The sequence below is a fragment of the Cololabis saira genome, chromosome 20 (assembly GCF_033807715.1).
Source record: "Cololabis saira isolate AMF1-May2022 chromosome 20, fColSai1.1, whole genome shotgun sequence".
NCBI lineage: Eukaryota > Metazoa > Chordata > Actinopteri > Beloniformes > Belonidae > Cololabis > Cololabis saira.
In genome coordinates this window covers 9,297,758-9,441,936 of record NC_084606.1, presented here as the reverse complement: position 1 = coordinate 9,441,936, position 144,179 = coordinate 9,297,758, and the positions used below count along the sequence as shown (strand labels likewise).

General features: G+C 39.8%; 4 protein-coding genes across 5 annotated transcripts; 1 reads left to right on the top strand and 3 right to left on the bottom strand.

Moving 5' to 3' along the window:
- Positions 1 to 1,764: 1,764 nt before the first annotated feature.
- stk26 (serine/threonine protein kinase 26) lies at positions 1,765 to 68,925 on the bottom strand. Its single transcript, XM_061709935.1, has 12 exons — positions 68,680 to 68,925; positions 38,845 to 38,913; positions 38,503 to 38,664; positions 36,326 to 36,382; positions 35,990 to 36,098; positions 30,724 to 30,881; positions 14,353 to 14,538; positions 10,962 to 11,104; positions 10,786 to 10,882; positions 7,630 to 7,692; positions 4,808 to 4,935; positions 1,765 to 2,960 (listed from the first exon to the last, which is right to left on the bottom strand). Exons 1-12 carry the CDS (start codon positions 68,698 to 68,700, stop codon positions 2,945 to 2,947), a joined length of 1,209 nt encoding a protein of 402 aa, XP_061565919.1. The 5' UTR covers positions 68,701 to 68,925; the 3' UTR covers positions 1,765 to 2,944.
- A 5,399-nt stretch (positions 68,926 to 74,324) lies between these two features.
- Positions 74,325 to 86,813, top strand: zgc:77880 (zf-DHHC domain-containing protein). The gene is made up of 9 exons (XM_061710383.1): positions 74,325 to 74,453; positions 78,013 to 78,101; positions 79,159 to 79,232; positions 80,452 to 80,564; positions 80,646 to 80,707; positions 82,325 to 82,445; positions 82,534 to 82,606; positions 84,446 to 84,611; positions 86,569 to 86,813. Exons 1-9 carry the CDS (start codon positions 74,329 to 74,331, stop codon positions 86,658 to 86,660), a joined length of 915 nt encoding a protein of 304 aa, XP_061566367.1. The 5' UTR covers positions 74,325 to 74,328; the 3' UTR covers positions 86,661 to 86,813.
- A 12,982-nt stretch (positions 86,814 to 99,795) lies between these two features.
- LOC133420344 (mucin-2-like) lies at positions 99,796 to 111,969 on the bottom strand. Its single transcript, XM_061710026.1, has 11 exons — positions 111,757 to 111,969; positions 109,914 to 110,095; positions 106,543 to 106,683; positions 103,407 to 103,545; positions 103,159 to 103,336; positions 102,882 to 103,023; positions 101,856 to 102,008; positions 101,720 to 101,772; positions 101,422 to 101,619; positions 100,418 to 100,494; positions 99,796 to 100,124 (listed from the first exon to the last, which is right to left on the bottom strand). Exons 1-11 carry the CDS (start codon positions 111,889 to 111,891, stop codon positions 100,044 to 100,046), a joined length of 1,479 nt encoding a protein of 492 aa, XP_061566010.1. The 5' UTR covers positions 111,892 to 111,969; the 3' UTR covers positions 99,796 to 100,043.
- A 4,456-nt stretch (positions 111,970 to 116,425) lies between these two features.
- On the bottom strand, positions 116,426 to 136,832 carry LOC133420742 (mucin-2-like). 2 transcript variants are annotated; one of them, XM_061710528.1, is made up of 14 exons: positions 136,724 to 136,832; positions 135,426 to 135,578; positions 135,294 to 135,342; positions 134,390 to 135,193; positions 132,972 to 133,153; positions 132,741 to 132,881; positions 123,935 to 124,070; positions 122,081 to 122,258; positions 121,728 to 121,869; positions 120,874 to 121,011; positions 120,734 to 120,792; positions 117,263 to 120,646; positions 117,025 to 117,089; positions 116,426 to 116,933 (listed from the first exon to the last, which is right to left on the bottom strand). In XM_061710528.1, the coding sequence occupies exons 4-14, from the start codon at positions 134,501 to 134,503 to the stop codon at positions 116,835 to 116,837; spliced, it is 4,638 nt and encodes a 1,545-aa protein (XP_061566512.1). In that variant the 5' UTR covers positions 134,504 to 135,193; positions 135,294 to 135,342; positions 135,426 to 135,578; positions 136,724 to 136,832; the 3' UTR covers positions 116,426 to 116,834. The 2 variants fall into 2 exon arrangements, with proteins under 2 accessions (XP_061566512.1, XP_061566511.1); XM_061710527.1 differs by having other exon boundaries at positions 134,390 to 134,534.
- Positions 136,833 to 144,179: the final 7,347 nt, after the last annotated feature.

The following is a 144,179-nucleotide window of genomic DNA, read 5'->3' as shown; positions in this document are numbered from 1 at the left end:
TTCTTCTGCCTGCCCTAATACTCTTCCATAAAGATATGCTCCTTGTGTAAATTGGGAGAATTGAATTATACGTTTTAAAACAGGTTTTTTTAGCGAAAGGTCTAAGGTTTGTGGGGTTAAACATCCAAATTTAAAGCAAAACTAATCCAACATCTAGCAGCAGTGTGTTGAAAAACAAAAGTTTCCAGATTCAAGAGCATGTAGAATCACGTACAACTAAATCAGTCCAAAGAACATTGCTTAATTTCATTTAGGCCTGAGGACATTTGTTAAAGCACAGACCCTGATTCTTCTCATTTTCAGTCAGTTTGTTGTAGGTTGTTGTGGTTAGGATCATTATCTTGTACGACTTAATTACAGGGAAACCTTAGCTGTCCGGTTCAATAGATGGCGTCACATAAATGTGGTGGCTGCAGAACCAGACCAGCCTCATCTAAACACTCTTAGTTTTGCATACGTACATACATGTGGGTCAATGACGAATAAGGATTTTCAACAGGTCAATTTTAAAATAATAAAAAAAAGTATATCTATTGCAGTAGTTCAAACATTAAGAATGTTGTGTACACAAAAATTCATATAAAACATTTAAATTAAGTGATTTCAGAGTTTTTTGTCAAGATGAATTGGCACTAGCCTTAAAAAAGGTCATGTGGTGCAACCATGATTCATATTAAAATAAATGAATTTCCTTAACATCTTGACATTTTGATTTTTTTCTCGACATTTTGACTTTATTCACGAAATTTCGACTTTTTTCTCAACATTTCAACTTTTTTCTCAAAATTGTACTTCAACATTAATCTCGACATTTAGATTTTTTCTCGACATTTCAACTTTTTTCTCAACATTTCAACTTTATTCACGAAATTTTGACTTTTTTCCCCAACATTTCCACTTTTTTCTCGAAGTGCATAATGAAAAAAAATCTGTTTTTTTAATGGTCACGCCACATGATATTTCATAAAATGGACATAATCAGTCAAACTTTGTTTGTATATTATGATGGAAATATAAATACAAATGTTTTGCAATCTTACACACTACAAGACACTTCGGAAATCATGCCAGATAGAAGATTGATTTAAAAACATTTAGAGTGATTTCAAAAAAAGTTTTCAAAACTTTTCCCAAATAACTAGTATTTTTTGTAAAATTCAAGTGAGTCCATGTGTGGGACAGGTAGTTCATATATCTGGTATTTTTTATATCCATTTAAACCTTTTTTGAATTGAAAAAAGAATCAGTTTTTCAGAAAATATAGGCGTCACTTCATTGACCCATGTACAGGCTGAATTACCCTGATGCTCCTTTTCCACCAAACCGGTTCTGGTTCTGGTTCAGTGCCGAGTTTGGAACCGGCTTTTTCTGTTTCCACTGATAAAAAACTGGCTCCGGTCCAGTCCAGGAACTGCAACCTTTCTTACTTCCTCGTTGGCTTCGATCCATCAGCTTGGCTGTTGCTGCTTGTGTTTGATTGACATCAATAATCAGATTTGCATAAAACGGAGCTTCAAACCCGTTTGTTCATGAGAAACGTCAAACCAGACTGAACTGGTAAAGTGTTGGTTTGTAGCTGTAGAGACTCGTCAACGCGCCGGGACGCCGTCGTGGGATAAATGTGCTGTTACATAAATGCAGAGTTCTGTAGTAAAAATGTGAACTTGTTGATTGTATAATTACGGTTTCATTTGCCAATAAATATCAATGCAGACCTTACAAAGTTGTGTGGCATATTTCCAAAAAAATAACAAAAAAGCCAGGTTTTCTCAATCAAACTTAAATATTTATTCATAAAACTCTACGTCCCACTACAAAAAAAGAAAAGAAAGAAAAACAACAACAAAAGTATGTTAAAACCTTACATCTTTCATTTTTAAAGTCCCCCCCTGAACAGCCGCTGTCATTATCCCTTATAATATATATATAAAAAGGCAAAAAATATACAGTGACCAAGTCGTATAGTGTCTTTGGTACAAACTTTGATGAATATGTTTAAGTTCAGCTCCATTATTGTCTCGTAGAAGGACCCGGGCTACTCTGCAGGTACTAAGTATTATATACAGCGTTTTTAAAGAGGCTCTTAAAGAGTTCCCAAACCTTTGACGAAAACCTTGGTCTTTCTGACGCAACGGGACCAAAAAAACTTTAAACACACGTCGAGAAATCTACTCGGCCTTCACAGGAAGTAAAATCATCCCAACAGCGAAGACGTTTGTACAGGAAATGGCATTTGAACGTTCAGATCTCGGTGAGCACGTTTCATTGTTGCTACTTCCTTGCTGCTTCCTAGCCCAGCTAGTTTCAGGTAGCTCCCGAAAATTACTCCAAAAAATAATAAATTGTTTCACAAATTCCCCAGTATGAACAACTTTAAAGCGGTACACAGCTACAAGCTTATGAAGACAAAAGTTTAACCCTCGTTTGGGACCGTCGCTGCGCTTTGAGGGTTAATTCTGATTGTAACCGAGTTCCTGGGTCAGAAAACTGAACAGCGTTACTGAAAACAACAAAACGGTTGTGATATTGGCATCTAATCTGCGTCAAGTGCTGCTGAAACGTACGCGAAAGCACCGCTGACGCTGCCGACGGGCAAAGACCTCTCCTCTGGTTCACGTTTCCTCGTGTAAACTGGTCAAAAATACCTACGAATTAACATTTATGTCGTCTTTACAAGACGTATGATAAAAGGCACGATGTGGTGCGTTCAAGGACTCCGATCATTTCACCGGAAACGGTTATGTTGTAACTTGGAGAGGAAAATATTGTCAACCAGCAGCAGTGATTATGTCAAATATAGTGTGTGTTATATTATATATTATTAGTGTGTATGTGAGCTTGTGTGTATCAAGAGCGAGGAGACAATGCCCAGCAAATCTCCTCTTCTTCATGGAACAGCAGCGTCTTCGTACAGAGACGCGTCTCTTCAACCTCCATCCGTCCGTCAGTTTGTTGCAAATCTGCAAAAGAGCGATTGAAGTGATTGATGAGCAGATCTTCGTTAAAGGGGACAAAGAGATGTAAAGTCTAGTAGAGCTGCGCGATTATGGACAAAATGATAATCATGATTATTTTTATCAATACTGTGATCACGATTATTCTGATCAATATTGTGATCACAATTATTCATCACGATTATTCTGATAAATACTGTAATCACGATTATTCATCACGATTATTTTGATCAATATTGTGATCACGATTATTCATCACGATTATTCTGATCAATATTGTGATCACGATTATTCATCACGATTATTTCAATCAATATTGTGATCATGATTATTTTTGATCAATATTGTGATCATGATTATTCATCACGATTATTTTTGATCAATATTGTGATCACGATTATTTTTGATCAATATTGTGATCATGATTATTTTTGATCAATATTGTGATCATGATTATTCATCACGATTATTTTTGATCAATATTGTGATCACGATATTTGATTAATATTGTAATCCCAATTATTCATCACGATTATTTTGATCAATATTGTGATCACGATTATTTTTTATCAATATTGTGATCATGATTATTCATCGATTATTTTTGATCAATATTGTGATCACGATTATTGTGATCAATATTGTGATCACAATTATTCAATTAGTTTAGTGCTAATTTACAAACATTTGCATAAAAATAAAATTGGTGCTCGTTCTTCACCTTAATTTTAGTGCCTTTATAATAGAAATAAAAATAAATGCAACACAAAACTAAATAAGTTAGTTGTGTTGGCTTGTGGCGCCGAAACACCTTTAGATAAAACATATCTTTGTTTAGTTTAAGAGCAATTATAAATATACATAAGATGTTAGATGTTAATTGACATCACTAAGACTAAATTATATAATCCAGTAGGTTCATGGCTGTGCATTTAAAAACCCTGAACTTACACCAGTTGACCAAATTCACTGCCTTCACTCAAAAAACTAAGGTCCGAGGGGTGGGTTTGGAAGGCAGTGAAAATATGTGTATAATGTTTATTTGACATCATTGTAGATGCCACCGTTTATAATTTTAAAAAATGAGGTAAGGTAAAAAAAAAAAAACACACATTCTAGGGCAGGGGTCGGCAACCCAAAATGTTGAAAGAGCCATATTGGACCAAAAACACAAAAAACGAATATGTCTGGAGCCGCAAAAAATGAAAGGTCTTGTATAAACCTTAGAATGAAGACAAATGGTGAAAGGAGAAATGTCGAAAAAAAAGTCAAAATGTGGAGAAAAAAGTCAAACTTTAGAGAAAAAAGTCAAAATGTTGAGATTAATGTTGAAGTACAATCTCGAGAAAAAAGTTCAAATGTTGAGAAAAAAGTCGAAATGTTAAAAAGGAAAAAAAGAGGAAAAAAAGGAAAGAAAGAAGAAAAAAGACAAAAAACAAGAAAAGAAAGAAAAAAAGCAAAAAAAGAGAAAAAAAAAGAGAAAATAAAGACAAAGAAAGATAAAAAAAGGAAGAAAAAAAGAAGAAAAAAGAGAAAAAAGGAAAAAAAAGAAGAAAAAAGCAAAAAAAAAAACAAGAAAGAAAAAAAGAGAAAGAAATAGAAAAAAAAGGAAGAAAAAAAAGAAGAAAAAGGGGAAAAAAAGGAAAAAAAGGTCAAACATTTTTGAAAAAGCTCCAGGAGCCACTAGGGTGGCGCTAAAGAGCCGCATACAGCTCTAGAGCCGCGGGTTGCCGACCCCTGTTCTAGGGGATTCAACGTGAAAATACCAAATAAAAGAAGTGAAAGGGATGGAAGTGACACCTGAACCACTAAAGCGGAGGCGTGTTCAGCCCCGAGGAACGAGCCCCTGGTACCTGGCGATGATGTGCGTGACCATCCTGTCCGTGATGCCGGGACAAACCTCCTCGGCCAGTCGGATGTTGCGCTCCAGCTCCTCGATGGCCAGCCGCTGCTGAGAGTGCTCCTTGTGCTGCTGCTTCAACTACAACCAAGACAAGAGTCTGAGCACGAGGCTGAGAGAACCAGGATCACATGTGGGGTTCCTCAGGGGTCCGTTCTCGGGCCGCTTCTATTCAACATCTACCGTATTTTCTGGACTATAAGCTGCACCTGCATATAAGCCGCATCCACTCTATTTAAAAATAAAAAGATATGCAAGCCGCAGATATTTATGTTGTTAGATTAGATATTTACTACATGTACAGAACGATTTTGAACTGTAAATGATGTACATGTTTGTACCTAAATACAGGACTGTCTCAGAAAATTAGAATATTGTGATAAAGTAATTTTTTTTGTAATGCAAAAATGTCATACATTCTGGATTCATTACAAATCAACTGAAATATTGCAAGCCTTTTATTATTTTAATATTACTGATCGTGGCTTACAGCTTAAGAAAACTCAAATATCCTATCTCAAAAAATTAGAATATTCTGGGAATCTTAATCTTAAACTGTAAGCCATGATCAGCAATATTAAAATAATAAAAGGCAATATTTCAGTTGATTTGTAATGAATCCAGAATGTATGACATTTTTGCATTACAGAAAATAAAGGACTTTATCACAATATTCCAATTTTCTAAGACAGTCCTGTATTTTCCCATGTCGGTCCAAACTGGGTCTGGTTCTCCTCCCACTCACTGTTGCTCCCACCGGTATCAAATGTACCAACCCAATCAGGATGAGGCAGGGAAATTATGCAGATCTAAGAAAATGTGCAGTTCTGCGACTGACCACTGGGGGGTGGCCACAAAAATGGCCGCAGAGTTGCTAATAACGACTTTGATCAACCGGTTGGACCAAGTTAAGCCCACAGGAACCAAACTAGTTGTTTTTTTTTGAAGAAGAAAGTGTTATGATGGTTGAACCAGCTATTTTAGAGCTCGCTGCAGAAATGAGGGAATGCATGACGTCACAGATGCGACTTCAGAGCGGGTTTCGCCCACTGAGTGTCAGAAAGACTGAGTGTCAGAAAGACTGAGTGTCAGAAAGACTGAGTGTCAGAAAGACTGAGTGTCAGAAAGACTGAGTGTCAGAAAGACTGAGTGTCAGAAAGACTGAGTGGCAGAAAGACTGAGTGTCAGAAAGACTGAGTGGCAGCTAAACTTTCAGTTTGAGCAACTGGAAAACATCTAAAATGGGAAAGAGCTGTTGTGCGATCGACTGTACTCATAGATTTAGCAAGAAATCAGAGTTATCGTTTTACAGACTGACGAAAAATAAGCTTAAGAGAGACAAATGGATCGCTGCAATTCACAGAAACAACTGGATTCCAGGAACTGAAACGTGGATTTGTGGTTCCCATTTTGTATCAGGTAATGTTGGATTTTTGGGTAGCTAACGTTAAATGGTCAAATCATAAAGTTCTGTGTCCTCATCACTTTAATTTCTACAACAAATCCTGCCTTGAAGTCGGAACAAGCGTCAAGACTTTTGTAAACCTTCAAGCTTTGCTTCGTGTATTTCCCCGGTGTAGAAATTAAGTACATTGTATGTATGACATTTTTGTTTTTTTAATTGCATTACAGAAAATAAAGAACTTTATCACAATATTCTAATTTTCTGAGACAGTCCTGTACATCCTTTCCTAACAGTGTCTTTTAACACGGCAGCAACTTTGCTGATTAAAACTGGACAGAACCAAGAGAAAATAACCAGTATTTATTTATCTATTTATCTGTTTGAAATCTGCTTCTACTTCTATCTGCTAAAGAATAAGTAGTGTATTCTTCTTTGCATTTATTTTGTCTTAGTTTTGATTCTAATTCCGGTTAGAGCGCCCCGAGCGGTGGAAGAAAAATCCACAGAATAGCCGCACCTTTGTATAAGCTGCATGGTTGAAAACCTATGAAAAAAGTAGCAGCTTATAGTCCAGAAAATACGGTATATGCTATCCCTAGCTCAGATTAAGGAACATCATAACATTTCCTACCATACTTATGCCGATGACACACAACTCTATATTTCAGTGTCACCACGTGACTACAGTCCCCTGATCTCATTGAGTAACTGTATTCACCAAATCAATGAGTGGATGTGCCAGAATTTTCTCCAGCTAAATGCAGAAAAGACACAGGTGATCATTTGTGGCCCTAAAAATGAAAGTTGGACCACATTACACCGGTCATGAAATCACTACACTGGCTTCCAGTGAGTCAAAGGACAGAGTTTAAATCTTACTGCTGGTCTACAAAGACCTGAATGGTCTTGGACCAAAATACATCCTTGATCTGTTAGTTCCTATGAAGCTCCCAGACCCCTGAGGTTCATCTGGATCTGGTTTGTTGTGGTTCCCAAGAACTAGAACCAAGCAAGGTGAGGCAGCGTTCAGTTATTCTGCTCCTCACCGGTGGAACAAACTTCCTGTAGACCTGAGGTCTGCTGCAACTGTAGATCCTTTAAATCAGGCCTAAAAACATTACTGTTTAATTACATACTGACCTGCTGGACTCTACTGCCCTTACTTCAACTTGTGCTTTTTATTATTTTACCTCTTTTCTTATCATTTTATTTGTTATTTACTGTTTAATTATGTCTTGCCAATTTTTAATGTCGATGTAAAGCACTTTGAATTACCTTGTGTTGAATTGTGCTGTGCAAATAAACTTGCCTTGCCCACATCTCTAGGCTACAATAATCCCTTCCCCCACCTGTAACTGTAACATACGAACCTCGGAGAAGACGGGAGAGATGACTGTGGTCAGACTGGCAGACTTGGGCAGCTGATCCTGAGCCTGACGAAGAGGATGAAGAGGATTCATTAGGGGTTCTGCTGATTCTCATCACAACCAGTTAGGGCTGGGCGATATGGACCAAAAGTCATATCTCGATATTTTCTAGCTAAATGGCGATACTCGATATATATCGATATTTTTTCTGTGCCTTAATTGGGGTTTCCCCCAAAGCATTATAGCATAGCATCTCAGTTTTAATACAAAGCCTCGTGCAAAATGTCACACAGGTTCCTTTATTAACAGAGGTCTGCACAATATCAAAATGTATAAAACAAATGAAATAAAAATAAACTGCCTGCATATATAGAATAAAAATGCTTCTTGTATAAAATAAAACAAATATCCCTTTCCTGTATAACAATTAAATTAAAATACACTGTGCAATTAATACAATGTAGACAGTAACAGGCAGACTTTTCCACTGAGGTTTGCAAATAACAAAACATTTGTGCAAATCTCAAATAAAACATTCAAGTCAATTTGTCACAAAATAAGCTATATCAAAATCTTAAAAAAAAAAAATGTAAAAAAAAGTTTTTTTTTTTTTTTTAAAAATCGATATAAACGATATTGTCTCGTACCATTGAAAATATATCGATATATATTAAAATCTCGATATATCGCCCAGCCCTACAACCAGTGGTAGAAATAGAATAGAATAGAATAGAAAGCCTTTATTGTCATTATAATAATATGAGATTAAGCAGCAGCTCCATAAAAGTGCACCCATGTAAAAGGCTATGTAAAAACAAAATAAGAAACAGACAACATAAATATATATACACTATAAAAATGAATGAATGAAAGGAATATTGCACAGTATGAGGTAGCTTATTGGTTCAGAATATTCACAGCTTTGGGAAAGAAGCTGTCCCTGTGTCTGTTCATTTCATTGAGGAAGACTATGACGAAAAATATTCGTCAACAAACCTTTTTCACGGATGAAAACTAAATAAAAACGAAATAAAAAGTCAGATATGATGACGAAGACTATGCCGAAATGTAACTGACACTTTAGTCAACGAATAAAAAGGAGACGAAAATGTTGGGAGGGACGAATGGACGAGAGATCCAATCAGAACGACTCTTTTGTACGGAAGAGTATTTATTAGGGCCAGGCAAGAGAAAAAATATTTGAGGGGAAGATTTTTTTTTATTGTACACTTCGAGAAAAAAGTCGAAATGTCGAGATTAATGTTACAGTACAATTTCAAGAATAAAGTTGAAATTTCGCCTTTTTTCTCAACATTTCAACTTTATTCACGAAATTTTTACTGTTTTCTAAACATTTCGACTTTTTCCTTGAAATTGTACTTCAACATTAATCTCGACATTTCGACTTTTTTCTCGACATTTCAACTTTTTTCCCGACATTTCAACTTTATTCACAAAATTTTGACTTTCTCAACATTTCGACTTTTTTCTCGACATTTCGACTTTTTTCTCGAAGTGCATAATAAAAAAAAAATCTTCCTCCTCTAAAATAATATTTTTATTTTTCTCCTGCCTGGCCCTAATGCTCTTCCGTACTTTTGTGGGACAAGTTGGGAAGAAATCCAATAAGAGCGAGTCTCATTGTGAGGTTGATCTAAGCGGAAGCAGCAGGGCGGGACATGCAGCGACATGCACAGGAAGAGCACAAAAACAAGTTTGCTGAACTTCGTACAGTTTATAGGATGTTTTCACAACAGTTAAGTTATTTACGTTGTGTTTAGTTCCACAGTCTTAGCTTTGATGATTTCAGCTGAGCTGACCCTCGTTAGCAACACGCAAACGTTTTGCACCGTCTCATGAGCAACAGAAATGTCAGAGCAGGTGTAGGACGAAAATGAAGATCATTAAAAGTAGGGAATTTTCTGGATTTAGATACTATGTGCAATGGCTTTACAACCAAAAATGTTTATTTGAGAATTGCACTTTATTTTTCTTAATCTTTTGGATTTTACACAGAGTAACAGACAGTAGAAGACAGTGAGTTCAGAGTTATGTGGTTATCTATTTCAAGAATATTGTACTTAAGCTTGAAAGAATGTAATATACATTGCATATCATTCAGGGAGAATGTGTATATTTTTAAGGGAGAGTAGGCCTTATGCTTATTTTATGTTTGATTATCTTTTGTGGAAAAGCCATGGTCATGTGTTTGACATTCAGAATAAAATAAAATACATGTTTCATATTACAACTGTGTCTGTATTACATATTCAAATCTTAATACCATTAAATAACAGATTGCTGGATACTTCCAATGACCGGAAATTCTGGAGAAACATTTAGTCGACTAAAATCTGCTAATATTTGGTCTACTAAGACTAAAAAACTAAAACTCTTCATATTTAGTCGACTAAAAATAGACTAAGACTAAAAGATTTCAGATGACTAAAATATGATCAAAACTAAATGGTGCGTTATTCAAAAAACTAAGACTAAATCAGAATTTGCTGTCAAAATTAACACTGATCTCAACAGTTTCACATCTTTAAACTGTAGGTTATGCATGAATTTATTACCAAATCATTTACAGACACTGTTTCATGAAAGAGAGGGAGGGTATGATTTGAGGGAAACATTACATTTAAGTGCATTAAAGTGCATGTGTATATGTGTTATATATGTATATATATGTATGTATGTATATATATATATATATATATATATATATATATATATATATATATATATATATATATATATATATATATATATATATATATATGTATATATGTATGTATGTATGTATGTATGTATGTATGTATGTATGTATATATATATATATATATATATATATATATATATATATATATATATATATATATATATATATATATATCTTTAGTTTTTTGTATAGAAATTAAATACATTTTGATTATAATGAAATAGAGTTTGGGGGGTAGGATTTAATACGTTTTGACTTCTTCCTAATCGTTTTCGAGCATGTTAATTATGATGGATGCATGTTTTTATTGATATTTTTGTTTTTTTTACATTTATTTATTATTAATTATGATTGTTTTGTTTTGTTTTCACTGTTGTTTCATGTTGGAAATAAAATTTAAATTCAATTGAATGTAATGTCCAGAGTGCTGCACCCACCGTGCCGTTGAGAACCTTCCGGCCCTCCGTCTTCTTCTTGCGGACGGTGGTGAACGACCACTCGGGACTCTCGTTGTTCTCCTTGTTGCTGGACTCACTTCACACACAAACACACAGCAGTGAGATCCAACGGTCACATGACCAGGTGCTGCAGCTCCGGGGGGGCGGGGACTCACCTGTCCGAGTCGTCGGAGCTGCTGTCGCTGTGTCCCTCCTCCTTCCACCGCCGGTACCGGTCGATCAGCTCGCTCAGGTACGACGTCTTCTTGCAGTGCTTCACGATGAACTTGTGCTTCAGCAGCTCTTTGGCCGTCGGGCGCTGCAACGACCAACCACACCACGGTAAACTAAAACACAACTAAACAACCTTTTAATGAGATGTTTATGAATGTTTGGTGATAAGAAACATTCTTTTTGAGATGTTTAGCTCGGGATGTTAGGATGGGAAATGAGAGTGTGAGGGATGAAAAATGACAAAAACAAATAGATATAAAAATAAATAAATACACATATAAGTGTTTAAATGCATAAATAAATAAATATGCTTTACTCATGGCTAATTCTCTTTTTTTTACTTGTATTTCTTTATTTATGTATTTTATCATTTTTTGTGTATTTCTACATACAGGACTGTCTCAGAAAATTAGAATATTGTGATTTTCTGTAGTGAAATTACAAAAACAAAATGTCATACATTCTGGATTCATTACAAATCAACTGAAATATTGCAAGCCTTTTATTATTTTAATATTGCTGATTATGGTTTACAGTTTAAGAAAACTCAAATATCCTATTTCAAAAAATTAGAATATTCTGGGAATCTTAATCTTAAACTGTAAGCCTTAATCAGCAATATTAAAATAATAAAAGGCTTGCAATATTTCAGTTGATTTGTAATGAATCCAGAATGTATGACATTTTTTTTTTTTTTTTTTTTTTTAAATTGCATTACAGAAAATAAAGAACTTTATCACAATATTCAAATTTTCCGAGACAGTCCTGGATATGTATTTCTACATTTATATCTGTATTTATTTATACATTCCTTTATTTTACTTTTATTTATTTATCTATTCCTACATTTATCTATTTCTACATTTCTGTCTCCATTTGTTAATGAGGTGGGTGGTTCTAACACTTGTTTGCAGCACATATATAAATCTATAAACACACAAAAAAATTATAAAGTACACAAATACATAAATAAATAGACAAATACAAGTGTAAAACATATTTATATATTTATTCATTTATGTATTTATTTATTTACATCTCTATTTTTATATGTATTTATGCCTTTATACATGTATATGTGTATTTAGTTATTTCTATATTTATTTATTTATTTATGCATTTATACATTTATATGTGTATTTTTTTTGTTTTATATTTATTGGTTTTGTCGTTTTTCGTCCTTCATAGATGGAATATGAAAGTTATTTATTTATTTTGTATTAATTTATTATGAAGATATTTCCGGCAGGAAAAAAAAAAATATTTTCAGCAGGAAAACACCAACAGTAGAGCTGAGAGTCCACTAGATGGCGCAAAAGATGCTGCTTCAAATACACAGAACAAGGAAACTGCTTTATATTAAAAACACGGAAAAACAGAATACTGAAGCTTCAAAGTTCAGCAGAATCACAACAGACCGGTCACAATATGAGTAAATAATGTGGTGTGATTGTATCACACCACATCGTCCCTTAATAACAACATAAAGGCAAGAAAACTAAAGAACTACTAGTTAGTGATGTGTTAAAAAACCACAAAAACGATTTTTCCGATTCTAAATCGATTCTCATATTAATTCCTAAAAATCGATTTGTATGTCGAAAGATCGATTTTTTTTCATCATTACATTACAACTTTTCGTATTTTTTTGTTTATGCCCAAAAAGAGGAATGTTTTGTTGGACACAAGAATAACTAGTGCCATGTTTTTACCTTAAAATATGTTTAAAGGTATGAAAACATTAAAGTTTTCAGTAATAATTGCATAAATTGTCTATATTTCATTACTTTATATCCCGTCTTGGGGTTACATTTGCATAAAATGCTGAAAACCAAATTCTCAAAAATTAAAAACCGAAATAGGCCGAAAAGGGAAAAAATTAAAACGGAATGTGGTAAAAAAAATAAAACCGATTTCATCCGTCTCTGTTTCCTCTCTGGATCTGTTTGGTAATTCTGACCCACAATGTTTCTGAAAGCAGTTCTATCAGCATTCTGGGAGCTGATTGGTCCTTACAGCATCATTAGCTGCAATACTTGCTGTTGAATCTCAATATAATACTAGTATTAATATGTTGCATAACTACAGTCATATAATTCATGCAACAGCTGAAAAAACAGTTTTAATAACACTAACCCAAATCAATATCGGAATCGAATCAAATCTTGATAATCGATTCTGAATCTTAAGAATCAAATCGATTCTTGACATTTGAATCAATCCCCAGCCCTGCTACTAGTCCTTTATCTGATCTTAAATATTAGGAAAAATCACGAGGTAACGGCAGTTTTCCTGTGAATGAAATGGAAATGTAGTTTGTGAACCACACCGGGTTCACCGCAGGCTTTTAACTTCACAAAAAGAACAAAAACAACATGCAGAACCGTGTATGTGTGTGTTGCACTTAAGCACTTAGCACTTTAACTTTATGGTCACTTACTGGTTTATCAATTGCAACTTGTTTTATTGCTTAATGATTTTTATCTAGTTCTGTCGTATCTTTTAATGTCGTGTTTTTGTTGGTATGGATGTCTATCTTGTCTACTTTGTCTGCTGACGTCCGATTCTGTGTCTGGCATTAATTTGCCGCAGGGACGAATGGTGCAAATTAGCCTCTGGTTATAACCATACTAGGGCTGTTCGATTAATCGATTTTAAATCGTAATCGCGATTATGTAATTAGAACGATGTTAAAACGTGAAAATCGTAAAATCGATTTTTCACTTTTTTTTTTATTTTTTTTTTTACCTTGTCTGCACACATATTAATGATTGATACCATATTAATGATAAAATTAAATACCTCTCAATACAAGCAAATGTAATGACTGACATTACACACCTCCACCTCCTTCATGGGTTGCATTATTATTTAGCATGCAAAGACCCAGTTTAGTTTAATTAGAAAATGTCTTGTTTTATTTAATTGGAAATATAACTTACTGTAATTTTGCAAGTGCTGATTTGCTGATTTTTTTTTTCAGAGATAAAACTTTTTATTATATTTTTTAAAACTTTTTTTCAACTTATTTTACAGAGTTTTGCACTTTATTCATTCATTTTTGGTTTAATAAGAGCAAAGTTTGCACTTAAAGCCCAATGGGGCAAATGTTCAATAAAAAAACAGCATATTTGAAATCATTTCTTTGTCTTTTGTCAATTCACAAAATAATCGTAATCGAAAATCGGATTTTGAGAGAAAAAAATCGAGATTTTATTTTTGGGCAAAATCGAACAGCCCTAAACCATACATATTTACACTTGTGTCTATTAATATGTACAGTCCCTGTCTAACAAATAAAAGTGAATTGAATTGTGCGTGCGTGTCTCTTACGAAGGTGGGGTCCTTGTTGAGACAGGCCTCGGTGAACTCCTTGAAGCTCTTGGAGAACTCCCCCGTCAGCGTGGGCGGCGGGGACTTGGGGATGTGGAACAGGACTCTCATGGGGTGCATGTCGGAGTTGGGCGGCTCGCCCTTCGCCAGCTCGATGGCTGTGATGCCCAGAGACCAAATATCCGCCTGCAGGGACACACAAAAGAAGAATAACATAAGAAATACAAACTGAACTTCTGAAGCTTGAGTGGTTTTATTAAGTTTGGACTAGTGTTGTTTCTGTCAGCCTGTTTCAATTAGAGTTTTAGTCTAGTCTTTAGGTCCAGCTATCATTTTAGTTTTTATTAGTTTTAGTCACGTTCATTCTCCTTTTAGTCGTGTCAAGTTTCAGTCGACTAAAAGTCTGAGCATTTTAGTCTTATTTTAGTCAGAGATTGTATTTATCCAAACCCATTTTACAATTCAAACAAGGTTATCTTATTATTATATTATTGTTACCTTATACACTCAAGAATACATTCATTCCAGATACAGAAGACTCTCATTTGAGTTTACAACGTATTTATTTTTCCGCATTTCTCCCCGTCCTTTTCTTTTCCGAGTACATTTTTCTTAACATACTCCTTCATTTCTGTCTTCCTTCTCTACCCCTTCCTTCCTCCCTCCCTCCCTCCCTCCCTCCCTTCCTTCCTTCCTTCCTTCCTTCCTTCCTTCCTTCCTTCCTTCCTTCCTTCCTTCCTTCCTTCCTTCCTTCCTTCCTTCCTTCCTTCCTTCCTTCCTTCCTTCCTTCCTTCCTTCCTTCCTTCCTTCCTTCCTTCCTTCCTTCCTTCCTTCCTTCCTTCCTTCCTTCCTTCCTTCCTTCCTTCCTTCCTTCCTTCCTTCCTTCCTTCCTTCCTTCCTTCCTTCCTTCCTTCCTTCCTTCCTTCCTTCCTTCCTTCCTTCCTTCCTTCCTTCCTTCCTTCCTTCCTTCCTTCCTTCCTTCCTTCCTTCCTTCCTTCCTTCCTTCCTTCCTTCCTTCCTTCCTTCCTTCCTTCCTTCCTTCCTTCCTTCCTTCCTTCCTTCCTTCCTTCCTTCCTTCCTTCCTTCCTTCCTTCCTTCCTTCCTTCCTTCCTTCCTTCCTTCCTTCCTTCCTTCCTTCCTTCCTTCCTTCCTTCCTTCCTTCCTTCCTTCCTTCCTTCCTTCCTTCCTTCCTTCCTTCCTTCCTTCCTTCCTTCCTTCCTTCCTTCCTTCCTTCCTTCCTTCCTTCCTTCCTTCCTAATTTTCTCCTCTGCACCTTTCCTTCATCCCTTTCCCCTTGATTTCCTTACTTTCCTTCCTTCCTTTTAATTCATACCTTGCTTCCTTTGTTTCTTCATACCTTCTCTATTTCTCCTTCTTTCCTCATTTTCTCCTCTCCTCTGCACCTTTCCTTCTTCGACACATTGGGTTTTCTTTTCCACGTCTATGTAGGAAAGTGTATCCAAAGATGGTTCTTCTTCTTCTTCTCCAGCCCCAGAGCAGATCCCCGCGTTTCTCTATGTAACTTTGTTTTTAATAACGTTAACTAGATCTCTGCGTTAACGGCATCAGCCTCTAACTCTGCAGCTGCATCTTCTGGATCTGATTCCTGCTGCAGCGACTGGGATTGAGGACTAACGTCACCCAGCAGAACTAAACCAGAGAAACTACTGAAAACATGGACATTAAACCAGAGAAACTACTGAAAACATGGACATTAAACCAGAGAAACTACTGAAAACATGGACATTAAACCAGAGAAACTACTGAAAACATGGACATTAAACCAGAGAAACTACTGAAAACATGGACATTAAACCAGAAACTACTGAAAACATGGACATTAAACCAGAGAAACTACTGAAAACATGGACATTAAACCAGAGAAACTACTGAAAACATGGACATTAAACCAGAAACTACTGAAAACATGGACATTAAACCAGAGAAACTACTGAAAACATGGACATTAAACCAGAAACTACTGAAAACATGGACATTAAACCAGAGAAACTACTGAAAACATGGACATTAAACCAGAGAAACTACTGAAAAAATGGACATTAAACCAGAAACTACTGAAAACATGGACATTAAACCAGAGAAACTACTGAAAACATGGACATTAAACCAGAGAAACTACTGAAAACATGGACATTAAACCAGAGAAACTACTGAAAACATGGACATTAAACCAGAAACTACTGAAAACATGGACATTAAACCAGAGAAACTACTGAAAACATGGATATTAAACCAGAGAAACTACTGAAAACATGGACATTAAACCAGAGAAACTACTGAAAACATGGACATTAAACCAGAGAAACTACTGAAAACATGGACATTAAACCAGAGAAACTACTGAAAACATGGACATTAAACCAGAAACTACTGAAAACATGGACATTAAACCAGAGAAACTACTGAAAACATGGACATTAAACCAGAGAAACTACTGAAAACATGGACATTAAACCAGAGAAACTACTGAAAACATGGACATTAAACCAGAAACTACTGAAAACATGGACATTAAACCAGAGAAACTACTGAAAACATGGACATTAAATCAAAGAAACTACTGAAAACATGGACATTAAACCAGAGAAACTACTGAAAACATGGACATTAAACCAGAGAAACTACTGAAAACATGGACATTAAACCAGAAACTACTGAAAACATGGACATTAAACCAGAGAAACTACTGAAAACATGGACATTAAACCAGAGAAACTACTGAAAACATGGACATTAAACCAGAGAAACTACTGAAAACATGGACATTAAACCAGAGAAACTACTGAAAACATGGACATTAAACCAGAGAAACTACTGAAAACATGGACATTAAACCAGAAACTACTGAAAACATGGACATTAAACCAGAGAAACTACTGAAAACATGGACATTAAACCAGAGAAACTACTGAAAACATGGACATTAAACCAGAGAAACTACTGAAAACATGGACATTAAACCAGAGAAACTACTGAAAACATGGACATTAAGGATCTTTGTTACAACATTTCGTCTTGTTTTGGTCAACGAAAATGAAGACACATTTTAGCAGAGTTTTTATTTTGTAATCTACATTTTAGTGTGGTTTTTATTCCTCTCAGCAACACCAGCAGAACTACAGTGACTTGAGGAACAGAGAGCATGCTGGTCCGGGAGTCTGGCTGCTCGGCTGCTCGGCTGCTCGGCTGCTCGGCTGCTCGGCTGCTCGGCTGCTCGGCTGCTCGGCTGCTCGGCTGCTCGGCTGCAGACAGGAAGGCCCTGCAGGCCTGATAAGAACGGCCAAGGGAGGTCCTGTCTAACCCCGCCCACCCTGGCCGGGGACTCCAGACTAGAGAAGTTTTATTCATGGCTGTCAGACTCGTCAGAAACCTGGAGAGCCGTGACTTCAGCGGTGCACGTGGGACCGGGTCTTTAGGGAGCCCAACCTTTTTTTCATGACGATAACGAGTGGGTGACGAGCTTAACGTGGACATGACGAGACGTTTTTGAGTTTTCGTTGACGAGACTAGACGAAAATGTTAGTGGGTAAGAGGTTCAAAATGCATGACATTTCTGCCTGCCTTTGCCTTTGACATGTCTGTCAAAAAGTTAAAAATATCAGCTGCAACCTGTCCTTGTTGGGTCACCTGGCATCACCTGCAGCACCTGAATGCAACACGGCGGCGTCACAGTCACACAGTCCGGTAGGATGACGGACCCTGGCGGCAGCGGTGATTGGAAACGACGAGATGAGATATGGACATATTTTCAATATATATATATATATATATATATATATATATATATATATATATATATTCTTTTTTTTTTTTTTTTGTAGGGGTGTAACGATACACTAATCTCATGATACGGTACGATACACCATATTGAGGTCACGATAACGATACGATATTATAGCAGTATCTTTTAACAACCTTGAATGAGGAACATATGACTGGAAAAAATGGTCTTTTATTTGAAAGACAAAATACAAAACAATGCTGTGCGTTTGCCCTATTGTTACAGTTTGTAATGCTTTATAACTGTTTAAGTTTTAAAAAGCAACTAAACTAAAAAGTAAATGTCAGGTTTGCATTATGCATCTTCAGTTTCATACAAGTACAAATATTTACAAATACAAACTGAATAGTTTCTCTCATGTATGATTTGACTTTTTTCCTTTCCAGAAATTTAACAACTAAAATTAAATAAATAAATAAAAGTAAATAAAAAAATCATGAAAAAATTGATTCATGCTCACCTTATAAGTGTAAGAGGAGATTTATTTTTGTTAAGGTTATTTTGGTAATTCAGGGTTCATTATTTTATAAATATATCTTTTATATTCTGATGTAAATCAGGGACTATAATGACACTAGTCAGTTTATCTGTAGTGATTAGTCTGGTTTAGATTGGGCGGAGTGATACGCCACAGTACAGCACTAGGTGCTGTGTTGATGTTCTAAAATCCTACGCTGTTGAGGGACATTAAAGTACACTGGAACTCAGCAGAAGTTGTCCCCGTGTTTATCCTACTCACGACCCCAAAAAGGTTTAATTTAATAAGGTAAGGCTTAACTCTACACCAGCCTTACATAAGTAAAAGTTCAGAGCTCAAAACCCAGCAAGAGTCCCGTGATCGGGACCAAAACGGTACTAGTTTCTTCTGAGCGGAGGAAGATTTTGGTCCGCGGGTCGAGGAGCGGTCGGATGTGCGTTACTAGTCAACACAATAGATTAATATTAATAACCCAATATCGCGATACACTTTGTCACCTCCACGACACGTATCGTGACGTTTTTGTATCGCGAAATTTCGTGGCACGATATATTGTTCCACCCCTAATATTTTGCCACTCAGTGTGAGTAAGGGGGCTGGTCCAGTGTGGAAGTGATGTCAATGCAGACCCTCTATAGTAAATATAGATAATATGAACTTCATTGAACTAATATAACATTTAGAAATTGTGAATGATGAAAAATGTAATGATGAAAAAAAAAAAAAAAAAAAAAAAAAAAAATCGATCTTTGGACATACAAATCGATTTTTAGGAATTAATATGAGAATTGATTTAGAATCGGAAAATCGATGTTTTCAACACAGGCCTGCTTGTGATCATGAGACAAATCCAAACATGACACGGTCTGAACATGAGGATGATTGAGGGACCGAACAAACACGACAGCAGACACGGTTCAGGTTGGATGTCGTTGTCTCGCTCCAACAGCTGCGACCCGGCTGGTAGACGACACCACACACACACACACACACACCCACACACACACACCCACACACACACACACACACACACACACACACACACACACACACACACACACACACACACACACACACACACACACACACACACACACACACACACACACACACACACACACACACACACGGGTCGGGTTACGACAGGATGCTGGGTTTCTCTGCCAGCCGTATGTCAGCCCGCGGTAAACACATGTCACGACAGCGTGGTGGAGGAAACCGACACGTCAAGTTTAACCAGGAGATCCTCTGAAACCGCTCTTTTTATCCGTTAAAGTCAGTAAACAATAAATAAACAACCTGTGGCCAGGGACGGTTGGAGACCAACAGAACCATGTCATAGGACTAGGCCTGTGTTGAAAAAAATCGATTTTCCAAATCGATTTAGAATCGATTCTCATATTAATTCCCTGAAAATCGATTCATAGGTCTAAAGATCGATTTTTTTTCATCATTACAACTTTTGTTTTTTTTGTTTTTTTTATGCCCAAAAAAAGGAATGTTTTGTTGGACACAAGAATAACTGGTGCCATGTTTTTGCCTTTAACTATGTTTAAAGGTATGAAAATATTAAAGTTTTCAGTTATAATTGCATAAATTGTCTATATTTCATTACTTTATATACTGTCTTGAGGTCACATTTGCATAAAATGCTAAAAAACTAATTCTCAAAAACTAAAAACTGAAATAGACCGAAAATGGAAAAAATTAAAACGGAATGTGGGAAAAATAAAACCGATTTCATCCGTCTCTGTTTCCTCCCTGGATCTGTTTGGTAATTCTGACCCACGATGTTTCTGAAAGCAGTTCTATCAGCATTCTGGGAGCTGATTGGTCCTTACAGCATCATTAGCTGCCAATACTTGCTGTTTAATCTCAATATAATACTAGTAGTAATATGTTGCATAACTACATATAATTCATGCAACAGCTCAAAAAACAGTTTTAATAACACTAACCCAAATCGATATCAGAATCGAATCAAATGTTGATAATCAATCCTGAATCTTAAGAATCGGAATCAAATTGATTCTTGACATTTGAATCGATCCCCAGCCCTACGTAGGTACAAGGGTGACGGGACTCTCCCTCAATGTCTGACGGGAAGTTTCATCACTCAGAAGAGACTCAGAGGAGTCGGTGTTCCTCCAAGACCCAGACAAACCACTTCATTGGGGATCTGAGCTGGAGGAGTTTATATTCCTCCGCTGGGAAAACCTTGACATTCCCCCCCGAAGGGCTGGAGGAGCAATAATCCGCTGAGATGGAGCTTCAACATGAAACTAGCACCAACACTCGTCTAAGTTGGGACGTCCAGAAGTACAGAAGCTCACAGAAGCAGAGATGATGCAGATTTAAGTGAAAAGGAAATGTCTTATCTATTTATATCTTTGTCTAGTGAAAGCTCCAACAGCACAAGCTTAAATAATACGGAAGAATATTAGGCCATGCAGGAGAAAAGATATTTGAGAGGGGAAAAAAATTTTTTATTGTGCACTTTGAGAAAAAAGTCGAAATGTGGAGAAAAAAGTCGAAATGTCGAGAATAATGTTGAATTACAATTTCAAGAATAAAAGGTGCAATTTTGCCTTTTTTCTCAACATTTCAGCTTTATTCACAAAATTTTTACCTTTTTCTCAACATTTCGACTTTTTTCTCGAAATTGTACTTCAACATTATTCTCGACATTTCGACTTTTTTCTCGACATTTCGACTTTTTTCTCGAGATTGTACTTCAACATTATTCTCGACATTTCGACTTTTTTCTCGACATTTCGACTTTTTTCTCGACATTTTGACTTTTTTCTCGACATTTTGACTTTTTTCTCGACATTTTGACTTTTTTCTCAACATTTTGACTTTTTTCTCGACATTTTGACTTTTTTCTCAACATTTTGACTTTTTTCTCGCGATTGTACTTCAACATTATTCTCAACATTTGGACTTTTTTTCTCCACATTTCGACTTTTTCTCAACATTTTGACATTTTCTCAACATTTCGACTTTTTTCTCGACATTTCGACTTTTTTCTCGACATTTCGACTTTTTTCTCGAGATTGTACTTCAACATTATTCTCGACATTTCGACTTTTTTCTCGACATTTCGACTTTTTTCTCGACATTTTGACTTTTTTCACGACATTTTGACTTTTTTCCCGACATTTTGACTTTTTTCTCAACATTTTGACTTTTTTCTCGACATTTTGACTTTTTTCTCGACATTTTGACTTTTTTCTCAACATTTTGACTTTTTTCTCAACATTTCGACTTTTTTCTCGAAATTGTACTTCAACATTAATCTCGACCTTTCAACTTTTTTCTCGACATTTCGACTTTTTTCTCGAAGTGCATAATGAGAAAAAAATCTTCCTCTTCTAAAATATTATTTTTATTTTTCTCCTGCCTTGCCCTAATACTCCTCCGTAAAATAATAACCAACAATGGTGGCGTTTAAACACTGAGTGTTAGGACTTCCTGGTCCAGGTTGACCCAGATCAGCCGTCGTCATCCAAAAGTGCAAGTCTGTGATTTCTCAGAAATAAAACGGCACCAGTTCTTTTGGACGTCCAGGTAAATCTAAACCCGTGACCGGAGCGACGTACGAGGTTCTGCATCAGGAGGAAAACCAGACTGTCCCTGCAGGAGTCAGTTAAACCAACTGGAACCAGGACCAGTCCAGAACCCCGTTAGTGGGTTAAACAATAAATAAAAGAAGAAGTATACGACAGCTCGCTGCCAAGACTCTTTATCTTAACTTAAGACGACATGAAAACCACTTTTCTAGCAGGGATTTCCTCGTTTGTCGGCGTTTACATCACATTCTTCAATGAGGTGAAAACTCCCAAAGCATTTTGACTTCTCCGACTTAGTTTTTTTGTTGTTTTTTTTTTTACAATAATTGGACTTAGTTGAAGTGAGATCATCTCACACCTGGTCCAGATCGAACTCTGGTACAACGGCTCTATTATCTTTGTAAACTTGTTCCAGCTCATCAGGTTACGTCAGTGTCTGTAGCGTTTCCAAGCTGACGCTGGTGTTTCAACGAGTTACGATTCGTCTCCTTACACTTCAGAGATCGGAGCAAGGCCTGGAGATGCATCCTCCTCCTCCGTCTCAGAGGGACAATTCAAGTCTGAGATTTAAAAAAACTGCCATCTATGATCACGTTGATTAGATTTAACTCAATAATACTTTATTAATCCCCAAATGACGGCATCCAGCAGATCTCCATCAACGGGCATCAGCAGATACGACTTTAAGGGGGTTTGATCCGTTGCCTAGCAACAACAAACCCCATGATGCCACATGCAGTCCCGGCGGGCGACACAACTAGGACTCAAACTACCAGCTATCCGTTGACAGTAGGGGTGGGCAAAAATATCGATATGGCAATATATCGCGATACTTTTCCAGCCGATTCAATATCGATATTAAAAATTTGAATATCGATTTAAAAAAAAAAAATTTTTTTTTTTTTATCCCCGATTTTTTCCCATTATATCACCCAGTGCTCCTACCTAAGTGACAGTCCTGGGCATTGCCACTCTCTACCAACCCTGGGAGGGCCCTGCACTGAGCTCAGGTTTTATTTCACGTTTTATTTCATTTTATAATTTATTTTTTATATAACACAATTGCCTGTCCTTAAAAAATGAAAACTAATGGACAGAGGTTTATTTATTTATGGATTTATATCTATACTGACTGATCACTGTGCCTGTCCTTGGTTTTAGTACCCATCTTTCTTGTGTTTATTATCATTTGCCACATAATTAAAGCAACCTCATACTAAATGTAATGTTAATTTCATATGATGTAAATAATATGAAAAACATATACAAGTATGTTGTAACTTTAGCTTGTATAGTTATAATAAAACATTGTTTTGACTCAGTTTGTCCCATGAATTGTCACTATAATCTGATGAACGTGCAACTCAGATTTTAAGATCCATCACTATCATCTGATGTACATATATACAACTTGTATTTTAAGATGTGTAATGCATTTTTAAATTTTTCGGTGAACTATGTAGAATATAATAATCGGGATATCGCATAATCGGGATATCGCAATGTGTATCGTATCGTGGCTCAAGTATCGTGATGCGTATCGTATCGTGAGGTCCTTCCCAATACCCACCCCTAGTTGACAGGTAACGGTGACCTGCCCTGTGGTGGAAAAGCTCTGCAGCCCCTCACCGTTCCTCTCCGCTCAACCTCTCTGAGTTTAATCTGAGAGAGTATGGAGGCCTTTGTAAATCTTATAGCTGAGGGAACATTTCCCAGCATTCAGACGGTGTGGTTTAAACTTCCTCTGGTCTCTGGAAACCTCAACCTCGACAGCTTCTGCTTGCAGCCGACTCTGCATCCGCTTCACGCAGCAGAACAACAAGACTGCAGTTCCCTGATTGACCTCTAGAGGGCCGGCTCCAAAAACAAGTCAACTCTTATGTAAAAGACACCAGCTGTGAGTAATAAGCAGGGGGGGGCAATTATAAATATACATAAGATGTTAGATGTTAATTGACATCACTAAGACTAAATTATATAATACAGTAGGTTCATGGCTGTGCATTTAAAAACCCTGAACTGACACCAGTTGACCAAATTCACTGCCTTCACTCAAAAAACTAAGGATCTTACCAAGAAGTTTTCTTATTTCTAACCTAAAAATGCCATTACACCTGATAACAGACATAACTTAAAAGGTTAGGTGTTTCTCCCACGTGTTTCAATTGAATTTTCATTTGTGTCAAGCAAATTTTAAGTTCTAGTTAAGTTTTAAGTTAAAGTATAAGATTTTGAGTTTTGGCAGTGTTCAAAATAAAATTGAGCCCTGCTGTATTGGAGCACATTAGGCTCCAGTGCTGCTTGTTTTATCCACGAATGACTACAGAGCTAAAATTGAAAACTACCCAGTTAGCTTTATTACGTTTTTATTTTTCTGACATTTTCTGCCTTTTCTTTTAGTTAAAACTGTAGCGGGAACAGATGTTTAGAGGAACCTATGTATGTACCGGGTTAGAGGGGGAACATGTAGGAGAACGGACCAGAAGAATATAGTGTGGATTGAAAATAAAAGTTAAGCACTGAGCTACATGTGTCTCCCGTCTGGGCCATTGCAGACTGCCTGAGCATGTTACAAAAACCAGACATATCCGCTGCCTCTTTCTTCTTCCTTTATGTGCGCGGCGTCAGCGCGTAGTGCCGCATTAAATGTAGTCCGGGCGTAAAACGATGCTTTGAGCTGCAAAATTAAACGATTCCTCGAGGCACAGAAAATTCCTCGATCATTTTTTGTAATCGAATTACTCGAGGAATCGTTTCAGCCCTAGGTGAAAGTAAGCCGGTACGATCCGGTACTCCGTACCACCAAAAGATTCAGTGCCGGAACGCAGTACCGGGAAGAAAAAAAAAAGATTTACAGACAGTGGCCGGGTTTCCCAGATCAGTTAAGTAGTTCTTAACAGCGAAAGACTTCTTTCAAACCTTCTTAAGGAGCCTGTGACAGAAAATCGCGTTTCCCAGAGTCGCTCTTAGCTTAAGTATGTCTTTCATTAAGAAGGAAATGAAAGATGCTGCTGACCCAGTCTTTACAACCATCTTAGTGAACAAAGACTCACAGATCCAGCCGCGTCAGGCAAATCAATATCACACCAAGCAATGAGATATTAAAACAATGCACCCCGCACAAGTTTTGATCTATTTTATACTTTAGATTTATATTGTTTAGCATTTATTGGTGACAGCAAAGGGGGGAAAAAAAAGAAAAATAAGGAATAACAAGTGTGTTCCTGTATATGCTTTATGCGCACAAATAAAACGATCATCATGAATATCATTTATTTGATGATTTGGCTGCTATACAGCATGTTCTCGCTGCAAATCAACCGCGTCACCGTGCGCGAAGCAGAACTGTTTTTATGAACGCATTCGTGCGTCAGCACTTCAATCTCCTGGACGTGTGTCGGACCGCGCTGTCCAGGCAGCCGGGACACCGATCCTCCTGCGCCGCGCCCGAGCGCATCTATGTGATGACAGGGAAGCAGCAGCTGATCAACGGGATCCTTTGATGAATCGTTCATTACAGTCTCAAATATAATCAACGGTGTCGGTTTATATTAAAGAATCTTTTTGCCCAGAAGAAAAAAGAGCGAAGACAACGACCCATAACTATTTTCTTCTCTTGAAAAAACCCACCTGCGGGATGCAGCAGCATCAGAAGAGCAGGAATACGTGCGTGGCGGGGATGATCTCTGCAATCTGAAGCCCTCTATAATTGTAAAAAGAATTTCACTTATCACGGGTTCTTTTTGGAACATAACCCCTGCGCAAAACCAGGGATTGCTGTAATTCCACGTTGCGATTTGCGAAACTCGCCTTCTCTTGCTTCATGTTTTTGAACGCACACGCACGCCCACCACGTTTCCTCCCGGTCTCTGCGTGTGGGGAAAAAAAGCCTCACTGTAGCCAGAAATAACGGAGTAACGCACCGTTTGGATGAAAAAGGGTCATTGAATTATATTTATCATCTTAATTTTTCATTATAACGCACAAGCAGCAGTGAATTAGTGCGTTAGGTAGCAGTGCTGCGTGTGAAAATGCGCTGATAGTGATCGGTGATCGATTTGCCTGGCATCGATTGATTTGGTTTCAGAACCGGACAGCTGCTCCAAAGAGCTTCTGAAAGAGCGAAACTAAAGAACGGTGTTAAGAAGTCATCTGGGAAACACCCGTATCTTAGGGTCCTCTCTTAAGTGAAACCTTCTTTGAACCTCTCTTAAGTCCTTAAGAGAGGTCGGATCTGGGAAACCCGGCCAGTATACTTCGCATACAGCGGGTCTCGAACTCTCGATCTCTCACACCAAGGACGGCGGCGCTGACCGCTCAGCCATGACTCTATGGCTCTGCTTTGTTGGACATACAGTTATATAAACCTATCACAAAGACAGAGCGAGGAGAGAAGGACATAGCGATGTAATCCTGCTACACTAAGAGTCCCGACCTGTTTTTTCGTACAAATAATTTTTTTTATATTTGAACTATATAAATATTAGTAAAACCCCACTATTTGTTCTTTTGTGAATAGCGTATTCCAGTCTTTACTTCCTAAACACACACAATGCATGGAAGGGAGCGTTTGATTTTGACTTTTTATTTTTTCACGACCAAACCACGCACTTTATTTATGTCATTTGCACCGACGGGCAAGGCCAAATAATAAATGATTCCACCAAAATTCCAAAGATTTCTGTGGTTGGCTGACACATTACCAGCATATTTCAAATATGCTGGTAAATAATCACACGCCAAATAATCACAAAGATGATATTTGTGATTGGTTTTCATTCCTCGTTTCAGGAAAAAAAAATAAAAAAGCAGCAAAAATGTTGAAGTAACGTTTTTTTTTTATGTTTTAAGTGTTTTGCTTTGATGAAAAAAATGCTTAAGAAGTTATCTTCCATTTCAATGCACACATTGTAAGAGATATTTTACTCATCATCATCTATTTTTTCATTTATGTGCCCAATGTTCTGAAAATTCAAAGACAGAGACTTGTTAACTGTTCAGCTGCTGATGAATTTAACTGTAAATATTCTAATTTGAAACAAAACAAATTGTTACGATTTTGAAAATTTTGTCAACATTTACAAATTATTCTGTGACAATCCTTGGTCCGGACTGGCCTTTATTTACACCATTTAAATAAATCATTTGCTATAGGCCTACACAGTGTCAAGTGTTTCTAATTTCTACACCGTACAGGCGTTAAAAAATTTAATGCGTGTCCGGGGATGAAGAAGCTGGTGGTGGGAGGAGAAAAAGCCATGAAGGTTGGGGTCGTAGTACAGGAACTTTAATCTACTTTCACCCCTGGTAATAAGACAGTATAATCGCTGCCGTGTAAGAAGTAATATGATTTTTTTGTGCCTTTAATCGTACAAACAAACCCCCACGACCAGGTCTGGGCCCAGAAGAATCCTGGGAAAATCCTCCGGCCTCTTCAAATTCTATCTATCAGATGAAACTGGATGGACGGACATATTCAACCAGAGCTGAAGTGAAGCCAGAACAGCGAGCTGGAGCTGAAGGACGGCGGACTGATCCCACCAGACCCGTTTATTCGCCCATTTATGGACTAACTGGGGTCAAAGCGAGACGAGTCCTCGATAAATCCAAGGAAATGGCCCTGAACTCAGATCTTCAGGGAGTTGAGGATGACGTTGCAAAGGTCTTTTTATAGAGTTTAAGGACAACAGATGTTAAAAACAACCCAAAATGGAGAAAAACTCATCTACTGTGTCCAGAAAAAGCCCTTTGAATTTGATGATACAGGACTGTCTCAGAAAATTAGAATATTGTGATTTTCTGTAATGCAATTACAAAAACAAAAATGTCATACATTCTGGATTCATTACAAATCAACTGAAATATTGCAAGCCTTTTATTATTTTAATATTGATGATCATGGTTTACAGCTTAAGAAAACTCAAATATCCTATCTCAAAAAATTAGAATATTCTGGGAATCTTAATCTTAAACTGTAAGCCATAATCAGCAAATATTAAAATAATAAAAGGTTTGCAATATTTCAGTTGATTTGTAATGAATCCAGAATGTATGACTGTATGACTATGAATTTTTATTTTTTTATAAATTGCATTACAGAAAATAAACTTTATAACAATATTCTAGTTTTCTGAGACAGTCCTGTATATGGGGAAAGTTCTTAGCTTTTCTTAAAAATGGTGCTATTGATGAGGCTTCGTAAACATGAATATACAGTGAGGTGACCTGAAGATAATTTATACTTTATATAAATACTTACATTTTTATTATGCCTCTTATTTTTATTTTATTTATTTTTTTTCTATTTAGTTTGTTATTGTTATTATGATTTCTGTTACGAGCTTGTTTTCATTTTGTTAATGTGTTTCTTTTCTTTTTAATGTCCTTGTCTTGTTTTTGGTTGTGTGTTTTTTTGGTTGTTTTTTGTGTATTATGTGGAAAATCTAATAAAGACCCAAAAACTTCCCAAAAGTCAAAAGTTTAACTAAAAAGCTCAGTAGAAAACCAAAAAAACAACAATAAATAAAAACAGTAAAGACACTTTGAGCAGACCAGTGTGTCATGAATAAATTAGTGAACAAATGGACTGCAGGCGTCTGAAAACACGACAGGAGGAGCTATCGAATGTCTCTGAAAGGTCCGAACACCTCGTTTCACGCCTGAGTGATGCACGTAGCGGCGTCTGTGTCTGAGCAGCTGAGCACACGAGAGAGGCCGGCGAGGGAATCCCAGGAAACTGGAAAGACTGGACTCCGGCTGCGTCGTCCACCGCACGCAAATGAGGCCGAGTGCACGTCGGAAAACATGCAAATGACCGTTTAGCCAAATTTAAACGGCAGAAATATGCAAACTAAACTGCAAGCAACGAGGACATTTCAGATATAAAGTTTATTTTTAGACCTGGTGGGCGTTTTGACAAGCAACTCTAAAGTTAGGAAGTGCAAAAAAACAACAGCATCCGACCGTTGCACCGGTTTAACATCCTCAAACTGACGAAAGAGCTGTTTTAGTGACGCCAAAGGGAGACATGGGGGGGTCAAACTAAAAGAGATGTCCGCTTGACATCCAACAGAAGTGGACGAAGGACTTTAAAATCTTGATTTAAAAACAAGATTGACTGATTTTAGATACTATATTTAGAGACGGGACCAATATGGATGTAACTCACCGACTGGACCTCAATTATCAATAAACTTGTAGGTCTCAAGACCACTTTTTTGTGGTCCAGGTCTTGTCTCGGTCTTCTTTTTGAAGCAACTTCTTTTTTGGTTAAATGATAAAGACACAAATGTCCTACCCATAATATGGCCCAAACACAAAAAAACACTACTTCAATCAAAAAAGTTGCTTCAAACTAAAAAAACGTCACTTCTATCAAAGAAAACATTTCCAATCAAAGAAAAACAGTGTTCAAATGCATTTTTTTTAGTCTAAAATATTTTTTTGCATTAAAACACTTTTTTCTTTGATTGAAATAATTTTTTTTGATTGAAGTGATTTTTTTTTAATTGAAAATATATTTTTGGATTGAAGCAATCTTTTTTTGATTGAATAATTAAGAAAATCTACCTCCATAGACTTTGGGACCAGTTAATAGTCGTGTCAATCCTTAAAAGCACTGGAGTCAATCCTCCAATAGTGTGGAAATAGCGCTAGTGCAGTCGCCACACATATCTGATCTCAGCTGATGGATGAAAACATTTCCAATCAAAGAAAAACTCTAAACTCAAAATCTTAACAAGAATATTTGTCTTATTTCTAGTTAAAATGTTTCATTTTTAGTACAAAAAACTACATTACACTTAAAACAAGACTCATCACTGGAAAAAACAACAATTTTCACCTGTTTCAAGTAGATTTTCACTTAAAATAAGTAGAAAAATCTGCCAGTGGAACAAGATTTTTTTGCTTGTAATGAGAAGATAAATCTTGTCCCACTGGCAGATTTTTCTACTAATTTCAAGTGAAAATTTACTTGAAACAGGTGAAAATTGTCAAATAACAAGTTATTTTTCTGGTAATGACTCTTGTTTTAGGTGTAATGAGATTTTCTGACTAAAAATGAGACATTTTAACTAGAAATAAGACTAATATTCCTGGTAAGATTTTGAGTTTTTGCAGCGTACTAGGTTTGTTTTGGTCTTGAGATGAACTGGTCCTGGTCTTGACCTGGTAATCCATAAAGAATGAATATATAGATATATAAATACACACAACCAATCATCCCCTCTGTTGCAGCCAATTTCACAAAGTCCACCTCCCTCCAATAATAAATATATTATATTAAAGTCTTTATAATCCATTTGTGACCCAATTCAACCCCAGTCAAGAGTCATATACGGTCAAATCTTCACTTGAGTGACGACAGAAAGACTCGGGGTTGTTGTTCTTGGCCCTGCAGCTGCAGGGCCGTCATTGTATTTCCCTGTTTTCAAATGAAAACAGGCCACAGCTGAGGGGCTTAGCGGGATGAGCAGCGTCCACAAAGGCGTCTCCGCTTGAGCAAACAGGGGTCTGACCTTGGAGTCGTAGGCGGACTGCTGGATGACCTCGGGCGCCATCCAGAACGGCGTTCCCACGAAGGTTTCCCTTTTGATCTGCGTGTCCGTCAGCTGGCCGGCCACGCCGAAGTCCGCCAGCTTCACCTGGCCGTGCTCCGACAGCAGGACGTTGGCGGCTGCGGAGACAAAGCTCAGCGTTGGGTTGCTGCACGAGGACCAGCGCTCCAATAACGCACCACTGTTGCTGTTTTTAATTGTTTTATTCTCTTTTCTGCCGTGTCTTGACTTTTTATCCCTTTTATCACTTATCTTGATTTTATTATTTCGGTTTCCTTTTAATTATCAAACTGTAGCAGTTTGAGATTTTCAGTAATGTAAAGTGCACTAGAAAAAATGTTTTATTCGGGCCCGAGCACTTAAAGTGCGAAGGCCCTATTGTATCTGTAGGAGTTCTTGTTGTTTTTATTTTTCTTCCGACGAAATGAGAGCCTTTTTTCCCCATAAACGTGGCCCAAAAGTCACCAAATGTTGCACACAAGCCAGGCCTGGAGAAAAATTTGATATTTAATGGTTTGCATTAATGGGCGTGGCAAAATGGCTCAACAGCGCCCCCTAGAAAACTTCGTGCCTCAACTCCACAATACGGTTTGACGTACATGCACGTAAATCGGTACACACCTGTATCATGTCGCAACTTAAAGAAAAGTCTCTTGGCGCCATGACCAAAACCCAACAGGCCAAACAGGCCATTATGAATTAATTGTGTAATTTTGGCGCAATTTATGCCATTTCTTCGGCCGTTAATACGGCCCGAACCGTAACGTGCACCCAGGTGTGTTAAACATCAAAATGTGCGTCTCCATCCTGCGACAACGCGCATTACTTTTCTCAGTCAAAACCGTTACCGTGGCGACGCTAGACGCCAAAAAGCGCGCCCACCCTTCATCTGATTGGTCCATATTTGATAGTTCCTACTTTCTGCCATAACTTTTGAATGGTTTTACATAAAGAGTCGTGGGTGCTGTCATCAGACTCGGTTTTGAGTCCTTGACCTTTATTGGTGAAAATTGCACGCGAGGGTCCGTTCATCGCTGCTTGCAGCTTTGATTATTATTATTATTTAGGACAACTCTGGAGAGGTTAAAGTCCCGATCAAAGCTTTTCCTTCACATTCAACTTTGGCTTAAGCTTCAACATCAACGGGATCGCCTTAGAACGAGGAGCTGTATTTGACCTGGTCTTTGTACGTTTTGACCCTATCTTGCCATTTTAAGAATGAGATGTACCTGCTGTATCTACTGCCCTTACTTTTTAACAACTTGTGCTATTTATTATTTTACCTCTTTTCTTATCATTTTATTTGTTATTTACTGTTTAATTGTGTCTTGCCGCTTTTAATGTTGATGTAAAACACTTTGAATTACCTTGTGTGGAATTGTGCTATAAAAATAAACTTGCCTTGCCTAACTCGAACTGTCATATTTTAGTTGTTTTAGATGTTAAAAATCCTAAGCGCTGATTTAAGATTTATTTAACTTCATTAGCAATCGACTGTACATATTACATCGTCCTGTAAACTAGACAACGTATAGAAGTCATGGCATTATTAATTGGACTAAAGTTTTTCTCTAAAATGCTCTAAAAGCGCTTAATCAGAGCTAAATAACTAAATAAGTGAGCTCAGCTGCTCTAAAACGATGGATAATCTCCTAAATCCAGTTTGCAAAAACAACTATTCAGTCCAGTAAAACCAGCAGACTTTAAGGGTTGAGGTTAAGCTACGACATCATTGTCATCATCATCATATCTGTCGGGTTATTTCACAGTGAGAAGCAAAAACCAGAACATCAAATACCGTAAATAAATAAATAATCATAAATCTTTTCTAAACTGCTGTTAGTAAATAAATAAATTGAGCAAAATACAAAAATACAGAAGAAGCTCGCTGAAGAGCTGATTCTCAATGCAAAAACTCTTACCAGGAATATTCGTCTTATTTTTAGTCAAAAAATCTCATTAAACTTAAAGCAAGAGTCATTACCAGAAAAATAACTTGTTATTTGACAATTTTCACCTGTTTCAAGTAAATTTTCACTTGAAATAAGTAGAAGAATCTGCCAGTGGAACAAGATTTATTTTCTCATTACAAGCAAAAAAATATTGTTCCACTGGCAGATTTTTCTACTTATTTCAAGTGAAAATCTACTTGAAACAGGTGAAAATTGTTGTTTTTTTCAGTGATGAGTCTGTTTTTAAGTGTAATGAGATTTTCTTTTACTAAAAATTAGACATTTTAAATAGAAATAAGACAAATATTCTTGTTAAGAGTTTTTGCGGCGTATGGGACACATTTTCCACCAGCCGTGTCTCCCAGGTTCAGGGTTTAGGGTTTAAGGAGGACACAGAAAGTATTCAGACCCCTTTAAATGTTTCCTTCTTTGTTTCATTGCAGCCATTTGCTAAAATCTAAAAAGTTCCTTTTATTTCTCATTAATCATAACTCAGCACCCCATCTTGACAGAAAAAAACAGAAATGTAGACATTTTTGCTAATTTATTAAAAAAGAAAAGCTGAATTATCACATGATCATAAGTATTCAGACGTGTTTTTTCTCTCTACATCAGTGGTTTCCAACCCTGGTCCCTGAGATCTGCTGTCTCGCATGTTTGGGATGTTTCCCGGCCTCAGCACACCTGATTCTGATTAACGGTCCTCATTAGCTTGTTATCCAGGTCTGGACAGTTCTGTTGTTGACGCAGCTCCTTCTATCACGCTGTGGTGAAGCAGGGAAACATCTAAAACATGCAGGACAGTAGGAGGACCAGGTTTGAAGACCCCTGATCTACATTAATGAGAAATAAAATGAACCATTTTCATTTTAGCAAATGGCTGCAATGAAACAAAGAGGGAAACATTTAAAAACGGGTCTGAATACTTCCCCGTACCTAGTCTAAAAACAAGAAAACCAGCTCCAGACTGAAGTAATAGACCCTTGATTGGAGAAAGTACTATACTCTGGTATGTGGAGGCTGAATTAACACTTATAATCGTGAGAAAAAGACTTCCAATGAGACTTTAGAAGCTGGTGCACCAAACCCTCACCCTGCATTCACACTGAAAGCGTAAAAAATCACCTGACACCAGCATCGCGCTGCTTGGTGGATTCACACTGAAAGCTGCATGTACTGTCGACGGCTGCACTGGGCGGGGCTAAAGCTGCAGTGGGCGGGGCTAAAGCTGCGCTGCAGAACTGGAGGGAACCAAGTGCATATAGTCTACACACAGAGCCGTCTGGGAGATTTGCGAGGCCCTGTGCGAAATGGCCGGGGGGAGATTTTTGGGTTTTTCGGGTCGGATCGGTGTCTATATGCACAATTTTAACTCTCCAATTAGCAAAATACTGGATACCTTCCCCTGCCTCATCATCATTGGGCTTGCCTCGACGCGGGGCCTCACGGCTGCTTGAGACCCAGTCGAATCAGTGATTTTTGTAACAAATTTATCAAACGAGCCTTTCAGAGAGGCATTCAACTCTTCCATTTTCTTTAGTTTTTTTCTTTATTCCTTCCCTGATGGAAATTTCCTGATTCTGTCTCGTTCTCTCGACATTGTGTGACAGTTTGTTCCAACTCCACCGTCTGGATCAGAGCAGCTTGTGTCTGCGCTTGGTCTGATCAGTTGTATTGGACAACAGACACGCGCATCATTGCACATATATTTATTGATATGCACAGACTAGTACACATTTAGGAACATGACTATTGATATTTATAAGGGAAAGAAGGAACAAAAAGGAAAAAAAAAAAACGGCCCATAGCGCGAGGCCCCTTGCGGTCGCACGGTTCGCAGACCCCTTGCGGCGGCCCTGCCTACACATATAGCGTGCACATCTTCAGTTTCCTATTTCACCATGGATCACACTTTGGGAAGCCTTCTTTATATTTTAGCGTTATTTCCGCGTAGATAAGAGTGAGTTTGATGCTCCTTAACAAGTTTGGTCCTGGATCAACATCAACCATCATCGTTGGTCCCGGTGAAGCTGCAGTCTGTCTGCGGTGAACACTGACACAACGGCTCGGAGCGGATTTGGTCATAATGTTTAAACTGTGTTTTGTGATTAATAAGCACGGTTTTTAATTATTTTGCGTTGGATTGATGTAGCAAATTGTCTATTTACGACATTAACATAGTTCAGTCCTGTTCTTTTATTTATAAATGTACTCACTGTCAAAATATCCTCCCTACAACTTTCAAAGATTACTTCCAGACTAACTCTCAAGTTCATGATTATAATACTAGACAATCTGACAATATTCATCCTCCCTTCAGCGGTACCACGCTTAGTCAGTTCTCCATTAAAGTCAGAGGTTCTTTATTATGGAACTCACACATAACTATTGCTAACTCCTCATCTTCTCTCTGCAATTTCAAACGTAGATTGAGGGCCAGTCTCTTAAATAAACCCTTTTCACACGATCTCTAAGATGTAGCTTTGTGTGCATACTCGGGAGTATGCGTATGCGCACGCACCCACACACGCACATTGCAATCATTTTTGTAAATTTGATGGTGTATTTGTATGTATTTAGCTATTTATTTACATTTCTTTTTTTTTTCTTCATGTGCTGCTTTTGTAAAGTTTGATTACCTTGTTTACTTATTTGTATTTATCTCTGGTGAGAATCCTTAATAAGCCCACCTTGGGTTTCTTTTTTCTCACCTGCACTGCACTAATTATTGTATTGTCACTATTTTTTTGTATTCTTTTTAATATGTGCAAATAAATAAACTAAATAAAATGGTTGGGACCATCCAGCTCCTCACCCATCAGATACGTGTTTCACATGAGCAGTTTAGGTAAAAACGGCAGTCAAATCAGCAAAAATGTCAGTTTGCTGGATGAAATATATTAATTCCTGATAAAATAAGTTTGTTAGTGCACAGCTCTGCTCATGTACGCATGTGAATGAGTGTACGTTTGTGTGTACATGTAAGTATAATCTGCATTGAGGCTTCTCCCTTCGGGAATCCCGGTCTGTGATTGGACGCTGCCTCGGCGTCGCTGCTGCTCATTTGCATAAAGTTCAGATTTTTCAACTTCAAATTGACGCGCTGCTCCGTCTGCTCTTGCTGCCTCTTCTGCCTCTGCTGCTCCCGCTGCCTTTCGACGCGCGTTTTCATAGACAATGAATGGCAGTCGCTTTCAGTGTGAATGCAGGGTAAAAGTCCTGACATGACGAGCCTGTTTAACAGCTCCTCCTGTGTTACGGTAAAGCCCCCCCACCTTTGATGTCTCTGTGGATCTTCTTCTCCGAGTGCAGGTAGTCCAGGCCCTTCAGGATCTCCTTCAGCATGGTGGCGATCTGGGACTCGTCAAACGGTCCTGCTCGCAGCTGCACAGACACAAGCAAACGACATGTCACGACGAAGACGTGAAACCGCTGCGGCGCCGGAGGGGGGACACCCGGCGGCTTCAATCAGGACAAGCCCCGACAGAGACAGGTAGCTCATCAAGGACACCGGAGCATCAGTCACATACAGTACAAAGTACAAAGTACTTTCATTTGAACACTTTAATTATATAGCAGCAGTCGTTCTGCTATAAAGACGAGAGACTCACCAAGTCAAGCGCCGAACCTCCACCAAGATACTCCATTATGATCCACAACTTACTGCCCTGAAAGACAAAGTTTGGTTCCTGCTGTTACAGAAAATCTAAGAGGAAAAAACAGAAAAGCTCATTTAAAAAGCTTTAAAAAAGGATGTTTCGAGAGTTCTGCTTCCCTGCCATATTTAGGCAGGTTTTGCAGCAGGACCACGGTCCTCCTGGGTCGCCGCTCCATGACAGTGTCGGACCCGGCGGGATCCACTGACTTAGGAAACTAACACTCCTGATGGCAGCGTTGCACCACTTTCACCGCTTCTCAGTGGGAAATAAAATTAAATAAAAATGACCAAATAAAGAAAAATAAACTGTAAAGACGGAAACAGAATGAAAGAGTTGAGATGGTTTCTGGGTACAGCGTTTGGAAGCGTTTGAACGTGAAGGCTCCAGAAGTGCCCAACCCAACGCAGAGTAGGGCTGGGTGATATGGACCAAAAGTCATATCTCGATATTTTCTAGCTGAATGGCGATACTCGATATATATCGATATTTTTTCTGTGCCATAATTGGGGTTTCCCCCAAAGCATTATAGCATAGCATCTCTGTTAGCTTAATTTTTTTCTGAGGCAAACCCTTAAAAAAACTGTCAGTTTTAATACAAAGCCTCGTGCCAAATGTCACACAGGTACATTTATTAACAGAGGTCTGCACAATATCAAAATATATAAAACAAATGAAATAAAAATAAACTGCCTGCATATATAGAATAAAAATGCTTCTTGAATAAAATAAAACAAATATCCCTTTCCTGCATGAGAATTAAATTAAAATACACTGTGCAATTAATACAATGTAGACAGTAACAGGCAGACTTTTCCACTGAGGTTGACAGTTGTGCAAATAACAAAACATTTGTGCAAATCTCAAATAAAACATTCAAGTCAATTTGTCACAAAATAAGCTATATCAAAATCATAAAAAAAAATAAAATAAATAAATAATAATCGATATAAACGATATTGTCTCGTACCATATCGCGTTTGAAAATATATCGATATATATTAAAATCTCCATATATCGCCCAGCCCTAACGCAGAGACTGTAGGAGTTCCTGGAAAGTCTCCTTTACCCCTTTTCCACCAAACCGGTTCCAGAGCTGGTTCTGGTTCACAACTCGTTCAACTTGTGAACCAGCTGAGAACCGGTTTGTTTTTCCACAGCTCAGGTGCTAAGTGGAGCCACGTCATTATGTCACTGCAAACGTCAGTTACGTCGGTAACTGAGGGTTTGCTTTAACGTCACTTCCCCACTGGACCAGCCCCCTTACTCACACTGAGTGGCAAAACATCAGCAAAAACACGGGATAACAGCCGATTATGGGCTTAAATTAGCGTCAGTTGGACTTGACAGTGACCCGTACAGTTACTGAAGAACCAGTGGTCCATGGACATTAATATTTGGTACAGTTACCAAGAACCAGTGGTCCATGGACATAAATATTTGGTACAGTTACCAAGAACCAGTGGTCCATGGACATTAATATTTGGTACAGTTACCAAGAACCAGTGGTCCATGGACATAAATATTTGGCCACGAATCCAGTTTCCTGATAATTATATGTACTTAATTTCTATGCCGGGGAAATACACAAAGCAAAGCTTGAAGGCTTACAAAAGTCTTGACGCTTGGTCCGACTTCAAGGCAGGATTTGTTGTAGAAATTAAAGTGATGAGGACACTGAACTTTATGATTTGACCGTTTAACGTTAGCTACCCAAAAATCCAACATTACCTGATACAAAATGGGAACCACAAATCCACGTTTCGGTGCCTGGAATCCAGTTGTTTCTGTGAATTACAGTGATCCCTTTGTCTCTCTTAAGCTTATTTTTCGTCAGTCTGTAAAACGATAACTCAGATTTCTTGCTAAATCTATGAGTACAGTCGATCACACAACAGCTCTTTCCCATTTAGATGTTTTCCAGTTGCTCAAACTGAAAGTTTACGCTGCCACTCAGTCTTTCTGACACTCAGTCTTTCTGACACTCAGTCTTTCTGACACTCAGTCTTTCTGACACTCAGTCTTTCTGACACTCAGTGGGTGAAACCTCCACCTTCCCTCATCAGCAGCCTAGTCTACTTTCAAATGTTCAGTGAAGCCTGCGAGGTCAAATATAATCAAGGTACTGTTACCTTCAGGTAGGAGCCGTAGTACTTGGTGATGTACGGACTGTCGCACTGACTGAGCACCGTGATCTCCTGCTGGATGTCCTCGATCTCGTCCTCCGCCTCCTCCAGGTCGATCGTCTTGATGGCCACCACGTTCTTTGAGCCATTATCGATCCCTTTGAACACCTGCCAAAAGAGAAGGAGAGACAAAGAGGGATGATCATCAAATTAAGCTGAAAAAAAAATGACTGAGGCAGCTGAAATCCAAAAATAGAATAGAGATGAGAAAAAAAAAACTCTTCAAAAGGATGGATTATTGTAATAAAAGACATTAAAAAGATTTCACAGGAGTGAAAATATGCCCACCTCTCCAAAAGATCCTTTTCCAATTCGATCCAATTTAGTGAACAATTCCTCCGGGTCGATCTGAGAACTCTGGGGGGGAAAAACAACAACAAAATATTTAATTCTATCTTTTCAAAATAGAAAATGTACATAACAGCGAAGGTAAGGAAGTCGGAAACTTAACAATTTCTTATTTTGGGCCTCAAATTTAACTGAAAACTGAAAAGTGGAGATGAAGAGTTTGTGTTTCAGCCCCTGAGCTGATAAATCCAGGCTGAATATATTTACAGGAATGTCTCAGAAAATTAGAATATTGTGATAAAGTTCTTTATTTTCTGTAATGCAATTAAAAAAACAAAAATGTCATACATTCTGGATTCATTACAAATCAACTGAAATATTGCAAGCCTTTTATTATTTTAATATTGCTGATTATGGCTTACAGTTTAAGATTAAGATTCCCAGAATATTCTAATTTTTTGTTATAGGATATTTGAGTTTTCTTAAGCTGTAAGCCATGATCAGCAATATTAAAATAATAAAAGGCTTGCAATATTTCAGTTGATTTGTAATTAATCCAGAATGTATGACATTTTTGTTTTTGTAATTGCATTACAGAAAATCACAATATTCTAATTTTCTGAGACAGTCCTGTACATATAAAACGTAATAAAGTCAGTGAGGTTCAGAACAAACTCCTGGGCTGTTCTTCATACGTCGCAGCGCTGGCATCCGCCGACACACCGACGTGTCGGTTCACAGCAGAAATGCCTGCTAGCGTGCAGAGAAACGCAGCGGAAAACACCCATTTTACACACGTTTGATCATTTACTCGTGACGGCTGAACGGCACTGGAGGAAAAGTTGTTTTAGACGTGACAGAAGAGGATCTTTTACAGAGAGTGTTGTTTTTCCTGATAACAGGCAGCGGACCGGAGCTGCTGTGAATACTGATATGAACGGATCAAACAAACAGCAGCTTTTTTTAAACCTGATAAAGTGGACCGGAGCCAGTTCTTTTGTCAGTGGAAACAGAAAAGCTCGGTTCCAAACTCAGCACTGGCCCAGAACCAGAACCTGGAACCGGTTTGGTGGAAAAGGGGAATAAATGGTCCGGTCAGCTGGTCTGAAGGGTCTTGCAACCATTTCAAGTAGCGTTCCAACCTGATCCTCAGGTAGAGGTAATGATTAGTAGGGGTGTAACGATACACTGATCTCACGATACGGTACGATACACGATATTGAGATCACGATAACGATACGATATTATAGCAGTATTTTTTTTACAACCTTGCATGAGGAACATATGACTGGAAAAAATGGTCTTTTAATTGAAAGACACAAAATACAAAACAATGCTGTCCGTTTGCCCTATTGTTACAGTTTGTAATGCTTTATAACTGTTTAAGTTTTAAAGAGAAAGCCAGGCCAACCATTTTCCACAAACTGAACTAAAAGTAAATGTCAGGTTTGCATTATGCATCTTCAGTACAAAGTACAAAGTACAAATATTTTGCCACAAACTGAATAGTTTCTCTCATGTATGATTTGACTTTTTTCTTTTCCAGAAATGTAACAACTAAAATTAGATAAATAAATAAAAGTAAATAAAAAAAATCATAAAAAAGATTGATTCATGCTCACCTTATAAGTGTAAGAGGAGATTTATTTTTGTTAAGAAGGTTATTTTGGTAATTCAGGGTTCATTATTTTATAAATATATTCTTTATATTCTGATGTAAATCAGGGACTATAATTACACTAGTCAGTTTATCGGTAGTGATTAGTCTGTTTTAGATTGGGCGGAGTGATACGCCACAGTACGGCACTAGGTGCTGTGTTGATGTTCTAAAATCCTACACTGTTGAGGGACATTAAAGTACACTGGAACTCAGCAGAAGTTGTCCCCGTGTTTATCCTACTCACGACCCCAAAAAGGTTTAATTTAATAAGGTAAGGCTTAACTCTACACCAGCCTTACATAAGTAAAAGTTCAGAGCTCAAAACGGGACTAGTTTCTTCTGAGCGGAGGAAGATTTTGGTCCGCGGGTCGAGGCGCGGTCGTCACGCGTGGTCGGATGCGCGTTACTAGTCAACACAATAGATTAATATTAATAACCCAATATCGCGATACAGTTTGTCACCTCTTGACACGTATCGTGATGTTTTTGTATCGCGAAATTTCGTGGCACGATATATTGTTACACCCCTAATGATTAGGGAGTCGCTTATGGTTCTTTTCCACTTGGGTTCTAACGTGCCGAGTAGATACTTTTTCTGTAACTACTCTGCAGAGGTTCTAGTGGCACTTTTCCACTAGCACCTACTCATCTCAGCTCGGCCTGGTTTCTTTTCCACTACAATTCAGCACCTGGAGCAGAAGTAGGAGGTTGTAGTGAAGCTGCTGTGACGTATTTGATTGTGTATCTAAACAAAGAAGACAACAACACTAAAGATGTAGAACCTGAAGGAGATGATAAATGTGCTGCTGGGTCTGTGGCTTGTGTTCCATATCAAGTTAAAAAATGAAAGTGAGAGGAACTTCAAGCGGCGACTCTTTTTAATTTTTTTTTGTTTGTCTCTGTGCTGCTGAGAAGTCAGCTGGAGCCGTGAGCAGCTATGAAGTGACAGAGCTCCTGGTGGATCTGGTCGTTCCTTATCGCCCGTCTAGATCCCTTTTTAATTCTCTCCTCAGCCACCAGGTTTATGAACATCTGCACCTCAGAGTTGGATCACCAAACAGACTTTTGCTGCTGTTGCTAGTCGAATAAAATGAACAAGAAGCCGCCGTGATGTCACATCCTGACTCAGACGTCTGAGTCCCACACTGCAAAAACTCAATCTTAACAAGAATATTTGTCTTATTTCTTGTTAAAATGTCTCATTTTCAGTCAAATAAACCTTATTACACTTAAAACAAGACTCGTCATCACTGGAAAAAACAACAATTTTCACCTGTTTCAAGTAGATTTTTCAAGTAGATTTTTTTTGCTTGTGATGAGAAGATACAACACAGACAGATTTTTCTACTAATTTCAAGTGAAAATTTAATTGAAACAGGTGAAAATTGTCAAATAACAAGTTGTTTTTCTGGTAATGACTCTTGTTTTAAGTGTAATGAGATTTTTTGACTAAAAATTAGACATTTTAACTAGAAATAAGAGAAATATTCCTGGTAAGATTTTGAGTTTTTGCAGTGCAACCCCCCGACCAATCGGTGGCCTGTAGTGTGATGACGTCAGATATAGCCGACTCAGCCACTTAGAACCTCGGCAGAATAGTTACAGAAAAGTATCTACTCGGCACGTTAGACCCCTAGTGGGAAAGAACCAAACCGAGGCTAGTCGGGCTGAGTAGGTACTGGTGGAAAAGAGCCATTTGATTCAGCTGGTCCAATTTTCCTCTCACACTGAACTATGTTGATGGAACCAAAACCCCTCAGCTCCTCTGCACAACTGAGCAGAAAACTGTGACGGTAAGTGTCGTACCTTGTGATACAAAACACGCAACTAGGTCGATCGAAAGAGTCAAAGAAATCAATCCGACGCGGCAGAAACACTCGACACACGATTAATAGAAAGCTCTGTTTCTCTGGGACGGAGTTCAAGTAACGAGAATCCAGTGAGCTTTCAGAAAAAACTTAGATAGTCTGGAGAGAAAGAAGATGGACTTTACTTGAAATCTGTGACAAAATACCATTTTTCAGGCCCCTGCCCCTCCCTCTCTGCTGTGCTGCGGCTGAAACTCCAACATAGGGAGCTCCTGCAGACTGTAACCCCAAATTACACATTTACAAACCAAATTTATCCTTTGGAGAAACAAAAACTACGGAAGAGTATTAGGAGAAAAATCAAAATAATATTTTAGAGGAGGAATTTTTTTTTTATTATGCACTTCGAGAAAAAAGTCGAAATGTCGAGATTAATGTTGAAGTACAATTCCGAGAAAAAAGTCGAAATGTATTTCAACTTTAATCTCGAATTTCGACTTTATTCACAAAATTTCGACTTTAATCTTGAAATTGTATTTCAACTTTAATCTCGACATTTCGACTTTTTTCTCGAAGTGCACAATAAAAAAAAATCTTCCCCTCTCAAATATTATTTCTCCTGCATGGCCCTAATACCCTTCCATAAAAACAAAGATTGATATTGATTTAAAAAATAAAAACAGGTCCCAAACCTTTATGCACTCCTAGCACACGTGCCGCGGCATTTTGAGTTGCTTCGGGGTTCTTGTGTGTGTATATATGAATATAATAATATATGTATATATGCCATTTACACTTAATAAAAACAACTTTAAAAAAAAGCAGAAACAAAAACCAAGGAAATGAAAATATCTGTGCACGTGCAGAGGCAAACAGCTCAGCTCCTCGGCCAACGCCCCCAGTGGTCAGGACAGGAACTGCAACTCATTCCTTGTTTGAATGCTGGTGCTTCGGATGCTGCAGGATATTGTTAAGTTTTTATAGTTAAATAAAAAAGCAGCAGTTATAAGGTCATAACTGAATGTTGACGTGATCGTACAGTTTATTTGTTTTTACTAAGTAACAACATACAAGCAAGAATACTAAAGAGCAGTTATGTCTTGCAAAAACAAACAACCAAAACATACGTTGGTCTTTAAGTTTTTTTAATATTGAGCTCATTAAAAGTGTCTGAACATGAAATGTTAGTTTCCAGAAGCTTCCCATAAACATTAGCTCACTTCCTCACACGAGGTTTACGACACGACGAGCCACATAAAACCATCACAGAGAGAAAAAGCCTTAAAACGCAGAAGGAAACAAGCATGACGGTTAGCGATAACAGGAACTACACACACATCTGCAAACACACACACACACACACACACACACACACAGCTGCAAACACACACACACACACAGCTGCAAACACACACACACACACACACACACACACACACACACACACACTTATCTGTGGAGGGTTACACTCATTTCCTCAACACAGCCGCTGTAACTTATTAAAACACTTTTACTGAAACAAGGGGCTGGATTTCGCTCCAGTTTAGTTTTCTGGGCGTCGAGGAAACAAACGCTGAGAAAGACGACGTGACTAATCCCCCCCGAGACCTTTCATCATGACAACTTGTCTATTTTTACACTCCTTTTAGTGCTTAGGGAGGACTTCATCAAACAAAGTGCTCCTATTGAAGATGTCTTCTTCAGATTAAATATGAAGATTCAACCAATTTATGGTTTTATAAATCAGAATCAGATAAGTGTTAAACTGAATGTTTTAAAACCTTTATGTGCTTTGAATTATGAATAAAATGTCTGTAACTTCCTCCAAGTTTCAAGCAGCTCTCGGTTCATCTGCAGGACGGCATGGACGGGAGATCGGAGGGATTTAGGACGGAGGTCCGACTCCGCCGTCCTCCTGTCCCGAGTAAAGTACCGGTCCTGCAGGCGGCTCGTCGCGCTGCTGCAGGATTCAGGGGATTAATCTCACTGCTGTGCATCTAAAGCTCATGGTTATGTCAATAAACACCAACGTTATTCTTTATGTTTGGCTTTAAAACACTCTGCACTAGTTTTCGGGCCGTGAAGTCCAATAACAAAGCTCTTTCACGCATCAACGTGCTGCACCAGTGCTTAATGCTTTGAAAGTTCACTTTCAGTTACTGTTACAACAGAATGACCAACTAAAGACAAAGGAAACGGACAACGATATGCACAAAGATGTCAGAAACAGCACCACTCGGGAGAAAAAAGGCTAAAAAAAGTTTACTAAGGCCCTGTCTCAATACTCCCCCTACCCCTACTTTTCAGTCCTACCCCTAAATTCTGCGCGTTCCCGTGAGGGTAGTGGTGTCCCAATTCCTCTTTCGACCTAGGGGTAGTGGAGAAAACGAGTGTAGTGGCTATGAATCTGTCCCTACGGATCGAGGGTTTTCGGATGCTCACTAGTTGATCTAGAGACAGAAACATTTCCCAGAATGCTTTCTGTCGTCATTTGCGGACTGAATCAAAAAAAAAAAAACATGGCGGACATTTCTTATTTTTTAGTGAAATATATATTTTACTTTCATAATATTCACTCAGTGAATGTACATAATCACTCGTTTGCCTGTTGTTGCGAAGTCTTTTTCAAACCTCGTCAGAATAAAGGCTGATTTATGGTTCCGCGTTACACCAACGCAGAGCCTACGGCGTAGGTTACGCGGCGACGCGCGCCGTACCCTACAACGTAGGCTCTGCGTCGATTTAACGCGGAAGGAAAAAAGTTCAAAAAAGTACTGTTGTGTGCTGAAACCTGACAGTGTTGACAGGTTAGTTTTCCTGGCACAAAATCTGTAAAATGTACAGTAGTCGACTTGTTGTAATTATTTGAGATTTGCTCAAAGAGATGCAATATCTGTTTACATGTTTTATTTGAGATTTGCACAAATGTTTTGTTATTTGCACAACTGTCAACCTCAGTGGAAAAGTCTGCCTGTTACTGTCTACATTGTATTAATTGCACAGTGTATTTTAATTTAATTGTTATGCAGGAAAGGGATATTTGTTTTATTTTATTCAAGAAGCATTTTTATTCTATATACTATATGCTGGCAGTTTATTTTTATTTCATTTGTTTTATACATTTTGATATTGTGCAGACCTCTGTTAATAAAGGAACCTGTGTGACATTTGACACGTGGCTTTGTATTAAAACTGAAAAACAGGAAAAAAATGAAGCTAACAGAGATGCTATGCTACAATGCTTTGGGGGAAACCCCAATTATGGCACAGAAAAAATATTGATATATATCGAGTATCGCCATTTAGCTAGAAAATATCGAGATATGACTTTTGGTCCATATCGCCCAGCCTTATTAGCAAGTTGGATGACTTGTGAACCAGAACCGACCCAGAACCAGCGCTGGAACCGGTTTGGTGGAAAAGGGGTAAAGTGGTCCGGTCAGCTGATCTGAAGGGAAAGTCCTGCAACCATCTCAAGTAGCGTTCACACCTGATGCTCAGGTAGAGTTTAATGATTAGGACCAATTTTCCTCTCACGCCGAACTTCGTTGATTAAACCGGCGCCGCATCAGGACGATGATAGCAGACCAACCTCACCGCTAGTTAGTTTGCAAACTTTAATCGATCTTGTGAGCGATTACAATTGTGTTTACCCACAGTTCTTTGCGCTGTGGTCCATAAAGGCAATAAGTGTGTTTTAGGCAAGGCAAGTTTATTTGTATAGCACAATTCAACACAAGGTAATTCAAAGTGCTTTATATCCACATTAAAAGCGGCAAGACACAATTAAACAGTAAATAACAAATAAAATGATAAGAAAAGAGGTAAAATAATAAAAAAAGCAGGTACATCTCATTCTTACAATGGCAAGAATTACGTTTCTATACGGTCAAAACGTACAAAGACCGGGTCAAATACATTGTTACAAAGTAATCTGTAACAATTCGTACGGTGAATTAAACCAATTTGACATTTCTATGCCACAATGCCTGTTTCCAGTTCTTATTTCACACAACTGACAAGAATTACGTTTCTGTACGGCTAAAACGTACAAAGACCGGGTCAAATACAGTATTACAAAAGTAATCTGTGCCGATTCGTGCGGTGAATCAGACCAATTTGACAATTCTACGTCACAATGCCTGCATTCAGGGCTTATCCATAAATTGGCGCGGTTTTCAAAAAGTATTTAATTTAAGAGTACGCTTAAATAACAAATAAAATGAAATAAAATGATAAGAAAAGAGGTAAAAAGGCGAGAAGTTTTGTGGAGTAAAAGCTGTTTATGAGTTTTTGAAACAAACTCATGAATCTATTTTACGCCGCCACATCTGCGTTATCAAAACCTCCAGCTATAAACTCACGCCACCATCACGGCCTCAACATTACTTTAAATAAAAAGTCCTGAAAGTCGGGGGAACTGCTGAGAGAAGGTTTAATAAACACCGTCGGTGAGGCTTATGATATTCCTATGATGCTGGCCGAGTTTCCTCTCTGGGCTAAAAACAGAGACGCAGCACAGACGCACTCGCAGTGCCCACAACGCCGCCACACCCTGTGAGCAAACACGGCGGTTTCGCTCGGCCGAGGCCTTAAAGCTCGGAGCAGATGAAGAGAAGGATGAGAGAACAGAGGCAGCCAGTGTTCAACTCGCGGGACATTTATGTAAAAGCCTCGTTCATGACGCCGCCGTCAACAATACGCTTGACAGCGGTGACGTCTGAGGAACTAAAGGAGAAGGAACAACAACAACTCTGTGATGACGTGGATGTTGCAGGGACCCACAGCTGAGCAGCTTTATGGTTCAGCTTTAATGATGTGAACCAGACGCTGACGGGACGGACGCTGCTCGTGATTCAGGCTCGTGAGAGAGAGAGACGCAAGTGTCAACATCAGGCAGTTACTCATGTAACTCAACCACAAACATCATTGTTATTATTATTATTAACCTCAGACTTGAACATGTATGTATGTATGCATATACGCATATACAGTACAGACCAAAACTTTGGACACACTTCCCCATTTGTTGAATGAGAGGGTGGGTCCAAACTTTTGGTCTGTACTGTGTATGTATGTGTAAGTATGTGTATGTATATATATATATATATATATATATATATATATATATATATATATATATATATATATATATATATATATATATATATATATATGTATACATACATATATACACACACACACACACACACACATATATACATATACATACATACATACATACACATGTACATATATATATATACATACATACATACACACACATATACATATACATACATACACACACACACACAAATAAATACACATATGGGCGATATATCGAGATTTTAATATATATCGATATATTTTCAAACACGATATGGTACGAGACAATATCGTTTATATCGACATTCTGTCTTCTGTCTACATTATATTAATTGCACATTGTATTTTAATTTAATTGTTATGCAGGAAAGGGATATTTGTTTTATTTTATTCAAGAAGTATTTTTATTCTATATATGCAGGCAGTTTATTTTTATTTCATTTGTTTTATACATGTTGATATTGTGCAGACCTCTGTTAATAAAGGAACCTGTGTGACATTTGGCACGAGGCTTTGTATTAAAACTTTTTTAAGGGTTTGCCTCAGAAAAAAATGAAGCTAACAGAGATGCTATGCTATAATGCTTCGGGGGAAACCCCAATTAAGGCACAGACAAAATATCGAGATATATATCGAGTATCGCCATTTAGCTAGAAAATATCGAGATATGACTTCTGGTCCATATCGCCCAGCCCTAATACACATCCATACATACATATATACACACACACGCCGATATCAGGAAATATATCAGCCGACAAAGTAGGAAAGAGGAGAGAAAATGAATCTGTGGATATATAAATGTAAAAACACACACAAGACGTTGTTTCTTTCTGGTCAGAAAAACACTCGATGCCCAGGTCTGATATGTGGCCTATGTGGACGTTTTTCGCTTGTAAAAACAGAATACCTTCATTTCCATCGTGGGTTTGACAGAAAGCCGATGAAGAGGGACTAAGATTGAGAGATTCGCCCATAAAAAAACATAAAACGTCACAGTTCCAATCAGAGAGTCATGGTGCTGGATCAAGATGGGCTGGGGGTCGATTCAATAGCCAAGAATCTTAAGATTCTTGGCTTCTTGGTCGAATATCACGATTCGATTCAATACGATCTGGATTAGTGTTATTAAAAATGTTTTTGAGCTGTTGCCTGAATTACATGACTAGTTAGTATACAACAGGGGTCGGCAACCCAAAATGTTGAAAGATCCACATTGGACCAAAAACACAAAACACAAATCTGTCTGGAGCCGCAAAAAATGAAAAGTCTTGTATAAGCCTTAGAATGAAGACAACACATGCTGCATGTATCTATATTAGTTATAACTGGGGGGAGATTTTTTTTTTCATTATGCACTTCGAGAAAAAAGTGGAAATGTCGAGAAAAAAGTCGAAAGGTCGAGAAAAAAGTCGAAATGTCGAGATTAATGTTGAAGTACAATCTTGATAAAAAAGTGGAAATGTCGAGAAAAAAGTGGAAATGTCGAGAAAAAAGTCAAAATGTCGAGAAAAAAGTCAAAATGTCAAGAAAAAAGTCGAAATGTCGAGATTAATGTTGTAGTACAATCGACAAAAAAGTCAAAATTTAGAGAAAAAAAAAAATCAAAATGTCGAGATTAAAAAGGAAAAAGGAAGAAAAAAAGAAGAAAAAGAAAAAAAAGGAAAAAAAGAAGAAAGAAAAAGGTCAAACGTTTTTGAAAAAGCTCCAGGGAGCCACTAGGGCGGCGCTTAAGAGCCGCATGCGGCTCTAGAGCCGTGGGTTGCCGACCCCTGATATACAACATATTAATACTAGTATTAAACTTGACACCATTTTCACTGTTTGATAGTTTCACACCACGTCCATGCAGGAATTAAATGACGTGACCTCTGGGATTAAAGTTCACCGGGTGAAAAACGATCTTTAGACATGCAAATCGATTTTTAGGAATAAATATGAGAATCGATTTAGAATCAGAGAATGGATCTGTCCAACACACGCCTGTGTACCACGACCCGGTCCGACGGCGCGGCGTTCTCCACACACCATAAACTCTTGCGGCCGCCGTCACGCCTCGTTTACAGGCCGGGTAGAGTTTCACAAACTCAAAAACGCAACAGTTGTTGTGGCGCCGTGCTGTCAAGCAGGGTTGTCATGGAAACGCGACGCTACATCAGTGACCGGGAAAACGAGACGACGAGTTGTAAATCAAGAGATAGGAAACCGACCTTCGACCTCCGTCAACGCATCTGCAGAACAGCTGCAGCTCCGAGGACGAGGGAACGTTTGAGCACTTCAAAATAATTCTATCACTGTTGCATGAATAAATTATGGCCCAATTATTGAAGGAAAATAGTAAATCCGGTAAGTCTGTTTCATAATTAGGGATGGGAATTGATAAGATTTTTAGGATTCCAATTCCATTTTCGATTCTGCTTAATGATTCAGTTCTTTATCGATTCCCTTATCGATTTTTCATTTGGGGGAAAAAAAGGACAAAAATGGAGGCAAATGGCACTAATATAATAGGCAGTGTTCGTTTGTTAACTAGTTACCTGCAGTATTATTAGCCAAGGACATGCTAAAGCTGCTGCTGGGTTGAGAATTACCGACGTTGGCCCAGAGCGGATTGAAAACGTGACATTTATTGATATTGGTTGCACAAATGTTTTAGCATGTTGATATAATTTTTTTCCCTTTGACGATATAACCAATTGGCAGGTATTTTTCTTCTTAATTCTTTATTTCATTCATTAAAAGAAAAACAAAACAGTTCAATATAATTACAACAAATCTCTTTCCTTGAATGGAACAGAAAGAAGACTAAGTTTATTTTATTGGTCCCTTTTTCCTAAGAAATCAAATTACAATTAATGTTATGATAAAAAAACAAAAAAAAATTAAAAATTACGCATTAAAAAAAAAACACTTTCCAATAAATGTAATTGAAGAAAAAAAAAAAAAGTTATAAAATAACACAAAATAGCTGTCATCAAACACAGGTAGTCGTATTCTTTTTTTGATTCAAAGAAAAAAAAATATGATGATGCTAAAAAGAGAGAAAAAAAGAAAACCCACCTAACTTAACAATTATGATATTTCTTCATCAAAATGGCTTTTATTATTCTTTTAAATGTAACTTGGCAGGTATTGCAAGTTTCCCTGTTGTCCTCTTTTTTTTACTGAAATATAACCAGACTTTTGAGCGTTTGTATTGCTTGGGCTTACACACTCGAAAAGGGAATCGTTTGCAAAATGTGCAAACGATTCCAAGGAATTGAAACACTGGGGACCGGTTCTGAACAAGAACCGGTTCTCGATTCCCATCTCTATTCCTAACCGAGCGACCGGCGTGAAGCAGCGCTGGAACCAGCTGTTCAGATATCTGTGATGCAACGACCACCGGCGTCTCCGCAGGGCGTCTCTCCACCCGCCGGCTTCACCGCGCAGAAGAACGCAGTGTTCGGCGCGTCGGCTCCTGAATTAGAGTCTGTTCCCAGTTAATGTTTTATCTCCGAGCCGTCGGCCTCCCGAGCTTTCATAAGAGACTCATTTACAAGAAGGAAATCCTTCATTTTCTTCTCCTGAAAGGGTTTAAAGAAGCAGACTTCTGTACAAATATCTACAAATGCTGCAAGTAAAGCCGCCGAAAATAGCAACGTTGGTTTAAATTCAATTGCTGCACTGAGTAAAAGGTGTTACCCGTCATCATACTGTCAGTTAAGGGCTTTTTTATTATTATTTCTATCTCGCAAGATCAACAACTTTTAATTTATCTCCGTCATTTGTCGCAAATGATGCAGTTGCTCTACAAATCCCAACGTAAGACTTTATTTTCATAAAAAGGTCCAACCTACAGATTCCCCACTTGGCTGATTCATGTTTTAAAATAACATAAGTTAACAGTATACAACATTTTTGGGTGGAAAATTGTGTTTAAAATGTTATATTGAACCACTTTTTCCAATTCTCCCTAAAAGCGTAGCAGGTTTCACGCCTCTTATATCTGTAACTGGAAACTAGACGGATGTATTTCTTATAAATCTATAGAGATTACAGCTGGTCCCTTTGTGCATCATTCTCCTAAGTCACCTTAAACGTGAAATAAAGATGCTTTGAAAAAAAAAAAAGAAAGAGAAACTACGTCCACCAGGTGAACCTGCAGAGAAACTCGAAGGATTTCATCCCCGGGTTGGAAAACTGACTGAAACTCACTTAAAGGTAGGGTATGTGATTTCTTAATGATATATAAACAAAACTTGGATGATAGCAGCATCTTTTGCGATGTCTTAACTTTTTAAACTACTGGGAGCTATGAACGGTGGTAGAGGATCATTTGCTGAGCATTTTACTGACTAAGTAAGTAAATAAATAAACTCAGAGTCCCAGATCAGCCAGTCGAGCTTTGAATTCACCAATCTCAGTCTCCTGGTGACTAGTCGGTGACTTCATAGGAAAAACAGACGCAAAGCAGGTTGATTTCATTCTAAAAATAACAGATAAATACTATAAATACGGTCCAACGATGAATCTGTAATAACCAACTTATTTGGCTGCAACCAAATACTGAGAGGAACTAGACAGAAACCTGCCTGTCTGTCTCGGTGTTAACTGAGACGAGGAAGCTGAAGGTTCGATGTAGGACTGAGCGGACCCAGGATTCTGAAGAACTCCCGGTCCTTCGCTACAGGTTGTCTGGGAATTTTAATTTCAGCTCATCGGCTACGGCGGCCGAGACGGCGAACATCAACAGAAACAAACCCCAGATTTCAGAGCTTTTTGATTAAGTTCCTCACCCTGATGAAGGTTCTGCAGCTTTACCTGCTGCTACCTTCAAGGAAGTACACCAGGAAGTAATTAATAACTTAATAATTAACCACAGCTGTGAGAACGAGAAGACGGGAACCAGATAAACAAACGGTCTGAAGGCAGTACCACCACGTAACCCCTGACGGTCTCTGCAGCTAATCATCTAATCGTGTGTGTTAAGACAACGCCAAAAGGGAAAGACACATGCAAGGTCTGATACCCCTTTTCCACCAAACCAGTTCCAGAGCTGGTTCTGGTTCACAACTCCTTCAACTTGCAAACCAGCTGAGAACCGGTTTGTGTTTCCACAGCTCGGATGCTAAGGGGAGCCATGTCAGTTACGTTGCTACGTTTGCGTTTGCGTGAAAGTTGAAACAACAACAAGGTATCTGCTCTAACAGGACTTGGTCCTCGTAGCTCCTCCATGGACACATCTCTAAAAGACAGGTTGTCTCCTCCTCAGACCCATGATGCTTTGCTGCATCCAGATTAATTAGGGCCCGAGCACTTACAGTGCGAAGGCCCTATTGTATCTGTAGGAATTGTTGTTTTTCTCGTTCTCGTTTTTGTTTTTATCCTCGTTTTTCTTCCGACGAAAGGAGGGCCTTTTTTTCCCCCTAAACATGCCCCAAAAGTCACCAAATTTTGCACGCAAGTCAGGCCTGGCGAAAAATGTGATATTTAATGGTTTGCATTAATGGGCGTGGCAAAATGGCTCAACAGCGCCCCCTAGAAAACTTTGTGCCTCAAGCCCCACGATACGGTTTGACGTACATGCACGAAAATCGGTACACACCTGTATCATGTTGCAACTTAAACAAAAGTCTGGCGCCATGGCCGAAACCCAACAGGAAGTCGGCCATTTTGAATTAATCGTGTAATTTTGCCGCAATTTATGCCATTTCTTCGGCTGCTTCTTCGCCCGAACCGTAACGTGCACCCAGGTGTGTTATACATCAAAATGTGCGTCTCCATCCTGCAACAACGCGCATTACTTTTCTCAAATCGTTTCCGTGGCGACGATAGACGCGAAAAAGCGCGCCCCCCCTTCATCTGATTGGTCCATATTTGATAGTTCCTACTTTCTGCCATAACTTTTGAAGGGTTTGACATAAAGACTCGTGGGTGGTGTCATCGGAGTCGGTATTGAGTCCTTGACCTTTATTGGTGAAAATTGCACGTGCGAGGGCCCGTTCATCGCTGCTTGCAGCTTTAACTCCGCCCCTCCGCTTACATAAGCGGTTCTTTCCTCTAGACCAGCAAAGAGTTGGTTCCACCTTGGAACCGGTTCTTTGTCTGTGGGAACAGAAAGCCCGGTTCCAAACTCAGCACTGGCCCAGAACCAGAACCTGGAACCGGTTTGGTGGAAAAGGGGTATCAGAGAAGCTGCCACACCAATTTAAATCTTTCAATTTTTCTCTTTTTTACAGCCTGAACAGAGCTCCAGCTTTGATTGATCAGATGATTGATGCATTTACAGGAAATTATCTAGCAGATATTTTATCTTTATTTCTGGTTTATAACATTTTGCACGCTTCAGCTGCTTCAGATTCAGGGACTGTCATGGATGATGTTTCTCTGAGTATCTGTTATTTTGATTTCACATTTTCAGAGACCAAATGTAAACTCCACCCCCCGTAAACCTGTAGCGTTTCGGGGGGGGTGGAGTCGGGTCTGGAGCTCAGTGAACTCCGACCAACAATCATCTAATCCTCCGGGGAAACTCCCCGAGAGAGCCGTTGTCCAAACACCCCGACGAACCTCGGCGAGAGTCTGCGTGTGCGTTAAAAGGTCAGAGGTCACAGCTGCTGGAGGAGGAAGTACAAACACGGCATTCTCAGAAGTGACCTTTGTGGAACTGCATCATGTGAAAATCTCATCACCCTCGACACTTCCTGTCTCTCTTCGGCCCTAAACGTGACGCAGAAGTGTCGAGTCATCCTCCACGAGAGGCTTTCCACAATAAGAGGGGTTTTTTTCCACTCTGGAAGAACTGAAATATGTCAAATATAAAAATATATATTACGTCCGTCCGGCGCAGGAGCGCTTGTGAGCTTGCAGGTTCCAGCGAAGGAAAATGTGAATATAAACCAGAAATGGAGGGTGTGATCTGAAGCTTGTCCATCGCTGAGGCACTGGATTAATGAGCTAGTGTCTTACTGTACACCTGAAAAGATATTGTAAAATGTAATAGGCCTGTGTTGAAAAAAGTCGATTTCCCAATTCTAAATCGATTCTCATATTAATTCCTAAAAATCGATTCATATGTCTAAATGATCGATTTTTTTTAATTTTTTTTGGGGGGGGGGGGGGTGGGGTTATTTTTTCTTTTTTTTTTTCTTTTATGTATTTATGTTTTGTTTTTTTTTCCATTTACATTACAACTTTTGGTTATTTTTTTGTTATTTTTATCACCAAAAAAGGAATGTTTTGTTGGACACGAGAATAACTGGTGCCATGTTTTTGCCTTTAAATATGTTTAAAGGTATGAAAACATTAAAGTGTTAGGTTATAATTGCATAAATTGTCTATATTTCATTACTTGGGGTTACATTTGCAAAAAATGCTACAAACCAAATGCTCAAAAATTAAAAACCAAAATAGACCAAAAATGGAACAAATAAAAACGGAATGTGGGAAAAAATAAAAGCGATTTCATCCGTCTCTGTTTCTCCCTGGATCTGTTTGGTAATTCTGACCCACAATGTTTCTGAAAGCAGTTCTATCAGCATTCTGGGAGCTGATTGGTCCTTACAGCATCATTAGCTGCAATACTTGCTGTTGAATCTCAATATAATACTAGTATTAATATGTTGCAGAACTACAGTCATATAATTCATGCAACAGCTGAAAAAACAGTTTTAATAACACTAACCCAAATCAATATCAGAATCTAATCGAATCAAATCTTGATAATCGATTCTGAATCTTAAGAATCGGAATCGAATCTTGACATTTGAATCGATCCCCAGCCCTACAATGTAAGAAAGAAACCTGGAACCTTCCAGAAAATTTGGGGGCCCTTTATGGATCTTCTGCCTCCTCTGGACATGACCACGTGAGATGATTCTTCCTGGACCAAATCCATCTTTAGACTCTGTACTACACGGATAATATTACTGGATCTTCATTAGTATTGCACTATGTAGATTTAAGATGTATGATATATTTGTGTGTGGATGTGTAGGTGTATATAGACTGTGTAGGTATATGAATGAAAGGTAATAGAGAGCCATACAGGGGAGGTGGGTGGGGGGTGGGATGGGAAGTGTTGTTTTTGTTAGGGCTGGGGATCGATTCAAATGTCAAGAATCGATTCGATTCCGATTCTTAAGATTCAGAATCAATTATCAAGATTTGATTAGATTAGATTCCGATATTGATTTGGGTTAGTGTTATTAAAACTGTTTTTTGAGCGGTTGCATGAATTATATGACTGTAGTTATGCAAAATATTACTACTAGTATTATATTGAGATTCAACAGAAAGTATTGGCAGTTAATGATGCTGTAAGGACCAATCAGCTCCCAGAATGCTGATAGAACTGCTTTCAGAAACATCGTGGGTCAGAATTATCAAACAGATCCAGGGAGGAAACAGAGACGGATGAAATCGGTTTTATTTTTTCCCACATTCCGTTTTTATTTGTTCCATTTTCGGTCTATTTTGGTTTTTAATTTTTGAGCATTTGGTTTTTAGCATTTTTTGCAAATGTAACCCCAAGACAGTATATAAAGTAATGAAATATAGACAATTTATGCAATTATAACCTAACACTTTAATGTTTTCATACCTTTAAACATATTTAAAGGCAAAAAAATGGCACCAGTTATTCTCGTGTCCAACAAAACATTCCTTTTTTGGGGATAAACCAAAAAATAACCAAAAGTTGTAATGTAATGATGAAAAAAAAAATACATAAATAAATAAAAGAAAAAAAAAATCGATCTTTAGACATATGAATCGATTTTTGGGAATTAATATGAGAATCGATTTAGAATTGGGAAATCGATTTTTTCAACACAGGCCTAGTTTTTGTGTGTGTGAATAATCCTCCTTGCATCTGACATGTTTGTTACCTGTTATTTTTAATAAGTGCCTTCTACATTATTTGACTGAAGTCATTGTTATCCTGTCTGCATGTATATTAGATGCGTTTCCTTATCATGTCCAGAATTATTTTATTATTTGTCTTTTGCCTTTCTTATTTTCTTGGAAGCATATGCAGGCATGTGTTCTCATATGTACATGCAATTTTTTTTATTTTTTTTTTTTTCCTATTTTGTTGATTATATTTGTTTTCTTTTGTTTTTGCTTTTTCTTAAATTATAAAGCAGGTATTCTTTGCACAAATTTGTATTACATGTTGTAAATGAAGAAATAATGTTAATAAAAAAAATGTTTAAAGAAAAGAAATGGAGGGTGTGAAAAGGCCCCATCCCGGGCCAGTTCAGACCCAGAAACACCGACTCAGCCCTGTAATCAGAACTCCCAGGCGGCCCGGCTGCAGCCGCTGATATCTGCTCACCGCGGGACTCAGAAACCGGTCTCTCTTCAGGTTTCACTCTGCTGGACTGATAACAGACGTGAGGGTGAGAGCTGCCCAAATTAAAGGGAACCGGAGAGAGAGACGGGAACCCGCCCTGCCGTTTGATCCGGAGATCCCGGGCCCGTCTGCCACGGTGCCAACGGGCCGCGGCCGGTTCACGTCGGAGCTGCTGAGTCGGACCGGATCAGGACCGGAGGGTTCAGCGCCGGAGCGCGGGAACGTTCCCATGAAACCGAAGAGCTGGACTCCGGCTGGAGGTCCACAGGAAGCCGTGTTTTCTCCCGATCGAGACAGGTCAGAGTTGGAAGGAAGGAGTCGGCACCGAGAGGACGAGGCGTCGGAGAGGACCGGTTTCTCTGCAGCGAGGAACTAAAGAAGCCAAATCCATAGATCACTCTAACCTCTGTGAACTATAGAGGGAATGCGCATGATGTCACAGATGCGACTTCACAGCGGGTTACGCCCACTGAGTGTCAGAAAGACTGAGTGTCAGAAAGACTGAGTGTCAGAAAGACTGAGTGTCAGAAAGACTGAGTGTCAGAAAGACTGAGTGTCAGAAAGACTGAGTGTCAGAAAGACTGAGTGGCTGAAAGACTGAGTGACAGAAAGACTGAGTGTCAGCGTAAACTTTCAGTTTGAGCAACTGGAAAACATCTAAATGGGAAAGAGTTGTGGTGCGATCGACTGTACTCATAGATTTAGCAAGAAATCGGAGTTATCGTTTTACAGACTGCCGAAAAAGAAGCTTAAGAGAGACAAATGGATCGCTGCAATTCACAGAAACAACTGGATTCCAGGCACCGAAATGTGGATTTACGGTTCCCATTTTGTATCAGGTAATGTTGGATCATTCATCTGTTTTAATCAAGTCCTATCCACCTACCTTGAAACACCCTGCTCCTGCTTTCATTAACTCAGTCACCATATTTTTTTTTTCATATTTTTTTTCATATTTTTTTATATTTTTTCTTATCTAATATTTGTCCAAACTCTGGTTGCAATCTTGTCAAGCGATTTTTGTATATGTCTGTCTTGTGTTTTTTTTTTTTTTTTTTTTTTTTTTTTGATTGTTTGTTTTTGTTTTGTTTCCCTGTCTGTATTGTATTGTCTTGTCTCCTTTCACTGTATTGTGCTGAGTTGTGTTATGTCTTGATGTTTTTTGTGTAGGACCCCCTCGTAAACGAGTTGTTACAACTCAAGGGGCTTATCCTACTAGAAATAAACAACTTCAACACATTTTTGGGTAGCTAACGTTAAACGGTCAAATCATAAAGTTCGGTGTCCTCATCACTTTAATTTCTACAACAAATCCTGCCTTGAAGTCGGACCAAGCGTCAAGACTTTTGTAAGCCTTCAAGCTTTGCTTCGTGTATTTCCCCGGTGTAGGAATTAAGTACATATAAATATCAGGAAACTGGATTAGTGGCCAAATATTAATGTCCATGGACCACTGGTTCTTCTGGTAACTGTACGGGTCACTGTCAAGTCCAACTGCCTTTAATTTAAGCTGATAATCGGCTGTTATTCCGTCTTCTCCACTAGTTGCAGCTGTTTTTGCCACTCAGTGTGAGTAAGGGGGCTGGTCCAGTGTGGAAGTGACGTCACTGCAGACCCTCTATACGAGATGTTGGCAGATTCCCAGAACCAAAGCAGAGAAAAGCTGATGAAAACATCACCAGACTCATAAATGCACCGTAGAACCACCAACACCTCCCGTTCAATAAGCATCAATAAAATCTGTTCTCAAGTTATATAATCAGCTTAAATGACGTCAGTGCAGAACGCCCAACCCGAACTTCCCTGAGACGTCCACCAGGACTCAGGGAACCACCGCCGGCAGTCGTCATGGATCTGAATCACCATTAAAGGCCGGGACACACCGACCCGACGGCCGACCAGCAGCAGAAAGGCAAGGCAAGTTTATTTGTATAGCACAATTCAACACAAGGTAATTCAAAGTGCTTTACATCGACAATAAAAGCAGCAAGACACAATTAAACAGTAAATAACAAATATAAATGATAAGAAAAGAGGTAAAATAATAAAAAGCACAAGTTGTTAAAAAGTAAGGGCAGTAGAGTACAGCAGGTTCATCTCATTCTTACAATGGCAAGAATTACGTTTCTATACAGTCAAAACGTACAAAGACCGGGTCAAATACAGTATTACAAAAGTAATCTGTAACAATTCGTACAGTGAATTAAACCAATTTGACAATTCTATGCCACAATGCCTGTTTCCAGGTCTTATTTCACACAACTGACGAGAATTACGTTTCTATACGGTCAAAACGTACAAAGACCGAGAAAGAAAAGCAGTCGGGCTGAAAGTCGGCTCTCGTCTCACCGAGTCGACCTAAAAAAATACTCCTGAACACACCGACCGGTCGCCGACTGGAGCATAAACGAGCCGTAATACGTCCCCATAACTGCAGGCGGCGCTAATCTGTGATGTCACAGAAAAAGAAAAGGAAGGAAGAACAATAACTGGTCCAGTCAGGAGTATTGAACTGAGCTGTTTTCACATCTGATAGAAGTCAAGGATCGAAAATAAGATTCTAATAATGAAAATGAAAAAAAACACAAGACGTGATGAAAGTGTAGTTTAGCGTTTGTACCATCGCTGGTTATATAGGCCCAGTCGCAATACTCCCACTACACCTACTTTTCAGCCCTACCCCTAAATTTTGCGCGTTCCCGTGAGGGTAGTGGTGTCCCAATTCCTCTTTCCACCTATCAGTGGAGAAAACGAGGGCTAGGGGGCATCAATCTAGCCCTACAGAGCGAGGGTTTTCAGATGCTCACTAGCTGATCTAGGGCCAGAAAAATTTCCCAGAATGCTTTTCGTCGTCATTTGCGGACTGAATAAAAAAAAAAACCATGGCGGACATTTCTTATTTTTTAGTGAATAAAATCAATTTTTTGAGTTAGTTTCTGCATAAAAATGCGTTTTGATTACATTTCTAGTGAGAAATATATATTTTACTTTCATAATATTCACTCAGTGAATGTACATAATCACTCGTTTGCACGTTGTTGCGAAGTCTTTTTCAAACCTCGCCAGAATAAAGGCTGATTTATGGTTCCGCGTTACACCAACACAGGGCCTACGGCGTAGGTTACGCGGGGACGCACGCCGTACGCCGTAGGCTCTGCGTTGGTGTAACGCGGAACCATAAATCAGCCCCCGAGCCGGCAGGCAGTTCTCACCCCGAAATTTTCGGAGCAAATTTCTTAACAGGCGTAGCTACAACTGTTAGATTTCATCTATTAAACCAACATTTATTTTCCTAAATGATTTATTCCAGCCAGCGGTAATTATCCACAGAGCTGCAGGTTTCTCCCCCGGGACGACGGTGCAGGTTGACCCGGCGATCACGTCTGTACTCCGGCTGCTGCTGCTGTTCCCCGGACCGGCGGCTCTTATCATCCCGAAAATATCGGATCAAATTTCTTAACAGGCGTTATTTGGATAAACTGAGCCCAGGTTGGGGATCTTAACGGTTACTTTTACGCCTGAAAAAATATTAAAACTTAATAAAGTGGCATATTAACAGCGCTACAGCTGAAATTAAAACAGCTTTTATCTCTGGGCTTCCTGATATGGTGTGACGTATGTGCAAACGTAACTACGCAGTCGCTTACGTACCCGAACGTAAACCACGCAGTGACGTAGCAAGCAAGATTTAGGGGTGGTTCTGAAAAGTAGGAGTAGTGGGAGTATTGGGACTGGGCCTTGGGAAGATTTCAAGGGCCCTAAAATCTGTGGCTTCTTTTTTAGGGGTAGTGGTAGAAAGTAGGGGGTGTATTGGGTTTGGCCCATAGTATGTTTACATTCGTCATTTCTGGTTACCTCTGATTCGCTAGTCGAGGGCGACCTCTCCACCATTCAGACTGGTCATTTCAGCCGACTCTACATGTTGAATCCTCCGAAATGACGACTGGACGGGACACACCAACCCGACTCGAGGCACCGCCTTCGCCCAACGGCGGATTATCGTGTCGGTGTGTCCCGGCTAGGGCTGGGCGATTTTGGAAAAAAATAAAATCCCGATTTTTTTCTCTGAAACCCCGATTTTCGATTTTGATTTTTTTGGTTAAACTACAAAAGACAATGGAATAAATTGTTTCAAATATTTTATCTTTATTTTTAAAGAAAAATAGCAAACAAATGTCCCTATTGGGAATGAAGTGCAATTGAAAGATACTGTAAATCCTCCTTGAGTTTAGTAAAATGACAACATTTACCATTTTCTTGACCAAACAAAGATGACTAGACGAGCTCTGTCTGTAATGCAGCCAGCTGCAAAAAAGGAAAATCGATTTTCCGATTTTCCTTTTTTTAACATCGATTGTGATTAATAAATCCGATTTAGATTTAAAATCGATTAATCGCACAGCCCTAGTCCCGGCCTTTAGACGCTTCCCTAAAGATAAACTTTATTTGTATATTTCTTCAGCGCACTGAACAACGTCCTTGGTTAAATGTTTTTATTAAAACAGTGAACTGAAAAGTAATTTTATTAAGCACCTAAGAGACTGTCTGCTTTGCAAACATCAATCTACTACAAGTTTGTGCACGTGTGTTCGTGTGTGTGGTGCAAACCTCCAGGGGTTTCTGTACAACTCAGTTTTCCAATGGAAAACATAAGAGACTGAACTTGAATGAACAAATTAATATTTTATTGATCTCCAAAGGGGAAATTCCGACTTGTCAGTCTAAAATATTAAGATAATAACCTGGTAATTAAAAGATATAATAAAAATAGAATATGTAGCAGGGTGGGGGAGACGGAGAGGGGGGTGTGCAATTGAAACGTCCACAGATTGCCTTCAATGCATTAAAGTCTTGCCTCTGTAGCCTAGCAACCACTGAACTGATGATGTTCATGGGTAATACAGCGTAGATAAACTGCCTCAGGAAATGACATGGATGGAAACGAGCAACAGTTTAGTATCTGAGGTGCAGAGTACGGTAGGCATGGGACGATATGAAAATTTCATATCACGATATTAGTGGAAAAAAATATCACGATTACGATATTATCACGATATTAGCGTGTCGCTTATAAAATTCTTAAAATGCAATGAAAAACAGTAACCGTGGATCCACTGGTTCCTTCAGAACATTTATTCTCAAATCATTCTCAACACATGGACACTTAAGGTAGAGAACAAATAGTGTACTGTAAATGTTATGCATTACAAAGTGTAAACTATAGTACCGGTACTTATTTGAACTTTCTTTTTTGTAAGAAAATACTTCCCTGAGAGTCGAAAGAAATAAGTGACAAATAGAAATAAAGTGACAAAGTAGAGCCAAATGCACACTGATTGTATTACTCTCTGAAACTTTAACAGTGGCTGGCTGCCTGCTACTTAGTACGGCTCTCTGGAAAAATAATAAAATAAAGGCACTGCTCCGTAGTATACAAAACAAAAGCTGCATGGCCAACACAAAGATTGAGTGAAAATAAAGTGCCACAGTAGTCAAATGCACACGGATTGTACTACTCTCTGAAAAAATATTAAATAAATAATAATAATAAATAATATTAATAAAATACATGAAAAAAAATATTAAATAAATAATAATAATAAATAATATTAATAAAATACATGAAAAAAATAACACTGGCTTCTACCTGGCTGGTAGCCTTGTGTGACCAAAAAAAAAAAAAAAAAAAAAAAGGCGATAATTACAGTACCCCACGATAACATTATCGCGGCCGTTTTTTATCGCGATATACGATAATATCGTATATCGCCCCATGCCTAGTGCAGAGATGCTCCTTCATGTCATGTCAATAACACCAGCCACTGAAATCCCTTCTCCTTTATCCTACTGTTCATCCATTTAATCTGCCGTTGTTCCCTCGTTCCCCGTGAAGAATAAAGGGGGGAAATGGTTCAGACTTCCATCTTGTTGCATCCTCAGATCCTCTACAGCTCCTCTCCACTTGGAGGTCTCACTTTGGACTTTATTTGGGTTTCAGAGAGTCCGCTGCTCCACGGGTTAACAACTTTATCATAGTCACTCGTCATCAGAGAGGTTTAAGAAGTGCAGGAATAACAAGCGAAAATCCCTCAATCATCTCGCAGCCAAACCATATTAGAAACACTTCAACTTACAGTTTCAGTTCAATGAAGACATGATAGATGTACAACCATCTTTTAGATGGAGTCAGCCAATAAAATGCTATGTAAAAGTCTCCCGGTTTAGTTTCCACCCCAACATATTTGGATGCTGCACTGCTTAGACAGTGACTGTGTTTACTTGCATCAACAACCCTTTTAAAACCGGAATATTAGTAATAACCCGGTTTTGCACGGCCATGTAAACACCAATAACCCCTTTGAATAACCAGAATTTGCTCATATTCCGGTTTTTAAAAACCCGAATATGACCCCTGGGTTACTCCTTTTAAAACCCGAATATTTGGTCATGTAAACGCCTAACGGAATATCCCGATCAAACGGAACAGGAATTTGTTTTCTGCGCATGTTCTTTTTGCAAGGAATCTTGGTCTTTTGAGTCCAGGAAGTTCTTATAAACACGGAGAAACGCAAGACCACGCCACACTTTTGGAGTGAGGGGGAAACTAATCATTTTATAAATGTAATGAAGGATATGAACATTTTGGCATTTGTAGACGGTAGAAAGTACAGGGATTTAGAGAGATTTAAAAGAAGGTGAGCGAAAAGTTGCGCAAAGCAGCATTTGTTTTGAACTTGGATACAGGAAGAAGAAGCAGAAATGACGGGAATCGCGTCATGATGTTCTCCGTGCGTCGCTGGTTTGATCCAGATATCCCAAATGATTAATTACCATGTATACAGGGATAACCCTGTTTGCTCACGCATGTAAACGGAATATTCCCAATGTTTCAGTAACCGGAATATTAGCAATAACCCGAATTCTGACTGCATGTAAACGTAGTCAGTTTCTGCTGAAATTCTGGCACCTTAAAAGATCTAGTCAGGATGATCACTCGGTATAATGGGATAAAAGTTGACATGCAGGAGCATCTGAAAACCCGGTCAACAGCTGGAATAAGACCCCGAAATTGAAGAGGACCACCCTTTCAGGAGCCACAAGGAGCAAACCTTCCCTAGGTCCTTAAGGGAACTGCGACATCACCAGCAAATCAAATGGATAAACTTGGGCTGCTGGATGAGACTGTAGTGGGGATATTGGTAAAATACAATATAATATGCAGAGTTTAGATCATATAGACAAAAATAAACTACAAAACAGCGCAGTAAGAGTAAAAGAGGAGGTACAGCGGTGTAATCCTCGACGCGTGGGTGTGAAGGAGCGTCCCTGCACCCTGGATATCGATCTTTTATTAACTGGTAGTTTCCACCCATGTTGTTGTGTGACAGTCAATTCAACACAGCTGTTGCCAGGCAACAAACATCCTTCCAATACACTGATATTGATCTGTGGAGATCTGAAACCACGCCTCTCCCTCTATCTCTCTGACACACTTCTAACCTTTCACAAGTCTGCTAATGTATTCATGTATTCACCCTCGGCTATTTATACTCACCATTATCTACACTTTGGGATTCATAAAGTTTCATTCTGTTTACATCACAGCTACAAAGTCCTCGGACAAATCTGACTTGAGTCTCAATTTTCACTGCGTAAATGATGAGTACTTGAAAGACCTTTAACCTGCAACCTTTTGATTCGTGACAGAAGTAAACTTGTTTCACCTCAGATGTGAACGTATACTTCAATTCCTAGAGATCCATTTCGGTTTTCTGTAAATCTTATAGTCTAGTTTCTTCAGATTTAAACAAATATATATAAATATAACTTTTTTAAGCATATAAATTAGCACAGTTGAAGCCTTGAAGGCCGTTAAAAGTTTGTGGAATCTCTAAAAAGAGCCGATATAACGATACGTGGCTCGAGGCAGCAGATGTTTCGGTCCTTCAAAGAGCTTATTTACTATACAGGACTGTCTCAGAAAATTAGAATATTGTGATAAAGTCCTTTATTTTCTGTAATGCAATTACAAAAATAAAAATGTCATACATTCTGGATTCATTACAAATCAACTGAAATATTGCAAGCCTTTTATTATTTTAATATTGCTGATTATGGCTTACAGTTTAAGATTAAGATTCCCAGAATATTGTAATTTTTTGAGATAGGATATTTGAGTTTTCTTAAGCTGTAAGCCATGATCAGCAATATTAAAATAATAAAAGGCTTGCGATATTTCAGTTGATTTGTAATGAATCCATAATGTATGACATTTTTGCATTACAGAAAATAAAGGACTTTATCGCAATATTCTAATTTTCTGAGACAGTCCTGTATGTGCATTATAAATGATGGAGTCGGCTGGGGAACTCGTACCATCACGATACGTAAAGTATATTTCTCACCATTGTGTAGTATACTTTTAAAAAAAAAAGAGCTTAAATCCAGTCAACAGTTAAAAACTGTCGCAACCAAAAAAAAAACACTAACTCATGTTGTTCAAGCTTCGGGAAACTTCTCTTACGGTCTTTGTCATGCCCGTTTTATTAAACTGTTAAAGCGATCGTGCAACACGTCTGGGACGTTCCTGAACTTTCAAAGTCTCATAAAACTCTTTGTTCAATAAGTGTTTTTAAAAGGTTCACACTTCACACCAAAATTAGAGGAAACTTCTCCAAAAAGGCTCACGGCTCGGCCTGATGACGTCAAACACCTTCGACCCAGCAGGTGCTGCCTTGCTCTGTACGTTTGTTTTGTGTTGGTTTGTTTTTAACCGATAAGTTGACCAATCAGAACACAGACAGACATGTGACTGGGGCGTCTTAAAGAGACGGTAACACAAACGGAGCGTTTGAGCCCATCCGACCCTCAGATTAACTTAAGAACTAAACTGATCTGCACTAAAACTAGGGCTGGGGATCCATTCAAATGTCAAGATTCGATTCCGATTCTTAAGATTCAGAATCGATTATCAGGATTTGATTCGATATTGATTTGTGTTAGTGTTATTAAAAGTGTTTTTTGAGCTGTTGCCTGAATTATATGACTGTCAAATAATTAGTGAAATAATGTCACAATAATTATTGTGAAATAACTAAGAAATAAATAACTCAAAAAGGCATTTCAATATCCAATATTTAAAGTGGAAAAAAAGAAATTGCAACAGCTCATGCAGTAAACAAATCATTTTAGCTTGTCTGATTTATTCTGTCCCCACACACACACATACAGGACTGTCTCAGAAAATTTGAATATTGTGATAAAGTTCTTTATTTTCTGTAATGCAATTAAAAAAACAAAAGTGTCATACATTCTGGATTCATTACAAATCAACTGAAATATTGCAAGCCTTTTATTATTTTAATATTGCTGATTATGGCTTACAGTTTAAGATTAAGATTCCCAGAATATTCAATTTTTTTTTTGAGATAGGATATTTGAGTTTTCTTAAGCTGTACGCCATGATCAGCAATATTAAAATAATAAAAGGCTTGCAATATTTCAGTTGATTTGTAATGAATCCAGAATGTATGACATTTTCGTTTTTGTAATTGCATTACAGAAAATCACAATATTCTAAATTTCTGAGACAGTCCTGTATTGCCATGAAGCACCTGGCATTTTTCAGAAGTGTCAATACAAACTGTGTCCGACTACTGGGATTTAAGTTCAAAAATCAAAAATTTTATGATAACGATTTTTAGGAATTAATATGAGAATCAATTTAGGATCGGAAAATCGATTTTTTCAACACAGGCCTAACTAAAACAACTAAAAAAACTGTAATAAACAGAAACTGACGACGGTTTCTGCAGAAAAGTCTGCAAAGATGGAAAACTTTACCCTTTAAACTTTCCCACTGCCGTGATAATCCACATAAAACCTTCACTAATGTATTGTTTCCTGTCTGTTAGTGTCGCGGCGCATGCGTGGACGTCTCCGCGGCGACGGCGGATGTCTACGTCAGCGTGGCTGCTGGGTGTCAGGTGTGTGTTGACTCCAGCAGACTGTGTGTCACCACATCCGTCCCGCCCACCTGAGACAGGACTAGCAGAGCCGGCACAGCGAGCAGGTCTCACAGGTAGACACACCTGAAAGCCGGCCGAGCCAGAGCCTCGACACGGCCCTGAACCGCCATCGCACACCTGCCCAAACATCACCGATGACTAACGTCTGGATACCTGGCTCCGTGACTGCACCTACAGGACATTTTATGACTAACTGTTAATCTATGTGAAATTATAACAAAATAAAAGCCCAATAAAAAGATTAAAAATAACCCTGCTGAGCCAAGCAGACACAAAACAGGGCGCTGACCTCATTCAGACACGCCTTGTGGCTTATCTATAACCCATATCACTCAGTAAATACAGATCCCGAGCTTTAAATAGACTCTCCAGAAAGGCTAGGTCGCCATGGAAACGTCAATCAAGTTTTAAGGTATAATTTGGTCCCTTTAATGCAAGTGCAGGAAACCACATGCACAGTGCAAGTACAGTAGACGTAGGAATATCTGGGTATGATCTTATTTATAAGAGTAATTCACTAAATAGAGACTTGTTAAGTCACAATTAACAAATTTAAAAGCATCAATGTCACAGTTTAAACCTTTATAGCCATTTAAGGAGATTAAAAATACCCCAAACTCTCGGTTTAGAGCAGCCAAATCACATTATAAAGCCTTGTTAAATCAGTATAGGACACACGAAGAGATATAAATACTGTAAAGTCACATGTGAGTAACTTTGGGCAGCAAAAAGCAGAAATTACACAACCAAAACCACAACAGATGTGTTCACCAGAGCATCTTAAAGGGGACACAAAAACAACTCAAAACAAGTAAAGCAAAAGCACAAAAACTAACTCTACGAGGGGTTTGATCACACTTTATCAATATTAACCCAGTTTTCACCTCAAACTCAAGCTCATAGGAGCAAAGAAACCACCTGAAGTCGGTTAGTTGAGTGGAAACTTTGGGGCTAGTTGGAGGTTTGAGATCCGCAGGTAGGGACTGGTAAACAAGCCTGAGACGAAGTGTGGGTTATTATAGCAACAATATTAGCTGGTAAGGGTAAAAAAGAGCAGAAAAGGGTAGAAAAGGGGCAAAAAAGTGCAGAAAAAGGGCAGAAAAGGGTAGAAAAGTGCAGAAAAGGGGCAAAAAACAGCAGAAAGCGGCAGAAAAGGGCAGAAAAATTGCAAAACAGGGTAGAAAAGAGCAGAAAAGGGGCAAAAAAGTGCAGAAAAAGATAGGAAAGTGCAGAAAAAGGGCAAAAAAGAGCAGAAACCCTGTTGGAGGTTTGAGATCCGCAGGTAGGAACTGGTAAACAAGCCTGAGACGAAGTGTGGGTTATTATAGCAACAATGTTTGCTGGTGATGGTAAAAAAGAGCAGAAAAGGGGCAAAAAAGGGTAGAAAAGTGCAGAAAAGGGGAAAAAAAACAGCAGAAAGGGGTAGAAAAGTGCAGAAAATGATAGAAAGGGGCAGAAAAAGGGCAAAAAAGAGCAGAAAATTATAGAAAGGGGCAGAAAGGGGCAGAAAAATTGCAAAACAGGGTAGAAAAGAGCAGAAAAGCGGCAAAAAAAGTGCAGAAAAGTGCAGAAAAGGGCAAAAAAGAGCAGAAAAGGGGCAAAAAAGGGCAGAAAAGGGCAAAAAGGAGCAGAAAATGGTAGAAAGGGGCAGAAAAATGGCAAAAACAGGGTAGAAAAGAGCAGAAAAGGGGCAAAAAAGTGCAAAAAAGTGTAGAAAAAGAGCAAAAAATAGCAGAAAAGGGGCAAAAAAGGGCAAAAAAGAGCAGAAAATGGTAGAAAGTGGCAGAAAAGGGCAGAAAATTGGCAAAACAGGGTAGAAAAGAGCAGAAAAGCGGCAAAAAAGTGCAGAAAATAGCAGAAAAGTGCAGGGAAGCGTCTCCACCTCAAGCTTACCTGCATACCAGGAACTTCCATGGTTACGTCGAAGTAAAGCTCCCTCTTCTTCCTCCTCTTCCTCTGCTTCACTCCTGCTTTCTCCCCTCACTGGGACTGCACTAAACTTTCTTTAAAGAGAAATAAAATAAAAACAACAACAGTTTGAGCCTGGGAGAGGCGGGGTGTTATAAATGTGTATGTATATCCGAGCGAGCAGAAACGGACAAACACCCAGACTGACAGACCGAAAAACTGTTGAGCAAACGAGTCGGATGAGGGAGGAGCTGGGAGGCAGCGAGAACATCTATACCGCCACCCAGTGTCCGTTCACGGCCCTAATGTTTGTCTTTTCTGTCTTAAAAACACCAAAACGGAGAGAGAACTGAAGTTTCCTGCAGCTGAAATGCACCGAGGTTGGTGTTGCGTTCAGGGGCCGCTCGTAATCTTCAGCGTCCCCCGCTGGGCAACCCCCATCCGTGACGTCACCTAGAGGTTGTTTTTTTTTTTATTATTATTATTTTTGCATTAGATATATCCAGAGGCAGAGGTGTCAAAAGTATTCACATTCATTACTCAGGTAGAAGTATAGATTAGTTTAAAAATACTCCTGTAGAAGTTGAAGTATCAACTCAAGTTTTTTACTCAAGTAAAAGTATAAAAGTACTGGTTTCAAAACTACTTAAAGTATAAAAGTAAAAGTAATGTAAGGGGGAAAAAAAGCCATTAAGGACAAAAGCCTTTGAAAATGAATGTATCTTAGTATAATGCAAATATATTAAAGAACCATATATGTGTACTATTGAGCATTAATTTATACCACTTCATTTATTTATAGCATTTATTTATACCACTACAGTCACTCTATTGTACACTTTTTCTGACATTCTTATATTTATATATTTTTTGTACATTTTTTTGCACATTTTTTGTACATACGAGACATGCCCCATTTATCTGTTTATTTTATTTTATTTTATTTTATTTTATTTTATTATTCTATTTGATACTTTCAACGTCTTGCTGCTCACTTGTCTTGCAATTGCCCCTCTGGGATAAATAAAGTTTTTCTGGATCTGAATCTGAGTCTGAATCTGAATCTTAACATGTTTTTCAGAGAGCAGGAGATATGATGACTAGTTGCCTATAAGTATTGTAATGGTGCAAAAAGTCAAACTTCAGAGGCATGTTATCATTTATCCTAACCTTTATTGGAATGTACATCCAAGTTTAGTTGCAGGAATCTGAGGGAACGGATGTAAGAACAAAACTGGACGAGAACATCTGAAACAACCACAACCAAATTCACTCTATCCGGATGGAGCAATTTAACTGGATAGTTTTTTTTTAAAAGCCGAAATGAAATAGAGTAACGAGGCTGTTTTTAAAATGTAAGGAGTAAAAAGTACAGATAATTGCGTGAAAATGTAAGGAGTAAAAGTAAAAAGTGAAGTATAGATAACCAAAATTTCTACTTAAGTAAGGTAACGAAGTATTTGTACTTCGTTACTTGACACCTCTATCCAGAGGTGGGTAGAGTAGCCAAAAATTGTACTCAAGTAAAAGTACTGTTACTTCAGAATAATATGACTCAAGTACAAGTAAAAAGTAGTCATCCAAATAATTACTTGAGTAAAAGTTAAAAAATTCTTGTGAAAAAACTACTCAAGTACTGAGTAACTATTGAGTAACGTCTGATTTATTTTTTTAACACAACCATTCAAACAGACAAAAGTACAAAATAATCATCTTCAGGCAAATTAAATCAATAAAATAATAAAATAAATTAAAATTAATAAAAAAAAATATATATATAGCTTAAATTAAAATAATCTTAAAGTAAATTCAAGTACTTTAATAAATAATAAAATAAATAAAATAATAACAGAATAAAAAAATAAATTAAGCACATGTAGCACAAAATTTCAAGCCTTTGTAATTTTCTTTTTTAACCAGAAGTAGAACAAGCCCATTAACTCATATAAACTCTGTGTGTGTGTGTTTGAGTCTGTGTACCGTATTTTCACGACCATACGGCGCACCGTGTGAAAAGACACACCCTCAGTTTTGTGTGTAATTTTTGGTTTTAAAACACACATACGGCGCACCGACCCAAAAGGCGCAGTCTACAGCTGCACACACGCCCGCGGCAAAACACACACGCGCGCGACAAAACACACACGCCCGCTGCAGAACACACACACAAGCACACAAGTGTGCTTATTTAAAAATAGAGCGGGAGCAAAACTTAGTTTGATTGTACTTTATTTCAGTTTTTACATTAATCAAACCCTTCAAAGTCCTCATCCTCTGTTTCTGCATTAAAGAGCTCCGCTAATTCACCAAAGCACCAAAGCGGATCCCGGTCCAACCCGCCGGGGAATGACGGCGCTCTGACCCGGGAATGGTAGCAGAGGCTCCCGGGGAAAGACCAGCGGGATTTCAGCCGGATCTGGCCGGGGGATGCTGCGCGCTGGCCCCGCAACCCCACGGCGGGCGCCCGGCGCATGGCTCCGGGGCGCATCCTCTGCGCATCGTCGGTTACCGGGGATCAAACTGACAGATTTCGCTGAAAATCGGAGGGTGAAGCTGATCCAACCTGGGACGTACCCCAGAAATCCCTGCTCCCAAAGCGGCCGGGAACCAGGAGAATTCGATCGGACCCCGCTTTGGGAACCAGGAAGTGTGACAAAACATGCAAAAACAAACATTTTTCCCAAAGAATCACCCAGTGATGTCATAGATTGAAGCGTACGCAGATAAAAGGGACAAAAGAAAAGTAACAGCTCAACGTGGCCTAATGTAGTGGAGTAAGAGTAACAGTTTCTCCTTCACAAATCTACTCAAGTAAAAGTAATAAGTATAGTGATTCAAAACTACTCCTAAAAGTACAAAATTTCCCAAAACTTACTCAAGTAAATGTAACGGAGTAAATGTAACTCGTTACTACCCACCTCTGGATATATTATACAGAGAGATATTGTTTCTAAACCTGCAGCAGTTTTCTATTGGAACAACACATGGGTCTTGTCAAGAAAATGTATTATTACAAACAAAGTTAAGAGAGGTTACTTTTTAAATACTTCCTAGATGCTATTCAGTCAGTCTTATTAAATATAAAATAAACATTGACACACTCTGTTCTTTTTGTGGTAATATGGATGAAACAATATCTCACTTATTCTGGAATTGCACATACAGTATACTGCAGAATTTGGTTGCTTTCCTCCTTCTCTGAGTTGGCAGGCTGAGGGGAGACCACTTTATACATGTTAAAGGGAAAGTTCCGTTTTTTACAACCTGGACCTTATTTCTGGCATTTTTTATGGTCGTATACTCACCCAGAAAAGTTTGGTGTCATTTGGAGTCCTTCGGAAGATATTAGGAGTTTTGTGCGAGCCGCTTCTCCATATAATGGTAGCGGATGGGTCAGCGGGACACAGACGATGCAGCGTCTAAATAACACATTATTGCCGCGAAACCCGTTCATTTCTTTTATGAATCACTACATCTGCTTCTGTGCATCTTCCAGGACCTGTTGTCTACATCCGGGGCTGTGTGTGTAACAAATAAATCAGTTTGTAAACAAGACCTCTGAACTCATGACGTCATCTCTGTGCGCGCATCGCAGACACAGCTCTGTGTACAGCTGGAGTTCACTACTGTTAGTTTACTGTTAGTTATTTGAAACATGTCTGAATAATTGTCAAATTCTGAGGTTGTGGACGACGACTTTGAATATGATGGACGTCCTCACCGTTTTGAGCCAGAGTATACGTTAGCAAAGTCTAGCTGTACCTGTCCGGGATGCGCGCACAGATTCATGGATGTATTATAGAACTGGATGGGAAATTGAAAATGGCCGCCCATTCATTTCAATGGAGTTTGCTCAACCAGCGCATACGCCGAAAAAATGTCTGACTTCCGGGTTTACTTCCGCGTTAACGGGCCCATAGAGCATGCGCAGTTGAGTCACTTCCCATGATGCTCTGGGGCCTCCCATCATGCCCCGGGGCAATGACGCGAGTATTAATATAATATGTATTAATATAATATATGAATTAATGTATATTATTACATGTATAGTATTACATATATTATTAATGTATTAATATAATATAATTACATAATATATATTAATATAATACATCCATGGAATGCACGGACACGGCCGTGACGTCACGTCCAGAAAAAGACTTTTCTTTGACTTTTCTGGCCGTTATAAAACATTTTTGACGGATATAAAGTCCATGACTTAAAAATATAGAATACAAAGATTAGTAATTGCCGGTGATTACAGCTGGAGGTGTCCTGTGAACAGTTTTAGAGGCTTCTCTTTTACTATTGCGGTCTATGGGAAAAAAGCTTTCTGGTCCCCATGGGATTTTTTGTTGCAGTACCGCGGCTGGCCACTGGAAAAAATCGGCGTGCCTTCTGAGTGCGAGACCCGGGGGCTGGTACTATTAAGTGCGCACACGGCACTTCCTGCCGTAGGGGGGGGGTTGTTACCATGGTAACCTGTCACAGCAGCAGTAGCAGCACCGCTCCGCTCTTTCCGTTTATTCTGGCCCAAACAAGATTACATTATATAATATTATTAAATACGAATATTATAATATTAATATTATATAATAATCTTATTATACTTAATATTATACTTATGACATATACGTATCACTTAGCAACCAAACATTGCATTGTGGGAAGTTTCTGCTTGGCTAGTGTCCATCAATCCACACTAAACATTTCTCCGGAATGAGTATGGATAGTACATACTATTGAGTACGTTCTAATGTTTCGGACGCACTAAAAAAATCTCGCACACTCATTTTGCATACTCATTAGGGTGGAAGTATGCGATTTCGGACGCAGCCACAGTCTTTGGTCATTACTAAAAGATTTTTTAAAACATGAATCAACTTCTTCGTGTTGCTTTAATTGTGGGTCACTGGCCCTTTACATCGAAACGTTTCGCTTCCTGGTTCCGGCGTGATGTCTCCCGGTAGGGAAAACAACAGATGATTTAAAGCACAAATAGAATAACATTAAAAAAGAATATCTAATAAAACCAATTTTCAAAAGAAACAGAAATAGATGAGGAGCAGTTACGGGCGTTGTTCTAAAGTAAACAGACCCTTTTGGATCCTTTTTTCTGTGAGAGAAAATGAAACATTTTATTTTTTCAAAATGTTTTGGGAAAAATCTTTGTTGTATCAAAAATTTACATTATTGAGAGAAAAAGTTGCAAAAACAAAAGTTTCAGTTGTGACAGGAGAAATATATATATATATATATATATATATATATATATATATATATACTTGTCTGGGTTGAGCGAAGGCGCGACAACACATCGATAGGGTTAAAGTTCTTATCAATCCGTCCACCGGACCTGGAGCAGGACTTTCAGCTTTTCTTTTCTTGTTGGTTATTGATTAATGTGATGAAAACAGACCATTTAAGTCTCGATTCAGGATGATTTTACTGTTTCTTGTGGTTTTGATTCCCAACTGTAAGAGCGAGAAGTAACTTGTAAAAAAAGAATCAACTTTTTCGTGTCGTTGGTTTAATTGTGGGTCACTGGCATGGTCACTGGCCCTTTTAAATGGAAACGCTTCGCTTCCGGGTTCCGGCGTGACGTCAGCGGCAGGGGGCGGAGCCCGGGAGAAGATGGCGTCTCTGCGCTGCAGGCGAGATCTGTGCGGGGTGATCTGCATCATCCTGACCTACTTCAGCGTGCTCTACGCCGACTACGTGGTGATCAAGTATGTGCTGCTCCCCGCCTACTCGGGCAGGTGAGTCTCGGGGGTTTCGGGTGAGTTTAACCGGGTCAGAACCGACATTCAGCTGCGGCTCCATTCATTAGACTGACCGGTCTGACAGCTTCCCATCAACAACCATCTGGTTTCTCCACAATCACCAGGGTTTACGTGTCTCTGGTGATGTAATCGGTTTGAAGGGAGATTTATCTAAATATAATTAGTATTGTTTACAAACCTGGCTGTTTGATCTGCATGTAAACAATCCATCAGCTGTTTGATAGTTGTCAAGCTTTGTTTACCTTTTTATTTCTTATTTTACACACGCTTTGGTGCTTTTTTATACTCAGAAATTCTTTGTAAAAGTCACCTGGCAGTTAGAATATCAAATGTTTATGCAAAATTGTATTCTTTATGTAATTCAAACACTTGTTTTCTTTGATTTAATTTTTTTTTTGATTGAAGTAAAAAAAAAAAAAATTATTGAAAATATATTTTTGATTGAAGCAATCTTTTTTTTGATTGAATAATTAAGACACAAATGTATCTTCATAGTTGTTGCCTCTATTCTGTTTTTATTTTAAAATTGCCTTTCAAGATGACATGTCTGTTCTTGGTTAGGGCTGCAACGATTCGTCGACAAAAATCGATAATCAAACTTGTCGACAATGAATTCCATCTTTCTTGTGTTGATATTATCATTTGCCACATAATTAAAGCAACCTCATTCTAAATTAAAAAAAAATTACTAATTATCCGATTAGTTGACTAATCGTTTCAATAGTCGGTGACTAGTCGACTATTAAAATAGTCGTTACTTGCAGCTCTGTTCTTGGTGGTGCAAAAATGCGACTTATACTTCCTTCTTTATTATGCATTTTATGGGTGGTGCGACTTATAGTCCGGAAAATAAGGTGCTCTCTTCTCCTACATTCACAGAAACCCTCCTGCATGTATTTTATCTAAGTATCAATAGGAACGGTAAACAGAGCTCCTGTGATTGGAGCAGAAAAGCTCAGAGTCTGTCCTGTCAGTCATCTCCTAACAAGCCTTTGGGCAGAGCATTTTTCTTTTCTTATACCAGTGTTTTAATCTAGCACAGCGACGTTATTGTGGAGCATTAGTGAGTGGGGAATGTGCTTCTACACAAGGCGCACACAGCCTGTAGATGCATTGCAGGTAATCGGAATCACTGCATTAAAGTGGCTAATGATTCAGCCATGAGCTCTTCTGTATAACAATTTTTCCTTATTTTTCTGGAAAATAATGTGCAATATCATTCATTTCAACGTGCAATTATGTAAATATCCATCTGTTATCTATTTTATATACCAGTATTTTTTATTATTATTGTATGTACCAGTACTGTTTATAGTGTGATTATATATAGTGTGACTCCGATATTATTACCCTTTCCTGCTGTACACTGCGAATTTCTCCGCTGTGGGACTAATAAAGGAATATCTTATCTTATCTTATCTTATCTTAATATTCTTCAGCATAATAAAAAAAACAGAACATTGAATAGGCAGAGCCGGTTTTGGCATTTCGGGGGCCCTGGGCAGGACTCTGTTAGGGCCCCCTGCTTAAGTAAAAGGAGTTAAAATAATTTAAAGTGATCTGTGGGAATGCACTACTCTGTTATCTTATTTTATATGTCAAGTCAAGTTTTTTTAAACACATCAACAGCTGACCAAAGGGCTGGACAAGCGAAAGGAAAACAAAACAGGACAATGTAAAACATAAAATAGAAATAGAAATAGAAATAGAAAGCCTTTATTATCATTATACTTCTACAATGAAATTAGGCAGCAGCTCCGTCAAAGTGCAAAACAAATGCAAGACTATATAAGCAAGTAAACTGTACACAACAAAAATGAACAAAAAAAGTAAACATAAATATATATATATATACACTATAAGAAAAGAGTGAATGGGAGTAAAATAAATAAAATAAAATAAAAGAATCATGGTGATTTAAATGCTAGTTATAAATATGAGTTTTGAGAGGAGGTTATAAAGGAAATAAGGCAAAAAAAGAATTCTGACTTCATGAAATGGCAAGATAAACTTGCAATTTGACAATTGTGCAAATTTACAAGAGAAGACCCAAAATTGGAAAAAAATAAAATAAAATTATTGCACATCTTTCATTCCAACCCTTCTAGCTTAAGACCTTTTTTTTTTTGAATAAAAGTAAACTGAAGATATTTAAACATCAGCTATTATTTTGTATTGGAAACCCGGGTGGGTACAGATCTTTAAAATGGAGAAACAAATTAACGCAGTTGTAAAATCTATTTTTTTCTTCAGTTGAGGGTTTTATCCAGGGTTAAACTCTTTTTATCTTTCAAAAATTTTTAGAAAGTGATACACGCCTTTGTGTCATCCCGCCTAGACTACTGCAAAGCCTTTAGCTGGTCCTCCCCGTCCCGTCTGCAGCTCGCCTACGAACCAGAACCAGGACCATATTTCACCTGAGCTCCCAGCTCTTCATTGGTTCCCCGTCCGTTATATAATCAATTTTAAGATTTGTCTATTTGTTTTTAAATCTTTACATGGTCTTGCACCTTCTTACATGTCAGGTCTTTTAATGTCCATAGACCTCCAGGGCTCTTAGGTCAGCTGACCAACTCCAGGCTACAAAACAAATTCTGTCGATTTCTTCTGCTTCGTCGAAAAGCGCTACCACCGCATAAACCGATAGCATCTATCTATCGATTTTTGCTACCCTATCCAAAAATGCTACCTAATGGTTTTCTACCTTTTTGTAGAGCTACAATTTTACTGTTTTACTCCCTAAACCACTTCCTTTCCCCCCAAGTGATCCTTGTCTCTTGCCAGGCCGTCATTGTAAATAAGAATGTTCTTAATGACCTGCCTGGTTAAATAAAGGAGAATGACTGAATGAATATCAAATAAAGCGATATAATTGTTTTTTTTTTTTATCTTTATCGTATAATGTTCACAAAGTGTAATGCAATTCATGTCATGGGTCGTGTATTTTGAAGGATCAAATACTCCACATCCCATACGATCAATTTTAAATCAATATTTCAAGGGTAGCATAATTTGATAGTCCAGTAACATCCTCTCAAATAATGCTCCCGTCACTTAATGCATTCAGGGCACGGGAAGCATCTAAAATGATCTCTGCTGGCTTGTGTATATATATAAATATATATCTTCTTAGGGATTTTGAGGATGTTACTCACCATTAACCACAGCGTGGACTGAAGGGATGCATAAAATGATGAGCGTGGCAATCAAACTTTGAAAATCGATTGTGCAGAAGTAGCAGATCTGGACGGGTAGCATGGATCAACAGAACACCGGTCCTGGCTCTGGACTGAGCTGCACATACGTCCGGCTCTTCTATAGCTGTTTTTAAATCTCATCTTAAAACTCATTTTTACTCACTAGCATTTCACTCACCTTGATTTTTTTTATTTTATTTATGTGTCTTATGTTTTACGTTGTCCTGTTTTGTTTTCCTTTCGCTTGCCCAGCACTTTGGTCAGCTGTTGTTGTGTTTAAAGTGCTTTATAAATACTTTAAGTGGGTGAATGAGTGACGGTTCTGATCCCTCCAACAGCGTGTGGTGTGCTCTTCACGGCTCGGCCTTCAACATGATCCTGCTGCTGCTGCTGGCCTGCCACTTCAAGGCCGTCTTCTCAGACCCTGGTCAGTCAACTCTTCAACACTTCCCAACAAACTACCATGTCTTCACATTCTTTCTTAAGCTTGAAATTACTTCTTAAAAAAAAAAAAAAAAAAAAAAAAAGTTTATATGGTAAAATACTTTAGTGTAAAACTTCCTCTTTAATTATTTATAGTTTCTTTGTCCAAAATGTGGGGAATATTGAAGTAATCAAAGTTATCAGTACCTGAACCTAGGGCTGGGGATCCATTCAAATGTCAAGAATCAATTCGATTCTTAAGATTCAGAATCGATTATCACGTTTTGATTCGATCCGATTCCATTCCGATATTGATTTGGCTTGGTGTTATTAAAACTGTTTTTGAGCTGTTGCATGAATTATATGACTGTAGTTCTGCAACATATTAATACTAGTATTATATTGAGATTCAACAGCAAGTATTTCAGCTAATGATGCTGTAAGGACCAATCAGCTCCCAGAATGCTGATAGAACTGCTTTCAGAAACATCGTGTGGGTCAGAATTATCAAACAGATCCAGGGCAGCAAACAGAGACGGATGAAATCGGTTTTAATTTTTCCATTTTTGGTCTATTTCTGTTTTTAATTTTTGACAATTTGGTTGTTGCATGTTATGCAAATGTAACCTCAAGACTGTATATAAAGCAAAGAAATATAGACAATTTATTTAATTATAACTGAAAACTTAAATTTTTTCATACTATTAAACATATTTAAAGGCAAAAACATGGCACCAGTTAAAAAATTAATTTTTTGGGCATAAACAAAAAAATACCAAAAGTTGTGATGTTAAAAAAAAAAAATCGATCTTTAGACATACGAATCGATTTTTAGGAAATTATATGAGAATCGATTTAGAATCAGAAAATCGATTTTTTTCAACACAGGCCTAGACATCAATAAAATATTTAGTGATGAACTTGTCTTTGTATTCTGAACAAGTTTACGGTGGTTTCCAGGGAAAGTTAGCGTGTTTGTTTGGTTTCATGACGGAGGCTGATCTCGTTGACCTAATGGCACCTTAAACGTTGATGAGTGGATCATCTGCGTGTGTTTGCAGGTATGGTGCCTCTGCCCGACACGGCCATCGACTTCTCAGACCTGCGCTCCCAGTCCACGCGGATCAACGAGCGGGTCAGTCCTTTACTCGGCTCGTTTCTGGGTGCAGAAGTTTCCCGTCAACAGCTTTGAGAAGGAAACGCTTCAGGAATCCCACCTGGGAGATTCTGCTGAAGCGCTTCATTAAGAGCTTTGAACGTCGTTATTCCAGGGTTGCTCTGTTTGTGCTGCTCCTCAGGCTCTTATTACGAGCTCAACAACGAATATCTGGGAGTCTTTTTGTAGAGACAGACGACTTCTGCTTGTGTTGGTAGATTTACAGTCTTTTTCTTCACCTCTTTGAGGTCAAACAGGTGAAACTGTAACAAAGCTGGAGAATCTTTTCTTCGGATTATTTCCTTTTTCTTGTCTGGAGGTCAATATTGTAAAGCTAAAAGCACATAGTCTTCCTTTTCTGTCCGTAGCTTCTCACTTGCGAAGCGTTTTCTTGTCAAGAAGGAAACTTTAGATGTTCCGATTTTAAAAACCTCCCTTAGTAATAATTAAAGCTCGACGTGAAAATGCTCCAGCTGCTCTAAGAGCTTCACACCAACAAATACACGCAAATACGAGTCATAAATGCAGGAATAAAAGTTATTAATGCCAAATAAAGTTGGTCCGAAAACGACAGATGATGTAAAACAGAAATAAAATAGAATAACTTTTTTTTTTTTTTTAAAGCGAGTAAAACCGATTTAAAAAATAAAAATAAAAAAAATAAAAAAATAGATGAGCAGCTACGGGTGTTGCTCTAAAGTAAATTAACCCTTTTGGATCATTTTTCCTTCATGAGTTTTTCTGTGAGAGAAAATGAAATGTTTTGAAAATGTTTTGGGAAAAAATTTTGTATCCAAAATTAACATTATTGAGAGAAAAAAGTTGCAAAAAAAAAAAGTTTCAGTCGTCACCAAAAAAATATAGTTTGTTGGTTGTTTTTTTTTTCAAAGAAAAGCAAAGGCCATTGGATTTTGTTAAAATGTTTATTAAATATTTCACTTGTCGGGCTTGAAATGGTTGCGCGAAGGCTCATTTAACATCGATGGTGTTAAAGTTGTTATCAATCCGTCCACTGGACCTGGAGAAAGACTTCCAGCCATCTTTTCCTTGTTGGTTATTGATTAATGTGATGAAAACAGACTATTTAAGTCTCGATTCAGGATAATTTTACTGTTTTTTGTGGTTTATATTCCCAAATGTAAGAGCGAGAAGTAACTTGTGCAACAGACGCTTTACGGTGGATGTCTTAAATGTTCAGGGCTGCGAGGGCTGGACGGTGTGCAGTCGCTGTGAGACGTACAGACCTCCCAGAGCGCACCACTGCCGCGTCTGCCAGAGGTGCATACGCCGCATGGACCACCACTGCCCCTGGTGAGGACCACCCTTCTCTCCTCCATGTCTCCATCCTTCCTTCAGACGTTTTATCGTCCGTTTTCAACTCGTCTCTTCTAGGATCAACAATTGTGTCGGGGAGCTGAACCAAAAGTATTTCATCCAGTTCCTCTTCTACACCGGTGAGTGAACACGTGGGTCAACACGCCCAGGGTCAACACGTGGCTTCATAGAGTAAAAACGAACAGGCAGTTCTCAAACGTCTGGTTTTTCTGACGAATAACAAATAACATATTTAGCGTAAAACACCTAATAAAGGCCCAGGGTTTTATTTGCTTAAATCGCTCAAATCAACAGGCGTTTATTTGGGACCTGCCTTTTATTAATTGCGTGTCGCGTCATTCAAAAACCAGTGGATGAACGATGCGCTGACCGCAGACTGGGACTCTTTATAAGTTATAAGTTTTACAGTAGTTTGAAAATTGACTGTGTTTTTTTTCTTAAAAAGTGATTAAAACTCAACGTTTGTACTCAAGTAAAACTAAACGGCTTAAAAGGCAAACGGAAAATGATAACCTGACAGGAACCCGTCTCTTCTTCTCAAACCAAAACCGGCGGCCTTCGTTAAGGCACTTTCCTTCATTCTACTTGGGAATGTATCAAAGTGCCGATTTTTGGGAAAGGGTCTGCGAAACTATATCATAAATTCATAGTATTGATTTCCCAATGAATGCTGAGATTTGCCTCTTGGGTAACTTCACAAACTAACCTTCCTCAAACTAACTCTTTTAAAGTAACTCAAATTTTACTTAATGTTGCCAGGAAATGTTCTGCAGTGAAATGGAAATCTGCTGCTCCAGTCCCGATTGGCCCTTTGTCAGCCTTCTGATTGGTCCCTGACTGACCAATCAGAAAAATCATTCTCTGTTGCTACATCCGGTTTATCCGGTTGGACCAAACATATTGCATCACCATCCTCCTCATCGCATAATCTTTAAAAATATAACGGTATAACTGCTTCAAGTATGATGACTGGTGTTGACAACAGATACGTCTTTTGCAGGGTTTGTTGGTTCTGTCTGTTGTTTGTTGGTTTTGTTCTATACTTTAATACCACTCGGTCTGCAAATGTCTTTTTTTTTTTTTAATTCAAATTTTTTCTTATTTATTGTGAGGTTTTGTGATTGTAAGTGATAGTTTTGGTATTTTGAGTTTGTTTGATTTTGTTTGTGTGAGTGTTTGTATAAAATCTGGAAAATTTTGAAAAATAAAGTACCGTATTTTCTGGACTATAAGCCGCACCCACTCTATTTTTAAAAACATAAAAAAAAGATATGCAAGCCGCAGATATTTATGTTGTTAGATTACATATTTACTACATGTACAGAAGGATTTTGAACTATAAATGATGTACATGTTTGTACCTAAATAGATCCTTTCCTAACAGTGTCTTTTAACACGGCAGCAACTTTGCTGATTAAAACGGGACAGAACCAAGAGAAAATAACCGGTATTTATTTATCTGTTTGAAATCTGCTTCTACCTACTTCTATCTGCTAAAGAAGAAGAAGCGTATTCTTCTTTGCATTTATTTTGTCTTAGTTTTGGTTCTAATTCCGGTTAGAGCGCCCCCGAGCGGTGGAATAAAAATCCACAGAATAGCTACATCTTTGTAGAAGCCGCATGGTTGACAACCTATGAAAAAAGTAGCGGCTTATAGTCCAGAAAATACGGTATACCTAAAAATAAAACGTTTTCACCACCGGAGCCGACGAGGCCGTAACGTCTTGTGTGTTTAGGCATGGCCAGCCTGTACTCCATGCTGCTGGTGGTTTGGGCCTGGCTGTGGAGGATACGCACTGAGAGGGACGGCGACCCGGAGAAGGACGGAGACGAGACGCCCAGCAAACACCTGATCGTGTGAGTTCTGGTCGTTCTGACGTCCGTTCGGCCGGGAAGGCGCTGGTTCCCCCGTGTTTAGTTGATTGGTTGTTTCTTTCTGTCTCAGCGCTCATTACATCATCCTGCTGGTGGAGTCGGTGCTGTTCGGCGTGTTCGTTATGGTGATCTTCTACGATCAGGTACAAACATCGACGTCCTGGAGTCCATCCAGAAGAAGATACGAGCAAAACGTCTTTCAGTCTTAAGTTCTGCATTTCAGGACATGAAAAAAACTTGTTTGGGTCCTTTGAAGGTTGAAATTAGCTCGAACAACAATAAATTAACACGATGATGTGATTGGAGGATTTCCCAAGTACAATATTTTTCAGACTATAAGTCGCACTTTTTTTTCATAGTTTGGCTGGTCCTGCAACTTATACTCAGGTGAGACTTATTTGTATAAAAATATATAATTTCAACATTCAAACCAGTGGAACGACATGACCGAGGAGTAAACATGACCTACACCAGAGGACGCTCTAAGCTAGTGACCGGTATGTGCTACTCCTGTACCACTGAAAATTAGGTCATTTAAACATTAATTAACTTAAATACAACTGAGACACTTGCTTACCGGTAACTTACTTGTTGGATTCGCCAGTTTAGGTTAATTCTGCCTGTTAAGCCTCCCGATTCATTCTTTATGCTATGTGTAGCCAATATTAGCATTATAATCATAGCCCGCAGCTACAAGGGGGGGGGCCCACAGAGACCATCCCGGCCCGGACGGATAGAGGAGTCCACACCACAGCGGTGAAGCCGTGGTGCAGAGCTCCACAACCATCCAGGCCAGAGTCACTCCCAGCATGGAGGCTCCCCATGAGGAAACACTGGAGCTAAAAGCTACAAGAAAGCAGGATAAAATACACTAAAGGAGTTTAAAAGAGTAATATGCTAATATGATAGGCAGTGTTCGTTTGTTAATTACTGCAGCTGGGGTGAGAATTACTGACGTTGGTCCAGAGCAGATTGAAAACGTGACATTTATTGATTGTTATTGGTTGCTGTTTGGACAAATGTTTTAGCATGTTGATAGTATTTTTTTCCCTTCGACGATATAACCTCTTGGCAGGTATTTTTCTTCTTAATTCTTCTTTATTTCATTCATTAAAAGAAAAACAAAACAGTTCAATATAATTACAACAAATCTCTTTCCTTGAATGAAAGGGAACAGAAAGAAGACTAAGCTTATTTTTTCTGTCCCTTTTTTCCTAAGAGATCAAATTTCAATTAATGTAATGATAAAAAACAAAAACAAATTACAAATTATGCATTAAAAAAAACACTTTCCAATAAATGTAATTGAAAAAAAAAAAGTTATAAAATAACACAAAATAGCTGTCGTCAAACCCAGGTGTCGTATTCTTTTTTGATTCAAAGAAAAAAAATATGATGCTAAAAAGAGAGAGAGAAAAAAAGAAAATCCACCTAACTTAACAATTATCATGATATTTCATCATCAAACTGGCTTTTATTATTCTTTTAAATGTAACTTGGAAGGTATTGCAAGTTTCCCTGTTGTCCTTTTTCTTTACTGAAATGTAACCAGACTTTTGAGCGTTTGTATTGCTTGGTTTGGCTTACGCACTCGAAAAGGGAATCGTTCGCAAAATTTGCAAACGATTCCAAGGAATTGAAACACTGGACCGGTTCTGAACAAGAACCGGTTCTCGATTCCCATCCCTACTCAGGAGGCTGACAGAAACTCTTGTAATTTAGAATAATAAGATAAGAATAAGGAAAAGTGTCCAGTTTGTACAAAAATATAAAATAATAACCCAAATAACCATCGGCAGATACTCAAAATCAAATGACTCGGAATCAGATTGGGGCCAAAAAAACCTGATCGGGACTAATCCCTAGTAGAAAGGGGTTGATCTGGGGCTGAACCTGGTACTTTGTAGTTATTGATCCCCCATGAACGCCGGGGTTCTGTCCAGGACCTCAAACATTCCTAATGCTGCCGTCCCTCCCCTCAGCTGGTCTCCATCATCACTGACGAGACGCCCATCGAGCAGATGAGGAACCGGGTGATGATCAAGGACAGAGGCTCCACATCCCCGTCGTCCTCGTCGTCACAGCAACCGCACCTCCCGCACACCCGCAAGCCCAAGCTGGCGCTGCTGCGCGAGGTCTTCGGGAGAGGTGGGCGCTCACAGAAATATCACCATTCCTCTCGTCTCACCCTCCGTCCCACCATTGTTGCATAACCTAATGCTTCTGAATTTCCGTAAGTGATACAAAGGCCATTAAGGCCATGAAAGAAAGGGAAAAAAAAGGTAAATAAATGAAACAGAAGACCAAATGAAACCTTGCTGTCACTCAAATGGAGGAGAATATGAGAGAATAGATAAACAAACAGCGGACATTACAGTAACTGAATGATGATCATACAAACACACTGTACCTTATCCATCTTTCCCACTTTCTCTGACATTAGTCCTGTTTCTAATAGGGCTGGGGATCGATTCAAATGTCAAGAATCAATTCCGATTCTTAAGATTCAGAATCGATTTTCAAAATTTGATTCGATTCTGATATTGATTTGGGTTAGTGTTATTAAAACAGTTTTTTGAGCTGTTGCATGAATTATATGACTGTAGTTATGCAACATATTAATACTAGTATTATATTGAGATTCAACAGCAAGTATTGCAGCTAATGATGCTGTAAGGACCAATCAGCTCCCAGAATGCTGATAGAACTGCTTTCAGAAACATCATGTGGGTCAGAATTACCAAACAGATCCAGGGAGGAAACAGAGGCCGTGTGAAATCGTTTTTAGTTTTTCCCACATTCCGTTTGAATTTTTTCAATTTTCAGTCTATTTTGATTTTTAATTTATGAGGATTTGGTTTTTAGCATTTTATGCAAATGTAACCCCAAGACAGTATATAAAGTAATGAAATATAGACAATTTATGCAATTATAACTGAAAACTTTAATGTTTTCATACCTTTAAACATATTTAAAGGCAAAAACATGGCACCAGTTATTCTCGTGCTTTGTAGACCAGCAGGAAGATTTTTTTAAATGAACAATTAAAATTTTGTAGCACGAACCAACGGAATTTTTAAAATATATTACTATTTAGATAAAGTCTGCTCTCAATGGTGACACTTTTCCATCACGTAAATGTTCTGCATCACATCTATTCAATCTTCCCTTTTAGGTGACTCTGTTTTCAGCCACTTCCTGGTGACGCTACTAACATCGTTCTAAGTATACGTTTGTCCCACGGAATTTGTTATTTCTTGGTTTCCTTTTGAAGTACAAATTCATTAAAGTACGGTAAATGGAAATTCCACTTTCAAGATTTTCTTCCTGCATTTCTGTAAATCCTGCCAGTAAGGTCTAAAACAGGGGTCGGCAACCCAAAATGTTTTAGAGCCATATTGGACCAAAAACACAAAAAAACAAATATGTCTGGAGCCGCAAAAAATGAAAAGTCTTGTATAAGCCTTAGAAATGTTGAGAAAAAAGTCGAAATGTCGAGAAAAAAGTCGAAATGTCGAGATTAATGTTGAAGTACAATCTCAAGAAAAAAGTCGAAATGTCGAGAAAAAAGTCAAAATTTTGAGAAAAAAATTTAGATGTCGAGGAAATAGTTGAAATGTCGAGATGAATGTTGAAGAACAATCTGAAGAAAAAAGTCGAAATGTTGAGAAAAAAGTCGAAATGTTGAGAAAAAAGTGAAAATTTCGAGAAAAAAGTCGATGTTGAGAAAAAAGTTGAAATGTCGAGGAAATAGTTGAAATGTCGAGATTAATGTTGAAGTACAATCTCGAGAAAAAAGTCGAAATGTCGAGAAAAAAGTCGAGAAAAAAGTTGAAATGTCGAAATTAAAAAGGAAAGGAAAAAGGAAGAAAAAAAGAGAAAAAAGAAGAAGAAAAAGAAAAAAAAGAGGTCAAACATTTTTGAAAAAGCTCCAGGGAGCCACTAGGCGCTAAAGAGCCGCATGCGGCTCTGGAGCCGCGGGTTGCCGACCCCTGGTCTAATAGATTCCCAAAAGATATGGCTTTATTTTCTCCAGGCCACCTGCTTTTTAAACCCGCCCTGAACGTCGACCCGTCGGTTTCTAACTCTCTCTCCGTCCCATCAGGTTCGATCTTCTGCTGGCTGCTGCCCCTCCATCCCAGCCCTCCGTCCTTCGGAGGAATCATCTACTCCTCGCTGCCCGACTACGACGTCTGACCCTCCACCCGTGAGCCTGAAGGGAGACGAGGGAAACCTTCACTTCAGAGTGTGAATGCGTGCCTATCTATAATGTCTTACCTTTGACCCGGGAGAGGAAGAAACGGGTGGGAATGGATGAGCGGATGGATGAACGGATGAATGAACGGATGAGTCTTAACATTCCTCCAAGGACCTAAACAGGAAGTTCATACCCAGACTCATGAATCAGGTTTTCTTTTCTTTCCTGTCACGACCTCCGACCTCCGGCGACCCTTGTCGTCTCCTGAGGTCCAAATATTTTGATATTTACGGCAGTTTTAACTTTTTTTTATAATATCAACCTTTTTATGTGAATGTGAAGTAGGTCCTTTTTTAAAAAAAAAACGTATTTATTTATTTTCTATCTTAAAACGGGACCCAGTACCACTAGACGATGAAGACGCACGAGAGCGTCAGCGGTTTGAATCCCGCTTCGTACAGCGGGTGGAGCTTGTACGAGTCGGTCCAGCTCAGTGCAATAATCCGCAATCGCACACGAGTCTCTATTGGTGCTTTTCCACTAGAACCTACTCGGCTCTACTCAGCTCAGCTCGGCCTGGTTTCTTTTCCATAACAATTCAGCTGGAGCAGAAGTAGGAGGTTGGAGAGAAGCTGCTGTGACGTATTTGATTGTGTGATCTAAACGAATTAAACAACAACAGTCGTAATAATAACTTTGTGCCTAGTCCAAATTACATTAACTAGTCCAAATGACATTGTGACTAGTCCGAATTGTCATTAAAGATATCTATAACATCATTTTGACTAGCCAAAACTCTTAATTCAAGATATCTGTAATTCCATTTTTACTAGGCAGAATGGAAGTTAAAGATATCTCCAATTTGAGATATTTCTAATTAAAATTAATTTCAAGATATCTATAACTTGATTATAGATATCTACAATTAAATTATGACTATCCGTAATTTCAGTTTGAGATATCTACGTCATTTTGACTTGTCATAATTCCAGTTCAAGATATCTACAACTTCGTTCTGACTAGTCAAAACTTAATTTAAGATATCTAGAAAGGACTATGTAGAAATTAAAAGGGGAATTAAATATATCTTGAACTGGAATTATGACTAGTCAGAATTAAATTGTAGATATCTGAAACTGGAATTACAGCAAGTCGTAATTCAGTTACAGATATCTGTAATTCACATTGCAGATATCTGCAACTGAATTGTAGATATCTGTAATTACAAACCCCGTACACATGAATGGCAAAAGAAAGAATGTAATTGTAGATATCTGAAATGCTCTTTTAGACTAGGAAGAATTGAATTTTGGATATCTGCAACACATATCCAGTCTAGCTGTTAAATATTCAAACGGCTTGCCATAGAAGTGTCTACTCGGCACGTTAGACCCCTATTGGGAAAGAACCAAACCGAGTGGAGGAGAGCCGAGCCGAGTAGGTTCTAGTGGAAAAGCACCATGTGTTTACAACCGTGCTGCTCACCCCCGGTTCTCAGGTCTCCCAGCATCAGAACCTTGATAGGACCTGAGGTCCCGAGGTCCTGAGGTCCTGAGGTCCTGAGGTCCAGGGCTGCAGACCGACGACGTAAAATGCTGTTACGCAGTTTAACTGAACTCCAAAATTAGTATGTTACACTAGAGGTGGTTCTGCACACCAAAGGCCGCAGATAAATCCATAGTCTGGAAATATGTTATTTCTGCTGCTGATGTTGGAGGTTTTAACGTTTAAAGCCCCGCCCCCAAACGTTAGCCCAGGGATCGGCAACCCCTGGGGGCTCCTGGAGCTTTTTCAAAAATGTTTGACCTTTTTTTTCCTTTTTTTCTTCTTTTTTCTCTTTTTTTCCTCTTTTTTCTTCTTTTTTTCTTCTTTTTCCTTTTTTTCTCTTTTTTTCTTCCTTTTTCCTTTCCTTTTTAATCTCGACATTTCAACTTTTTTCTCGACATTTCAACTTTTTTCTCGAAATTTTGACTATTTCCTCAACATTTCGACTTTTTTCTCGACATTTCGACTTTTTTCTCAACATTTCGACTTTTGTCTCGAAATTGTACTTCAACATTAATCTCGACATTTCAACTTTTTTCTCGACATTTCGACTTTTTTCTCAAAATTTTGACTTTTTTCTCAACATATCGACTTTTTTCTCGACATTTCGACTTTTTTCTCGAAATTTGGACTATTTCCACGACATTTTGACTTTTTTCTCGACATTTCGACTTTTTTCTCGCCATTTGCCTTCATTCTAAGGCTTATACAAGACTTTTCATTTTTTGCGGCTCCAGACATATTTGTTTTTTGTGTTTCTGGTCCAATATGGCTCTTTCAACATTTTGGGTTGCCGACCCCTGCGTTAGCCTGACCGGAAGCATGAATGTTGGCACTTGATCTGCACGTGTTTTATGATGCAGTTGGTTTCAGGTCGTCTTCATTCTTCCTTTTTTTCTGTTTCTGAACCAAATGTGCTCTGTTATCGAAAAGAAAAGAGAAAACAAAAGAAAAACAGCATTTTTCTCTCTCAGAAACGAAATGGGACGAGGGAAACGGAAACTAGGTCCATTGTTTTCTATTTTTAGTGTAATTGAAGGAATTCTGGGAAAAGTGGGAGGCACCTGATGACATCATCACGACAGTTTTGTTTACGGAGAACCACAATCAAATGAACTGGTCATTAATTCCCCTTTGGGGATTATTTAGGTATTTTGACTTGAATTGAAATCACTCAGGTAGAAATGATGGCGTCTTTAACTGATGTTCACGAGTTATTAAGTTCCTTCGCACCGTAAAAGCTGCAGTAAACAGATATTCATTTTACAATTCAAACAAACATTTACAAACGTGTTCATTGATAAAATTACCTTTTTCCTCCCTAACTGAGGCATTATAACAGAAATCTGGTGCAAATCTCCATCTTTTTAGCAAAGCAGCAAAAAACCATGAACTGTGATAGAAGATATCCTGTCCGAAAATTCAAAATAAAAGTCGTTTTCAAAATAAAGTTTGTCATCAGGTGCTGAAAATAATGTAAATCCTAAATATTTGTACGAAAAACGTAACCAAATAAGGAAATTACCAAATAAGGAGAATTGGTCTTTTACACTCGAGTTTGGGTTCATAACTGGAAAAGTGTTTTTTCTGATTTGGTTCTGAAACAGAAAAACTAAAACCACGGATACATGGCTTCCTTTAGCTGCTCTAGATGAACACGTGGGACTTTACGGACTTTAACAGCACTTTGTTTTCTCGTGTTAAACTAATAACTGTTTTTACCAAAAAAAAGACCAAACAGCAAGTTATAGAGAAATATTCCAATGATTTTGGCCTCTTTGTTTCGTTGTGCAATGGAAGGGTAGTTTAAGAGATTCATACAAACAGAAGTCTCTACTTTCTTTTATTTATTCTTGCACTCAAATAAGCTTTTCAACTCAGAGCTATTATTATCCAAATTATTAACTATTTATTTTAGTTTATTCTAGTTCTAAAGGACGGAGAACCTTCCTGTAACGAGATAAACCCAAGATAATCTGAACAAAGAGGTGCATTTGTAGTTTTATCGTGGTTTCTGGGAAATGGGACGTGTCCGATTTCTACTCACTGATATTTTATCGCAATTTTTTTTTTCCTTGTGTATATTTGAAGTACAAAGAGCTTTGACATGTTACACTTACAGATTTACCACTACCACTAAACACAAACGGGTCATTAAAACGTAAAAAAAAGGGAACCGGTGACGTGGAGAAACATAGTTTACGATCCTTTAGACTCTAACCGTGCAGATGGACGTCGTGCGTCGACGTTCACTCACACAGAGATTACACCTGTCAGTATTCTGCTGCTTCTCAGTGAAGGGACGATTCTTAACTTATTTATTGTTTATAATTATTCAGTGGAGTTAAACTCCACCGGTATTGGTGTATTTTTGTGTGAAGGGGGTGGAGCTGCTTCTTTTTTGTTTAAGTATTTCCACATTTGTTTACAGAGGTGCAGGCGTACTGGAAATGGATATAAATTAAGGATAACGACACTAATGTGTTGGTTTTCTCACAGTAGATTTGAGAAAAACTGAAAACTGTTTTCAAGAGTGAAAGTTTCCGAGAGTATTAGTTTGCAAGTAAACGACTTTACAACCCCAACAGCTGGATATATAACTCACTTTTTCTACCAAATAGCATCCGCGGCCTTCAACCTCAGTTTTTTCGTAGCTAGTCATGAACATTCCTTTTCTGACAGCTAGGATTCCCAGACGTTAGTCTCTACCCTAGGGTTGCCACCTTTTAGAAATAGAAATAAGGGACACCCTAATTTCAGCAGCGCAGGCGCTCAAAAAAAAAAGGGACATCCCCAAAACTTCTAAACTGCATAGAAATGTATTTAATTTATATGAAAAAACTAAACGCTTTGATTTAAAGTCTAAAGTGCTTTAATAGCTTTGAACTTGCATGACTGTACAGACATCCAACCATATAGCAACTGAAATAGAATTAGAATATGGTGTAAAAGTTATTTTATTTCAATAATTCAACTTAAAAGGTGAAACTAATATATTACCTAGTCTTATTGCAAAGCAAGATATGTTAAACCTTTATTTGTTATAATTTTGATGATTGAATTGTTTATGGATTTCATAATTAACATTTTTTGAGATTTTTTTATTTGGGGTTTTCATGAACTGTTAGCCATAATCACCAAAATTATAACAAACAAAGGCTTGAAATATCTCACTTTGTATGTAGTGGGAAATAATATATTTGTTTCACCTTGAGTTGAATTTACTGAAACAAATGAAGTTTTGCAATATATTCAAATTTTTCGACCTTCACCTGTACAAATTATGACATCAATAAATAAGAGCGTAATATATGTCTGTATTGGTTCAATACGGAACGCAATTTTTAATTCCCAATTACGTAACAATTCCGTATTTCAAGGGACGGGTGGCGACCCTACTCTACCCTCTCCTAGGCTTTTTAGGTTATTCAATGAGCTAGTTTTACCTAGCATTCTTTCAGTTTTGGCTGTCCTTCCCAGGCTTTTAACTATTTTTAGGCCTTCAACCAGCGTTTCTAACCTAGAACTAGCATTGCTAGCTGTGCAAATAGCTTTCCTACCGAGTTATAACCATTCCTTGGTTGCCACTTAGCATTCCTTGGCTAGCAGCTAGTATTCTCAGGGTTTCATCTACCACCCTTCGGTGAGTCCCTAGCATATTTAGGCATTCCTAAGCTACAGTTTAACATTCCTAGGACTTGATCTGGCATTCTTTTGGGTAACATCTCGGGGATCTTCGCTAGCATTTCTAGGCTTTCAGCAAACATTTCTAATCCAGAAAGTAGAGTTGCTAGCCTCGAAGATCACTAGCATAGTTTCCTTGAAACAAGCATTCATAGACTTTTAACTAGCACTTCTACGCTAGTTGCCTGTAGCTTTAGGGTATTTACCTGCATTCATTGAGGCTTTGACATTCCTTGCGTTAAATTGTCATTCCTAGTTTAGATATTTGAATTGCTAGGCTAGTTATTGCTATTCTTCGGCTTGGCGGGAGTCTCTCCTGGTCTTGACATCAGAATTCGTAGGTTTTCAAGTAACGTTCCTGATTTCCTCTGGGATTCGTAGGCTTGTGGCCAGTATTCCTAAATTAGTTACCCATATTACTAGTACTAGCATTGTGACGGAGCGTTTAGGTACAGGTTTGGGCTAAGGAACACAGATCTGAACATTTTATTAGTTGCAAATGAAATTAGACGGAAGGTGAATGTAAAAGTTGACTGTCAGGTATATTATATATAAATAACACATTTTTTAAATTATGACAATGCTGCCACTGCAGCAGCATTTAACGAGCGTTTTACCGCTGATGATCTCAGTTAGAGGATGATTTTACATCTTTGGTTAAACATGATACTGGAATTCAGATTTCCGCTGGTGCTAACTAAAAATAATCATAAAAAAAAGTACAAATTCAACCTCTAAAATGAGCTTTATCTCCTGCCGACTCATAAATGTAGTAGTACCAGTACCAGTAAGGATAACTTTGACGTGTGCAGTAGTTAACGGAGGAACGAGGCAGCTTCACCCCCGAGTGTGTGTTTATTGTGGGTGTATATAGTTATTTTGAATTGTGTGTCCAACCTGGGCTGAACAGGAGTTTCAGATGCACAAGTGCTTCATTATCCAATGAATGATTAGTCTGTAGATGTTATGATTGAAATGAAAACCGCTACATGAAGGATGAGTTGTGAAAAAGGTCTGTAATGTTGCATCAACGCTGTGAACAACGGAGGAACCGGTGGCATCATCAACCCGTCAAGGCCAAATGAAGTGACTCCACCCCCTAAAACTGGCTGCTCTGAACGGAGCTGTAATCACATCTTCAAAAGGAGCTTTAGTACTTATTTCTGAGGTATTTTGATGAATCAAAACCTGAAAACTTTACCTCTAAACGACACAGATGCTCTCAAAGCTGCTTTTAAATGATTTTTGTATTTTAAAAGCAGCCAATCAGTGGCCTCCATTCGATCCATCTGTGATCCCTTTGTTCATAGGTCGAATGCACATTAATGAAGGGAATATGAGCTGCCTTACTACCGTATTTGTGTATTTCTATGAATGAATGATTATTGATTATGGTTTAAAGTGATAGTTTGTCCTCCACAGACGGACCTCAGCCCAGGTCTGGTTCTTTCTGTACATATGAAGGCTCCTTTTTTTTGTATTGCTGACGTGCAATTTTCATGAAGGGAAAATACTGAAACTCAGAGATTTAACTTTTTTTTTTTGCTTTTATTTTCATCATCTGGATCAAAAGGATCAAAGTTTAAAATGTTTTTTTGCTAAAAAAAAAAATCATAAGGGACAAGTTTTGTTTGGGAAAAAATGAACTCGATATCCAGCTTTGCAAAAAAAAAAAAAAAAAAAAAAAAAAAAACACTTTAAAAAAGTAAAACATCTGTACCTGAAAACATTTTAAGTTGCTGAGATCTTTTAGTCCAGATGTGTGTTTTTAACCATCAGAGTGCCGGTTTGCGTGACGCACCGTTGATGAATGCAGTTGATCTGATGTTCCTCCTTTTGTGTCTTGTGTCGGTTCATGGGGTGAACTCGTTTCAGTTCATCCACATCGGCGCTGTGGCCTCTTCACTAATAACCATCATCAGCGAAGCTCCAGCTGAGGTGACTATTAATAGCTGAAACGAGCTCAATCCATCTGTTAACAGACAGCGTGAAGGAATGTCTGCGCAGACAAAGGCCCTGAAACGAAACGTTCGCCATCAGCCAAACACGGCAGACTCGCTGTTCTGCTGCACCGCCAGACTTTAATTCAGCGCGTTTACTCGACTCCACTGAATGTTTTTATCCAAAAGCTTCATTAGAAACCCTGAAATGACCATAAAAACTATTGTAGCGATGCCACTTCTGACCACAAGGGGGACCTGTAGATCTGCTGTAGTGTGGACGGTCCGGCACATCTTCAAATCAAATAAAATCAAACTTTATTTGTATAGTGCTTTTCATACAAATAAAAAATGCAACGCAAAGCGCTTTACATAAAACATAAAACTTAATAATAATCTGCTAAAACAAACATAAGAAGAACTTAAAACCAGAAGACCTGGGTTAAAACAACAAGAACAGCTAGTTAAAACAAGGGTATACAAGAAAGACTTAAAGGAATCGGCTAAAAGCCAATTTAAAAGGGTGAGTCTTGAGCTTTTAAAAGCATCAACAGTCTCTGCAGCCCTGAGGTTCTCCAGCAGGCTGTTCCACAGACGTAGTAATGAAATGATGCTTCACCGTGGGTTATAGTTCTGACTTTGGGGATGATTAAAAGGCCGGTGCTGGAGGACCTCAGGGTCCGCCAGGGTTTAGAGGGTAAAAGCAGATCAGACGGATAAGAAGGCCCAAGACCGTTAAGAGATTTAAAAACTAATAAGAGAACCTTAAAATCTTGTAATCATAGACTGCATAAAACAGTGGATGAAGCATTAGGTCATGTGACCCACTGGTTTCTGAAGAGCAGTTTTGAAGCCCGTTTGTCTTCGTTCGGGGCGCTACTAGGGGACGTTCACTACAGAATATACGGTTCAACACAGGGGTGTCAAACTCATTTTGCTTGGCGGGCCGGATTTGACCAATTTATTTCCCGCAGGCCGCACGCTCAAAATAACAAAAACGGTGCAAAGATGTTTTTTCTAATTCTTTTTTTTTTTTTTTACTATTGTTATCTAATCCAATATCAGTTTAGTTAATTTTAAAGGAAATATGCACTTTGTTTACACTCTAATTATGTAAAATATATTTCTTCAGGATCTTTTCTTGAAATTTCTCGTTTTTTTTTCAAATTATGTAAGATACTTTTAATATCATTTTACAAAGATAAACAGAAACAAGTATGTTTTTTTTATATTTCGCTTTTTTATAGGAAATTTAATTAAAAGCTAAATCTTTCTTATTACATCCGAGTGTTTCTTTGTGATTTAGAGATTTTTCCAGTACAATTAAATGTATTTATTTTTAAAAATTGGCGCGGATATTTACGCCAGTGTGCCGAAAAATTCAGCACTTCTTTTTTAACTGTTTTACTTTGTCACTATCCTCGTATTCAAAACTGAAATTCTCCGAATAAATATCTTCTATCATCTTATTTAGCAGTGATATTTTTCCTGCGAAAATATATAATAGTAGTCAGTTAATAAAAATAAACGACCGTCGACAAAGAAATAAAATCGGCAAATGCATTCTAGAAAACTAAAAAAATTTCGAAAACTGCTCTATTAGTGGAATAACGATGGATTTGTAGAAGAAATATATTTTCGGATATGCTGCAATTCATGGCAATTATTTATGTCTTCCTTTCTAGTAAATTAACATTTAGTTTTTTTGCGTTGGAAACTTCTCGCGGGCCGCATGAAAATCTCTCACGGGCCGCACATTTGACACCCCTGGTTTAACATGTTCTGAGCCGTCAAAAAACTGGGTTCATACAAACTGCTGCTTGCTTCGGTGAGCTTGCTAGCGTGATGGTTGTGGGTGAGTAATACCGGCTCGCCATTGGCTGAGCCGACTGTCAATCAATCTCCCAGTCTCCCGGTGTGGTACAAAACAGTCACACCTAAACAGCTTTTTGAACCGGGTTGTAATTATGATTATTTCTGCTCTAAGTCGAACATTTTAACGTGGAGGTCAACAGAGATGAACTCCGGCTTCTAGTGGCCAGTCGAGGAACTGCAACGAGTCTTAGTCCGACATGAGACTCAACCCAGAAGTAAGATGGTTGTGGATTGTTTGTCATACCACTACGTCCCGCTAGAGATGCGCTTTGCTGCCCCCAGGTGGTCAGAAGTGGTACTACAGCTTAGAGTGGCTTCAGCGGGTCGAACAGGTGCAGAACTGTAAGTAAGGCGTCTTAAAAGCAGATGAGTTCAAATTAGACACGTGGGACTATTTTTGAAACCTTTTTTAGACATCGTCCGCATCTTTGTAAATTTTGTAATCCACCGACGAGGTGAAGCGTCATTTTCCAGGAGTCCGACTTCGTAATTTGCAACTTTTCTCTCTTGGGCGTCCGCATTGGTTTGGCTGGTTGGCTGAAAAACGTAAGTTCAGGGCCATGCAAAGAAAACCCAACAAGTTTAATGTATCCTGTGGTTTCCTCACGAAGTTTACAGCTGATGTTTTACTCACTACATGTTGCGACCTTTAAACCGTGACCTGTGTATTATTCCTCTTGATTATGCTGCTCTGGTTCGTTCAACTCGAAGTAAAACGGATGTCTTTTCAACTACTTCGCCTCTGTTTTGTCATTTCTCTGTGGTTTGTTTTTAAGAGCATGAGAAACAGACGTCAAGAAGCATTATTTATTCAGATTCACACACACGAGTGCATCCATCAGGGTTTTATAGTGTTAGTCGCTGCTGGACCTCGTAGCAGCTCCAGACATTAATAATTAAATCTTAATTAAAGTTTGGATCAAAAGAATCTCATCATTTATGTCGTTGGTTTTCCTTAAGCATCAATTACCTTTTCAGCCATGTTCAGGTTTTTATTCACAGCCCCACAGTCAGGCAGTGCTACATGCACCTTTCACCGCTTTAGTTATTATTATTATTATTATTATTATTGTTATTATTATGACATATTTCTTTGCTTTTACCTGTTATTTCTCATTTTTCTAGTCTTGGCTTCAGTTTTCCTGTGAGCCAGTCGGGTTTCAGTGTGAACAGAAGTTGTATTTAACAACTTAATCCCTCATTGTTTGCACAAATGTGTCCCAAAATCTTTTCCCGAACAATTTCAAGGAGTTAAGGAAGCATAATATCAGCAGAAGCTCCGATTATATTTACAAATTCTTTTATTTTAGTCTTTGTTTTTAGACTTTTAGTTTTTGAAGTTTAATATAAAAGTCATTTTATACCAGAAGTGCAGCAACTTTAGGGCTAAAATTAATTAAAAAACAAGCTTTGGTGGACAGATGAGGAGAAATAAGCAGATTCTTCCTTGAAACAAACTGCTCATAGAGAGAAAAGATAACTAAACCTGGCTGACTCAACGAACAAAAACTTGGAGAGAAAACTGAAGATAAAACAGAGAAAAAGCAAATGACGAGAAAAAAGGTAAATTCTGTTAAATATATACATAAATGTGGATGAATTAGTTTCTTGTTTGTTTGTATTTCATCTTTTATTGTCTTATTGTTTTTCAGGTATATATTAATACTCTATAACTGATCTTTTTACAACCGTGTTTGTAAACAGAAGGTGTTTGGACGTAATCAAAGGCCTGTTTCAGTTTTTAATTGGAAAAAAAAATATAAAGTTCCCTCTGCATCATCCTGAAAACTTCTAACGGTTTAAAGAAGACAAACATCACCTTAGTTTCAGAAATGAAGCCAACAGGGAGGGGGCGTGAAGCTGCATTCTGTCTAACGGCCACAAGAGGGCGACATGATACTACAAAAAGTAGGGGAAAAAAACTGGTTTTATTTGATTTGATTTATCTGAGAAAAATGTATCATCATCTACTGTCTGACTCACTCGTTTTGCATCTTATTTGACTGATTATAAAGTTAATTTGGTTAATTGAAGATGATGAATGCTTCAATGCAGGTATGTTGTGCTGGAAGAGTCAATAACTGCTGGGGGGGCTTTATTTTTGCGTTTCTCAGTCAGGTAGGCCACTGAATCAGGAGTCTTCGGTTACAAGACCAAAACAGCAATAGTCATGATGCAAAACTCAAAACTCAAAACTCAGCTTCATCCAGAAACCGTGTGAAACGGCCGTCTGGAAAGGCGTGAGCACAAACCTAAGGACGGCTGAAGACTCTGTAGTAGGACTGAATATCGGGGGATACAAACGGGGCAAAGTTCAAGTGAAAAGTTTGTTAAAAACACTGGGAGGGAAAAAAACAGCCAGTTTACAATCACAAAAGACCAACCGGAGCGTGTTAGGAACTTTGTTACTCGACCTGCGCAACTGAACGGCTGCAAACGATGAGTGGTACAACCAGTACTGGAGTTGAGGGGGATGAGGGGGGATGGCATCCCCCCTGAAATAAAAACGGTCAAAATCATCCCCCCTGTAAAACTGCCATCCCCCCTTTCCATCCCATCATTTCATCAATGAATGTGGTTTTACTGCTATTTCAACATTTAGAGTCATCTCCAGAAAAATAACACCAGAAAAATAACTTATTTGACAATTTTCACCTGTTTCAAATAAATTTTCACTTGAAATAAGTTGGAAAATCTGCCAGTGGGACAAGATTTATCTTCTCGCAAATTTTAAGTGAAAATCTACTTGAAACAGGTGAAAATTGTTGTTTTTTCCAGTGATGAGTTACTAAAATGAGACATTTTAACTAGAAATAAGACAAATATTCTTGTTAAGATTTTGAGTTTTTGCAGTGATCCATTTAACTTATCCTGTGAAGGACAGAGTCATATTGATAAGTTCAGAAAAGTGTTTTTTATTGTTGTGTTTTGATGTATTTGATGTAAGCCCAGTGGATATTTAAAGCTTACAGAAGGCTGCATTTAACTGCTGCTATGTCATTCCTGCAGTATTTCTGCAGGTGTTTTGGTCACTGCTATTATTTGTAATATATTATATTATTTGTAATCAGCACAAATTATCTGTCCCCATATGATAAAATCCACCATCCCCCCTGATTTTTTTTTACAACTCGAGTACTGGGTACAACTGTCTGCATGCTCAGACATAAAGAGATCAAAACTATTCAGACGACGCACTCAGAGGTGCAACCAGACAAAAGATAAAGCTCAGAGACAACATCTCTTGTACGTCTGAGCCGGGAAAAGTCTCCGGACCGGTTTTCTTCAGCTGCTGCTCCCCGAGCCACGCCTGAGGTAACGCTGCACGTTCCCAGTCACTCTCTCTAACAACTACACGAGATTAAACCACAGATAATCAGGCAGGTAAAGCATTTACACTATGATTGTGCCATATCTGACCTAAGTTGCAAATGCTTGCAAAAAATATACTCAGTCTATTTCCATTTTACAAAAAAAAGCCATAAAACTGTTGAAATTTCTTGAATTAGTGGACCATAGAATTCTGCAAATTATGTGGAAAGCTCATAAGAAGATTTTGCCAATCAATAGAAGAAATTGAAAAAAGAAAATAAATATAACTTAAAAGGAACAGAGATCTTTAAAAAAACAAACAAATTCAGGACAAAATTAATGTTGTGTTTCTGTAAAAGGTATCAGTTTATGGAACAATCTGGATACAGAAGAAGAATGCAAATCAAATATTACATTGAAAAGAATAATAAAAGCCAGTTTGATGAAGAAATATGATAATTGTTAAGTTAGGTGGGTTTTCTTTTTTTTTTTTTTTCTCTCTTTTTAGCACCATTGTCTTATTTGTTTTCTTTGAATCAAAAAAGAATATGACTTTCTGTGTTTCACGACAGCTATTTTGTGTTATTTTATAACTTTGTTGTAGTTTTGGTTTTGTGTTTTTGTTTTTTTTGTTGTTTTTTTTTAATTACGTTTATTGGAAAGTGTTTTTTTTTTAAATTGCGTAATTTGTAATTTTTTTTATTTTTTTTATTATTAAATTAATTGAATTTTTATTTTTTAGGAAAAGGGGACAGATAAAATAAGCTTAGTCTTCTTTCTGTTCCCTTTCATTCAAGGAAAGAGATTCTTTGTAATTATATTGAACCATTTAGTTTTTCTTTTAATGAATGAAATAAAGAATAATAAAGATTTATTACAGAGATTTTCAGCAGATACATTGAGATAATGATTTCCTTCATATTACAACCCAGCCAGTTAGGAAACAGATTTAATGACATCAGAAGGTTAATTAAAGGAGCAAACGCCCAGAATCAGAGTTCAGAACCACTTTCCTCCAGCGGATGTTCAGGGAGTCAGCTGTACGGCGTTGACGATACGCAGCGTGACGTCAGGCGGCAGCCCGTAGCTCACCAGAACGTCCTTCACCTGAGGAGGAGAAACACACCGTTCAGACTCCATCACCGGCTCTGAACAACAAGATGATGCCAAAACCCGAGTCAACATCCTCCTTTATTATCAATGATCGCAAATAAGGTCGTCTGCTGACGTCGCCTTATTAAACTCACATAAATCTGACAAGGTGAACATATTGGGCCTAAAAGAAAGGGGATGTTTGATTTGTTTCATCTGTTCTAATGATGACGATTATGAATCTGTTCGCTATAAGAAAAGCAAAAGCTGAGTTTGTGTTTCAGACGTTGGAGAAAGCAAAGACTGACCTCTCTCAGAATCTTCTCAGAGATGATCTCAGACAACTGCAGCGGCGTGGAGAGTCGCACCTTCAGAGCTACGACATCTAGAAGCACAAAGTTAGGACGATCAGAAGTCACTTGACCAGTTAGCGTTGTATTAGTTGGTGTTTTGTGAGCGGTGATGTACGGAAGAGTATTAGGGGCATGCAGGAGAAAAAAATATATATAAAATATATGTTTTTTTTTATTGTGCACTTTGAGAAAACAATCGAAATGTTGAGAATAATGTTGAAATACAATTTCGAGAATAAAGTCGCATTTTCGTGAATAAAGTCGAAATTTCGCCTTTTTTTCAAAATTTCAACAATCTCAACATTTCGACTTTTTTCTCGAAATTGTAGTTCAACATTAATCTCGACATTTCGACTTTTTTTCTCGGCATTTCGACTTTTTCCTCGACATTTCGACTTTTTCCTCGACATTTCAACTTTTTTCTTGAAATTGTATTTCAACATTAACCTCGACATTTCGACTTTTTTTCTGGACATTTCGACTTTTTTAGTTTTATAGTATCAGTCGCAAAGCTGCTGTCTCCAGTACTCCGGACCTCGTAGCAGCTCCAGACATTAATAATTACATCTTAATTAAAGTTTGGATCAAAAGAATCTCATCATTTATGTCATTGGTGTGACATTTCAACTTTTTTCTTGAAATTGTACTTCAACATTAATCTCGACATTTCAACTTTTTTTCTCGACATTTCGACTTTTTTCTCGAAGTGCATAATGAAAAAAAAATCTTCCTCCTTCTCCTGCCTGGCCCTAATACTCTTCCGTAGTGATGAACATGCAGGTACAGTTAAAAAAAAGAAAAAAACAAGGGAGGGGTTGGCCTTGAGGGATCTGATGGGTTTAGCTTAGCCCCTCCTACACGCCTGCAACTCCTGTCCTTTGATTGGCTGAAAGATCGAGGCTTGTTACATCCCTGGAAGCATCGTTATTCAAACAAAAGATTATGCCACAAATACTCACAAGCTGGTGAAGAAGAAAATGGTGGAGGAAATGCAGTGATCGGTTTAGTGGTTGGTTTAATGGTCGGTGGACTAGTTGGTGGACTAGTTGGTGGACTAGTTGGTGGACTAGTTGGGGGACTGGGTGGTGGACGAGTCGGTGGACTGGTTGGTGGACTAGTTGGTGGACTGGTTGGTTGAATGTTGATCATCGGTGGTTCTTTAAAGCGGTTAGAAATACATATATCAATAATAGTTATAATAATTGCATCAAACCAGGTGATGGAGTTTAAAACTCGGCCCGACGGGGCTTTACTCACCCCGTCCGACACTCGCGGTGACGCACCGCAGGTCCGAGTGATAGCGGGTTCCACTGAAGAGATGCACAAGTTGCAGCAACGTAAATCATCGGAGCACAAGCTTCAAGGATGAACTTTATTTTGTGCGTTCACTGACTTGTAAAGCGCTCTGGCGACGAAGCAGATGGGTTGGCTCGTCCCGGCTTCGCTTTCAGGTGGCGTCCACCTGAGAAGGAACCGCCCCGGTCCCAGAGCCTCCTGTGTCACGTTGGTTATGTTGTACGGTCCGCTAAACAGCAGCTCGGAAATCCTTCAAGAAGAGGAGGAGACACGACGGAGGAGGTTGTTTGGTTTTACTCTCAGAATCTAATGGTGCTTTTCCACTAGCCCCTACTCAGCCCGACTCGACTCGCCTTGGTTTTGTGCTTCTCCACTGGGGGTCTAACGTGCCGAGTAGATACTTTTCTGTAACTATTCTGCCGAGGTTCTAAGCAGCTGAGTCGGCTGTATCTGACGTCATCACACTACAGGCCACCGATTGGTCGGGGGGTTGGAGTCAGACGTCTGAGTCAGGATGTGACATCAGAGAAAGAGCGACTCTGACGGAGCTTCTTGTTCATTTTATTCAACAGGCAATGGCAGCTGCAAAGTCTGTTTCATGATCCAACTCTGAGGTGCAGATGTTCATAAACCTGGTGGCTGAGGAGAGAATTAAAAAGGGATCTAGACGGACGATAAGGAACGACCAGATCTACCAGGAGCTCTCACTTCATAGCTGCTCGCGGCTCCCAACGGACTTTTCAGCAGCCGAGACAAACTAAAAAAATTAAAAAGCGTTGCCACTTGAAGTTTCTCTCACTCTCATTTTTTAACTTGATATCGAACACAAGCCACAGACCCAGCAGCACATCTATCATCTCCTCCAGGTTCTACATCTTTAGTGTTGTCTTCCCCGTTTAGATCACACAATCAAATACGTCACAGCAGCTTCGCTCCAACCTCCTACTTCTGCTCCAGGTGCTGAATTGTAGTGGAAAAGAGACTTGGCCGAGTTGAGTCGAGTAGGTACTAGTGGAAAAGCGCCATAAAGGTTGGTTTGTTCCGTCCATCTAGCGTCTTCTCCCTACTCGGGGTCCCAGTCTCCCAAGAGACGGGGTTCACCCTGGACATTGGTTCTACTTACGTGGCAGCGCTAGCCTGTGCTGTGATGTTGATCTCCAGCACGTTGTTGACCGTGGCGTTCAGCAGAGCTCTGTTTTCCGGGGTCGGAGGCAGAAACCTGGGCAGGTAGATCCCCTCCGTGCAGTCTGGCACCGCAGGATCCACTGGAACCAAAGAAAACATGCATTTTCTTGAGAGGAAAACTGCCATTCCAAGGAAAAACAGATCCCATCCTAGAGATGGTTCCAACCAAGAACCTCCAGAGCGACCTGGAGGACCGGCCCGTCCTAACATCTCACCCCCAAGAAGAAACTGCACTGGTACTTTGCTGATGGCGTCGTTGGTGGTCTTTGCCTCCTGCGACCCGTTGGTGTGGGTCAACATGATGCTCTGCCTGGGAAAGTCCTCCATGACCAGCTGCACGGCATACGGACCTTCATCGCTGCTGTTGGCGGGGCGGAACGACAGGGTACAAGACTGCAACAGGACACGTGATGTCAGTAGAAGTATTTTATACATCATTGTGGTACTTTTGGTCGTTACTCACCGATGAGAGGTTGAGGACTGACGGCCATGTGCATTGGTAGCAGTCCAACTCCAGGCTGCTTCCATATCTGCATCTGACCTCGTCTCCATCGGGGTCATGCGTCAGCAAGTTCAGGTCTCGGTGGCAGTTTGAAGGAACTCTGACCAGGTACAAATACGTTACTTTAAAAGTTTTTCTTCATACTTTGTTCGGGGAGTCTCGGTTTGCTCAAATCCTCCGGCCCTGATAAAGAATCCCTACTGGATTCTGAGAGGTTGATCTTGGGGGGAACTTGCTGGCGTGTTCACTCCTGGGAAGGAGGTTTCCCCCCTTCATGAATAGTCCCTCCCACAACTAAATTATGGTGTCCAAAGTGCGTAGATACAAGTTTGTAACCATCCCCAGACAGATGGACGGCAACAGCTGCTTCTCTGATATCATTGCATTAACACTCTCCAATCCGTCAAAACATCGGCTTTTTTGGGGGTTTTATTTGAGGCATTTAGTAACCTCACCTACCTCTGAGCAGTGAACTTGAGCTTCTACCTACCTGGAGATCAGATCACCTTCTTACCTCTCATGACTGTACATCACCTACACAAACCTCGTCAAACCATCTGAAGCCCCCCTATGTAGCAACACCACAACCGACCACGAGGGGGGGGGGGGGGGTGTATAACTCGGTGATCCTGCGTTAATGAGCGGTTACCCCTTTTCCACCAAACCAGTTCCAGGGCCGGTTCTGGGCCAGTGCTGGTGCTGGTTCACAACTCGTTCAACTTGCAAACTGAGAACCGGTTTGTTTTTCCATAGCTCGGGTGCTAAGGGGAGCCACGTCATTACGTCGCTGCAAACGTCAGTTACGTCGCTGCGTTGGCGTGAAAGTTGAAGCAACAACAAGGTATCTGCTCTAAAAGACTCTTGCAGCCCTCACTCAGGGTCCTTTCACACCTGTCCCGTTTGGAGCAGAAACAGGGAGCGTTTCCCCCTAAAGATTGGTTCGTTTGGTATATATGAACACAGCAATCCCGCTCAGATGCGGCACAAAACAAGTGAGCCGAGATCGCTTAGGAGAGGGGGTCTCGGCTCGCTTCCATTCCAGACCTGGAGCGGTGCGTTTGGAGTGAGAACATAATCGACACACCAACCGACACAACTCCATTCATTGTGTATGTGTTACCACGGCGCAAGGAGAAGAGTCGGCGCAGCCTCCACCACCTTCTCTCCTATTGGACACAACTTTCTCTCTTCTGCCTTCTCTCTCTTCTCCCTTCTCTCCTATTGGACGTGCCAAGATGTCGTCACAGCGCAGCACAGTGAAATTAAAAAATGTTCAATTCAGGCAGGCGCGGCGCAAACGCCGCGGCAGGCGGCGCCGAGCTCGGCAGCAGAGCGGCCCGCTCTTGTGCCGGTACAATGAATGGGAAAGCCGGCGGCGGTCTGCGCTTTGCGCCCTCTAAGTGAAAGGGGTTATAACCATTGTTGTTTTTCCCGGGGTACAGAAGAGGAAACTCCTTCCGCGTTCATTTCTGACTAGTGAGAGAACAGCTGGTTCGCGCATGGCATTTGTTAACAGCTTTGAACCGCTACAGACGGTTGCCTTTTGAACACAAATGCCACAAACGAAAAACGAAACAACTGTATCGATTTAGCCCCTGAATCGGAACAAAACAAACGGGCCACTGGTCTGAAAGCACCCTTAGAGACACTTTTTTTTTTAGGAGTTTTCATCCTTTGTCCTGGTCGGCGTCTACATCCTACTGCACGCGTGTGTGACTGAAGCAACGCAGCTGCTGGCCGACCAGATAACGGACTTGGAGAAAAACTTCCGACCTCACTGTTCAATGTTTTGGAGGATTTCAACAGAGCAAACCTCACCCACAAACATCCAAAATACAGGCAACATGTTACGTGCCCCACCAGGGACACGCAGACTCTGGACCATTGTTACACTGTAATTAAGGATGCATACCGCTCTGTCCCCCACGCAGCTTTACTACTCTCTGACCACTGTCTGGTTCATCTGATCCCGATTTACAGGCAGAAATTAAAAACCTCTAAGCTTGTAGTGAGGACTGTGAAGAAGTGGACAGAAGAGTCAAAGCTGAAGCTTCAGGCCTGCTTCGATTGCACGGACTGGAGTGTTTTTGAAGCTGCAGCATCAGACCTGCATGAACTTATGGACACTGTGACGTCCTACATCAGTTTTTGTGAGGACATGTGTGTGCAGACTAAGATCTTCTGCACATACAACAACAACAAGCCCTGGTTGACACCAAACCTCAGGAAGCTGCGCCGAGCCAAGGAGGAGGCCTACAGAAGCAGTGATCGAGCCCTGTTCAAGCAGGCCAGGAACACGCTGACGAGGGAGATCAGAAGAGCAAAGCGGACCTACGGCGAACGGCTGCAGAGTCGCCTCTCTGCTAACCCTGATCCCTCTTCTGTGTGGAGAGGTCTGCAAAACATCTCCGGGTTCAGAAGAACAGCTCCACGCCCTGCAGGCAGCCTCAGGCGAACCAGCTGAACAGTTTTTACTGCCGGTTTGACGATCAGGCCAGCAGCACACCACCATCACCATCACTCCCCACACCTCCCCCAGCTGCCCGCATATTCACACCTCACTTCAATTTGTTTATATTTGTTTTTAAATGCTTGGTTGATGTTAGGACATTGCTTCAGATCCACACTCAGTCTGTTCCATCTATATATATATTACTCCATTATTTGTTATGCAGAATGTTTTCATTGTAGTTCGATATCCGATCTTGATTCCACAACCATAGTTACAAAGTGCGCAAATCCAAAAAGAAGTTCGTCCCAGTTAAAAGCAACATCTGACCCAAAAATCATCACTAACGCTGAATGGATTTTATGCCAGAAAGCATTTACTTTTGAACAGACCCAGAACCAGTGGTAGTGGTTGTTCCTCCTGGGAGCCACATGAGCTCCAGTAGCTGGAGGAGCCTGGATGGTGACAGCTCTGAGCAGGTGTAATAAAATATCTGATTAGAGACTTCCAGCCAAAAGATCTCCATGACCGTTCTTTGATATGCTGCCACCATGGGTCAGAACTGGTACTTATTATAAATATGAATTATTATTGTTTATTTATTGATCCATTTAGCAGCTTCCACCAGTTTACGGTCAGTGTTCTTACCTCAGAACCGGCAGGATGGTTGTCTGGGGTGAACTGTTGGGTCGGCCAGTATCGGACCGGTTCCTCAGCTCTACCAGAGCCAGAGCACTGGCATTGATGACATTATTTCTGGTGTGAGTTTTCCAGTACCCAGCATTCAACCTGTGGCAGAAGTTTGTGGCCTTAATCACCGCCGGTATTGTGTTTGAATTCAGTTGGAGTTTATGGGGAAAACTGAACAAATGGTCCTAAGGAGTATTAATTTAAATTACTTTATTAATATAAATACAGACGTTTTACCTCAAAATGTAGACAACTAAAGAGCCACACTGCAAAAACTAATTTCTTAGAAAGTTAAAAAGCCGTGTTTCAAGAAAAAATAAGACTGTTTTCAGACTATTTAGCTAGCTTTAATAGTTCTAGTCAAGAAAATCTTTCTTACTCCATTGGCTAAGATATTTTTACTCATATTAAGACAAATTTGACTAGATTTAGGAATATTAGGCTTATTTCTAACAGGGCTGTTTTTGCAGTGCAGTTTAGAGTCAACCTTTAAAAAACCTGGAGAATCTTTACAATAAATCCTCACGTACAGCGTGTATCAGGAAAGAAATACCTGGTTATGGATAAACTCTTAAGTCTTTAAGCCCAAATTCGTTCAGATTCGTCCAAAAAATGTAAAACTAATCAGACTTTATAGATGGATAAGGACACAACTGGAGAGAAAATCCAACTCAATCACAGAGCAGAAGCTTTGAGAGCATAATAAGTCCTGTTTGAAGATTAAACCGTACTGGCAGCGACCAATCAAGCTTATGACTGCTCTCACGGCTCAACCGACGATGCAAAAGCAAAGATCTTTCATCAAGATCAATCAAGATCTTCAGATACCTGGACGCAGTGTTGTGCAAGTTCCTACTTCTCATGAACTAGTTCAAAGTTCACATAGTTTAAAAATGAATAGTTCACGTTCATATTTCACAATTTTCTTTTCACTTTGATCTAGTTCAAATTCAGTTCATTTCAATATTTTTAGGTGAGAAGTACGAATGAAACGCCCCCCTATCCTAAAACTGTTCACTGTATACAATCATGTATTGTCCTAATGGCTTTTCAACTTCACTGTGAGGCTGTAAATCTCCAACAATGTAGTCCATTATCAGTGTGTCTACCTGTTGCTGGGAAATCAACCACCTGAAGGTGCAGCAGTGGGACTGGGGTCGTTTGGGTCTTTCCTGATGACTTTTTTTGATTGTCAAGAACTTGAAGATATTTTCTCACACTGGACGGATGCTCTAACTCCACATGACGTTTCAAATTTGAAGTTGACGAGGCAGACGTTGAAACGATGTGTAAAATTCCTGCAGATAATGATAAGTGGAGGCATCATCTGCGTCTGCAACGTCTCTCTCTTCACCTGTCATTCGTAAAGACTGCACCGGGCTCGGGCCGCCGTTGCCATGGAGGTGGTGCCCGTTGTTATGCTGGTGTGCACTGCATCGTGGGTAATGTAGTGTGAAGTCATCGTCTCGTCGAGTATTTTAAATGTGGTGTATTCCGTAATAATTGGACCTAACAGTGAAGCTGAAACTCACATAATCTGAACAGTTGAAGTTCCAGTTCGTGATCTGCAGAATAGGGCTTGGTCGTCTTGACGTCATCACTTGGCGGAGCCGCCATGTTGGAAGCTACCTTAGCTGCTCTTCGGACCACTGCACACTGGGTACAGACGTGCTCTCTCTTGTGTCTTACTTGTAATTGTTACTTTCCGTTATTCTGTAAACCATGGTAGCCCATTGCTGTGTTGTGGGGTGCAACAGCTCCGCACATAACAGGATTACTGTGTTCCCATTGTTTGCCGGCTTTATGTTCTGAAGCTCCTGCACCCATCCATTTGTGAACTGCACATGAGACTGCAACGACTTATAACAACGGAACTGCTCCGAAGTGTAGGCGCTCACACCGCAAACCAGGTAGCCGAAGACGTCGGTTGTGCAGAACTGCGGCAGTAAGTCCTTTTCGGAGCTCCACTCTTCAGTAGGGATTTCATATGGATCCAAACCGTTAATAATCATTATTTTCTCCATATACCGGTCCTTGGCTTCCTTGTTTAAGGTATCCCGGTAAATTCCAGGGGCTTCATTTATAAAAGAGTGCGTAGGATTCATACTAAAAGTGTACGTACCCCCACAAGCCGAAAATGGCGTGCGCACAAAAAAATCCTGATTTATAAAACCGTGTGCACGCACACTTGCACGCAATGTTCGCTTTATAAATCACAGTCCAGCTGGAAGGTTGCGCAGGTGAATTCGCCTCATATCCCGCCCTCTACACGCCCACTTCATACCATAAATGGGCAATGCAAAGTACTTGATGAAATGAGCCTGAGCCTGCTGAGCCTGCTGAGCATGCGCAGTGGCTTCCTGTTTCTGCTGCGCGGCAGGATGAATGAGACGTGTCGAGCCAGGCAACCTTGTCACTAAATTTCACGGAGACCGAGATCGAGATGTTGTGGATGAGGTGGAGGCCAGGAAAACAACATTATTTGGTGGTCACAGTAGTGGCATCACAAACAAAAAGAAAGCGAGTGAGTGGCAGCACGTTGTTGCTGCGCTAAACGCTGTGAGTGCCACGGACAGATCTGTGGCAGAAATAAAAAAGAAGTGGTGTGATTTGAAGGTGGAGGCCAAGAGGTACGGAGCCCCTAAATGGACACGGATTTTTTTAATATATATAACGAGTTTTACGTGCGCGCGTGAAACCTGAAAAAAGGCTGATTTATGGTTCCGCGTTACACCAACGCAGAGCCTACGGCGTAGGTGCGCATCGCTGCGTACCCTACGGCGTGCTTCAAACACAGAGGGACACGATCAGCGCTATTCTATTATAAGTCTGATATGTGATGACATTAAAAGTATGACATGAATCTGGCTTTTTCGCCACCTCAACGTCTGCGTCGCCATTTCCCCATATCTTCAAAATGTTTGTGCGCTAGGATCAATGTTGGCGTAAAGATACGCACATTTTCCCGTTAGTTTTTTTTTTTTTTTTTTAATCCCAACTTTTGCGTAGAAGATGGCGTGCGCATCTCTCAAGCCCTGTTTTGTGCGCATGCAAGCTTTATAAATGAGGCCCCAGTTCCTTTCCGGCATTTAACTTTTTTTTTTTTTTTGCGTTCCGTCTGTTCGTTTACACTCACAAATCTGCCAACATGGCCGCCGCTTCCCAGAATGTAACTTGGCGACCAAGTTCACGTTCAAGTTCTTCATTTGCAAATATGTTGCGTTCAGTTCAAAGTTCTCACAGAAATGAATGTGTTAAATGAACTCGTTCTTGCACAACACTGCCAGGAAACAACCAAATGTCCCCTCTGGAAGGAGGGGGGAACTCACCACAGATGAAAGGGAGCGTTGACAACCACCCGAGTGGAGACGCCCTCCGTCTGACACCACCCTTCACTGCTGTCCTCCCTCACCGTCCTCATCGTCACGCTCTCGTTCCCACAAACGTCACTGATACACCGCCAAGTCAGGCTTCTGCACGACCTGAAGTTCAGCTTATACCGGAGAAGAACCTGCAGAATTCAAGCAAATATTAAAGGCACACTATGTAACCCAGTGGCGAACCGTGAGCACTACCGCTGGAGCTTCACCTCATCACAGAGAAAATAAATCATTGCGGAAAAAAGCAACAGTACAATGAATTGAAAGGGTTTAACAAGTGCAAATTTGTAAATGTAAACAAATAGTCCATGAAGTCAATAACATTCTCCGCAACAAGAAACATTCTCAACATTAACTTCGCAAAACTGGAGACGAATTAGGCTACATAGTTGAAATTAAATAAACATACTCTAAAGCTGAAATCTGGAAATATAAAATGAGGTCATGCTATGAAATCACGTCACATTAGAAATCATTCACACATTGACAAATACATTCATCCGCATCATCAATCTGCAATACAATTTCAAAAGTTACACAAAGCTGGTATTACAAAGACTATTTTTTAAAGTTGTAATGAAGTGCAAGACTCTTGTCTTCCGCCATTTAACTCCATCTCTCAACCGCTCTCACCACAGATTTGATGTTCGGACTTCATGAAGGCCTACAATCTTTTGTTTTATTCCCGCCCACTTGAAATCAAACTGTGAATGGTCGATTTGCCCGTCACTCTCCTCACCAAAACACATAGCTTGGCCTTCCCCGGGATTGGTGAAGTCTTAAAGGGAAAGTTCGTTTTTTTACAACCTGGACCTTATTTCTGGCATTTTTTATGGTTGTATACTCACCCAGGCAAGTTTGGTGTCATTTGGAGTCCTTCAGAAGATATAAGGAGTCTTTTTGCGAGCCGCTTCTCCATATAACGGTAGTGAACGGGGCACAGCGGGACACAGACGATGCAGCGTCTAAATAACACATGATTGCCGCAAAACTCTTCATTTCTTTTATGAATCACTAGATCTGCTTCCAGGACCTGTTGTCTACATCCGGGGCTGTGTGTGTAACAAATAAATCAGTTTGTAAACAAGACCTCTGAACTCATGACGTCATCTCTGTGCGCGCACTCTGTCCTCCGTTCAGTGAGCTCTTCAGCCGTATACTCTGACTCAAAACGGTAAGGACGTCCATCATATTCAAAGTCGTCGTCCACAACCTCAGAATTTGACAAATATTCAGACATGTTTCAAATAACTAACAGTAAACTAACAGTAGCGAACTCCAGCTGTACACAGAGCTGTGTCTGCGATGCGCGCACAGAGATGACGGGTGAGTATACGACCATAAGAAATGCCAGAAATAAGGTCCAGGCTGTAAAAAACCGAACTTTCCCTTTAACCAGTGAATGAGCCAGCTAACCGGGCCTTCATAGAGACAGACGATTCTGATTGGATAACAGGTTTCCAGGACATGAACTTGACAGTAAAATTAATTTTAGAACATAGATGGGAGAAATTCTGTTAAATATATTGTATCAAATTAAATAAGATAGAAATTAATTTATTTTTTTATTGATACTTGATTAGTATCATCATTATTATTATTATTATTATTATTATTATTATTATTATTGTTATTATTATTATTATTATTATTATTACATTTATTATTATTTCTTATTTTTTTATGCCTTCTCTGAAGGCGTAGAAGGCCCTGAAGGTTCCCCACTGATGTAACCCTACCAGACCCTCAAATATGGTTTTGTGCTCCAGCTACAGGGTGAAACCGTACACACCGTCACAGATCCATCAGCGTTTGAGCTCGTCGGGTAGTAGGTCATCACCGTCCCCAAGAAGTGGTTGTGATCGCCGCCGCAGACCAGCGGCAGCAGAACCAGCGGCAGCAGAACCAGCGGCAGGAGTCTCAACATGGCGATGTCCGGAGCTTGTCGGAGTCTGTCCTCATCTCTCCGTCACCTCCCGTCCTTCTGCCGGCGACCTGTACAGGCGTAGCTGTTCTCAGACGGAGATCAAAGATCAACCCAAGAAAAAGAGGCGGTATGAGGAAACGTGGCCTGGCCATTGTTTCTGGATAAACATCAGTCTGGACACGGCTGGTCGCTTTTATGTCTTTATCTGTCATCGATCAGGGGGTATTGGCTCACTTTTGGTTGTCAAACTTCCTTTCAACGGGAAATCTGCGGGCAAACAAGACGACACGAGCAAACAGAGGCTTTTACGTGTGATAGACGACTTCAGCTGCGACGCTGGAACGATTTCAGGCGTTTCTTTCTCAGTCAGATATTTCTGTTTCTGCTCCATTTCCCAAGAATGTCTGCTTCGAGTTTGGCTGCTAAATGTTTTTCTTTTTTGTTTATCGTCTTCTTTTCAGTCCAATGACTCCGAAGGACTGACACGATGCTCAAACTGACCTTTATTAATAATAATGATAATAATGTGTGTCTGAGTATGTCCGGGTGTAACGTGTCTGGTGATTCAATGATCTGCAAGTTTTCCCAGCACACGGTTGACTGGACACGGAAGGATACGAGCGAGGATCACTTACAGAGTGAAAAGCATAAACGTTACAACACAAAAAGACTGACGATCATTTACTTTAACGGCGTCTGTAATAGGTGGAATAAATTTTGTATTACAGTACGACGCGCTTTCCTCACGTGGAGCGCGAGCGGGGTCCATTTACAACGCAGCTGGTTGTCTGTGCGAGCGGACATTAACGCATATGGCAGCATAAACACAGGCTCGAACAGCAAGTAATTTCCAGCATTAACAGAGCTGCTCAGCCCGCTGTCTGTACGAAGTAAACCAGTCGTTCTGTACATCTGCGCTGTACAGAACGTGTGTATTTTCGACATGTCTGTTTTGTTCACGAGAGCAGCGGGGGCGGGCGGGGCAGAGCTTGAACAATAGTGCGGTGACAACCGCGTAAATCCATTATGTTGTAATAAAATATCGATATTTGCCGTCAGTATATCGATTATTTATTGAAACAGAGAGCACAACAATATATTGCAATATCGATTTTTTTCCCCACCCCTAATAATGATGATAACAATAATAATGATAATAATATAATAATAATATTAATAACTATCTTTGTATGTAATAATATCAATAAATTATTAAATTTTGTTGTCCTGCCAATGGAGGCCCAAATCCTCCATGGCAGGACCCTTTCATACCGCATTCTCACCGACAAAGACGCACATTCACGTACCGTTTCCCCCTCCCCGGGGGGGTCCAGCACCGCCAGAAGACACCCCAGGCTGCGCGACGAGCCCCGCCAGGCCCGGGCATCGCGACCCACCTATCCCAGGCCGGCGAGGGAACGTGGGTAATGTGGGACCCCCTCCCGACCCTGGTGTTGAGTGCATGTGATTAATGCTATACAAACACGGAGGGGGAGGACAGGGTGTCATGCTGACAATAATCCCCCCCCCCAGAACTAAGTATCCTTGTCAAATGTATTTATTAAATGTTGAATGTGCAGTGTCTACAGTGTTATTAAAACCGTGAGGCGGGGAGTGCCGGGACACGCGGGACGATGCCCCCCACGCCCCGGACCCCCCGCCCCTGCCTATGTGCGTATGAGGAAGGACGCCCACGCTCCCCCACCGGCCATCCAGTTGACGGGAGCCGGCCCTCCGAGCCGAGCCGGGCCAGGGCCCCACCGTACCTCCACGGGCGCCCCTGGCGCCACCGGAGCTCCAGGCGGAGGGGGAAATGGTCCAGCATTCCTCCATTCATACTGACAACATAAGACATAGACACCTGGGAATGGTGCCACCCCGCCGCCGAGCCCGCCCGTGCACCCCCCGGCCAGGGGAGGCCTGATCCCCGGACCTGCGCCGCCCCCCCCCCCCCGGGGCCACCCCGGCGAACACGCTCCCCCACCGGCCATCCAGTTGACGGGAGTCCCCACAGACGCAGGGGCACGCGGACCCCACCCAGCGATGGAGGACCAAGGCAGCAATGCTCCCCCAGCGCAGACAGCCACCCCCCACCCAAGCAGGGCCGGGCCCTTCGAGCGGGATCCCCACGCCCACAGCCCAGCCCCACCCCAGGAAAACCGGAGACGCCCTAGCCACAGCCCCCCACCCGAGCCCCCCCCCCCCCCCCCCCACACTGTCATGAGGTAACCCCCCCATAGGCCCCCCAAGGCCCCCACCAGCCAGGGACAGGGCCCCACGGCCCCACCCAAAGACCGGAAGCTTCAAGGGAGAGAGATCACGTCATGGATGGTTTGTGTGCAACAGCAATCCGGCTCAGGTGGACGGACCAGTTTTCATCAAAGTGCCTCAGTGAAATCTCTTCAGTTCAGTGACAGTTGTGGTTTCAGATTTCTTTTTTTGGGGGTGTGACAGTGTGTCACACAGTGTGTCACACCGGCACTGAACGTAGACTCACTCAAGCTGTAAGATCTGTCAAAGTGCAGTTGCAAAAAACAACCACTAGGTGTCGCATCATAAACATTCAACAACTGGATGATAAATGTGAGGCAGCAATGTTGCCAAGTTAGTCTTTTAATTCATATGATTTATTAATTTGCCATTTTTAATACATTTATAAAGTTTTTTATTGTTGGATTTAATTAAAGACCTGGAGACCCTTGAAAAGTAGTTCAGACTCCCAGGGGAGAGCAGCGAAAAGCTTATTAACATTACAATTGTCTGATTATTGCCAGTGACGATTTAAAGGTAGGGTAAGTAATTCTAAACTCATTCTAAACTTTTAATGAAAGATAAGTTCTTGTACTTTCCCCTCATGTCATTGTGGTGCGTTTACCCATCTGGTTGGTGCTCCGTTTAGTGAGTAGATATCAGTTCCATAAGTGTCTTCAAGGACCAGCTTCGTCTGCTTGTACAAAAATATCACTTCTGGTGTCAAAAAGGCCATGATGGGTTGGGATAAGTAGCTACTTATAGAATTTGAGATTTCATTGCTGACTTTGTCCATCTTTCAAAATGACTTGGAACATGAGGCAACAAGGGAACAAAGTCTTTAGGGACTGGACACAACACTAAGCACTGGTGCATGAAATAAGGGGCGTGGGTTTCCTCAAATCTTCTCATTAAACAAAACAATAAAAAAAACAAGCTGTTTTGTAAAATGTCATTGTTTTAAACTATTTGAACGCTTTGTGTGTTTTGGAAGAGTTGTGGTCTGATCAAGGGGCTACGTTCCTCAAACAACCACCAGGTGACGCCTCGACCGCGAGCGATAACATGTCAACATTGCAGTGGACATAAACGTTTTCCGTCGTATTTTGGACCCCAGATCGAGATTTCACATCCACATCCATGGTGGTGGTCCCATACAGGTGGTATTTCAATGAAAATTCAGTTCCTACATTATTTTCCTACACATTGATTCACAAGGGTCTCCAACCTGCCATATGCTCTTTAAACAGATCCTCAGCCTGCACAATGATGACTAATTATTTAACGTTATGTAACCATCCAGGAAATTATGTTTTAACACAGCTGCAGCTGTGTTAAAACATGTGAACACATTTACAAATTCCACTCATAACAGGTCATCATGCAAAATTTAAAAAAAAATATGATGGCTCTCAACAGGTGGGTTCACGCAGCTTACACATAAATCTCACTCATAACAGGCCATAACGCAAAATAATAACAAAAATTAAAAAAAAACATTAGCTCTCAGGTGGGTTCAGGCCATATTAAGCAGGCTGGCCTCTTACCTTAAGTTAAAATAGACCAAATGTGCCTTTTCTCTTTTTTTTTTTTTACCTTGCCTGCACGCATATTAATGGTTAATACCATGCTGGTAAAAACCTAAGGCATATATATGTGCATTGTTACTATATTTAATATATATACATATATATATATATATATATATATATATATATACGCATACATACGCATAGACATACATACACATACAAACCCAGTTTTTTTTTGTTTGTTTTTTTTTGCCGGGGGGAGGAGGGGTGGGACATTTCTCGACTTCTTGTGCTTTCCGTCCTGGTTTCCATTCCAGGAAGAAGAGATGCGATGTCCTGCTTTAATCCAGCTTCTGACAAATGGAACCGGGTCGAATTTGTCCAGAGGAGGTCCGCTGAGGTCCACAAACAGGAGTAGAGACAGGCTTTCTTCACGCAACCTGGCCTGGCTGTCCGTGTTATTAACTGTGGAAAAGCCTCGTTGCGCTGTGCTGGCGCACATGGCTAATTTGCATACATAAAGGTGCAGGACTTGTGTTAAACCAATAAAAGTTTTGAATTGTGAATGCTTGATATGGCGATCTCTTAAACATATTTAATTGACCATTAGTGACAATCAAATTATCATATTATATTATATAGCCTAATTTATTATTTTTTTTGACAACATTGAGACTCCCCCTAAATTTGGCTTTTGAGTCCTTCAGGGGGGCTCAAGGGTTAATCGGGGAGGTCGGACCCCCTGAACCCCCCGAACCCCCCGTATTTCGCACTCTGGTTAGCGTCATAGGTCTGCATGAGCTAACTAGCGTCACCAGGCTAATTCATCTGAGCAAATTAAGTCATATAAAAAATTCCTACATATTAAAAAAATAATGGAAAATTCAATGGAAACCATTCAAACAACTTTAATTATCCATTCAAACAGAACATGAAGGAAAACAGGCGGAGTCACACTGAGTTGCTAATATAATAACTTCACTTTAAAAATACACAAAAGAAAAAGATAGAACAACATTAAAATAGTTAAAGTACTCTGAGACACATGATTCTAATGATATCTGTTTAACACAAGTGTTATTTAGAGAGAGAGAACACCAGCTGAACCCAGACTGGGAGACCCATTGACTTCCTGTTGAGAGATCAGCTCCATTCTCGCCATCAACCAGACGCCGTCGTTGAGATTTCCAGCGCTCCGTTGCTGGCAAGACGTAAACTGATATCTGATGGCAGCCCTCGTCTCACAAGTTCCTCTTTTAGCTGGAAAGACAAACAGGAGAAGCAGATGAGATGACATGTCGATAGATCAGAGACTGTTATTGCTAGCGTCGCGGTAAAGGACGATACCGACCAGTTGTACGATGGTATCCAAGTTGTCCAGGGTGGTGGAGATCCTCGCTCTGAGGCCGATAACAACTGGAAAAACAATGGATCAACATTATGATGGATATGATATGGATATCCAAGTGTTAGGGATATCCAAGTGTTAGCAGCAACCCCAGCCCCGGCTTACATATACGTATAAGTATTAACACCCATAAGTAGAATAACCAATGTGAAAAATCTACTTTTGCTACGCTTATACGTACTTGATGTTGCGTTGTTAGCTGTAGTTGGTGATAGAGTTGTGGGTTTTGTAGTTGTAGTGTTTGTAGTTGGAGCCGCAGCGGACGTGATTGGAGCCGCAGCGGATGTGATTGGAACCGCAGTGGAGGTGGTTGGAGCCAAAGTGGTGGTGGTGGTTGGAGCCACAGTGGTGGTGGTTGGAGCCAAAGTGGTGGTGGTTGGAGCCGCAGTGGAGGTGGTTGGAGCCAAAGTGGTGGTGGTTGGAGCCGCAGTGGTGGTGGTTGGAGCCAAAGTGGTGGTGGTTGGAACCGCAGTGGTGGTGGTTGGAGCCAAAGTGGAGGTGGTTGGAGCCACAGTGGAGGTGGTTGGAGCCACAGTGGTGGTGGTTGGAGCCAAAGTGGTGGTGGTTGGAGCCGCAGCGGACGTGATTGGAGCCGCAGCGGATGTGATTGGAACCGCAGTGGAGGTGGTTGGAGCCACAGTGGTGGTGGTTGGAGCCAAAGTGGTGGTGGTTGGAGCCGCAGTGGAGGTGGTTGGAGCCAAAGTGGTGGTGGTTGGAGCCGCAGTGGTGGTGGTTGGAGCCAAAGTGGTGGTGGTTGGAACCGCAGTGGTGGTGGTTGGAGCCAAAGTGGAGGTGGTTGGAGCCACAGTGGAGGTGGTTGGAGCCACAGTGGTGGTGGTTGGAGCCAAAGTGGTGGTGGTTGGAACCGCAGTGGAGGTGGTTGGAGCCAAAGTGGTGGTGGTGGTTGGAGCCACAGTGGAGGTGGTTGGAGCCAAAGTGGTGGTGGTGGTTGGAGCCAAAGTGGAGGTGGTTGGAGCCAAAGTGGTGGTGGTTGGAGCCGCAGTGGTGGTGGTTGGAGCCAAAGTGGTGGTGGTGGTTGGAGCCACAATGGAGGTGGTTGGAGCCAAAGTGGTGGTGGTTGGAGCCTCAGTGGAGGTGGTTGGAGCCACAGTGGAGGTGGTTGGAGCCGCAGTGGAGGTGGTTGGAGCCAAAGTGGTGGTGGTTGGAGCCAAAGTGGTGGTGGTTGGAGCCACAGTGGAGGTGGTTGGAGCCACAGTGGTGGTGGTGGTGGTTGGAGCCACAGTGGAGGTGGTTGGAGCCAAAGTGGTGGTGGTTGGAGCCAAAGTGGAGGTAGTTGGAGCTACAGTGGAGGTGGTTGGAGCCACAGTGGTGGTGGTTGGAGCTACAGTGGTGGTGGTGGTTGGAGCTACAGTTGTGGTGGTTGGAGCTGCAGTGGAGGTGGTTGGAGCCACAGTGGAGGTGGTTGGAGCTACAGTGGTGGTGGTTGGAGCTACAGTGGTGGTGGTTGGAGCCAAAGTGGAGGTGGTTGGAGCCGCAGTGGAGGTGGTTGGAGCCACAGTGGTGGTGGTTGGAACCGCAGTGGAGGTGGTTGGAGCCAAAGTGGTGGTGGTGGTTGGAGCCACAGTGGAGGTGGTTGGAGCCAAAGTGGTGGTGGTGGTTGGAGCCAAAGTGGAGGTGGTTGGAGCCAAAGTGGTGGTGGTTGGAGCCGCAGTGGTGGTGGTTGGAGCCAAAGTGGTGGTGGTGGTTGGAGCCACAGTGGAGGTGGTTGGAGCCAAAGTGGTGGTGGTTGGAGCCTCAGTGGAGGTGGTTGGAGCCACAGTGGAGGTGGTTGGAGCCGCAGTGGAGGTGGTTGGAGCCAAAGTGGTGGTGGTTGGAGCCAAAGTGGTGGTGGTTGGAGCCACAGTGGAGGTGGTTGGAGCCACAGTGGTGGTGGTGGTGGTTGGAGCCACAGTGGAGGTGGTTGGAGCCAAAGTGGTGGTGGTTGGAGCCAAAGTGGAGGTAGTTGGAGCTACAGTGGAGGTGGTTGGAGCCACAGTGGTGGTGGTTGGAGCTACAGTGGTGGTGGTGGTTGGAGCTACAGTTGTGGTGGTTGGAGCTGCAGTGGAGGTGGTTGGAGCCGCAGTGGAGGTGGTTGGAGCTACAGTGGAGGTGGTTGGAGCCAAAGTGGAGGTGGTTGGTGCCAAAGTGGTGGTGGTTGGAGCTACAGTGGAGGTGGTTGGAGCCACAGTGGTGGTGGTTGGAGCCACAGTGGTGGTGGTTGGAGCCACAGTGGAGGTGGTTGGAGCTACAGTGGTGGTGGTTGGAGCTACAGTGGTGGTGGTTGGAGCCAAAGTGGAGGTGGTTGGAGCCGCAGTGGAGGTGGTTGGAGCCACAGTGGTGGTGGTGGTTGGAGCTACAGTTGTGGTGGTTGGAGCTGCAGTGGAGGTGGTTGGAGCCGCAGTGGAGGTGGTTGGAGCCGCAGTGGAGGTGGTTGGTGCCAAAGTGGTGGTGGTTGGAGCTACAGTGGAGGTGGTTGGAGCCACAGTGGTGGTGGTTGGAGCCACAGTGGTGGTGGTTGGAGCCACAGTGGAGGTGGTTGGAGCTACAGTGGTGGTGGTTGGAGCTACAGTGGTGGTGGTTGGAGCCAAAGTGGAGGTGGTTGGAGCCGCAGTGGAGGTGGTTGGAGCCACAGTGGTGGTGGTGGTTGGAGCTACAGTTGTGGTGGTTGGAGCTGCAGTGGAGGTGGTTGGAGCTGCAGTGGAGGTGGTTGGAGCCGCAGTGGAGGTGGTTGGAGCTACAGTGGAGGTGGTTGGAGCCAAAGTGGAGGTGGTTGGTGCCAAAGAGGTGGTGGTTGGAGCCACAGTGGAGGTGGTCGGAGCTGCAGTGGTGGTGGTTGGAGCCACAGTGGTGGTGGTTGGAGCCACAGTGGTGGTGGTGGTTGGAGCCAAAGTGGAGGTGGTTGGAGCTACAGTGGAGGTGGTTGGAGCCACAGTGGTGGTGGTGGTTGGAGCTACAGTTGTGGTGGTTGGAGCTGCAGTGGAGGTGGTTGGAGCCAAAGTGGAGGTGGTTGGTGCCAAAGAGGTGGTGGTTGGAGCCACAGTGGAGGTGGTCGGAGCTACAGTGGTGGTGGTTGGAGCCACAGTGGTGGTGGTTGGAGCCAAAGTGGAGGTGGTTGGAGCTACAGTTGTGGTGGTTGGAGCCGCAGTGGAGGTGGTTGGAGCTACAGTTGTGGTGGTTGGAGCCAAAGTGGAGGTGGTTGGAGCTACAGTGGTGGTGGTTGGAGCCAAAGTGGAGGTGGTTGGAGCCAAAGTGGAGGTGGTTGGAGCCACAGTGGAGGTGGTTGGAGCTACAGTGGTGGTGGTTGGAGCTACAGTGGTGGTGGTTGGAGCCACAGTGGAGGTGGTTGGAGCTACAGTGGAGGTGGTTGGAGCCACAGTGGAGGTGGTTGGAGCTACAGTGTAGGTGGTTGGAGCTACAGTTGTGGTGGTTGGAGCCAAAGTGGAGGTGGTTGGAGCCACAGTGGAGGTGGTTGGAGCCACAGTGGAGGTGGTTGGAGCCAAAGTGGAGGTGGTTGTATTAGGTTGTGTAGTGGTTGTAGGTTGTGTAGTTGTAGTCGCCGTTGAGCCTGTGAACAAACGATGAGCAACAGAACTTAGCGGAACCTGCCGATGAATCTGACACGTGAAGAAGAACAGGAAAGAAGTGAACCTACTGTTTCCGACGGTCACCGCCACACACCGAAGCTCAGAGTGGTACAGGGTGTTGCTGAGACTGTGGGAGTCACACAGCATCTTATTAATGACCCTCAACACATTTCACATTGGTGTGACGTTCATGAAACACGATACTGACTTGGCCTGGATAACGAAACAGAGGGCATGGCTTCCTCCACTGTCGCGGGCAGTGGGCGTCCATCTCAGGGTGAAGTTCCCTCCACCCAAACTATTCTGGAGGACGTTGTACGGCCCGCTGAACAGCAGCCCGGAGATCCTTTGAGAAGCAGGAAATCAAGAGGTTTGTCATGTTGCATGTCAAGAATGTTCCCACAGATTAAAAGCTAATACCTGTGGTGAGGGGTTTTTATTTTTGACGCTTTGTTTCCTTCATGGCTTTTTTTTAAAAACTCCTTCCTCAAAAAGGTTATGTGTTAGTCATATGCTAAGAAATGACATCGCTAATTTAGACATCCTGATGTTACACAACACATGTAAAATTAAGTAACATATGACCTAGCCAGATATATACAGAAATCCATTAGAAATTATAATTATAATTAGATTATTAGAAATCCATTCTATAACATCTCACCATTTATTTTACTACGATTTTTTTTAATTTTGAGTTTTATTACAGATTTTTGAAGAGTTATGTTTTGAACGATATTCCAAACTGCTCATTTTGGCACATTATGGTATATTTAGACACACATGTCACTGAGGTTCTTCAGTTACAAAACTATAAAAACACAGTTTTATTTAGTATATACGTGATTAAATGTATTGATTCTTTCCAAATATAACTGTTTTGGGGTGTTTATATCAGCTAATCACTTCAGTAGGTGATCCTTCGCCCCCAGTGCAGCGTTTGGGGTTTTTGTGCAAGGTCCGATTCAGATTAGGTTCCTGACCACATAAAATCTAATCTCGTCTAATCAAAAGTCGTTCCTCATACCAGCCTCATTGACTTTTGTCTTTACTTGCACTTACACAGAATTAGTTGCCACTGCTCTGATGGGAATCTCCAGTTCCTGGCTGATGCTGGCGGTCAGCTGAGCTCGGTTAGCTGGGGTCGGAGCCAGAAACTTGGGCAGATATACTCCGTCTGTGCAGGATGGCACTGCAGATTCCACTGGAACGATGCAGAGAGGAAACAGTGTTGGGATCAACTTCTGTCTACGACACGTTGCACCTCTTTAGAGCAAACCCTTGCAGCTCTTCTGGAAATGAATCCAAGCCTTTGTCCAACCGGCCCACTGCTATCTAAACCGACTAGGCAGCCTGAAGAACGCGGGCTCAGTCTCCCCAGGGGTAAGAGATCAAGGAAACATATTGTATGGTACCTCTCAAAACAAACTGGAAGGGTATCTTGCTGATAGCGTCGCTGGTCGTTCTTGCCACCTGCGAACCGTTGGTTTGAGTCAGCATGATGTTCTGGCTGGGAAAGTCCTCCAGGACCAGCAGGACTGCGTACGCACCCTCGTTGCTGCTGCTGGTGGCGCTGAACGACAGGGTGCAGCTCTAGGAAACAACGGTCAAAATAAACATACCTTTATCTGCCTGACAATGAACAGATCTTCAGACTGACGTAAAACCTACGACTGATCTGACAGTTGAGAATGTAATGTTGAAATAAGATTTTTATACAGAGTGCTGAGTTTTTTTCTCTTTTTTATTTCAAATTGCCTTTCTGTAGAAAAAGAGAGGAAAAAAGTATAACTGAAACATGTCCAAGTAAAAAAAAGTGTCTTTATTTAAAGCTTAAATTTTTAAAATAAAAATGACATTGTTAAAATTAAGTTTTAATATTTTGAATTGAATTTCAAGAGAAAAGTAGAGGGTGTCCGGTTACTCCGGTTTGCTCGCACAGTCCAAAACCATGTGTGCTAGGTTAACGGATGATTCGATTCATGGCTGTCTGTATATGTATGTATATATATATGGATACAGGACTGTCTCAGAAAATTAGAATATTGTGATAAAGTTCTTTATTTTCTGTAATGCAATTAAAAAAACAAAAATGTCATACATTCTGGATTCATTACAAATCAACTGAAATATTGCAAGCCTTTTATTATTTTAATATTGCTGATTATGGCTTACAGTTTAAGATTAAGATTCCCAGAATATTCAAATTTTTTGAGATAGGATATTTGAGTTTTCTTAAGCTGTAAGCCATGATCAGCAATATTAAAATAATAAAAGGCTTGCAATATTTCAGTTGATTTGTAATGAATCCAGAATGTGTGACATTTTTGTTTTTGTAATTGCATTACAGAAAATCACAATATTCTAATTTTCTGAGACAGTCCTGTATGTATATTTATGTATGTATACATGTGGTCCTGCATTAGACTGCCGACCGGTCCAGGTGGACCCTTGCCTCTCACCTATAATGAGCTGGGATAGGTAGACCCCGTGACCCTGCAAAGTATAAAATGGGTATAGAAAATGGATGGATGGATGAAATTATTGAAATTAAAATAAATAAAAAAAATTCTAATTCTAAATTTTAAATCAATTTAAATTCTCAACAAAACCTTTAATTTTTATCGTAAATTTACTTAAGGTGGTTGAAGTCGAAAAAGTAAATTGTTTATGTTTATTTATATGTATACATATATATATATATATATATATATATATATACATACATATATACATATATATACATATATATATATATAGCCTATATATGTATATACATATATATATATATATATATATATATGTATATACATATATATATATATGTATATATGTATATATATATATATATATATATATATATATATATATATATATATATATATATATATATATATATATATATATATATATATATGTATGTATGTATATACATATATATACATACATATATATATATATACATATATAGGCTATATACATATATATATATATATATATATATATATAGCCTATATATGTATATATATATATATATATATATATATATATATATATATATATATATATATATATAATTTTTATGATTACATTTTTTTCTTTATATTTATGATAAAAAAAAAGGTTTAGACATAAAAGACGAGGTAGTCGTGTTTCAGGAATGAAGGAGGAGAACCGATACTCTCGGCAGCTTGAGAACAACATTTCTCAGTGCTCTTAAAAGTGCTAAACATTTGGGGATTTTGACGTCTACGGTGAGAAATACTCACCGGTGAGACGTTGAGGACGGATGCCGGGGTGCAGGGGCTACACTCTGCACTTGTGATTCCATATCTGCAACGAACCTCGTCTCCATCTGGGTCAAACGCCAACAGGTTGAAATCTCTCTGACAGTTGGAAGGAACTCTGAGAAAAGAAAACAAAGGGCTTGTTAAACCACAGCTGTTACTGGAACGGAGACAATAATAAGTAACTTTAGGTAAAACCCGTTTTGAGTGACAGACGAGGCCAAGTCAGGAAATACTGGAAGGGACTGTAGCCAACTATATGTAGCACTATTGACTAATAATTACCAAAGGGTTTCATTTTCATTTTCATTGAAAAATTTTCATTTTCATTTCATTCGTTTCATTTGAACACCTCAAAATAATATCTCATTTTAACTTAATGGAGACTTGGAATTAAATAAAGTATAAACACGTTTGGTTATTGTCATTTTCATGAAAGAGTTGACAGATTTGTTTACCACACACCCACCATAACAAATAAAATGATAAGAAAAGATCAGACAAGGCTTCCATAATGTCAGAAGGATTTTGAATATTCTTTACCATCAAAAAGGGGCCCCAGACACTGCTTTACTGTCCCTCGATGCTGAAACAGCGTTTGACAGAGTGGATGATCTTATTTGTTTGAGACTCTGGCACGCTTTGGGTTGGGAGAGAATTTATGTAATTGGATCAAATGACTCTACACAGAGCCATATGCTCAGATTTTGACTAACAGTAATATCTCCAAAACTATAAAAAATAAAACACGTGTGTACACAAGGGGACCCTTAGTCCCCATTGTTGTTCATTATGGCAATCGAGCCTTTGCCAATTGCAGTGAGGGCACATGATAGCATCTCTGGAATAGCCATAGGACAGAGCACCGTTTAGCTCTATATGCTGACGACATAATTGTTTTTCTCAAAAACACCAACAAATCCATCCCAGCCCTGCTAGACTTGATTAGGGAGTTTGGTAAAATTTCAGGTTATAAAATTCATAAATCTAAAACATCAATTATGTTATTAAATAATGTAGACAGGGAAAATCCAACGAATGTAGTTGCACAATTTAAAGTCGTCAATTGCTTCTCTTATTTAGGCATTCAAATTGTTCCATTGCTTAACAATATCATAGAAACTAACTATAGACCAGTTATGCAAGAGATCTCAAATTCTTTAGATAGATGGGCTGCTTTACCATGTCGTTAATAGGGAAAATAAATAATCTAAAAATTAAGGTATTTCCCAAACTGTTGTATTTATTTTAAAATGTACCACTGCCACCACCAAGCAATTTATTTTCTCAGCTGAAGACACTTTTCATTAAGTTTCTATGGAACAATAGACGCCCCAGGCTGCGCCTAACACCGTTGTACTTGCCTTATGATAGAGGAGGGCTTAAATGCCAAACCCACTTTGGTACTACTGGGTGGGCAACTGAGAACACTGATGTTCTACTACTCTGAGGAAAATGTGCCACTGTGGAGAGAAATGGAAGGTGATTCATTGAAGCTGACTTTGCCCATTGTACCTGTTAGAAACTTAAAAAATCCACCAAAAATCCTATGGCTAAAAATATGATTATAATAATAATGACTTGGATTTATATAGCGCCCTTCTAGGCACCCAGAGCGCTTTACAGAAATCATTATTCATTCATACACATTCTCTCCAGTGGTAAGCTACATTTGTAGCCACAGCTGCCCTGGGGCAGACTGACGGAAGCGTGGCTGCCATATCGCGCCTAACGGCCCCTCCAACCACCACCAACATTCATACACATTCAAACACATTCATACGGGGCAAGGTTGGTAAGGTGTCTTGCCCAAGGACACTACGACAGCAAACTGGGACAGAGCGGGATTTGAACTGCTGACCTTCCGATCATTGGATGACCCGCTCTACCACCTGAGCTACTGCCGCCCCAGGATTAGGATTAGTGTGTGGCAACAAGCTAGGAAATATTTCAAAATAGTTGACTCTCTCTCACTATTTAGTCTGATATTGGGGAAATGATCTCTTCCCCCCAGAGAGATCAGTCCTTGTCCATTCCTAACCTATCAGCACTTGGAGAAATAATGGTGAAAGACTGCCGGGGAAGGGGCTTGATTTCCAAAATATATAACAAACTGGTTGGTGAATCTTCAGAATCCTCAGTAAATAAGCTTGAGTCCTGGAGAGAAGACCTGCAGGAGAATATCTCCATTGAGAAATGGGAGAGGGCATGTACCGAAGCACAATTACAGACAGTGAATACTCGTTTAAAATTGCTGCAGTACAACTGGTTAATGCGTTCTTATGTGACTCCAGTTAAACTTAACAAATTCTTTTTTTTTTTTTGATATTTATTGTTTTTCCTTTTACAAAGCATTTTTATAAAATAACAACATGAACATGGGGTGTTTTCTGTCACAATTTACAGCAAAGTAATTAACCAATCAAGTACAAAAGAAACTTAAACAAAATAAGGACGTTTCAGAGCGATGTACATTTTCCATTGCTTCCAGATGTCGTTGAATTTTGATTGCTGGAGCCTCATTGAAAAAGTGATTCTTTCCATTACATACAGATCATAAATAATATCATACCATTCATCTATAGATGGGGCGTCTGGCTTGAGCCACTTCTTTGTAATTGCTTTCCTTGCTGCTAGACTCAGTATTCCCAATATATATCTATTTTTCACATTTGCATTAGCCGAGTGTACCAGCCCAAATAGAAGTTCGTCCCATTTAAATGTAATGTCAGTTCCAAATACAATTACTAGTTCTGAATATACCTTGCGCCAGAATATATTTATTTTTGGACAAGCCCAGAACAAATGATAGTGATTTGCTTCCTGAGAACTACACAACCTCCAACAGCTAGAAGATCCTGTATGGTGGCCATGCTGAGCAGGTGTAATGAAATATCTGGTGAGACACTTCCAGCCGAAAGATCTCCATGAGTTTGAGCATGATATCCTCCACTGAAATTCACAGTATTTAATCCAGGTATCTTCTGAAAGGCAGCTGTTGGTTTCCCTGTCCCATTTTTGTTTTATATATGTGGTATTCACTTTTTTCATTTCCTGCAGGCCTCTATAGAGTCTAGAGATTACTTTAAGCTTGGAGTCTGTTCTATACGCACTGATAAATACTTTTAATAAACTGTTGTCAAATGTCTTTTGACTTTTTAATATAGTGCTGTTTAGATGGTGGCGTACCTGAAGAAATCTAAAAAAGTCACTATTATTGAGACCATGTAGTCTTTTCAACTCCTCAAAGCTCTTCAGTGTTGTCTGTTTGAACAAGGTACAATATGAGGAGAGACCCCGGCTAACCCATCCCCTATAGTTGGCATCCATCTTATTTGGGGCAAAGTCAAGATCGTAGCAGCACCATTTCAAAATCTTTACCTCTTCTAACATATCATTTCTAGTGATAACGTTTAACCATGTTTTCAGTGATAAGTTGATCCATTTATTTCCTGTTTCCATCAAACTTTTAATTTGTCTTTTATCTCCTATTCTTGCTTGAATTGGCATCGTCCCCGATATGTTTTCCTCGATTTCCTTCCATCTTGCCTTGTAATCTGAGACGCACCAACAGAAAAGGATCCTTAGCTGGGCCGATACATAATAATCTTTTAGGCAGGGAAGAGCCAGTCCACCCTTATTTTTTGATAATTGAAGAGTTTGGAACCTTATTCTCGGTTTTTTCCCCTGCCAAATATAACGTGACAATAATTTATCCCATTCATTGAATTGTTTATCATTAATTTCAATTGGGAGGGTCTGAAATAGATATAATATCCTTGGCAAGATGTTCATTTTTACCGATTCAATTCGAGATTCAAAACTTAATATTGGAATAAGATTCCATCTTTTCATGTCTTCTTTTAATTTCTTATTCAATAGATCAAAATTTAAGTTGTATAAGTTTGATAAATTTTTTGGGATGTTTACTCCCAGATACTTCATATGCTCCAGATCCCATTTCAGTCGAATCTTAGAAGTAATGTTTTGACTAGGTTTGTAATTGAAGTTTAGTACTTGGGTCTTTTGAATGTTAAGTTTATAGCCTGAGACCGAGCCAAAAGCATCTAAGAATGATAGTAGCTTCAAAATTGAGTTTTCGGGGTTTGACAGACTAATTAAAACGTCATCAGCAAATAAAGAAATCTTGTATTCTTGGTCTAATATTTTTATTCCAGTAATATTATTGTTCTGAGTAATCCCCTGACTTAACGGTTCAATAAACAATGCAAACAACAATGGGCTCAATGGGCAGCCCTGTCTGGTCCCTCTTTCCAGGCCAAATTGGTTTGAAATTGATCCATTTATTTTTACTCTAGCTTTCGGTTTATTATATAGTGCTTTAATAGTTTTAATAAAAATTTGATGAAATCCAAATTTGTCCAATAGTCGAAATAGGAACTCCAAATTAACCTGATCAAAAGCCTTCTCGGCATCAAGACTTAAAATTACTGCCTGGAGTTTATTTTTGTTTATCTCATCAATCACATGAAGCGTTCGGCGAATGCTATCTTGGGTCTGTCTTTGCTGTATAAAACCTGTTTGATCTAGACTTATTATCTGAGGAAGAATATTTTCAATTCTTTTAGCCAAAATGTGGGTAAAGATCTTATAGTCTTGGTTCAAAACACTTATCGGCCGATAGTTTCCACAGTCTAACTTGTCTTTACCCTCTTTCGGTATCACGGAGATTACTGCTTCTTTCCAAGAGACAGGAACAATGCCAGTTTTAAGCACATGGTTGTATGTGGTTTTCATTCTAGGGGTGAGTAAGTCCTTCATCTCTTTGTACCACTCTGCTGGAAATCCGTCTGGCCCTGACGCTTTGTTTATCTTTGAATGTGATATTGCCCTTTTAATTTCTTCATCTGTAAATTCCCCAATTAGAATCTTGTTTTGTTCAGTCACTTTGGGTAATTTTATGAGTTTTATAAAATCTTCCATCTCTTTTTCGTCTGTTTTGGGTTGGGTATATAGATTTGTGTAGAATGTTTCAAAGGTTTGTTGGATATCTTTTATTTTGTAGTGTGTAGAGTTAGTAATGGGGTCCCTTATTTTATGAATTGTATTTTCTGCCTGTTGCTTTTTTAATTTGTAAGCTAATAATTTAGCTGATTTATTTCCGGTTTCATAGTATTTTTGTTTTAGAAAGGTTAATTTTTTTTTAATATCATTCGAGTAAATTTCATTCAATTCGTTTTTTTTCTTACTCATTTCCATTTTTACTCCTGGATTTAATGTCTTTTTATGTGCGTTCTCTAATTTTTCTAGTTCCGACTGTAGCTGTTCAATTTTTGCCTTTCTCTTTTTTTTCAAATTCGAGCAGTAGGCTATTAGTTTTCCTCTTAAAACCACTTTGCAAGCATCCCAAAGAGTCTGTGGGGAAACTTCTCCGTTGTCGTTTTCATCAAAATATTGCTTTATATCTGTTCTTATTTGTTCCCGCATTGGATCTAGAATCCCTGTATTCAGGCTCCAAATTGTCCTCTTTTTTTCGGTGTCTAATGTTATATTTAAGTAGACTGGTGCATGATCAGATAGATCCATAGTCCCAATATTGCAATTTGTAACCCTGTAAATGTCCCTTTGATACATAAGGTAATAATCAAGCCTAGAATAAATCAAATGTGGGTGAGAAAAAAAGGTGAAGTCTTTTTTAGTCGGATTCAGTTCTCTCCAAGTATCACAGAGACCGAACTCCCTCATCATTGTTTTTATATTTTTGGTAGTCTTCTTCTCTCCCGTGTAGCAGGGTTTTGATGTGTCCAGGGTTGGGTGTAGTCTAACATTGAAGTCTCCACCGCAGATTAGGGTACCCTGCGCCTCCGAGACTAATAACTCGAAAATTTGTTTGAAAAATGTCCACTCTGATAGTGGAGGAGCGTAAACATTCAAGAAGGTAACTAAAGCCCCCTGTAGATAACCTCGGACCAGAACGAATCTCCCATCTAAGTCTTTCTTTTCATAAATGCACTCAAAATTTAATTTCTTAGAAATTAAGATTACCACCCCACTCTTTGAGCCTTGTCTACAGGAAGACGAGTACTGATTAAATCGCCATCTTATAAGTTTTTCATGTTCAGAGTTTGATAAATGTGTCTCTTGGAGGAGAGCTATTTCTACTTCTTCCCTCTTTAATTTTGCCATAATTTTGCTTCTCTTGATTGGATTGCCTAGACCATTTACATTATATGTAATGACCTTAATTGACTTGGTATTTTGCATTATATGTCATTTAAGTATAATTGAAGTCTGTAACGCCATAAAAAAGAAGAAAAAAGAAGAAAAAAAGACTTTTACACCCCTGGTGCTGTGGGTAACAGTAGCACCAACAAAAACATTAACTACAACAAAAACATAACAAAAATACACACTGGCTTCCAACGATGAGGCCTCTTTCATGGCCTCATAACTCAGATGGAACTTGAGTTTAGAGGGAAAGTCTCTTCCATCTGGCGATGGGGGAGGGCCCTCTTCAGCCTCTAAGCTGATAGACAGGTCCAGTGTCCAATGAGGTGTCCCGATTTCACTTTTTTATTCCTTTTGCCCTTAAAATTATCTATTTGTAGTATTACACAAATAACCTCACAGAATATATATTTTCTAGAATACGACTCTCTCATCTCAATGCCAAGTCGCATGGAGGAATATGTATATAATCATTAAATTAATCAAATTCTCGATACTTATCCGGTGTCCTGACGTCTGAATCTTTGAAGTGACTCTTTGAAGCCGCGCTTGGCGCTCGGGTTCTCCCGGTTTCCTCGCCGTCGCCGGGTTGCCAAGTCAGCCGGCTGATCTGATCCAAAAGAGAAGCTGGGTTTTTCAGAACCGTCACCGGGATCCCCCTCGCAGCCATGTCCTCGGTCGCCGCCTCCGCCGAGTTGTACGTCACCGCGCCTTCCTTGTAGTGCGCCCGCAGCCTGGCCGGGAACGGGGTCTGAAACCGTATGTTGCGCTCCTTCAGCGCAGCCTTCGCCTCCGTGTATTCCCTCCGCCTCCTCAGCAGCTCCGGTGCGTAGTCGTGATCCCTCTGTATCTTCTTCCCTTGGAAGTCGATTCCCTTTCTTTGCCACGCTTTCTTGATCACCTCTTCTTTCATTTTAAAGCTCGAGAATTTAACCACGATGGATCTCGGCGGGGCTTCAGCCGGGGGTCTCGTGCTGAGCGCCCGGTGCGCTCTCTCTATATTCAGGGCTGTGGAGGACGGGAGCTCCAGGCCTTTAATTAACAGATCTTCCACGAATGTAGTCATTGTTTCCGTGCCTTCTTCAGCTCCCTCCTTCACCCCGTACAGTCTGACGTTCTCCCGCCGGGAGCGCCCCTCCAGGTCCATCAATTTAGCTTCTGTTCGGATCTGAAGTTTCACCAACTCAGTCAAAACCCCCTCCGTAGACTGGATTCGAGTCTCTGCTGCGTCTATGCGCTCCTCCGTCTCCTCCACTCGTTTGTAGATCTTATTAATGTCTTCGCTGATGTCGGTTAGTTTTTGGTTGGAGTCTTTTCTAAACTCTCGTAGCTCTTTTAGGATAATTCCGAGATTGGCATCGTGGCTCTGTTCCGGGTCAGTCGGCTGCGTGTCCGCTAGCATGCTGTCGCCAGCTTGTGACAGTCGCTCCTCTTCCATATCGTCGTTTTCCTTCCTTTGTGTGACACTTTTCTTCGCTTTTCTGGGCATCATTTTTGGTCCGTCTCCTTTACATGTATATTTACGCTCCACAGAGGAATTTCGAGTCGTGGTCGGGCCGTTTTTAATTTTTATCGTCGGGACCCTGTCAGTCTATGCTGCCATCACTCTGCCAGCCAGACCGGAAGCGAAACTTAACAAATTCAATAATGCTATACCAGATGTTTGTATAAAATGTGATAAAGAAAAGGGCACGGTCTTCCATTGTTTATGGCAGTGTTCTCAAATAAAGAAATTCTGGGAAGAAGTGAAACAGTGTATTGAGGAAATATTACAGATACATTTGCATCTTGAGCCAAAAGTATTCCTATTGGGTATTTACCCAGCTAATTGTAACATAAGAAAGAAACATCAACTATTTTTAGATATAAGCGTACTGTTGGCCAAGAGAGTCATTGCATTAGCTTGGAAAGAGGTGGATAGACCAAGAATAGGTAAATGGCTTTCCAAACTAACAGTAACTCTGCCCTAAGAAAAGATCACGTATATAATCAGGGGTAAGCAATCAGTTTTTGATAACATCTTGGGCCCATTTAAAAACTTTCTTTCGAATAAAGACTTGTCCGGTTTCGTGGGAACACCTTGGGATGATCCATAAGTAGCTCTGTAGCTTCAAAAAGGTTTACTGTCTTGTGTTGAGGGATTTTTTTTTTGTGCAGTGCAAACTTGTATGAAAAGTGTAGGATTGGTTTTGTTTCTACTCTCCCCATTTTTTATTTTATTTTATTAACTATTTTATTTTTATATATTTCACTTACTCAAGCAATGTATAATTATTTTAGTACGTATTGAAATTCCTGTCTTTCGTTAGTGATTTTTATTTATTATTTGTGCTGTTACACTTTGGTTGTGAATTGAGGACATGGGTTCTGCACGGTTTGGGGCAGATGTTTTGAGTCCCATGGGTTTTACACTATGTACTATTATGTTTTGAAATAAATAAATATATTGTTGGAAAAAAAATAGCTGCCTGAGTAAATAAAGGTAAAATTAAAAAAAAAAAATGTTTCCTCATATGTTTTCTCATAATGTGAGAATGAAAAGACACTTGAATAAATAAAAACAACCCTCCCCCACGGTAGAAACGGTGACCGGACCTACCGGATGGCCGGCATGATGGTGGTCTGTGGGGAGGAGTTGGGTTTGCCGGTGTCGGACCGGGTCCTCAGTTCAACCTCGGTCTCGGCTCGCAAGTTTACGATGTTGTTTACAAGGTTACTTATCCAGTTGCCAGTGCTCAACCTGCGGAGGAAGTTGATTGGAGGGTTTCAGGTGAGACACAGACATGATGACCTCTAACCCCCCCAGAGACGATGATGGAGGCGCACTCACGTTTGTGTAAATGGGGCGTTTGTGGGAACCAGGTTGGTGATGATGCCCTCACGCTGGCACCAGTTTTCACTCGTCTCATCCTCAACGGTGTTTACAACGAGGGTTTGAGTCCCACAGTTTCCACTGCAAACCCACCCATGATTGGAGCACGAGTGTGAACTCAGTTTATAGCGAGAGATCACCTGCACGTGAATGTTAAAAGTGTTAAAGTACGGAAGAGTATTAGGGCCAGGAAGGAGAAAAATAAAAATAATATTTTAGAGGAGGAAGATTTTTTTTTCATTATGCACTTCGAGAAAAAAGTCGAAATGTCGATTAATGTTGAAGTACAATTCCGAGAAAAAAGTCAAAATTTGATGACGATATTGATATAACACATATCACACATGTGCTCAGAGGTGGGTAGAGTAGCCAAAAACTGTACTCAAGTAAAAGTACTGTTACTTCAGAATAATATGACTCAAGTAGAAGTAAAAAGTAGTCATCCAAATAATTACTTGAGTAAAAGTAAAAAAGTACTCGGTGAAAAAACTACTAGTACTGAGTAACTGTTGAGTAACGTCTGATTTATTTTTTTAACACAACCATTCAAACAGACAAAAGTACAAAATAATCATCTTCAGGCAAATTAAATCAATAAAATAATAAAATAAATTAAAATGACTTAAATTAAAATAATCTTAAAGTAAATTCAAGTACAAGTACTAATAAATAATAAACATTTCAAGCCTTTGTACTTTTCTTTTTTAACCAGGCAGAACTAGAACAAGCCCATGAACTCATAGAAACTCTGTGTGTGTTTGAGTCTGTGTAAATGTGACAAAACACGCAAAAACAAAAGTTTTTCCCAAAGAATCACCCAGTGATGTCATGAGATTGACGCGTACGCGGATAAAAGGGATAAAAGAAAAGTAACAGCTCAACGTAGCCTAATGTAGCGGAGTAAGAGTAACAGTTTCTTCTTCACAAATCTACTCAAGTAAAAGTACAAAGTATAGTGATTCAAAACTACTCCTAAAAGTACCAAATTTCCCAAAATGTACTCAAGTAAATGGAACGGAGTAAATGTAACTCGTTACTACCCACCTCTGCATATGCTGTTGCATAACTTCAGAAACGTACCCTTAACTTTACACTCCAGGGATGTAAGTTAGTTAGTTAGTTAGTTACGGCTGCTGCTGCATAGCTGTCAGTCACTCTCCTAACTGGATTTGATGGGCCAGAGGAGACATTTCGACTTTATTCACGAAATTGTATTTCAACTTTATTCTCGAAATTTCGACTTTATTCACGAAATTTCGAATAATCTTCCCCTCTCAAATATTTTTTCTCCTGCATGGCCCTAATACTCTTCCGTAGTTAAAGGCATTTGAATTGTAAAAGCCAGATAAAAGGAAGTACCAGGGGTCTTAACGTACCGTTAGGGATCCGTTTGCGTGAGTCTCCTGGGGGTAGTAGGTCATCACCGTCCCGTACAGGTGAGAGGCCCGAGTGCCGTTGAGCAGCAGCAGGAGCAGCACGGGGAGCCACATGATGGATGCCCGAGCGTCTCTACTCAGAAGGCTGGCAATCAGAAGTGAAACTGACCTTTATATTGGAGTTGTCTGACTGGTGCTTTCAGACGTGCGACCAGGAATGTTTCAGGTATGAGGAAATGTTTCATGGCTGTCACATTATGATCAGACATGAATATAGGAGGAGGTTTTCGTTATTGGAACCCGAATATCCTGAACTGTAAATGCTGTTGATCACTTCTCTAAAACAAGAAAAAGGAGCAACAGGAATCACACACACTTATCCAAATGCACTAATAAGACGGTATAAGTCAGCAATTAAATAGATAAAATGGAGAAGATAACAGCATTTATTAATCATAAATTGGAGAAATTCACCTCATACTGGGAAAACTGGGTCAACTACGTCACGCTCCATAGGCCTGATTTTATTTTCTCAAGGCAATGACTGTGTTATGTTGAAAAGATCACTCCCTACTTGTACATAGTAGTTTTTGGTGGTTTGTCTTTCTTTTCATTGTTTGGACATAAAACACAAACATTATTCCGACATTTAGGACAGACAACAGATGTATGATGTATGCATACATGATGTACCGGATGTGAATGTCTAATGCTGAATGTCAATAAAAAGAAATTTGGAGGATGGCGGACTGGTTGGTGGATTGGTTGGTGGACTGGTCGGTTGAATGTTGATCATCGGTGGTTCTTTAAAGCGGTAAGAAATACATGTATCAATGATAGTTATAATAATTGCATCAAACCAGGTGATGGAGTTTAAAACTCGGCCCGACGAGGCTTTACTCACCCCGACACTCGTGGTGACACACCGCAGGTCCGAGTGATAGCTGGTTCCACTGAAGAGATGCACAAGTTGCAGCAACGTAAATCATCGGAGCACAAGCTTCAAGGATTAACTTTATTTTGTGCGTTCACTGACTTGTAAAGCGTTCTGGCGACGAAGCAGATGGGTTGGCTCGTCCCGGCTTCGCTTTCAAGTGCCGTCCACCTCATAAGGAACCGCCCCGGTCCCAGAGCCTCCTGGGACACGTTGGTTATGTTGTACGGTCCGCTAAACAGCAGCTCGGAAATCCTTCAAGAAGAGGAGGAGACACGACGGAGGAGGTTGTTTGGTTTTACTCTCAGAATCTAAAGGTTTGGTTTGTTCCGTCCATCCAGCGTCTTCTCCCTACTTTGGGTTTTAGTACTACTAGATCTCACAGCAGCATTTGATACAGTGGACCACACAGTCCTCCTGTCACGCCTGAACAATTATGTTGGCCTTCACGGCACTGTACTCGAGTGGTTTACATCGTATTTGTCTGATCCTTTTCATTTATGATTGGTGACTCCTGCTCTTCTAGTGCTTCTCTCTCTTGCGGGGTCCCGCAAGATTCTATTCTTGGTCCAATTCTTTTCTCTTTATACATGTTACCACTTGGGTCTATTATAGCCAGGCACAACCTATCATTTCACTGTTATGCAGATGATCTGCAAATCTGTCTGCCATTGAAGCCTAGAGATACTGATGCACAAAGTTCTCTGCTTGCATGTATTGCTGACATCAAGAATGGGTTGGCCCAGAACTTCCTGCACTTAAACCAGGACAAGACAGAGAGCATTGTGTTTGGGGAAACTGGGACGACTAGCTTTGGCGCCTTGTCCTCTTCTTTCAGTCCTTATGTCAGAAATCTGGGTGTGATTTTTGATAGTTTTTTCAAATTTGACAGACAAGTTGATAGTTTTTATCAGTTACGCCTCCTAGCCAAAGGGAAATCTTTTTTAAATTGTCACGACCTGGAAAAAGCTGTAATCAGCTCGGGATTAGACTATTGTAATTCTCTATATGTTGGCATCTCCAAGTCCTCTATTAGCCGCCTTCAGCTAGTGCAGAATGCAGCTGCCCTTTGGAACAAGCTCCCCTGCAATTTACGCACCATCTCTGACCTGGGCCTTTTTAAATCAAGGCTTAAAACCTATTTATTTAGAATAGCTTTTAATACCCAGTAGTGTGGTGACACTTTTTATTCTTTTTTTTTTAATTATTCTTTCTTTTTTTTTTTGCTCTGTCTTATGAGTGTATGTTGTATTTCTGTATGTTTTATTCTGTAAAGCACTTTGGCTCACCTAGAGATGGCTGTTAAGGGCTATATAAATAAAGTACATTTACGTTTACATTTGCTCGGGGTCCCAGTCTCCCGAGAGACCGGGTTCACCATGGACATTGCTTCTACTTACGGGGCAGCACTAGCCGTAATTTTGATCTCCAGCACGTCGTTGACCGTGGCGTTCAGCAGAGCTCTGTTTTCTGGGGTCGGAGGCAGGAACCTTGGCAGGTAGATCCCCTCCATTCAGTTTGGCACCGCAGGACCCACTGGAAACAAAGAAAACATGCATTTTCTTGAGAGGAAAACTGCCATTCCAAGGAGAAACAGATCCCATCCTAAAGCTGGTTCCAACCAAGAACCTCCAGAGCGACCTGGAGGACCGGCCCGTCCTAACATCTCACCCCCAAGAAGAAACTGCACTGGTACTTTGCTGATGGCGTTGTTGGTGGTCTTTGCCTCCTGCGACCCGTTGGTGTGGGTCAACATGATGCTCTGTCGGGGAAAGTCCTCCATGACCAGCTGCACGGCATACGGACCTTCATCGCTGCTGTTGGCGGGGCGGAACGACAGGGTACAAGACTGCAACAGGACACGCGATGTCAGTAGAAGTATTTATATGCCGTTGTGGTACTTTTGGTCGTTACTCACCGATGAAAGGTTGAGGACTGACGGCCATGTGCATTGGTAGCAGTCCAACTCCAGGCTGCTTCCATATCTGCATCTGACCTCGTCTCCATCGGGGTCATGCGTCAGCAAGTTCAGGTCTCGGTGGCAGTTTGAAGGAACTCTGACCGGGTACAAATACGTTACTTTAAAAGCTTTTCGTCATACTTTGTTCCAGGAGTCTCGGTCTGCTCAAATCCTCCGGCCCTGATAAAGAACTGGATTCTGAGAGGTTGATCTTGGGGGGAATTTGCCGGCGTGTTCACTCCTGGGAAGGAGGTTTCCCCCCTTTGTGAATAATCCCTCCCACAACGAAATTATGGTCTCCAAAGTGTTTGTTAGCGTGCTCTGGCCAAGCCTGACCAGGCTTTGGCGCCCTCTGGCGGAAGAAGGGTGTGCCAGACCCTAACAGTGTTTAGATATAAGTTTATAACCATCCCCAGGCAGATGGACGGAAGAAGCTGCTTCTCCAATGTCATTGCTGATTTATTTCCCCCTTGGAACTCTGTTAACACTCTCCAATCTGTCAAAACATCAACTTTTTGGGGGGTTGGGGGGTATAGGTGTGACAATACTGCGCTAATGAAGGGTAGTATGGTACCACTGTCTGTGACCCTCTGTAGGTGGACTCTATGGAGTCTACGTCCGGCTTCAGAGCTGGCCCAAGGCATAAGCGAACTAAGCAGCTGCTTAGGGCCCCGTGACCACTAGGGGGCCCCCAAGAGTTAAATAAATTAATAAATAAATAAATAAAATTATTTTTACATAAATACACATATTGACGAGGTACTGTTTATATAAGTTGAGTGATTTTAATTATAGTTCTAGTTTTTGTAGTACTTTTTTGTTGCACTTTATTGTTGTTGTTCCTCTTCAAATTGGTGTTACAGTTTATTTAAAACCAAAAATAAAGTAGACAACTTGTTTACAGTAAATGGTTTATAAATGATCTATTTGATTATTTTGTTTCTTTTAGTAGGCCTACACTGTAGATGAGTATCACACTTAGTACTATATCACTTTAAATATTAAGTGTAAATCAACCCTCTTGTAGCGGAATTTGCTCCCATTTCAGATGAAACAACACTGCTGCATCTGTGCAGCTCTTTCACCTTTTATCTATTGCTTCTCTATGTGGCCAGTAGGGGCAGTTGCTGACATTGCAAAATATTAATTGAAAGATTTTTCTGCAAGTTTGTTAATCTTTTGTCTGCTTCCATGGTTTTAATCACTGTGGATTACAATCTAACTACAACAAAAGCCCCCCCAGGTTGACTGGGTCTCCTTTGGACCGAGGAACCACCAGGACCACCTTTGATCAGAATGGTGCTTGTTAGGTTTAGCATGAGCTAAGCAGGTAACATTGCTATCTTATGGGGACCGAGGCTAGGTAGCCAACAGTTGCCGGCTCGCTCGGGCGCCCATATAAATTTATTTGGATTAACAAGTGTTGGGCGGAGTGATATAAAGACCTGAAAAAGAGGCTTCAAATCGACTCTTCAGAAGACTTGACTGATGTCCACTTCTTTTTTTTATATATTTTTATTAGGGGGTAGGGCACAGTAGAACAGGAATCAATTACACATTTACATTGAGTCTAATATTATTTCTGTATCTACAATATATAGGATATTTGACACCATAAAAATACTTTGCTTCTCTATGGAATGAGAAAAAGATATACAGTCTACCTCCTAGGATGTTTTTCTTGATTTAAGGACAGAACATTACACAATTCAACGAAAATAATATTAATAATGATATATAAATAACTGAAAATTATTTTAAGTAATAATTAAGTATACTACACAGTATACATTTAAAAATAGATGAATAGAAAGGGACAAAAAACAAAACTTGCTTTAGCTTTAGAAGAGTGGACTCTAAACAATACTTTAAACTGTATAAGTGTAAGACGAGCGCAGGGTGTTGATGTCCACTTCTGCTGACACACGAATGTTCTTTGATATGCTGCCCCCATGTGTCAGAACTGGTACTTATTATAAATATTAGGTCATTATTGTTTATTTATTGATCCATTTAGCAGCTTCCACCAGTTTACGGTCAGTGTTCTTACCTCAGAACCGGCAGGATGGTTGTCTGGGGTGAACTGTTGGGTCGGCCAGTATCGGACCGGTTCCTCAGCTCTACCAGAGCCACAGCACTGGCATTGATGACATTATTTCTGGTGTGAGTTTTCCAGTACCCAGCATTCAACCTGCAGCAGAAGTTTGTGGCATTAATCACCGCCGGTATTGTGTTTGAATTCAGTTGGAGTTTATGGGGAAAACTGAACAAATGGTCCTAAGGAGTATTAATTTAAATTACTTTATTAATATAAATACAGACGTTTTACCTCAAAATGTAGACAACTAAAGAGCCACACTGCAAAAACTAATTTCTTAGAAAGTTAAAAAGCCGTGTTTCAAGAAAAAATAAGACTGTTTTCAGACTATTGGGTAGTTTTAATAGTTCTAGTCAAGAAAATCTTTCTTACTCCATTAGCTAAGGTATCTTTGCTCATATTAAGACAAATTTGACTATATTTAGGAATATTAGGCTTATTTCTAACAGGGCTGTTTTTGCAGTGCAGTTTAGAGTCAACCTTTAAAAAACCTGGAGAATCTTTACAATAAATCCTCACGTACAGCATGTATCAGGGCAGAAAAACCTGGTTATGGAAAAACTATTTAGACTTTAGACCTAAATTCGTTCAGATTCGTCTAAAGATGTAAAACTAATCAGACTTTATAGATGGATAACGACACAACTGGAGATAAAAACCCAACTCAATCACAGAGCAGAAGCTTTGAGAGCATAATTAGTCCCGTTTTGAAGATTAAACCGTACTGGCAGCGAGCAATCAAGCTTATGACTGCTCTCATGGCTCAACCGACGATGCAAAAGCAAAAAATCAAGATCTTCAGATACCTGGAAGCAACCAAATGTCCCCTCTTGAAGGAGGGGGGAACTCACCACAGATGAAAGGGAGCGTTGACAACCAGCCGAGTGGAGACGCCCTCCGTCTGACACCACCCTTCACCGCTGTCCTCCCTCACCGTCCTCACCGTCACGCTCTCGTTCCCACAAACGCCACTGATACACCGCCAAGTCAGGCTGCTGCACGACCTGAAGTTTAGCTTATACCGGAGAAGAACCTGCAGAATTCAAGCAAATATTAAAGGCACACTATGTAACCCTACCAGACTCTTAAATGTACTGTAGGTTTTTTACGTTCCGTTTAGGCCTGTGTTGAAAAAAATCGTTTTTCGATTCTAAATCGATTCTCATATTAATTCCTAAAAATCGATACGTATGTCTAAACATCGATTTTTTTTCATCATTACAACTTTTGGTATTTTTTTGTTTACGCCCAAAAAAAGGAATGTTTTGTTGGACACAGGAAATAACTAGTGCCATGTTTTTGCCTTTAGATATGTTTAAAGGTATGAAAACATTAAAGTTTTCAGTTATAATTGCATAAATTGTCTATATTTCATTACTTTATAAAGTTTATATACTGTCTTGGGGTTACATTTGCGTAAAATGCTAAAAACCTAATTCTCAAAAATAAAAAAATCGAAATAGATTGAAAGTGGAAAAAATTCAAACGGAAAGTGGGAGAAAAAAAACGATTTCATACGTCTCTGTTTGCTTCCCTGGATCTGTGGATCAGGTAATTCTGACCCATGATGTTTCTGAAAGCAGTTCTATCAGCATTCTGGGAGCTGATTGGTCCGTACAGCATCATTAGCTGCCAATACTTGCTGTTGAATCTCAGTATAATACTAGTATTAATATGTTGCATAGCTACAGTCATATAATTCATGCAACAGCTCAAAAAACTGTTTTAATAACACTAACCCAAATCAATATCTGAATCGAATCGGATCAAATTTTGATAATCGATTCTGAATCTTAAGAATCGGAATCGAATTGATTCTTGACATTTGAATCGATCCCCAGCCCTAGTTCCGTTAGCGTCATTTTCAGTGAAACCGTACACACCGTCACAGATCCATCTGCGTTTGAGCTTGTCGGGTAGTAGGTCATCACCGTCCCCAAGAAGTGGTTGTGATCGCAGCCGCGGATCAGCGGCAGCAGAACCAGCGGCAGGAGTCTCAACATGGCGATGTCCGGAGCTCGTCGGAGTTGGTCCTCATCTCTCCGTCACCTCCCGTCCTTCTGCCGGCGACCTGTACGGGTGTAGCTTTTCTCAGACGGAGATCAAAGATCAACCCAAGAAAAAGAGGCGGTATGAGGAAACGTGGCCTTGCCATTGTTTCTGGATAAACATCAGTCGGACACGGCTGGTCGCTCTTACTGTATGTCTTTATCTGTCATCGATCAGGGGGTATTGGCTCACTTTTGGCCGTCAAACTTCCTTTCAACGGGAAATCTGCGGGCAAACAAGAAGACACGAGCAAACAGAGGCTTTTACGTGTGATAGACGACTTCAGCTGCGACGCTGGAACGATTTGGTGGTTCTTTCTCAGGCCGATATTTCTGTTTCTGCTCCATTTCCCAAGAATGTCTGTTTCGAGTTTGGCTGCTAAATGTTTTTCATTTTTGTTTATCGTCTTCTTTTCAGTCCAATGACACTGAAGGCTTTGGCTTTTATCCAAACAGAAGAACACAAGGTTTTGTACTTTCAGCATTGAAACCTGCAGATGTCAAATAAATCGAGTATAATATAATAATAATAATAATAATAATGATAATAATAATAATAATAATAATAATAATAATAATAATAATAATAATAATAATAAACTTTATATAGCACCTTTCTTAACAAAGCTTGCTTCTCAAGAACAATAAAATACATCAAGATAAAAAACAATGCATAGTGGATAAGAACATAAGACAGCAATAACCAAGTCTAAAATAATAACAATATTCACACCACAATAAAAGCTTTTCTAAAAAGGAATGTTTTCAGTAAAGATTTAAAAGCAGTGGGGGATTTAGCTGAGCTGATCTCAGCAGGTAAAGAGTTCCAGTCACAAGCCGGGCCCTGGGAATGATCAGAAGGCCACTTCTAGGGGCTTGGTTATTTAGGGCCTTAAAAGTCAGCTATACAATTTTAAAATCAATGCGATATTGAACAGGAAGCCAGTGGAGGGACGACAGATTTGGAGTTATATGTTCAAATGTTCTTGAGGCAGTGATCAGACGAGCAGCGGCGTTTTGTACCGACTGAAGGCGGTGGAGTGATGATTGAGAAACAAAGGTGTAAAGGGCGTTACAATAATCCAGGCCAGACAGAATAAAAGCATGGACAACTTTGAGGAGATTATCAGGAGATAAAAAGGATTTGATTTTGGAAATCAACTTCAGCTGATAAAAACACGACTGGACAACTTTCTTAATTTGTTCATCAAAACAAAGGCTGGAGTCAAATAAAACATCCAACTTCCTAGCAGTTGGTTTGATGTAGTGTGATAGGGTTCCGAGATTGGCAGCTATCTGGCAAATAAAATAATTTCTGTTTTATCATTGTTTAATTTGAGAAAGTTTTGGGATGTCCAGGAATTGTATGTTGGAAAGACAGGCGGTGAGTCGGGTGAGACGGCTCTGATCGGTGGCTCTTAATGGAACATATAACTGAGTGTCGTCGACATAACACTGGTACTGTATGTTGTGTTTCTTGATGACTTGACCCAGGGGCAGCATTTAAATGGAGAATAATAATGGCCCCAAAATTGACCCTTGAGGAACACCATGGGTGAAGTGGGAGATGAAGAGTTTTTAAGGACCACATTTGACAGGTAAGAGTGTAATTAGCACTTTTCCTTTTAAACCAACCCACTTTTCAAGACGCTGTAGCAGGATGGATGGTCAACTGTATCCAGAGTCATTGCGATCCACCCTCCGAGGACCAGAAATGTTCAGAGTAAGCGTCACTGCGATCTTTGCGTGGCGGTATTTCAGCGTGGATCACAGTTTCAGAGCAACGCTCCCATCAGACTCAACACACCTCGGCCCCGCCAGCACCGAAACACCAGCAGCTTCAAGGGAGAGAGATCACGTCATGGATGGTTTGTGTCGCCTTTTTTCTCAACATTTTGACTTTATTCTTAAAAATTGTATTTCAACATTAATCTCGACATTTCGACTTTTTTCTCAACATTTCGACTTTTTTCTCGAAGTGCACAATAAAAAAAAATCTTCCCCTCAAATATTTTTTTCTCCTGTATGGCCCTAATACTCTTCCGTAGTTTGCAAGATGGAAGCTGTAAGATCCGTCAAAGTGGTGGGTGCAGTTAGAGAAAACAACCACTAGGTGTCGCATCATAAACGTTTTACACAGATAAACATTCAACCACTGAATGATAAATATGAGGCAGCAATGTTGCCAAGTAAGTCTTTTAATTTATATGATTAGTTCATTTGCCATTTTTAATACATTTATAAAGGTTTTTATTTCTTGGATTTAATTAAATTATTGCTATTAAACAAAAAAGAAAAAGCCTATCCTTAGTTCGGGAGTAAAGCTTTGTTTGTGCCTTGAAGACCTGAAGACCCTTGAAATGTAGTTCAGACTCCCAGGAGAGAGCAGCAAAAAGCTTATTAACATTACAATTGTCTGATTAAACACATCTTTTATAAAATGTCATTGTTTTCAACTATTTGAAGGCTTTGTGTGTTTTGGAAGAGTTGTGGTCTGATCAAGGTGCTACATTGCCCCTGCATCCTGGAAGGGTCCAGGTTCATTGTTGCAGTCCAGCTACTGCTGCTGACCGCCTAGCTGCGCTGAGGCTAGCCTAGCCTAGCTGAGCCAAGGCTAGGCTAGCGACAGGCGGCCACGGTATCATCTGAACGTCCCATCATCAGTTATCACGGTCAAATGTATAAGAATCGGACAAAAGGACAGATTGCGTCTGCATGAACCTAAGGTAAAGCTAGTTAGCGTCATAGGT

Bases quoted from the DNA above. Each gene is read 5' to 3' on its own strand.
- stk26 (XM_061709935.1), bottom strand. From the start codon at position 68,700: ATGGAAGTTCCTGGTATGCAG. The intron at 36,383-38,502 runs GTAACAGTACCT...TTTGTCTTTCAG, and splicing joins ACTACGGCTCCTACCTGAAG to GGCAGTAAGTTGTGGATCAT. The intron at 7,693-10,785 runs GTGGGTGCAGCA...CCTCTTCGTCAG, and splicing joins GGAAGGTTCTCAACGGCACG to GCTCAGGATCAGCTGCCCAA.
- LOC133420742 (XM_061710527.1), bottom strand. The intron at 134,535-135,293 runs GTGAGTAAAGCC...TCTGATTGCCAG, and splicing joins GTGTCACCACGAGTGTCGGG to CCTTCTGAGTAGAGACGCTC. The intron at 116,934-117,024 runs GTCGGTATCGTC...TTGTCTTTCCAG, and splicing joins TGGATACCATCGTACAACTG to CTAAAAGAGGAACTTGTGAG.
- LOC133420344 (XM_061710026.1), bottom strand. From the start codon at position 111,891: ATGTTGAGACTCCTGCCGCTGGTTCTGCTGCCGCTGGTTCTGCTGCCG. The intron at 103,546-106,542 runs GTAAGAACACTG...GTACCTGGTCAG, and splicing joins ACCATCCTGCCGGTTCTGAG to AGTTCCTTCAAACTGCCACC. The intron at 100,495-101,421 runs GTGAGTATTTGT...TTGTGCTTCTAG, and splicing joins ATTTTCTTCTTCACCAGCTT to ATGTCGTAGCTCTGAAGGTG.
- zgc:77880 (XM_061710383.1), top strand. From the start codon at position 74,329: ATGGCGTCTCTGCGCTGCAGGCGAGATCTGTGCGGGGTGATCTGCATC. The intron at 80,708-82,324 runs GTGAGTGAACAC...TTGTGTGTTTAG, and splicing joins CCAGTTCCTCTTCTACACCG to GCATGGCCAGCCTGTACTCC. The intron at 84,612-86,568 runs GTGGGCGCTCAC...CCGTCCCATCAG, and splicing joins GCGCGAGGTCTTCGGGAGAG to GTTCGATCTTCTGCTGGCTG.